The sequence below is a fragment of the Labeo rohita genome, chromosome 18 (assembly GCF_022985175.1).
Source record: "Labeo rohita strain BAU-BD-2019 chromosome 18, IGBB_LRoh.1.0, whole genome shotgun sequence".
NCBI classification, from domain to species: domain Eukaryota; kingdom Metazoa; phylum Chordata; class Actinopteri; order Cypriniformes; family Cyprinidae; genus Labeo; species Labeo rohita.
This window is the reverse complement of record NC_066886.1, coordinates 17,184,539-17,328,717: the sequence shown is the minus strand read 5'-3', so window position 1 is coordinate 17,328,717 and position 144,179 is coordinate 17,184,539. Positions and strand designations below refer to the sequence as shown.

Below are 144,179 nucleotides of genomic sequence, written 5' to 3'. Positions count from 1 at the left end.
GGTCCCTATTGACATTTCGCCATTGTTGTCCATTGGTGCAAAAATGATAAGAAAATGCCACGATACCCACAGGTGCCATTGTTCATAACAGAGCCAAAAATATGAAGAATGTTGTCCCATGCAATAATGAGAAACTGAATTTTGAGCTCTGCAAAGAAGACCTTAGTCTTAAAGAAAGCTAAGATCCAACATGTGGTTAAGAATGATGTTTTAGCTCATTTTATTATATAGCAAAAACACCCCTTTTTTAAACTTCATTAATGTTTCGCTCGTCTCCTTATTCTTTTGTTCCATATCTTTCTTCTGTTTCCCCTCATGTCTCAGACTGAAACAACAGGCTAATGGGTAATCATATTATTCTAAAGACTTTGGATTGAAAAATGTTGTTAGTGTGGGTAGTGTGTATTGTGAACTAATGATTGCAAAACTGCCAAGAGGGAGCATACAATATGCATACATTAGATAGCAAATGAGTCTGCTGTGAATAAACAGAGAGAGATGACATCTGCTTAGCATAGGGAGAAAAATGAAATCCAATTGCTTTTAGCCAATGAAAATATTTCATCACAGCAAATGGGTTTATATAAAGCTTCAAATTTGACTGGCTTGGCCCAATACCAGCTAGGTTATGAATGACAGGTTTATCTGGATTAATTTGATCATTTGCAGCTGTGTGTGAATAAGTCATTTTTTTTAAATGACAGAAAGACAATGTAAGAATAAGGATCAGATACCATATTGCATTCCATCACACAAATATCATACAGGAAATAGCATTGAATGAAAGAATAGTTAACCTCAAAATTAAAATTCTGTCATTACTTTCATCCTGTCATTTTCAAGTTGTTCCAAACCTGTATGACTTTCAATCTTCTGTGAAGCACAGAGAATATTCTGATGAAATGCTTTCTTCTATGCATTAAGAAGTGTATGGTATTGAAGCCCATTTCTGCCACTGAATAAAAATGGTAATTGCAAGTTTTTACCTCACAATTCTGACTTTTTTCTTCAGAATTGTAATACAAACTCACTATTTTGACTTTTCTTAGAATTGTGAGATACAGGGCCATATTTTAATGATCTAAGTGCATGGTGCAGGTGCAGGTCTGAATCCACTTTTGCTATTTTTAAAGGATGGGGGAAACGGTCAGCGGTCATTCTCTTAATGAGTCATGGGTGTGTTTTGGGCGTAACGTGCATTAAACCAATCAAAATCTCATCTCCCATCTCCCTTTAAAGGAACACTTTTTTTTTTTGAAAATATGCTCATTTTCCAACTTCCTCCGATTTTCTAGGCTGATATGGCTAGGAACTATACTCTCATTCCAGAGTAATAATCAAGGAACTTTGCTGCCGTACCATGGGTGCAGCACCTGAAAATAGTCTCCCTGTGCAAGCAGGTGGTCGCATTGTTTATGTTGACGGAAGTTAGCCTATTTTCAGGTGCTGCGTAATATCATTGCACCTGCTGCACCCATGCTATAGCAGCAAAGTTCCTTGATTACTACACTGGAATGAGAGTATAGTTCCTAGCCATATCAGCCTAGAAAATCACAACTTTTCATTTTCCGTCAGTCTTAGTACACGATGTAACTACAGAAGGGTCAAGTTTTAAATAGAAAAAAAATATTGAAACTCTTTGGTCATTTTTGAGCAAGATGCTAACGGTCTACTCAGATTCAATGATCTATGCTAAGCTATGCTAAAAGTGCTCCCACCAGGCTGGATGAAAACTGTTTAACTCTAAGGGAGTTGAAATGAGCCTATTTTCACTCAAGTGGAGTGTTCCTTTAAGAGCCAGTTGCACTCGTGTCATGGCAGATTCGCTATTTACATGGCGGAATTTCCTGAACACTTCTCCAGAAAACAGGGCCGGTGGCAAGGGGGGTTGGGGGACTGGGGGGTTATACATGGGCTGAGCCCCCTCAAATGAGTTACTGTGCACCCCCTTTCTATCCTCTCCCCTCCTTGCTGAACGTGATCCTTTATGAAAGGGAAAGTGAAACCAAAAAAAACAGCTTGCATAAGAAAGCGACTGACTATCCATTATGGCATGTATTCATTTTTATATTTATCTTTTATATTGTAATCCTTTAATTTTTCATGCAACAATGTGCCTGAACATACCTCGTTTTCAGACCAGCACGCCTATGGGTGCACAAATGGCAGCAAATGCCTTTTCTATTTAAACAACGTGGCGCAGGACGGAATTCTGAGATTTTCCTCACATTTGCGAGTTTATACCTCGGAATTCTGTTTTTTCCTCCCTTGCAATTGCAAGTTTATCTCACAATTCTGAGAAAAAGGTCAGAACTGCGAGTTTATATCTAGCAATTTTGACTTTTTCTTCTCAGAATGGTGAATTTACATCTCAGAGATTTTTACTCGGAATTCTGGGTTATTTCTTGTAGCAAGTGTATATCACACAATTCTGAGAAAAAAAGGTCAGAACAGCAAGATTATATCTCGCAATTCCAACTTCGTTTTTCAGAATTGCCCGTTTATATCTTGCAATTCCGACTTCATTTTTCAGAATTGCAAGTTTATATTTCTGAATTCTGAGTTTTTTTCCTCACAGTTGCCAGTTTATCTCTCAGAATTCTGAATTTTTCCTTGCAACTGCAAGTTTATTTCACACAATTCTGAGAAAAAAGGTCAGAACTGCGAGTTTATATCTCACAATTCCGACTTCATTTCTCAGAATTGCCAGTTTATATCTCAGAATTCTCACACAATTCTGAGAAAAATTACCGCAATTACCTTTTTTTTTTTTTTCAGTGCCCTAAAATGGGGAGCTTCTATAGCTTTATATATATATATATATATATATATATATAACAAAGTCATTACATTCTAAGTATCTTGCCTGGAAATTGTCCCCTTTCCATTTTCATTGTAAGCAAAAGAGCAGCTTTGGCATTCTCATTTGATTTCCCTTTTCTGTTTTATGGAATTTTGATAGACACGAGAAAGAGTAAATTAATTTTATGTGAGGTATCCAGTTTTATATGTAGATTAAATGTTATTGATCATATTTCTCTGGATCAGTGATCTTAGTCCATCATCTTTAAATAACAAGCTTAGTTATTTAATTAATAAGCATCTTAATACTCTTCTAGAGTGCACACACACACACAGACAAACCGATCAGGTAAATGCTCTCACACACTCTCCCACTCTCCTCCCCCACATGTCCATCAACAAAATGAGTTCAGACAGGCAGAGGACAGATCAGACTAAAAAAAAATAGAGGATAAAAAGGAGTAACCATTAACCAGGCAAAAGAAATTACCACTGTCAGGACTTGCAAAATGGTGGAACCCAGTGCACAGGACCGGATGTGCACAACACATTTGTCACAAGTGATAATGTGCAGGTATGCAAAAGTAATGCTAATCATGTTATCTGCTACACAGTGGAGAAATTGTGCTGTGGCTGAACGGTGATAAAGTAGCAGTACAGACTCTGCATTTACATTCAAACCACAGAGGTACAAATGTGAGGGGAAAAACTCCTGATTCGACAAATTCTTTCACCTACTTTACAGAGGAAACGTGGGCATTCATTTCAGAGTTATCAGCAGAGTCAGCTAATTTAATGCCTGACTCAAAAACTGTGGAGATACTGCAAAACCAGAGACCCCTAAGCCGGAAAGTACACCCTGATGGCCTTGACCATCACTTAAAATGGTGTACGATACACATGTGCCTTGTAAAGGGTCTCCGTACTTGTTTTAGTAATGGAAATCTCTTGGTCTTTCCTGTGCTGTTCATTCAATGAAGCACACAGGAGTGTTCTTTCCTTGCTTTGATTTCTCAGTGATGTTTTTTGGTTCTTTGGAATCAGTTCACCATTTAAAATTAAAATGAGAATGTCTTTTTAATTCTGATTCAATTTTTGAATTAACATACTGTAGTAAACAGAACTCATGTAATTCAAATTTGAACTTAAAACTAAAAACTGAATGAAAAAATTTTTGAAATGTTACTATGTACACACTGCAGCTACATTTGGATGTCAGTTCACCTTTTACTCCTTAATCGCGTTTTGTACACACATAATACACTAAAATATGGGAGTGACAACCACATTCGTTAATTACATTAACTCCCAAAAAATACAGGCAGTGACAACCGCGTTTACAGAAATTCTATGCAGTGTGTACAGAACTGAACTGAACAGCTAGTTGTTAATGACGTATTTAAAGGGGTCATCGGATGCCCATTTTCCAAAAGTTGATATGATTCTTTAGAGTCTTAATGAAAAGTCTATAATATACTTTGGTTAAAAATTCTCAATGGTTGTGTAAAACAACACCCTTTTTACCGTGTCAAAATAAGCTCTGCAAAAATCATGGAGTGACGAGCCTGTTTACTTCAGCCGCATTTAGCGCGTTTAGCCGCAAAACTTGCTAACTAGGATGTTATTAGGAAAGGTGATTGCAGAGATTCCTAAAAAAAAACCCTTAGGCCGCGATCACACCGAACACGTTTTTGCAGCGAGAGGCGCCTTTTTTTAATTGTTTTCTATAGGCAGTGAGCGTTATGCGTGCTGTTTATGCGTCACGGGCGCCTCGCGTTTTTGCCGGAACGCTCTGAGCGCCTGAAGTTGAAAAAAAAAGCAACTCTGAGCAGAAAAGCGCCCGACGTCATCGCGTTTTTTTCCATTATCCAATCGAATAAATGGAGAGGCGGGCCTTCTGTTGTGGTGACGAAAGTTTTACTGACACTTAAAAAGTCTGGAGACTGTAGTGATGAAGGAGAAACTTTTGGTGTCTATCGCGGGTTACCCGGAGCTGTATGTTTTAAGTTTTTTGCTGATATGACAGTTTACTTAACAGCTAAAAACCAAAGATTTTAGAGCGCTTGCGCTATAATCCTTTAATTAGATTGACAGGACGGCTGATTTGATGGTTGCCTAGCAACATAAAAAACCGCAACGCACTGCTCTTTTTTTAAAAGTCACCAGAAAAAGGCAGTGCGGTGCGCCTCGCGTTTTTAGAACTAAAAAACGCGTTCGGTGTGATCGGGGCCTTATACTCACTTCTGCTGTAAGTGAAGCTGGATCACGAATGATTTGCACGAACATGCTGTGGGGCTGTTTTTCAGCAGCAGGGACTAAGGAACTCGTCAGAGTAGAAGGAAAGCTTAACAAAGCAAAATATAGAGACAGCCTTAAAGAAAACCCAGTCCTGAGCTTTCAGAACCTCAGATTGGGCAGAAGGTTCAACTTCTAACAGGACAATGACCCTAAGCACACAGCAAGAGTGGCTTATAGACAACTCTGTAAATGTCCTTGAGTTGCCCAGCCACAGCCTGAGCTTGGACCCAATTAAATATATCTGGAGAAACCTGAAAATGTGTGTCTGCCCACATCCAACCTGGCAGAGCTTGAGAGGTGAGGAGAAGAATGGCAGATAACTGCCAAAATCTGATTTGCAAAGCTTCATACCCCCCCAAAAAACTTGAAGCTGTAAAGGTGCTTCAGCTAAGTACTGAGTTAGGGGTATGAATACTTATGCAATGTACTTATTTTAGTTTTTGTGATTTTAAATAAATTTACAAAGTTGTGACAATTCTGTTTCTGCCTTGTCATTATGGTGTATGGAGTGTAGACTGGTGTGGAAAAAAGTAATTAAAAGCAATTTAACATAAGGCAGCAAAAATGAAGGGGTATGAATACTTCCGCAAGGCACTGTATATTTATATAACTCTAAACGAAGATGATAATGGTAATACAGAAACATGTAGGATATGTAACATAGAACTCATGCTGTTCTAATTGACTTACTACTGATATCAAGTGTTGTTTACATTTAAACGAGCCTCAACATTCTATGTCAGTACAGCAGCTTGAGTTTACATTTAAAATCAACACTAACAACACTAAAACACAACACACAACTGTCCCTGAAGCATTGAAGCCTCATCAAACGTGCAACAAGCTCTTCATAACTCCACAATTTGGTAAGTCTCAGCAATTTGTCCAATTTGTGAAATTTGTGAAGCTATTCTTGATTCGTCAGCATGGAGCCACGTCGCCTGAGAAGGACTAGGACCCTTCCATCACACCTGAGGGGATTCTTTGTGGAGGGTGTTTCTCCCATTCAAGAACCCTGTGAGCTTTCACAGCTGGCAGCTGTCGTCCAGTTGGATCACTCCTACAGCTGCATCTCTGTGAAAGCTCGAAGACCCAAAGGTTTGGAAGAGCGATACCTGAAGAACGCTGCAGCCCTTCCTGACATCCGTCCAGCAGCTTCAGTCTCATCAGCAGCACCATCACTGTGTATGCCAGAAGAGCCCGTCTCCATCCACGGCTCCAGCGTGCAGGCCTACCAGGATGTCTACCGCTCTGTGGTGGAGCCCATGAGGAAGACACACAGTGGTTGGCAACGTCCCTACAGCCTTGAGCTGGGACTGAAGATCAAGCAGCGCCTGTGGCAGACGCTCAACTGCCCTTCACTGCTGGAGTCAGAGCAGCCTGACGGACGCGTCCTGATCTCAGAGAGCTTCTCATCAACCAGCAGAAGCTTCGCTCCTCACATATATGTGGACATCAGTGAAGAGCCCGTGCCTGACGAACCAAGAAGAAAAAAACCCAGACATTGAGTCACCACGGTGTCACATGGAGCATCGCACAACGGGACCTACGTATGTAAATACTGTATATATTGTACATAGTTATAGAGTAAGTTTACAGGTTGTAGAATAAGTTTCATTTTTTAAAGCAAGTTTTATTTTTGTGGAGTAAATTTATTGCCCAGTACTATGTGGTTGTGACTGTCTTGTGCATTGATGTTCATTTGCCAAGGTTTCTGAGCGGCTGTTGGACCTTTCTGAGTGGTCTTTTATACATTGCTTTGTGGTTGTTAGGACATTTTTAATGATTGTCAGTGCGTCAGTATGCGGTTCTGAGGTTGTTTAAAGCAGAATTTATTGCGTTGCTACATGGTTGTCAGGATGGTTTCTTGTGCGTTGATGTTTAGGTTTCTGAGCATGTTTCTGTGCAGCTGTTGGACTTTCATGCATTGTTAGGAAGTTTAGAGAGGTTGGTTGATATGCGGTTGGTTTTAAACAATTGGATGGGGTAAGGTTAGGGTCCCTCACACGGTTTGCAGCTTGACGTGCTGTGAGGGCTTGTGTGCATCAGTGATGCTGAGAGCTATGCCACTGGTAGTTCACAGCTACTGGTAGGGTCACCCATAGTGGACAGGTCTCAGCTGAGATGCCAGACAAAGACAAACCACACTATTTGCGTTTGGTAACAATATAAGCAATTAAATAGTATGAGATTTGCTATTAGTATGTAACGCTTAATGGATAAAAATGTATACAGATAAAGTCTGACATACAGGCATAGAGTGTATAATAATTGTCACTTCAAGTTAGCATTTCATTTTGCTGTAAAATTGACGGCTATAAAATTTGTAAAGTTTTTCTTTTCCAATTTATAATCAGTTAAAAGATATTAAAATATTTAATCACTTTCAAATGTATTTTTTTTTCAACATTAATCAATGGACATTTAAAGTGGTGGAATCTGACTATTTTTACTTATTTTCCCATCAAAATGCATGTAGCTCCTTTTCAAAGAAAGAAAGCTAGATATGTAGCAATGTTTTATTAACTGTGTATAAAACTAAAATAAAATAAAAAAAAATTGCATAAATGAGAAAAATAATAATAATTTTATACAAATCGTTTTTTCTGGGGTTTATTTGTAATGTTTGATAATAATTTTTAATGCATCTTTACTCATTAAGATAAAAATTAACAAAACATTATTTTGTTGTCCCTTTAAGAGACACTTCACCAAACACAAAGGAAATGTATTGTTTGCTTCTTTCCATTAAGTCAATGTAGTCTAATGTTTTTGAACCCCACTGGCTTTCATTGTGTGGAAACACAGTTGAAAAATTCTTCAAAATATCTGTGGGGATGAAGACTACAACTCCCATGATTCCCCACACGCAATCACGGCATCATCAAACCACGCTTTCGTGCTTTGTTTGTTTTGACTATGTGCCCTCTAGCGGCGAAAACTTACATATTGTGCCTTTGACAATTATTTTACTTATTATAATTATTATAATTATATAAACATTTGTTAAAACATTCTGTAGGTGTCAGTCTTTAACAGCCCGTATTGTCCGGGAAAACAAAACGCCAAAAGAAGGTTATGAAGTAATAGCCTTCAGCTTACAATAAAGAAGTAATGTTGAATTTTACAAATGACCGTGTGGTGAATTCGTCTCTCTTTAAAAAATGTTATTGGTTTTATAGTTTATAGTTTGGTCGAATAACGTAGAGCAGGTTGCTACGACATTTTCACGACGATAACACGCGTATTCTTACCAGCACATAACTGTGTTCACATGTTTATATTCTATTCATTGTCTTTGCACGTGGACGTTGCAATATTACATTTAGATTATGTTGTCGTTACCATAAATATACATTTGGAAAAGCTTTGGAAACACTATTATTCATGGTTAAAGGTGGGACAGGCAGTTTGTGCGCTGCTGGTGTCGTCTAGCGGAACTACAAAAATAAAGCATAGTTTCAAACGACACAAAAACAACTCTTACGGGTAGAAGTAAAGGCGTGTATCAACAGATGAAAGTACACTACTTTAAAAAACAAAAAAAAAAAAAGTCTTACATATTAAGCATACTTTTAACATGAAGTTTAGCTTACCTGTCAAGAAACTAGACAAGTTCATCGTAGCGATTTATTCGACCAAATCTTGTAAAAACACTAGCAGTGTTTAATCTTGTTTTACCTAGTTGTCTGTTTCTGTGTATTTTGACAAGTCTTATGAATTTTGTCTAGCACTATTGTACGAGAATATAAATTTCTTTTTCTACACCGGCTGAACACTCCTTTGCCTGGCTCAGGCACAAGATGGCGTCGGTGACCTTCGGCGACGTGAGTGTGTGCAAACTTACTTCCGGTCTTTGCGGCGCTCGCTTTTACTGTATGTGAAAACTTACTAGACGGATATAATTAATGTTCTTCAAATAAATAGCCAATAGTGGTATATCAGAGACCAGAGAAAACCTCCTTATATTATTGCGTACCTCTGTGTGGAAATTCATCAAGATACAACGCGGAGATTGCTTTATTCTTTCTTCTGTTGATTATGCGGCAGTGGTTATTAATAATCCACGGGGACACACAAACCACTCAAATGCAATACTGTATATTTACGGAAAGTTGATCGTGTTCTGACCGCTATTTATAAGATCATAAGGTTTCTGCATTATGGACTGAATGTATGTTTTGTAAATTTTATTTTGTAACATTACTTAACTATCTGTACACTACAAAATATAAGTTAATTATGGTAGGTTTGCACTTATTAAAAGATCGATTTGCACTTCCCTGTGTTTTTATTAATACTTAGTCTGTTTTGTGAAATATGTTGCATAGCGTAAATCATTATCTGTCTATAAGGAGCGCATACAGTCGGCCTATATTTTTGCGAATTTTGTCAATTTGAATATTTACAAAATTGGTAATGAAAAAAATGGCATTGTGTAGCTGTGTACACATCAACAGTTCAACTTTCATTTTGTAAACAGATTAACTGGTTAGTATATTTCATTTATTCACCGGACATAGGTACGTTTCAAATGCCACTGGCTTAATTAACATATATAGTACAGTAATAATAGCAGTGTAGATATTATTTGCATTTTAAGTGATATAAATCCTGTAAACATATAAATTATTTGGATTTCTCTGGCGTTTAGCAAAACCGGAAGCATATGAACACACTCGCTAGACTGGAAATCCAAGATGGCGGAGATATGCAAATAAAAACGGTTTGACAGGCAGGTGGGGCATTGGACTAACATGTTGTTGATGTATTATATTTAGACATTTAATTATTAATTGCTATCAGGATGTCAAGAGTGTTTCTGGAAAAAAAAAAAGCCTACCCTACCTTTAATATGATGTAGCTGCAGGATGAATTCATTTAAAACAGCTCACAGAGACTTTCAGATATAGATTTAAAAATCTAATTTAGTTTGAAAAACTAACTGATCTTGAACATTATTACTTAACTGCACAGTGAAGCATTTAACTTTGGTTTCCTGACAGCAAGAGTCTCCGCAAAGTCTTTGGTCTCCATTCAACTTGACAGCGTTCAAGTAGTGGAAGTATTTTTCCTAAATCATTTTTCCATTGGGATTTTTAAAAAGAGCTAGAAACCATGGACCTACTATCAAACAGCTATGAGGTGAATCACAACATTACACACTTTATTAAAGGCAAAAAACGTATTTGAAAATTAGATGGAAAATATACTACAATCCCATGAAGCATTGCGAATAACTACTGAGTTAAAGATGTTAACTGTGTACATACAAACAAAATATTTTGTTTATTACAAAATATGCATCTGTATACCAGTATTTAAGTACTTAGTAAAATAATGCAAATTGTTATCAACAAAAGCACCTATTATTACTTTAGTAAGTACGTGTGACGTGTAACTACGTCACATTACCACAATATAAAACTTGTCTGTTTTAATTTTAAAATTAATTTGTGTTTGTGTTTTGAAAGCTGAATTTTCAGCAGCCATTACTCCAGTTTTCAGTGTGACACGACCCTTCAGAAATCATTTTAATGTGCTGATTTGGCGTGTCACTATTCATGCCTGTTTCTTTATCACTTTAAGTCAAAAACCTGACAAACATTATAAAACCCTATTCATTTTTTACATACTTTGATATGCATGATACAGGAGCATCCTGGATAAGATAGGGTATTTTCGGGACATTAAACTGGAGAACCTGCTGGTGAAAGAGGACACCATGGAGGTCAAATTGATTGACATTGGGTGTGGCCTTCAAAGTTTACCATGGTATGTGTTATGAACTGCTTTAATTATCCACAGAAACTAATCATATATATGATTGTCAATCTGTGGTAATGTATTAAACATCAGACGATATCAGTTTCCTGCAGGAACAAAAGCATACTGTCCTCCAGAGTTCAACATTAAGGGTATGTACCACACAAAGTCGATACAGTGTGGAGACTAGGGTTCCTCTGGTATGAAATGGTGTGCGGGGAACATCTTACAGCCTATGACCAGCATATGATCAGTGTGAACCGCTGGACCAGACCTGGCCTGACACAAGGTGAGATCTTCATCAAAGAGTATAAATCATACAAATAAGACTTATGTTAATTTTTCTCATCTTTTTGCACAGAATGCTCCCAAGATGATTTGTGCATGTCAACAGTCAAAGCCACAGAAGAGGCCCATGCTGAAATACAGTGGTAATATAGAAGCAAAACATAGGGCATGCAACATAAATGCTGTTCTAATTGACTTACTACTGATATCAAGTGTTGTTTACATTTAAATGTGCATCAACATTCTATGTCAGTACAGCAGCTTGAGCTTACATTTAAAAATCAACAACTCAACTCAAAAATCAACTGTCCCTGAAGCCTTGAAGCCTCATTAAACGTGCAACAAGCTCTTCATAATTCCACAATTTGGTAAGTCTCAGCAATTTGTCTAATTTGTGAAGGTATTCTTGATTCTTTAGCATGGAGCCACGTCGTCTGAGAAGGACCAGGACCCTTCCATCACACCTGAGGGGATTCTTTGTGGAGGGTGTTTCTCCCATTCAAGACCCCTGTGAGCTTTCACAGCTGGCAGCTGTCGTCCAGTTGGATCACTCCTACAGCTGCATCTCTGTGAAAGCTCGAAGACCCAAAGGCTTGGAAGAGCGATACCTGAAGAACGCTGCAGCCCTTCCTGACATCCGTCCAGCAGCTTCAGTCTCATCAGCAGCACCATCTCTGTGTCTGCCAGAGGAGCCCGTCTCCATCCACGGCTCCAGCGTGCAGGCCTACCAGGATGTCTACCGCTCTGTGGTGGAGCCCATGAGGAAGACACACAGTGGTCGGCAACGTCCCTACAGCCTTGAGCTGGGACTGAAGATCAAGCAGCGCCTGTGGCAGACGCTCAACCGCCCTTCACTGCTGGAGACTGAGCAACCGGACGGACGCGTCCTGATCACTGAGTGCTTCTCATCAACCAGCAGAAGCGTCGCTCCTCACATATATGTGGACATCAGTGAAGAGCCCGTGCCTGAGGAACCAAGAAGAAAGAAGCCCAGACACTGAGTCACCACGGTGTCACATGGAGCATCGCACAACGGGACCTACGTATGTAAATACTGTATGTATTGTACATAGTTATAGAGTAATTTTATAGTTTGTAAGTTTTATTAAGTTTCATTTTTTTAAAGCCAGTTTTCTTTTTGTGGAGTAAAAGTATTGCCCAGTGCTATGTGGTTGTGACTGTCTTGTGCATTGATGTTCATTTGCCAAGGTTTCTGAGTGGCTGTTGGACCTTTCTGAGTGGTTGTTAGGATATTTTTGATGATTGTCAGTGCGTCGATATGCGGTTCTAAGGTTGTTTAAAGCAGATTTTATTGCGTTGCTACTTGGTTGTCAGGATGGTTTCTTGTGCGTTGACGTTTAGGTTTCTAAGTATGTTTCTGCACAGTTGTTGGACTTTCATGCATTGTGTTTTGGTTGTTAGGACGTTTAGAGAAGTTGATTGATATGCAGTTGGATTTTAACAGTTGGGTTAGGTTAGGGTCCCTCACACGGTTTGCAGCTTGACGTGCTGTGAGGGCTTGTGTGCATCAGTGATGCTGAGAGCTATGCCACTGGTAGTTCACAGCTACTGGTAGGGTCACCCATAGTGGACAGGTCTCAGCTGAGATGCCAGACAAAGACAAACCACCGTATTTGCGTTTGGTGATGATGTAAATGATTAACCAATATGAGATTTACTATTAGTATATCACTTAATGTAAGTAAATGCATGCAGAACTTCTTGTTGGAGGTTACCAGAACATTGATTTGTGATTGCATAAGTGAGAAAATACTAAAAAAAATATAGTGCCTTGCAAAAGTATTTCTTTTTTTTTCCACATTTTATGTTGCAGCTGTACGTTAAATTGCTTTAAATAACTTTTTGTTTCCACATCAATCTACACTCCATACACCATAATGAAAAAACAAAAAAACAGGTTTGTAACAACTTAGCAAATTTATTAGAAATAAAAAACTGAAATGATTCCATTGCATAAGTATTCATACTTATTACTTATTAAATATTTAACGCAGCACTTATATCCTACTAATAAAAATGATTTTCATTGTGTGTACACAAACAGTTGAAGCCTATTCCAAATGTCTTCTTTGTGTTTTGAACAATTTGAGGGTGACTATTTGTCATTTTTGACTAAACTATCCCTGAACTATTAATGTCTGTGCTTGATTTCCTGAGCGCCAATTTAAAGAGTGCTCTGCTTTTGGCTAAATGGACCTGCAACGGACCTGCAACGCATTTTTGGGATCGAAACCTACCATCTTATGAAAAGACTGTCCAATATATAAGGTGTCAAAAAGTTTAGAGGAAACTCCTTGTCCCTGTGTGTAGAAATCATCAACCTTTAAATAAAATCACTGTAACTTGCCACTGCAGGTTACTAAAGCATTGTTGTGTGATTGCAAATGTGAGAAAATAAAAAAATACAGTGCTCATTTTTTTTTTCACATTATGTTGCAGCCTTATGTTAAACTGCTTTAACTTTTTTCCACATCTACACTCCATGCACAATAATGACGAAGCAGAAAACAGGTTTGTAACAACTTTGCAAATGTATTAAAAATAGAAAAACTGATTCCTTTGCATAAGTATTCATACCCTTAATGTGGTACTTAGTTGAAGCACCTTTACAGTCTCAAGTCTTTTTGGTTGGATGCAATGATTGTTTTTTGTCAATTTTCAGTTAAGGTGGACCCCAAAGACTTTAATTGTGTGGACACAAACAGTGGAAACCTATTCATAATGTCTTTTGTGTTCCACAGAAATAATAAAGTCATACAGGTTTTTAACAATTTGAGGGATTTGTCATTTTTGACTGAAAAGTATTCATACCCCTTTAAATTTTTCCAGTTTTATGTTGCAGACTGCTTTAAAGAACTTTATTTTCGACGTCAATCTACACTCCATACACCATAATGACAAAGCAAAATATGCTTAGCAAATTAATTAGAAATAAAAAACTGAAATATTTTCATTGCATAAGTATTCATACCCTTAAAACAGTAGTTGAGACACCTTTACAGTTTAAAGTCTTTTTGGTATGATGCAAGGTTTGTTTTTGTCAATTTTAGGTCAAAGTGGACAGTGATTTTTATTGTGTAGACACAAATATTTAAAACCTATTTAAAATGACTTTTTTTTGTGTTCCATAGAAATAAAGTCGTACTGGTTTCGAACAATTTAAAGGTTGACTATTTGTCATTTTTGACTGAACTGTCCCTGAACTATTAATGTCTGTGCTTGATTTCCTGAGCACCAATTTAAAGAGTGCTCTGCTTTTTGGCTAAATGGACCTGCAACGCATTTTTGGGATCGAGACCTACCAGCTTATTAAAAGACTGTCCAATATATAGGGTGTCAAAGAGTTTAGAAGAAACTCATTGTCTCTGTGTAAAAATCACTAAGTGTTGGAGGTTACCAGAGCATTGTTGTGTGATTGCAAAAGTGAGAAAAAAAATAAAAAATACAGTGTCTTGCATTTTTTTTAACATTGTTGTGTTGCAGCCTTAAGTTAAACTGCTTTAAATAACTTTGTTTCCACATCTATCTACACTCCATGCACAATAATGACAAAGCAGAAAACAGGTTTGTATGAAACTTTGCAAATGTATTAAAAATAGAAAAACTGATTCCATTGCATAAGTATTCATACCCTTAACGTGGTACTTAGTTGAAGCACCTTTACAGTCTCTTTAAAGTCTTTTTGGTAGGATGCAATGATTGTTTTTGTCAATTTTCAGTTAAAGTTGAAACCTATTAAAAATGTCTTCTTTTGTGTTCCACAGAAATAAAGTCATACAGGTTTCAAACTATTTGAGAGCCACTATTTGTCATTTTTGACTGGACTATTAATGTCTGTGCTTGATTTCCTGAGTGCCATTTTAAAGAGTATTCTGCTTTTGACAAACTGGACCTGCAAACCATTTTCAGGATCAAGAGCTACCAACCTACACCTGAAAAGACTGTCCAATGAATAGGGTGTCAAAGAGTTTAGAAGAAGAAACGTGTCTGTGTGTGTAGAAATCATCAACCTCCCTTCAGGGGAACATCTAACCTGCTATTACTGATATCAACAGCTGCTACAGAATGACTGAAGAAACAGCCATCTACAAAGACAGAGAGCTTAGCTTATAAAGACAGCAAGCCAATTTCAATCATGTTTCACAACTATTAAAGTCTAAATGAAAAAGACAATTCTTAAATTGTGAATAATAAATTGAGAAAATAAAGAAATAAATATGAAATGTAAACTCTGTGTTTTTAAAGTGCAAATATGAGTTTGGCATTCAAGAATACCAAGATGTCATTAAAGTTCACTTACAGTCAAGGCTCAGCTTTGTGTCATTGACTAAAGCCAGGGTGCCAAAAACAGGATGTCCAGCAGGGGTGTTCCAGCAGGATGAGGAAGAGGCCCTCAGGTGGAGGTGACTTCTGTACTGTGGATGAGTAAAACCATTTCCAGGAAAGCCTCTGACTGAGGAAAAGAGCACAAGAATAGGATACAGCAGACACTTCATGAGCCAACGTCCATATTCTGCTGCTGCTGCTGAGTCAAAGCAGTTACTTTCCAGCCTCTATTCATCACACATATGGATGTTACATAACTAATAGCTGAAAATGACACCATATTAGATTAAAACATCTATGTAACATAGATGTTGCATGTAACAACCTGTGAGTATACAAATCACACTCCTTCAAAAAGCAATGCAGATTTGCAAATAGTTGAGGGGGAAAAAAAAACTAAATAATTTATTGGAGATGGAACTGAATAACTGAATTTGGGTCATGGATTTAGATCATATGCAAAAGCAAACCACCAGTTTGTATTGAGACACTGTCAGTGTAACTAACTATAGAGTCAGATTTCCTGGCAGCCGTTCTGAGGTCACTTGTCCTCCGTGACAGACAGCAAAGCGGTTTCTTCATTTCTCTCTGTGGGACCACAGAGGTTCATACGAGGCAGACGAGAAGATTTTCATCGCCGTTTCAAACCACATTCTTTTCCTGCTATTAGAACAGACCACTGGACCTCAGTGAGAATAATGACTGACCTCTTGTGGGGATCTGAGAAGATATCATTAGCTACAAATAACATTCATAATGCATTACCCTTTAATTATATATACATCAGAGGAATTAAGGATTCTGTGTATTGTCTGTAATTAATAATATATCTTTTGACAAGGAAGAATTGTGAAATGTAAAACTTCATGCTGTCCTTTTGAATATAAAATAGCACTATATGTTTCAAGTTGAATATTAACATGTACTGTGCTAACACTGCCCAAATGTTATCATTCTTTAACTGGGGGTTTCAGCAGAAAACCCGCAGTTAGATTTAGAAAATCTCATGTTAACCAATAGCGCCCTCCTCTGGTTATAACTTTAAATGCAGCTCTCAACAGCAAGAATTGAAGAATTAATTCACTTTCAGAATAAAAATTCCCTGATAATTTACCCACCCCATGTCATCCAAGATGGTGATGTCTTTAGATTTTTAGAAAATCTAAAGACATCACCATATTTGGTGATCAACAATCTTTGGTGATTCTGTTTCTGAGGAAAACATTCTATGAAAACATTCTAGAATTTTTCTCCTTAAGGTGGACTTAAATGGGACCCAAAGGGTTGAAGGTCCAAATTGCAGTTTCAAAGGGCTCTACACGATCCCAGCCAAGGAATAATGTGTTATCTAGCGAAACGAACAGTCATTTTTTAAAGAAAAAAATGTTATATACTTTTTAACCACAAATGCTGGTCTTGCACTAGCTCACTGACGCTTATTGAGTACTGACCCACATGTGACGTAGGCGGAAGTACCGACCCAGTGTTTACAACGCGAAAGTGAAAATAGTCAAACGCCCTTTACGAAAAAGTTAAAACAACGATGTCGGGCGACTTTGAAGCTGAAGGAGAAAATGAGATGGATGTTTTTAACCCTACCCTACCTTTCTGAACTGAAGTGCACAGACGAAGAACATGTGACTTTTCCAAAGTAATTATGTAATAAATGAAGGCGCACATCCGCACCGCAGACAAACATATTTGGTTAAACATATATATATATATATATAAACATATATATAAACATATATATATATATATATATATATATATATATATATATAAACATATATATATATATATATATATATACACTTATTTGTTTTTTTTTGTTTTTTTTTAGAAAATAACAGATAAGCCCAAGTAGATAAGACCCAGTAGAGCCCTTTGAAACTGCAATTTGGTTCCATTTATGTTCACTAAATGTAGAAAAATCCTGGAATGTTTTCCTCCAAAAACTAATTTATTTTCGACTGAAGAAAGAAAGACATGAACATCCTGGATGACATGGGCTGAGTAAATTATCAGGAAATTTTTATTCTGCAAGTGAACCAATCTTAGGACTTTTAATACTTTAAAAAATTAATACTGATTATTCAGCAAGGTTACATTAAATCTATTAATGGTGCATTACATTGACACCAAAAATACTAATTTAAATAAATGCTGTTCATTTGAACTTCGTATTTATCAAAGAATCCTGGAGGGGAAATAAATTAAAAGTTTTTACACAAAAAAAATGAACCTATAATGCTCAATTAGTTGTTTTACACATTGATAATAATATGAAATGTTTCTTGTGCACCAAATCAGCATATTAGAATGATTTCTGAACGATCACATGACACTAGAGCTGTTGAAAATATAGCTTTTAAATGCAGCTTCAAATGGGTCTAAACGATCCCAGCCGAGGAATAAGCGTCTTGTCTAGCGAAACGATCGGTTATTTAAATAATAATAATAATAATAATAATAATAATTTAATAATAATTTACAATTTATATACTTTTTAACCTCAAACGCTTGTCGTGTTTAGGTCTGCGTTTTTCCCCGTTCAAGACAGTTAGGTCAGGGTTGCCAACTCTCACGCATTTGGCGTGAGACACGCTTTCAGGCTCTGTCTCACGCTCTCACTCTGCCCATGTAAATCTCACGCCAAATTGGCAACCCTGCTTGCGATTTTAAACAGCTTTCAAATGTTGTAAATTGTAATACTAAATTCAAACGATAAATACCGTTTGGCGCACGTAATGTGGCGTAAATCGTAAAATGTAGCGCTTCTGTTAACGCCAGAGCCATTGAAAAACAGAGCTGCGATAATCTTTCATCTCGCCACGCGGTCACGTGATTCACGAAGCTCTCAAAACAAACCACCGTGACACTACACTTGAATGTGTTTAAGTAGGATAGCGACTACAGCTTCACTATACAGGTATTTGCAGCAATTTTTGGTAAACATTACAGCATATTATGCATTGATTTTTACATCGATGACGTTTACAGTGTAATTTTATTCTGGAGAGTGATGGAGAGGCAACCCTTACGAAAAAACAATATGGTTTTAATAAAACCAAAAAAAAAAAAAAAAAAAAAAAAAAAAAAACATGGTTATATAGTTAAACTATGGTAACCACAAATTAACCATGGTCGTGCTACACTAACCATAGTTTAAACATGGTATTTGTAGAAAAACTATGGTTATACAAATGGTAATCAATCCGCCAAAAAACATGGTTACTACACTTTTACTTTAATAAAACCATGGTTAATTTTCGTAAGGGTTAATATGGTTTTCTTGTATTTAACCCTCAGGTATTGCTTACATATAATGTGACCATACAGTGTAACTATTTTAAATAAATGTTCTATATTTTAGTTCAATAATATTCATTTAATATTTTAAGGAGATCATTTAGTACTAAATACTATTTGTCCAAAAATTATGGTCCATTAATGGCTTAATATATGTTACTTATATTAAAATTAGTGTAGTATTTAAGTTTAAATAGAGGGTTTTAAATTCCAATGCAAAGAGGCAAATTAGTCATTTTGTGGTCAGAAAAAATATTTAAAACAAAATTGTAATGCCATGGTTTACCCACTAGCTACCTGTATGGCTCTTTACTAAATAGACATGTATCTAGAATATTGCAGGTCATACCTGCTTACTATATTTTTAAATGTGAAATTTAAAAAGTTAATAACTTTTTTTAATGATACTTGTATAAGTACACACAATAAATGCAAACAAATACTGAATTTAAACCAAGTTTAAAATGGTGCTAAAAAAAGGCATTCAGCTGCATTTTTATCCCTTTATATGTACAGTATATACATATAAATAGACATGAAATGGAGATCCCCCCCATGAAAATGCTATGAAAAGGTACAAATCTTTTAATTCTTGCTGTTGAGAGCTGCATTGGAATTTCTGTACTTTTAATCAAATAAATGCAGCCTTGGTTAACATAAGAGACTCCATTCACATTAAAAATGCAGACTAAATGTACTATTTAATGAAAAACGATAAGGTCTATGAGAACGAAATTAGAGTTTAGTCTCTCATGATATTACACTGAGACCGAAATGAACTTTAAAAGATTAAAAGACACCCACTCAGTGACAAAACACAATGGAAATCACACATATTGTGTCAAAGTTTCTTTTAATCCAACTCATAACTATTGCATAGACATGTTTTGTACTACTTAAGCAGCTGGTAAAACACTACATAAACATGGCTTCCCGTTTAAACAGAAAATTAGGTATAAGAAATGTAGAAAAAAGCCCTTCATCTTCCTTTTTACCTTTTAAAATAGTTATCAAAATAATAGTCCATTTTGGGGGGAGTGGGGACGCTTTCACTATCTAAACTAGAGTTCTAAAAGACAGCTTCTTGACAAAATACACACAAAAAAAAAAAGACTAAATAAAAGTAAGAAATCTTGAAATGTGAAAAATCACTTCTAGGTCTATTACATTACAATAAAACTATCGGATTATTTTAAAGGACTGAGCTAGAAAGATTTCTTGTCAAATGGTCTTACAGACAGCGACTGGGTCATTCTTTTCTCTTATCTTCTCAGAAGAAGCTTCGAATGTTTTTTTTTCCGACACCGACACGGCCCAAAATATTCCTCAGAAATGCTTGGAACAACTGCTGATATGAACAATTTAACCATTATCGACATTGACATTGTTTACATCAGCTTCATTCGAAATGTAACACAATAGACATATATATTCAAAAGAAGAAACGCAAAGATATTAAAAAGCCTCACACAACATCACACAGACCTGTTTTGGTTCAACTAAAATGGGTTAGTAACAGGAAGACAGATGTTACATCTGTGGATTTTGCTGTGGCGCTGCTGAAGCTAGTCAGCAGGATCTATATCTAACGCCAGTTATAGACATACTTGAACAGCTGTTTTACCCACACCAGCGCAGCAGATCTGTGGGATACGTGCCCAACCTAAATCCACATACACACCCTGATCCACAGAGCGGTGTAGGCCGACTCACACGTAAACCACAAGAAACGCTGTAGTACGCAGTCCCAGCCTTTTCATTTGCCCTAGCACTCCTCAACCGCAGCCATCTTTACCCACACCGCACCTGCCTCCGCCCTGAGTGACCCAACCCTGGCTAATAACACTTCGCTTATGTATAGAAAAGCCATCGTTAAGTGCTGCGATAACTAGGATGTAGTTATTCAGTAAGACGAAACCTCATTGAAGTACGTCAATTGTATTTACATACACAATTGAATAGAAAGTACACAATTCTCATACAAATAAATGATAAAAGATTAAAAAAAGTGTTGATTTTCCCCTCGGGTTATAAAAATATTTTAAAAGCAACTAATAGCTCTTTCCCATTTCAAACTCGCTATTCACTAAAGTGCTCTCAGATTGAACTAACAATGAAAACCATTATGCAATAGTCAGCGTACGGTATGCTATACACACGTGAGAAACCAAATATAAAGCTTTAGATTTAGACCCTGCAGAGCACTAATAAGAAAATGATCACTAGTTTCTTACAAAAAAGATGCGACAGTCCACATCGGGAAGTGTGGATCCTAAACAGGGTGATGTTTTGATGTTTTAAAGGGGATAATAATGTGAAGAATGTGTGTGTGTTTATGGGTGATCGGATGTGGTCTGGTCTGCTTTGTTCCAGTTGTTGTGCTGGTGTGGAGAGGCTCTAACACTGGTGTTTTCTGTGGTCGAAGTGAGTCACTGAAGCGGGGTTTGCTCTCAGTATTTGGGTACTTTGGTGTAATCCTCCTGTTGGACACTTCTGCAGAGGCACATGGACAGGATCATCCCTAAAAGCTGAAGTAAGCAGAGACAGTGATCACAATCTGGTTTCCCAGCTCTCTCTGAAGCACACAAAACACATTTACAAGCTACCAAGCTAAATCAGGCCAGAGTCAGTATAGACTTGTACTACAAACTACAATTACTGCAAACAAAACAGTATTTTTAGCATTTAAATTAGTAAATTAAATAATAACTACACTGCTGTTCAAAAGTTTGGGATCAGTAACATTTTTCTGCTCATCAAGACTGCATTTATTTGATTCAAATACAGAAAAAACTTTAATATTGTGAAATATTATTGCAAATTTAAATAGTGGTTTTCTATTTTTAATATAGTTTAAAATAGAATTTATTCTTGTAATGCAAAGCTGAATTTTCAGCATCACTACTCCAGTCTTCAGTGTCAAATGATCCAGAAATCATTTGCTGTATGCAATATGCTGATTTATTATCAGTGTTGGAAACAGTTGTGCTGCTTATTATTTTTGTTTTGGAATCTGTGATGCTTTTTTCAGGATTTGTTGATGAATACATTAAAAAGAACAGCATTCATTTAAAACAGAAATCTTTTGTAACAATATACACTACCATTCAAAGTTTGAGGTCAGTAATTTTTTTCTTTCTTTTCTTATTTGAAAGAAATGAATACTTTTATTCAGCAAGGATGTGTTAAATTAAAAAAAAATGATAGTAAGGACTTACATTGTTAGAAAACATTTCTATTTTGAATAAACTTTTTATTCATCAAAGAATCCTAAAAAAAAAAAAGTATCACAGGCTCCAAAAAAATATTCAGTAGCAAAACTGTTTCCAACATCGATAATTTCTGAAGGATTGTGTGACACTGAAGACTTTAGTAATGGCTGATGAAAATTCAGCTTTGCATCACAGAAATAAATTATATTTGAAAGTATATTAAAATACAAAACATTATTTTAAATTGCAATAATATTTTAGAATATCACCCTTTTCCTGTATTTTTGATCAAATAAATGGAACTTTGATGAGCATAAGAGACTTCTTAAAAAAAAAAAACAACAACAAACAAACACTTCCAAACTTTTGAATGCCAGTGTATATGTAATAAAAATTAAATGACTTTTTTTTTTACTTTAATTAAAAATAAATCCAAAATATAATGCTAAAATATTTGGTTTTGATCACTAATGTAAAAGCACATACATCTAAAGTCACACATGTACAAAAGTTTGGGGTTACTTTTTTTTTTTTTCAGGAGGGACTGAATCAAGAGTGAATTAATACATTTACAATGTTACAAACTATTTTTATTTCAAATAAATGCTGCTCTTTTGAACTTAATATTCATCAAAGAATCATGAAAAAAGACATGTAAATCATGGTTTCCACAAAAATATTAATCAGCACAACTGTTTTCATTATTGATAATAAAAAAATGTTTCTTGAACATTAAATCATCATATTAGAATGATTTCTGAAGGATCACACTGTAAAAAATAAAAAACACAATTTGTTGAGTCAGCTTAAAATAATGTGTTACCCAGCTGCCTTAAAATTTTAAGTTGAATCAACTCAAATATCTAAGTTGTCACTTAGTATAATTTAACATTTTAAGCTGAATTAACTTTTTTTGAGTTCACTGAACTTAAAATTTTAAAGCAGCCAGGTTACAAATTATTTTAAGTTGACTCAACAAATTGTTTTTTACAGTGCATGTGACACTAAAGACTGCAATAATGGCTGCTGAAAATTCAGCTTAATCATCAAAGGAATAAGAAACTTGTTAAAATATATTAAAATAGAAATGGTTATTCCAAACTGTAATAATATTTCACAATAAATGCAGCCTTGGTGAGCAGATCAGACTTCTTTCCAAAACATATATCTTACCAACCCTAGTCTTTTGAATGGTAGTGTAGATTTACAATAAAAATGTGAAAAATCTATTTGTTTGATTTAAATTAGCAAATAATTAAATACAAATATTTAATAAAAATATAGTAAAATAATTAAAAAAAAAAAACTGAATATAACTATAAATACAGATTATGCAAAAAAAAAAAAAAAAAAAGTGTTTTTTTTTTTTTTCCTGATCTCATGACAAAAAATACCTGTGGGTACTTTTTTAGAAGGTGCGAAATACATACCGATAAGTAAAAGTTTCCAACAGAAATGAACACTAGAGATAGTAAAACAGCAAGCACTTGTAATCGCTTTCATACGCAGTTATGATAACAGCTCTATATGTTTCGCTTTCCAGACATAACAAGTTTGCTCGGTAGCTCAGCCAGCACAGAGTTGGACTTAGGATGCGGAATCCTTTGGGTATGAATACCGTGAAAAACATAACACACGATGAAAGATCTGAAAGATTCAAGATCGAAAAACAAGCTAAAACAGGTACGTTTGTGTCATAAGATCAGGTTGTGGTTTTTTGGTACTTTCCCTAAAATAAATAAATAATATAAAAGGCATAAAATATTTGTGGAAAGTGCCAAAATAACAGAAACGAAGGTTCATATAATCCATTCCACAAAAACACAGTTAAAAGGAAATAACCATGAATTTGGAATGCATTTTACAAGTTACGCTTTCTAGATTTACCTCAATCACTCCGATTCCAACACAGACTCCCAGAATAACTCCACAGTTACTTAGGAGCCAGTCCTCCACAGTAGATATACAACCCTGGACACACGGAATGAAGAGAAATGAAAAAAACAGAACAAATAGGGGAGGCAAAAAGTGAAAAAAAAGGTATGCAGGGTTTGGAAATGATCCTGAACAAACAGAGCTGTCCAAAGATAACATCAGAAGAGACAAACAATAACAAGCCAAACTCAAACTTGGGGAAAGAAAGTGAAAGTCTAGAACAGCAAGTGGTCTAGTTTAGAGGAAACAATCTGATTTACAGTAAATGCTTTGCTTGCTTATTCAAACAATGGGACTGGGTGTACGCTACAAATATTATTCAGTTCCCAAATGAATTAAAGTAATGGCATTACGGGAAAGAATTCAGAATTGCCGTTTTAATGCAGATGGACTGGTCTATGGTCCAGTTTATAGGCAAATATGCAAATATAAAGGTATGAAAAATGACCTAATGAGCAGAAGCACCACCTGTGCCTTACACATGAATCAATTCATTATTAATGAAAGTGCCAAATGCTTAAATGGGGACTCAGAAATATTGGCATGGAGTGAATGGTTAGCAGGCTGAGAAAAGCTGATATCCAGTTCACAAAGGAAATCCATATGCTGTACTAAAAGCAGAAGGAAGGAAGGAAGGAAGGAAGGAAAGAATGCAGCACAGATAGAGAGAGAAGTCTCATTAGCAGTATGTAACACAAATGCCAGGTTAGAAAGAGAATTAGCAATGAGAAGCACTTTAGCTTAAAGGGGTTAGTTCACCAAAACTGGATTGTCTTTCTTCTATGAAACATACAAGATATTCTGAGAAATATCTCCTTTTTTGTCCATGGAATGGAAATCAGTGGTCACCAAAATTGTTTGTATAGCAACATTCATACAGTTTCTTAATGACAGGGGGGTGAATAAATTGACATTTTCTTTTTTAGGTGAAGTCAGTGTGTCAGTGTGCGCAGTAAAGCGGTATGTGTGTACCGTAGCGAAGACAGGCCAATTGGGGGACAAAGCGTCACACAGGCCTGTTTCTTTTATATCTGTGCCACTGATGGAATCATTTCGGCAGGAACACGGATATAGAATCTGAGAATTGTTCTTTTGACTCCTTATCACCACATTCTCCGTCCAGTTAGATGGTCCAGTCCAACCACAGCACTTCATCTGTGAGAGAAAGAAAAGAAGCAGGAAAGAATTTTATATTACAGTATATAAAAATCTAGACACAGAATCGGAAAACCTACAGTTTAAAAGCCACAAGGAAAGTCATCTCTAAGATGTGCAACAGATATTACTGTAAGTTCACTGAGGGAATACTGGAAAAAGTCACTGAGGGAGGAAATGGCAGACAATGGCTGAAGGAAAAGCTCACCGTTCTCTGGAGGTAGTCCCAGGCATGCTCAGATGTGTTGTTACCGGTGTAGCTCACCATGATTTTGTTCACAATAGTGGACATCTCATGTTTCAGCTAAAAATAAGCACATGGAGTCATTTTAGGATGCATCTTGTGAACTGAATAACACACACAGTTATAATACTAACTGTCATTTTGATATTTCAACAACAATCAACATTCTTCAATGCTAGAAACAAAAGAAATATTCATACACTATAACATTAAAATATAAAACATTTATGGTATTTTTTCATAATTTATGTATAATTAATTGAAGCCAAAAATATTTTATTAGCTTTGATTGAATTTGTTTTAAATATTTCTTTTAAAGAATCAAAAAAAAAAAAAAAAAAAAAAAATGTAACAAATATTCATATTAAACATATTGGAAACACTACCATTCAAAAGACTGGGTTCGGCAAGACTTTTCCATAACAATTTACAATAAGGTTTCACTTGTTAAGTAATACAGTAAACTAATGTTAACATGAACTAGCAATGAAAAAAACTTATACAGCATTTGTTAATATTGGTTCATGTTAGTTTTTAACATTTACAAGTACATTATTAAAATCCAATAAATGTAAACTTCCAGTCAAAACAGTAAGATTTTTAATGGCTTTTTTTTTTTTTTAAGAAGACTCTTTTGCTCACCAAGCCTGCATATATTTATTCCAAAGTACAGCAAAAACAGATAAAATCTAAAATATTTTTACTCTTTGAAATAACTGTTTTCTATTCGAATATCTTATAAAATGTAATTTATTCCTGTGATTTCAAATTGGAATTTTTAGCATCATTACTCCAGTCACATGATCCTTCAGAAATCATTCTAATATTCTGATTTGCTGCTCAAAAAAAGAGATTTTTTCTATTTTTTTTTTTTTAAATAGAAATATTTTGTAACATTATCAACTTTATCATCACTTTTGATCAATTTAAAGCATCCTTGCTAAATAAAAAAAAAAATAAAAATAAAAATAAAAATAAATAAAAATACTATATAATATAATATAATGTATATGCTGATCTTTGGATCTTTCTAAGCAAAGAATCCTGGAAAAATTTACTCAACCATTTTATATATTTATATTAATAACAACAACAACAACAACAATAATAATAATAATAATAATAATAATAATAAATGTTTCTTGAACAGCAAATCAGCATATTATTAAAATTATTTCTGAAGGATCATGTGACAATGTGACATGAGTAATGATGCTGAAAATGTAGCTTTGATCACAGGAATAAATTACATGTTAAAATATATTCAAATATAAAGCAGTTCTTTTAAATTGTAAAAAATATTTCACAATATTACTGCTTTTGCTGTATTTTGGATCAAATAAATGCAGGCTTGGTGAGCAGAAGAGACTTCTTTGAAAAAACTCTTGACTGGTAATGTACATGTAAGCAATATATTGCAAAACAGTTTTGTTTTGTAATAATAAACCATGATAAAGTTTTTCAAGATGTGTTGATGAAAAGAAAGTTTAGAAGGATAGCATTTATTATAAATGTTGGGGAGTAACTAGTTACATGCGTCATTTAATTAAATTACAGTTATTTATAAAAATGTTAATGACTACAAAAGAGGTCACGAATATGAATATATTTACACAAATACACACACAAATTCAATTGATCTATCTTTCCCAAATTGCATTTACTGCTCTAAAATATGAAACACCAATGATCCAGGAGTTTAGAACACGGAACAGGACACACGCTTATTCGATAACTGTTTTATTTTTGTATCTTGGATTATGTATATGCCTTATTATTTGAGATTGACTGTTTTTTCCAAAACATTGTAAAATGCCATTGTTAAACTATATGCTATGATTTTAAATCTGTATTTAACCTCAGAACGATCTCAAAGGAGTTTCTAAAGTCTGATTTTGTAGTGGCTGTGCTTTAAAGTTACATTTTTATAATCTTAATTTGTGATGAAGGATTTTCTGACAGTAATACTGTAATGTTAACACTGCCTGCTTTAAAAGTTTATAAGTTTAAAAATGATTAACAGTTAGAAATTTAGAAAAGTAATCAAATGTAATTAGTTACATTCCTTTAATAAAGTAATTGAAATGCACTACTTATACATTTTAAATAGGGTAACTTGTATCCTGTAATCAATTACATTTTCAAAGTAACTTTCCCATCGCTGTTTATTATAAATGTTTTACTGTCACTTTTGATCATTTTAACACATTATTTTTTTATGCAAATTTTTGTATTGTCATCTGACTGATAAAGCCTGCACAAACCATTTAAAAAACACAATTCTTTATATTTAAAAAAAGTATACATGCATTTCGAAAACAGAAAATCATTGTTCAAGTGAACATTATCTTGTGAATGTCTTGTTTGAAGTTCATGCCTGTGTAAGAGGTGGGGTGGAGCGGACTGCACTGAGGGGGCTTTGGCAATGATAAACTAAAGAGCAAAACGCTGCTTATGCATAGAGGGTGTAAGAGACTGTTGTGAACCTCGCCCTGTTCTGGGAAAAGCAGCTAGCATGCCCTGTGGTGAAGCATACAGAGAAAACACAGCATGCCCATGCACAGACTCTAATTACCTGCTCTACAACAACACTAGACACGCTATACTTAAAGTATGCATTTACACATACAAACACAGAAACGGACTAAACACGGCAAGTTAAGCTGAGCATTAAGCATGTGCTTATGGCTGTGGATAGGCCTGGTGCTACTTAACCAAACCTGATTTAAGTTAGGCTGACTAAGCACAAGTTAAACTCCTGCATTATAGGATGTATACATCCTTCTTAATACTACAGAAAGCCTGCTGACATGAAATGCAGGTCCTTTTGTTTTTTTAAATCACCTTTGGTGCTGAAATGTTTGTGCTCCTAAAGGGGGCGCTGTTGTCAATGAGCTTCACTTGAGATGAGACAAGGATTGTACAATCACCCACATCAAAAGTGACACCTGTTTTCGTTACTTACGGAAACATCTTGTCATTTCGCTCATACACCATCTTTTGCCATGAGCAAGTGTTGTGCAACGGAAAGTGAATGAGGGCCACTTCCTCTATGAATTAGAGTTGAGTGTAATACAGCAGTGAGTGCTAAATCTTTCTTTAGCTACTTAATTTAAAATCACAGTCTCTACACCGTTGCTACCTGTTAATTTGCTGTGACACATTTTGTGTAACTACCTAACACAGTGGGTTTAAAGCAAAGGGTTAAGCGATTACAGAACAGTCACAACAGCTGACTAGAAAAAGTGTTGCAAGCTTCTAATGCTGTTGCACAAAACATCCTTTTTTTTTTTTTTTTTTTTAACACAGCAGTGATATGCAAACACCACTTTAGTATTATAACACATCTATTCAAACTTCTAGGTCATTTAGGAGAAATGTACTAAATATTTACATATTTAAAGTAGTTTTCAGATCAGACAATGTTGGGGAAGCTACTTTTAAATCTAAACTACAAGCTAATAAGAATTTAAAATTACAGTATGCTTCTTTTTCTTTTTTCTTTTTTTTTTTTAAAGATTTGTTACATTTGTTAGCTACCAGCTGTCAAACAATAACTAACTATACTAAACCCATTTGAGGTGATAGTTCATCCAAAAAAAATGTGTGATTTCTTCAGTTGCTCCTCTGGAAAAAATACTATTAAAATCAATGGGAACCAGAAAGTGTGTTGTTACACACATTATCCAAAATATCTTCTTTTGTGTTCAGCAATAGAAAGAAATTTATACAGGTTTGGCACAACTTCAGGGTGAGTAAATGATGAAGAAGAAAAGAAACTAAAAGGAAATGCCCCGAGACCACAAAGTTGCTGACTTTGATGTGGTCAGTAGTAACATTAAATATATAAAGGAACATGAACTATAAATAAAACAAAATAAAAATAAAATAACATCATTAAAATATATATATAAAATAGCCCAGAGATCAAAACGCGCTGGCTTTGATGTAGTCAGCAGTAATATTATGTATACAAATAAATAAATATGCAAAATAAAATAAAATAAAATAAAATGTATAATAGCCCAGAGAGAAAACTAAAACTATTTAAAAAATAAATACAATCAAATCAAATCAAATTTTATTTCGTCCCAGGGACTAAAATGACCTGGCTTTAGCAGTAATATTATATAAATAAAATACACTATTAAAAAATGAAATGAAATTTTAAATCAAATTAATACACAAAAATGTGCTGGCTTTGAGTATTCAGTAGTAATATTATATACAAATAAATGTGCACTAAAAAAAAAATAAAATAAATAAATAAATAAAATAAGTTAAAATCTTATGTAGTCAGAAATATTAAATATATAAATAAATATGGATAATGTTAATAAAATAAAATAAAATAAAAACCCATAGACAGAAATGACCTAGCTTTAGCAGTAATATTATATAAATAAAATGCAGTATTAAAACAATTACATGAAATTAAAATTAATTAAATTAAATTTAATTTAAATTTAATTAAAAAAATTTAACATTTAAATCAAATTAAAATACCGAAAAGAGCTGGCTTTTATGTATTCAGTAGTAATACTGTATATATGCACTATTACATAATAAAGAAACAAAGAAAGAAAGAAGGAGAAGTACGGTGGCCAAGAGAGCTCAACGCGCTGCAAAACAACAACAAATTAAGAAAACATTTTCATCAGTTTGACAACACAGGTGCTGCAAATCTCGCAACGCAAACACAAATACGGAAACGCGCTGCAAATTCTCACAACACAACCAAACACACAAACACGCTGCAAATAGCACGGACCAGGACCACAATGGACATGTTTCAGGGGACCTCAAAAAGTCACAAACCCAGCTGGGACCTGATTATTATTATTATTATTATTATTATTTTATTATTATTTTTATTTATTTTTTTTTTTTATTCAGTTTCAACATCAAACAAAAAAACAAGGCAACATTGCACATTTCAAATTGCAGATTCAACTGCAAAAAAATAAATAACAGCAGAAAGAGAAAACACACAAAATGAACACAAACATACCAAAAGAAAAAAAAAAAATCCAGGGCAGTTACATAAATTTGAAAAGCTTTAAAAAAAATTTTTTTTATGAGCTTCTTATTTTGAGATCTCATATTAGAGAGGGTTTCAAGGTAAACTTTAAGATCAGTGTTACAAAATGTAATATATAATGGTTTCTTCTGACTTACTTTGGACTTGTGAATATAAAACTTTGCTAAGATAATTAAGAGATTTATAATGTAAACCTGTTTATCAGAAAAAAGGCGTACAAAGTAAAATATCATGAAAATCTAAATTAAGGGGTTTGCTTAATTTCTTTATGATGAATTTCTTTATTAGACTAATCTGACGAATTACACACTTAACTGTGAAACGTTATTAACTTAATTGCAAATAAATGTATAAATATATGCAAATAAATATAACGTTCAAAGTTCACGAAAAAAAACTAAAATGCTTTATTAATGGTTAAAATCAGGTCAAAATTCAGGTCCCAGGTGGGTTCGTCACTTTTTGAGGTCCCCCTGAAACATTTCCGTTGTGGTCCGTGCTATTTGCAGCGCGTTTCCATATTTGTGATTGCGTTGCGAGGATTTGCAGCGCCCGTGTTGTCAAACTGATGAAGATGTTTTCTTAATTTGTTGTCGTTTTTTCTGTTTGCATGTGTTTTCTTAAATTGCAGCACGTTGAGCTCTCTCAGCCACCGTAGAGAAGGGAAGAGAAGAGAAGAGAAGAGCAGAGAAGAGAAGAGAAAAAAGAAGTCCAGAGACCGAAACACACTGGCTTTGATGTAGTCAGTAGTAATATTATGTATGTATGTGTAAAAAAAAAAAAATTAAAAAAATTAAATACTTCTTTTTAGATTCTTTTTTCTATTTATCAGATCTCATTTAGGGTGACAGAGTAGATAAAATATTTGTCTTCTACAGATAAATTAACACTAAACAAAATAAATATAAAAGCAATTAAAATGACAACAGCACATAAAATGATTAATTCTAATTTATAAGTGAAAATAAATGTAAAAATTCAAAATAATAAACTTTTTTGAAATATTAAGAAATACTATAGTGGTATATAAATATACGCTAAAAGAACTCTGAACCATACTGTGCACTTTCAGAGGTATGGTCACCTACCAGGTCTCGCTGGAAGTAGATGAGGACAGCGGCCGTCACCTGAGCAATGAGGATGAGGAGGAGGCAGGTGAAATACTGCAAACAAGGACAGAAAAATCAGTTCATAATTAGTGGACAATAAACCTCAAAGCCTACTATGTCATGGTTTTGTTTTAAATATTTGTTTATTTGATATCTAATAGTCATAAGAGATCAGACAAACACATTCACTTGTTTATTGGACATATTAACAAACTTACAACACTGCGTGATAAAGCACAAGAAAAGAGTGACAGCTAGTTAACTTTATTTTCTAAATGGGTCAAAGAGTTTAGCAAAGACCCTTGCTGACTGCTAAGCTTATCCAGTGATCTAGCGGGTACTAATAAGGCCCCCACTTCTTGCATGGACATCCCCTAAATCTGACTGGCTTATCCCTGTCACTCCAGCTCAGTAAATCCAGCAGCATTAACCTCAGAGAGCCATTTCTAACTAACTCTTTATCATGCTAATGGGGAAGGGTTTTATGAAGCTCCCTCAGCAGACGCTCTGGGCACGCATAATTCTGGGATTGTTGTGACTGTGACTACTACAGCGTAGCAGCACCTCTATGCCTGATGGCTTCTGTGAATGGTCTAGTGCTTAATAGTGCTTAAAGCTGTGTTAAAAATAAAAAATAAAGTGTCAAGCCTGAAAGCTATTAACACTTATTTTATAAATACTGTATAAATAGTGACAAAAATGGTCAAGTTTTGCTATGACTGAATATGGTTAAAAGCAAAATATAATTTATATTAATAGACCAGAGAACAGAATGAGCTGGCTTTTTAAGTGTAATAAATTTAAAATTAAATCAACTAAACAGATTATATAGACCATTTCGCTAGATGTAAACAATACTGGTCCAAAAGCACTTCCTGTTTTTTTTTTTTTATTTTTTTTTTTTTTATTTCACATATACAAATACATCTTAAAGGTGCTAATGTAACATTTTCATCCAGTCAAATGTTATGTTGGTTGTATTTTTTTGTGATGTTTGTGTAAAGTAAAAAAACAGAAACAGGAAATGTATCGGGACCAGTATGACGAAATGGTCTTTATGACGTAGTCAGTAGAAATACACACACACACACAAACACACACACACACACACATTCACACACACTAAATAAATAGATTTAAAGCAAATGTAGTCACTACTAATATTACGTATAGAAATAAATATGCACTACAGAAATAGAAAAAAAAAAAAAAAACCCAACAGACCAAATGTGTGTGTGTATATATATATATATATATATATGTATATGTGCTGGCTTTGATGTAGTCCATAGTAATATGCATAGAAATATCCATTAAAAGAATAAAATAAAATAAAAAAAAATAAATATTATAATAGTCCAGAGACCAAAATGTGCTGGCTTTGATGTAGTCAGTAGTAATATTACATATATAAATAAATATGCATCATAAATGAAATAAAATAAAATGAAATAAAATAGAAAAAAAATAGAGACCAAAGAGACCCAGAGACCGAAATGTACTGATTTTTATATAGTCAGAAATATTAAATATATGCAGTAGAAATATTAAATATATAAATAAATATGCATTATATAAAATAAAATAAAATAAAAAACACTTACCAGTCCAAGCAGGCAGCGGACCTCATAAATGGCACCGAAGCAGCCCAGGAAGCCCATAAGCATGGACAGAGATCCAATCCCAATCAAGATGTAGGCGCCAACTTTCAGCGATGTGGAGGACTCATCTGCATGAATGACAAAAACAGAAAACAACAGTCACACTTCCTGAAAAGGTCAACTTAACAGAAAAAAACTTCAGATGTTTAGATGCTGAAAACATTTTACGCTTACTATTTGATCCGACACCACAAACACAACAATTAAAACCTCACTAGCAAAGCCACCCTTAATTTACAGTTTAAGCAGTCATGCAGAACAAATGGGTGGTGCTACACAGAACAACAGGAGCAGATGATGAAAATGAAACTTCTTTCTCTTCTGCAGCTACACATCAGTCTTGCTTCAGGCTTTGCAGCTCAATTTCAAAAGTGTGCAGAGGAAGACATCACTTTATGGTCTATATATGGTCTTTAAAGGTGTTGGTGCAGTAAAAATAATCACCATAGCATAGCACTTCCCTTATCAATATTTTTAAATAACGTGTCCTGGAAGTATGCAAAGTAATATTCTGTCTAATAATGATATTCACAAGGCTTTCAAACTGATAAATATTCATTTCACTATGAGCAAGACTAAGTACAAGGGCGAACCAGCTTTTATCACTTCTGTCAGTATGGCTAACACCCTCAAAACACAGCAAGCCTTCTAAGCTTGTATTGTTGTGAAGTATTTAAATGTGGTTTTATGATCAGTCGTATGGAAATTTTTTTCATCATGCATTCTAAAGTCCAAGTCTCTTATTAAAGTGGTACAGAGGCTAGTGCTGAGCTTACGTGGTTAACAAGTTGTTGTTGCGATCCTCAGCTACAAATAAGTAGCATTTGAGTAATTAAAGACATGAAACTAGCAGTGAAGAGACTGAAAAGTACTATCTGCACATCACAGACAACAAGTGCATGAGTCTCTTGCATTTCACAGCAGAAATGCTTTTGTCTGCTTGTAGTTATTCTTGAAGATTCTTTAATAGATATAGAGGGCAAAGAGATGTGGCTTGTGTGAAGAACTATCAAGTCTCTGATAACCACGTGATCTTCAAACAAACCACAAAAACAATCATATCAAATGTAGGGCTGCCAGTTTAACATACTGAATACTGATTTAGTGCAATTAATTATACATTTTTTAAATATGGTGTAATATGTGTGTGTGTGTGTGTGTGTATGTGAAAACAACTGTAATTTTGTGAAATATTACAGCAATTTGTGTATTTTAATATACTTTAAAATATAATATAGTCTTATGATGCAAAGCTAAATTTAAGCATCATTACTCCAGTCTTCAGTGTCACATGATCCTTCGGAAATCATTCTAATATGCCGATTTATTTTCAGTGTTAGAAAAAATTGTGCTGCTTAATATTTTTTAGGACCTGTGATACTTTTTCAGAATTCTTTAATAAATTAAAAGTTAAAAATTTATTCAAAATAGAAATTTTATGTTACAATATATACTACTATTCAAAAGTTTGGGGTCAGCAAATTTTAAAAAAGTCTTTTTTTTTTTTTTAATAAAAAATATAAAAAGTAAATTAATACTTTATTCAGCGAGGATGTGATAAAAAGTGGTAGTAAATCCTTAAATTGTTAGAATAGATTTCTATTTTGAATAAATTATGTTCTTTTTTACTCTTTATTCATTAAAGAATCAAAGAAAAAAAAAAAAAAGTATTACAGGTTTCAAAAAATATTTGTTTTCAATATAAAATAATGGTTTCTACTTTAAAATACTTAAAATCATTTAAAGCTGAATTTTCATCAGCCATTACTCCAGTCTTCAGTGTCACATGATCCTTCAGAAATCATTTTAATATGCTGATTTATTATCAGTGTTGAAAACAGTTGTGCTGCTTAATATTTTTCTGGAACCTGTGATTCTTTTTTCAGGATTTTTTTGATTAAAAAAAAAAAAAAAAAGTTAAAAAGAACAGCATTTATTTAAAATAAAAATCTTTTCTAACAATATAAGTCTTTACTATCACTTTTTTTAATCAATTTAACATATCCTTGGTGAATAGAAGTATTAATTTCTTTAAAAAAAAAATCTTTAAATGGTAGTTTATACAGTTACGCTGTTTATTTTAAATAAATGCTGTTCTTTTTAACTTTTTATATATATAAGAATCCTTAAAGTATCACAGGTTCCAACAAAGTATTAAGCAGCACAACTGTTTTCAACACTAATAATAGATCAGCATATTAAAATGATTTCTGAAGGATCATGTGACACTGAAGACTGGAGTAATGATGCTGAAAATTCAGCTTTGCATCATAGGAATAAATTACATTTTAAAACATAAAATATAATAATATAACATATAAACACAGATGTAAATATATATATATGTATAAAGTGTATATATATATATATATATATATATATATAAATGTGTGTGTATATATATATATATATATATATATATATATATATATATATATATGTATATGTATAAAGTGTGTGTGTATATATATATATATATATATATATATATATATATATATAGTATGTATAAAGTGTGTATATATATATATATGTATAAAGTGTGTATATATATATATATGTATAAAGTGTGTATATATATATATGTGTATAAAGTGTATATATATATATATATATATATATATATATATATATATATATATATATATATATATATATATATATATATATATATATATATATATAAAAAAAGTATTAATTCCCTTAAAAAAAGAAAAATGACCCTAAACTTATTGTTACAAAAGTTTTCTATTAAGAATCCTGAAAAAAGGAATTTGTACTAATGTAATTTTTCTTTTTTAGATGAATAAACCAGCACATCATGTTTTTAATTTATTAACTGCCCTAGTGGAAAAATATTCACAGCCTTTCTTCCCTTAGTCAGTCCGTCAGTACATAAATTCATCTAAAACGAACATCAGTTCATACATTTATGAGGTTATTTTGTCCTGGATTGACCTTAAGTGCAAAACTGTGACATCACGGTCATGACAGATAACTATTTTGTTTTATAAACTGAGAATAATAAATGGTCGGTAGATTACCTCTTAACTCAAGCAAGAATTCTGTGTCACATTTCTAAACATATGCTTCCTGCCTAGAGCATAACATCTATCTTAGAGAACATTTAAAATTTCCACAACCTCACCGTGTGTTTGCTAATAGTTGCTACGATGTTCTCAAGGTGCTATTGCAAACACCCCTGTACATCCACAAAAATTCAGTCCCAAAATAATCTTGGAAGGGATAAAATTCTATACCATCAGCCAAAACCATATGCTTGCGACCATTTAGTTGCTATGAAAGGTAAATGCAACAAAGAATTTAATATTAATGACAAATAAAATATTTAAGAAGTATTTACATTACCAGTCAAAAGTTTTTGAACAGTAAGATTTTGAATGGTTTTTTTTAGAAGTATCTTCTGTTCACCAAGCCTGCATTTATTTGATCCGAAGTACAGCAAAAACAATTTAGAAATATTTTTACTATTTTTTTAAATGCAATTTATTCCTGTGATTTCAAAGCTGCATTTTCAGCATCATGACTCCAGTCACATGACCCTTCAGAAATCATTCTAATATTCTGATTTGCTGCTCAAAAAACATGTATTATTATTATTATAAAACAGCTGAGTATTAAAAAGTTTCTTTGACGAATAGAAAGTTCAGATGATGAGCATTTATCTGAAATGTAACATTAAAAATGTCTTTGTCATCACTTTTAATCACTTTAAAGCATCCTTGCTTAATAACAGTAATAATTTTTATAATTTCTTCACACCTTTTGGTATAGCGTATAATGATACAAAATGCTGATCTCTGGATCTTTCTATTCTTCTATTGAGCACCAAATCAGCAAATTAGAATGATTTTTGAAGGATCATGTGAGTCTGGAGTAATTATGCTGAAAATGTAGCTTTGATCACAGGAATAAATTACATTTTAAAATATGTTCAAATAGAAAACAGTTATTTTAAATAGTAAAAACATTTCTAAATATTACTGTTTTTGCTGTACTTTGGATCAAATAAATGCAGCCTTGGTGAGCTGAAGAGTCTTCTTTAAAAAAAAAAAAAAAAAAACACATTACTGTTCAAAAACTTTTGACTGCTGGTGCACTAAATGTATAACTTTAGGACCCTGCACATGAACATACCAGGCTCCGAGGCGCCAAACAACCAAACAATAAATCATGCTGTAACATGTTCTGGGTGTTCGGCTGTACAGCTCAATTGTACAAATGAATGTGCCATTTAATAACCTTTATGTAAAGAACAGGGAAGAGATCACAACAATCTTGATAATGAGAAAATTCTAAAGACTCCCTTTTATTGCCGTGCAGTTGTGTGGAAGTCTATAAAAAAAACAACCTGGGAGGAAGAGAAGAAAATACACCCGAGATCAGAGAACACACCTTCCCGTTTCTTTCCTGCTCAACAGGGCCCTAAACCACTGACTAACAAAGTCAACAAACAAACTCCTTGTGCAGCGCAGCATGGGAGCGACCATGACGGGACCCATAAAGTAAAACAAGGGACTACTGGACCTTGTGTTAGCAAAAAACCAAGGGCAGAGTTGAGGGGCTCCAAGTATGAGGATATCCTAAGATATTCCCTGCTATCTCCAGAGGAATAGCTGAATCTGAAAAAAACAATGTTTCTAAAATGGTAACGATAACAGAGACTCCAGCATTGCATTATCTACAGACGCTGGAATAGATAAACAGAGGACAGATGTTAAATATAAGGTGAGATGATAGAGGAAAGAATGGCGTGTGACTAGCTTGGCAAATAATTTTAGAGCTGGTCAACTTCACATAAATATTCCCCTGCGGTAATTTAACCAAGCATGTGCTATATATATACACTTCTGTAAACCTCCGTCTTGACTGAGGGAATTGGTTTGGTGGCTCGGTTTTATGAAAATATTTAAGTTTAATGTCTATTTTCAAACACTGAACTTCAATTCTGAAATGAAGTCTTCTTCAGCAATGGTGTGAAAGAAGTTCACTTCCAGAATAAAGATTTACAGATAATGTACTCACCTCCTTGTCGTCCAAAATATTCATGTCTGTCTTTTTCAGTTGTAAAGAAATTGTTTTTTGAGGAAAACATTTCAGGATTTTTCTCTATATAATGGACTGATATGGTACCCTGAGTTTGAACTTCCAAAATGCAGTTTGTATATGTAAATGTGGCTGTAAACGATCCCAGCCGAAAGAAGGGTCTTATCTAGCGAAACAGTTGGTCATTTTTATTTTCATTTCTCTTTCTCTTCTATTCTTTTGCTGTCATCTGTAGCACAACTGTATATACAATTTATATATTTTCTTAAAACTTATATTGCAATTTTTGTCTATTTATATGTACATGTGTATTTTATTTGCATCTTATTTTTATTTCTGTGTGTTGTTATTGTCTTTGTGCACTGGAAGCCTGTGACACTACAACAAATTCCTTGTATGCGCAAGCATACTTGGCAATAAAGCTGTTTCTGATTCTGATTCAAACACTCGTCTTGTCTCGATCTCCCTGAACTCTGTTTTTTTCTGGTTCATGTCAGTTAGGGTATGTCGAAAAACTCCCATCTCAGGTTCTCCCTCAGCTTCAAGATCGTCCTATATCACTGTTTTACCTTCTCTGTTAAGAGTGTTTGATCTTCTTTGTTTTTTGACATACCCTAACTGTCTTGAGCCAGAATACACAGAGTTCAAAGCGAGACAAGATGAGTGTTTCAGATTAAAAATTATTCAGTTGTATTTTTTAATGAAAATAACCGATAGTTTGGCTAGATAAGACCCTTCTTTCTCAGCTGGGATCGTTTACAACCACATTTGGGATCGTTTGAAGCTGCATTTAAACTGCATTTTGGAAGTTCAAACTCAGGGCACCATACCAGTCCATTATATGGAGAAAAACCCTGAAATTTTTTCCTCAAAAACAATTTCTTTACGACTGAAGAAAGAAAGACATAAACATCTTGGATGACAAGGGGGTGAGTACATTATCTGTAAATTTCATTCTGGAAGTGGACTTCTCTTTTAAAATAACAGCTTTCCAATTTTGCAAAAATAAATAAACAAATAATAATAAACTCGCCCTCACGTTATTCCAAATTTCAGTCTTTGACGACGCATTCTCGACAGTACTACTACGCATCTTGTGAATGCGCGACAAAGACTGAACGGAAAAGAAGAAATTGTTGCATAAAGTCATTTTATTTTGTTTTCTTTGCAAAAAAGTATTCTTGTAGCTTCACAAAATTACAGTTGAATCACTGATGTCACATGGGCTATTTTAATGATGTCCTTACTACCTTTCTGGGCCTTGAATGTGTCAGTTGCTGTCTATTCAGGGTCTGAAAGCTCTTGGATTTCATCAAAAAATATCTTAATTTTGTGAATTTTGTGTTGTGAAGATGAATGAAAACCTTACAGGTTTGGAACGACATGAGGGTGAGAAATTAATATCAGAATTTTCATTTTTGGGATAAGTTGATATGATTCTTTAGGGTCTTAATGAAAAGTCTATAATACACTTTGGTTAAAACTTCTCAATGGTAATGTAAAATAACACCCTTTTTACCTTGTCAAAATGAGCTCTGCAAAAATCAACTAATTCTGATGGATTGTTCCTTTAAATGCAAATGAGCTCTGCTCTGCCCGCCCCTTTCTTCTCTCTATGGAGTGACGAGCTGTGCTCTGAAAGATTGTTTACTTTAGCCGCATTTAGCGCGTTTAGACGTGAAACTTGCCAACTAGCATGTTATTAGGAAAGGTGATTGCAGAGATTCATAAAAAACCTTTATACTCACTTCTGCTGTAGGTGAAGCTGGATCACGACTGATTTGAACGAACATAGACGCATTTATGTAGATCGGGAGGCGCTTTCCCTTCACAAACAAACGTAATCCTGCATGTTCAGTGGCTCAGATATCGGGAGCAAATGACGACCACTATGTTCATTATTACATCCAGCAACACAACACCTCAATCACTCAATCGGAGATATTCTTGTCTAACTTAAATCCCTGCTCCGGCATCAAAACAATGGAGGTTGGACTGTTATAGCTGATTTAGGGTGGGTCTGAGGTAAGACACTCATGTCAATCAACTATCGTGGGAGCGGCCTCTGTTGGTGTGACTGAGAATGGCTTGATTTGAAAAGGGGGATATTATTTTTACAGATTAATTAAAAAACACTGCATAGATTTTTATCATTATAGGGTAGATGTGTACATACACTGCCACATTAATGTTCAAACAACATGTAAAAGTAAACTTTGCATCCAATTACCCCTTTAAGTCTTACGTAGCTGTGTAATAATCTTGAAAAGTTACACCTAACTGGTTATTATTGCAAAATAAACCTTGAGAAGGGTGATCAAGACCCCAATGTACATTATCCCAGCTCTTTGTCATAAGTAAATAATTATTCCTTAGTTCTGTTAGAAAAAAAAAGAAAAGAAAATTCACACAGGGAACAGGATGAGGGTGAGTAAATTACGAAAATTTTCATTTGTGGGTCAGTTAACCCTTTAAAATGGCATAACATTTAGTTCAGTGCCTGTGTTCAATCTGTGCTGAAACCGTTTGGAAGCATTAATAAATCAAGAGGATTTACGCTAGTTTTCCATCCTTGTTTTCCTGTTCCACTCTCTTTCAGCAGAGTCTTCGTGGCTTTGGCTGTCCAGACAGAGGCAAATCATGTACAGTTAATCTCTGTTTGGCTTTTGTATCTCAATCATTTAATATTTCCCTCTTCCCTTATTTTGCTTTCGCTCTCTGTTTAAGTCCTTTACGATGAGCGTCAGATGGTTTACTTAACATCTGCGTGAGCGCATGTGTGCATGTATAAACTTAGAGAGTGCAGCATAGGAGGGGGTTTGTGGAAAACTTGGTTAATGGCAGAGAGAATGAAAACTCCCCACACCAAGCACACGAATAGCAGCTGCTTTCACTGCATTCCCATGTATATCAAATAAACACCAGTATGAACTCAAGAGTGAAGATAGAAAATATGTAAACTGCAACATACTGACTCACTGACAATAGTTAACTGTCTGCCAGACCAGAATAATTTTGGAGTCAGCAAAATTTTTAAATGTCTTTGAAAGAAGTCTTATGCTCACCAAGGCTTTATTTATTAGATCAAGCATTCAGTAAAAACAGCAATGTTGTGAAGTATTATTACAATTTAAAATTATGGTTTTCTATTTTAATATATTATAAAATGTAATTTATTGCTGTGATGGTAAATCTGAATTTTCAGAATCATTACTCTAGTTTTCAGTGTCGCACAATCTATCAGATATCATTCTAATATGCTGATTTGCTGCTCAAGAAACATTTCTTTTTATTTCTAGAAAGTTAAAAACAACATTTATTGAAATAAAAATGTTTTGTAACATTATGTCTTTACATATAGTAAATTAATTCATTTTATATTAAAAGTCTGTATGAGTTTTAACTATTATTAAGTTTCAACTATTAACACGAAATGATTCACGAACGCGCTCTGAAGTTCTGATTGCTAAACGCGATTTGATGATTCGTAATACACATATTTCAGATCTAAATCAAATGATTCATGATAGACGAAGTTCAGATTTAATTCAAATTATGGCGATACGCGATTTGAAGTACCGATCTAAATCAAATGATTCACAAAGTTCTGATCTAAATCAAATGATTCGCAAATCCGCTCCGAAGTTTTGATGTAAATCAGATGATTCGCAATATGTGATTTAAAGTCCCGATCTGAATCAAATGATTTGCAAAGTTCCGATCTAAATCAAATGAATCGTGATATGTGATTTGAAGTTTCGATCTGAATCAAATGATTTGCGAAGTTCAGATCTAAATCTAAATCACTTGATTTGAAGTACCGATCTAAATCTAATGATTCACGATACGCAAAGTTCAGATCTAAATCAAATGATCTGAGATACACAAAGCTCAGATTTAAATCTAATTATTATTTAAGTTTTGATCTAAATCAAAAGATTGAGAAGTTCATATCTAAATCAAATGATTTGCGATACACAATTTGAAGTCCCGATCTGAATCAACAGATTTGCGAATTTCCGATCTAAATAAAAAGATTTGTGAATCCGCTCCTAAGTTTCGATCTAAATCAAATGATTCGCGATAGACGATTTGAAGTCCTGATCAGAATCAAATCATTTGAGAAGTTCAGATCTAAATCTAAATCACTTGATTTGAAGTACCGATCTAAATCTAATGATTCACGATACGCAAAGTTCAGATCTAAATCAAATGATTTGAGATACACGAAGCTCAGATTTAAATCTAATTATTTGTGATATGCGATTTGAAGTCCTGATCTGAATTAAATGGTTTGCGAAGTTCCGATCTAAATCAAATGATTTGCGATACGTGAATTGAAGTCCCGATCTGAATCAAATTATTTGTGAATTTCCAATCTAAATCAAATGATTCACAAACCCACTCCAAATTCCCGATCTAAATCAAATGATTCACATTACGCAAAGTTCCAATCAGTCAAGTGATTTGAGAACTCGCTCTGAAGTCCCGATCTGAATTAAATGATTTGCGATCCGATTGGAGCACTTCGAAGTGAATCATTCTGCGACACAGTGGTTTAACTGATTCGGAGTTTCGAAAAGCTCAGTTTCACCTATCACTATAAGCGCTTTTTAAAATCGTAACGATGTTGAAATTCGAAAATTAATGGCTCTTTTAATTTGATCTGGTTTTTGCTAGGGAATCGCTTGAAATGAATGATCAAAATCACAAATTTGAATCAATCAGAGGGGTTCTAGCGTAAATGACTTACTCAATTGAGTAAGCTCATCGGTTCCTCTTTTTACATCTTCAGCCATGTTTACGCAACATGTCAATACTACTACTGGCTTAGCTCACTAGTTTTATTGCATTAACTGAAATAAGCAAAAAAGTATGATGTTTTTTGAATTGTTGAGTTTTGTGCAAAAAGGTATGTGCTTGGTGAAAAACATTAAACACTTATTTCACAAATACCTCTTGAGGGTTTACCAGGATTTAAATTTCAAAAAGTCAAATTTAAGTACTTTCAGCACTTTAAGCACCAGTACAAACCCAGACCATTACATACATCAGAACAGGAAATTGTGTTTTTGTACTTACGTAAAACTGTGATGAAACTCTGGTTATCCAGGATGACCCATAGTCCAAAGCCCATGATTACAGCTCCAAAAATCTACAGGGCAAATAAAACAGGCATGAACAAACAAACACAAAGGACATGTTGCATGTGTGTTTGTCACCTTCTGGACCCGTTTGGTTCCTCAGAACTGATCTTAGTGTAAAGTGTGACTAGACTGTGGATGAAAGCACTGTGTTGGCAACATACTCTAGATAATTGCTAAAGAGAGACAGGAACTCTCCACTGAACTGAATTCTCATGCACTCCAGCTAAAAAGTTTAAAACTAATGGGTCCAAGGTGTCCTCTAAATGAACTGGATCTGAGAAGTTTAATTTCCTCTTGTCAGGGGGCAGTTCCCCTGTTTCAGTCTGGTGTCTGTAGCTTTTCCTTTATACCAATGTGGAGAGGGAAGTAGTAAAACACCAGGCTACTGTACAATTAAAGGGTCTTCAGAAGGAAAAATCAGACACACGCTTTTCATTAGCCTTTGACCCTTTAAATCAGAGAGACATAACAGGTCAAGCTGAAGGTTTCCAAAGAAATGCAACAGAGAGCAAGCCCGCTTCCTTAAGAAGCTTGAACAATTTCCTAACAGGGATTTCCTATACACCTACATTACATTGCTGGGTATTTTGTTTTTTGCCCAATAATAATGCAAATAATACATACACTGGCATGACAAAATAGTAGATAAAAAAAAAAGATACTATACTAAATGTTTGCAGTAATGTATTTAAATATTTTTTTTATTTATGTCCACACAGGCCATGCCCAAATAGGAAATGTGGCAAATGAGAATAAAATAATGACGGAGCCACGTGTCTAATACGCTGAACTCAAGGGCAGTGTTCCTTCTGAGACACGGAATAAAGGTGTAGGAGTGTGTAAACTTACAAAGAAGAGGAGGTTGAACAAGAACAGAAAGTACTTGGTGGCGGCAATGCATCCTTTCCCCATGACTGCTGCTCTGTAAAAGAGAAGAAATCTCATCAAAACTGTGAGACACATAAAGAAGAACGCCAATGCTGATGGAGACAACTTCTAACCGAGACTGATCAGGTCAAGTTTTAGACATGACAACAATAAAAGGTTATACAATAATTAAAAATTCTCTCTGCACATTGTTAAAAACAGTCTGCAGGTGATGATGTGTAAACTCTTTCTGAAACCAAGTGGAAAAAACCTATTGTATAAACCACAACAGTGGTTTAGTTCTTACTAGATATTCTGGCCTGGTTGATTAGTTTCAGTTCCAGTAATAAATGATATTATCAATGTACAAAGTTGCAGGGGGTTCCATTTAAGTTCCAGTGTGTTTCCAGTCCCATGACAAGAAAGATTAAAGAACAGCATTTATTTGAAACTTTTTAACAGTAGGGTATATCCTCGTCCTGAGCAATGTGCAATGTAAAAAATTCACAGTGTTTACTTGTTTATGTCAAAAGGAAGACATGTGTCAGAGAATCAAGCAATCATGTATAATTAGTATTGGTGTGCCAGCTCAAAGCAAGTATGTTCAATAGAACTCATGACTTATTTGAAAAAGTAATTAAATAGACAGTTGGGTTTCAGCCCATTAAGCATTATGTAACATGTCAACATTATCTATGTATTCTATTCACTGGGTTAATTTGTGGTTCATTACAAAGGGACATTTTAAATGAGATTTTGTGAAATACTTTATGATGTCAGAGCTTTAAGAATGTCTTTCTGGTAAGACTCCCTGAAGAAATTACTCATAAATATCTTCTCCTCTGCCGAGCATCATACAATCCCTGAGGATAATACATAATAAAGTCATCAGAAGACTTTTCAGAGAAATAGAATTCATGAGTATAACTCAGTTTATAATGTTAAAAAAAAAAGGAGGGGGGGTGTAAAAGGCTTAGTCAGAAATAGGCTTAACTTCTGAAAGCAGACAAAAATATACAATGGTATGAATGAAATGCACAAGGCATCGATGAATAGTCATCTTCTCACCACAGGCCCCGCCCACTGGTGTTCAGTCGCTTAGCGGCAGACAGGCCAAAAGTGATTGTTGCGTCGTGTCAAAAGCAAACAGAATTTACAATCACTGGCAGCTATCTTGTCTATACTAGATACAGTATACAGATGCGTGTTCGCTTTCCGACAGTCCACACACTTGAGTCTGTCGTCAATATAGGGCCCTGTGATTTCCGTGATGCAGAAAACGCGGACGGAATCACGGCATCCAGTCATAAAAATGGAATTTACTGAATAAATGTCAAGGAATTTGTCAAAGTTTTAATGATTTAATCAAAAGTAGGTCATTACACTTTATTACACATTACAAATCAAACCGCAATATGGATTACTATCTGTAAACATTATGCCGCAAAAATACCATTTCAATGTGACTCCTGCATGTTTTGCATGTCTGTTTTAATGAATGGAGCAGACAAGCAGTTTTGTTTACTACACACACTAAAGCGGCGTGTGACGCTCATGGTGATTTCAGCATTTGAGTGTTCCATTGTAGGAAAACCAGCGTCATATCATATACACACTGAAATGTAAAGATAGACAAGGCAACCTGTCAAAATAAAAGTCCGGTTTAACTTGAAGACATTGTGCCAGAAATATATTACTACGATTACTACTACTACTACTACTGAAATGAAACAAACATTATTTTTTAGGGTATAATCACACAACATTTCTTCCATGTTTTAATTTTAAGAGGTAAATTCCGCTTTGTTTGTGAGAAAAAAAAAGTTTGCTTAATTTTCAATAATTAGAAGATAAATGAATTTAATGTTTTATGCCTTTATTTGATAACCAGAACAACACAGAATTTCTGAGGGTAAAAAAAAAAAAAAAAAAAAAACTTTAATAAGGCTATTTTAAGAATACATTTGAATAAATTAAGTATGCATTCGAATAATTAGACATGCTAAAACACAGAATTTGCTAACAATAAAACATGGTGAGAAAAAATTAAATATTTCATATTTCATAAGTTTCATGATTTTAATCTTTGATTAATAAAACTTAATTTACCATTAAAAAGGAGTTGAGAAAAATTAAAACGGATTTCATATGGGGCCCTATCAACAGGAGAAATGGAGTGTTCACTTTGACGCATTTGGTTTAAACAGCTCGTTCGTATCTTTGTACAAATATTAGAAGGATCCCAGCGTAAGGAACAAGTGGATATTTTATTTGTAGCATCCCGGATCGAGTAGGGATGGAATGGTTCTCGGCAAAAAAAAACAAACCGTACCGTTCTCCACACATGGTTCGGCACACACTAGGACCGCGGTCTTAACTTAACTTAAATCTGGCAACGTATCTGTAATATGTTTTGTTATAAATAATACGGAAAACAAACAGGGTTTGGCTAATGTACATTTCTGTTGATGGATGCGCATTCTGGCTTTCCAGTACATTACAACAACAGCGATGAAAAAAAAAAAAAAAACGTGGACAAACCATTCACTCTTGTACAATGCGAATGTTGTATGCTGGAATATGAGCAGTCATTTATTCCATCATCGTACTAATAGAGTGCGTGCACAGGTGAGACCTGAACAGCATATGTTGATATCTGTGATTAATTTTCGATTGATATCTGTGATTAATTTTCAATTTCAAAAGCGAAAATTAATCTGATAAAACAATGCGCATAAGAAAGCGATTGCATGCTTCCCACCCAAACCCGTAATCAAACCGTGTTTTGTCCTTTCCCCCAAGCTAGTGCAAGATGAACATTTGTAGTTAAAAAGTATATACATTCTTATTTTTTGTAGAAAATGACGATCGTTTCCATAAACAAGACTTCTTTAGCTGGGATCGTGTAGAGCCCTTTGAAGCTGCATTGAACCTGCAATTTGGACCTTCAACCCGATGGCCACCATTGAAGTCCACTATATGGAGAAAAATCCTGGAATGTTTTCCTCAGAAACCTTAGTTTCTTTTCGACTGAAGAAAGAAAGACAAGAACATCCTAGATGACACGGGGGTAAGTAAATTATCAAGAAATTTTTATTCTGGCAGTGAACTAATCCTTTAAAAGCCTCTATGAACATTTAATGAACACACTGGAAATAAAGTGTAAGATTTCTGTGAGGGGGACTCAAAATGTAACCATGAGAGCATGACTCTTCCATTTCTCACTTAGACTGTTTCTTCTTCTCACACACACACATACACTCCAGTCTGGAGTAATAAGCAATATATCAGGATATGAAGCCAGGGAGTCACAGAGCCAAGCTTACTTGGCGTCATCTCTTCAAAGTACTCCAGGGAGCTATAAACCAGACTCTTGACTTTTCTGTGCTGAATGCAGTCTTTTTCTATATTTTATTAATTTACAAGGCTATTTCAGAGAAGTAACACCACAGCTAAAATATTTCCCCTTTTTCAGCTGATAAGCCTGTTCACGGTCATGACAAAAATAGTGTGCTACACAGGATTGGACTTTTTTCTTATTCTTTAACATTCAGCAGTTTGGCCTGAAAAAACAATCAAAGATATGGAAGGGGAAGTACACACGGCAGTGAAAGCAAGTTTAATCGGGTGTCAGAAAATGTTGGCTTTCTATTCAGCAGTTTTACGATTCACATCTACAAAACATACTGCAGCAGGCATTCAAACCCTCAGATGGAAATAGAGATGTAAAATACCATTTAAACAGCCAAAATACATGAGCAAACACACACTTCGGCTTGTGTGTGAATGTGTTAATGGTAAGGTTTGGGTTGTAGGAAGTAGCTTTGCCATGAGGAAACTGAGGTAACATCTCTGTTCTCTACTAATCTACAGTCACTGTCAGCTGCACTGTAACTCAGCTGTGCAGATGTCGCCCAGTCTCTGGTCAATCACAACATCCCCTCCATAATACAATGATGGCATGCTGCCCCATTCCATACAATAGACAAAAGCTGTCCTATCATAGGCTTTTTAGCACGACACAAAGGGGCATCTGAACACACCCAAGCAAGCTTTACACTGCTGATGTTAGATACTCACTATAGATCACATGACCAGAAATTTAATCCAGGATAATCACTATGGACAAATAACTTCCCCCAGCAAGTGTTCTTTGACTATTATTTGTTTGACAAAGGACTTGACAGTGCTTCAGCACAGGCATGCTTTTTATACACGTTTAGGGTGTTACATACACAAAAAGGAGTAAACTGTCTTACGTTATGTTGTCAATCAATGCATCAGTATAGTACTGTTGAATTTTTTGAAGAGTCAGTGCTGAAATATCTATCAAAATTTTGAACTCAATGTCTTTATATGATTTTTCTATGTACTTGTGAGGAAAAATATAAATAAATATACATGGCTTTTGCCCAACAATACTGCAAACACATACAATGGCATGGCAATAAGTAAATAAATGGATGAATAAATAAAAACAAAACATAAAACAAAAAATATATACTATACGGATTTGCCAAAATTCGCAAATATGCCAAATAAAAATATATATGTGTGCAAGTATGCCAAAAGAATACATATTCATAAATATGTATTATGTTATTATTTATACATTTAATACACACACACACACACACACTTTTGATATATACTTATAATGTATGATTTTTTTTTTTTAATTCACAAATGTGCCACATGGAAATAGAATATTTAAAATAAAAAATAAAATAAAATACAAATATATACTTTTAAATATCTTCAAAAATGTATTTTGTTAATTCACAAATTTTAAATAAAAAAGGATTTAAATAAATAATTTATTATTTATTTATTCGTATATATTTATGTAATTATTATTAATAAAAAAAATATTATGACAAAATGGAAATTAATCAAACTAAGAAATAAAACAAAAATATATTATATATACTTGTCTTTAACAATGTATGATTTTTTTTATCCACAAATGTGGCAATAAATAAATAAATATAAAATAAAATAAAATAAAATACCTATACTTTTAAATGTTTAATAATGTTTTTTTTCATTCACAAATGGAAAAAAGAATGTAAATAAATCATTTATTTATTTAAAATGCTAATCAATCAATAAATAAATTAATAAATAAAACAAAAAATATATACTTTTAAATGTCTTCAATAATGTATTATATTATTATTATTATTTATTAAACAAAGTTAACTATTTAACGAAATGGCAAAATAGAAAAAAAAATCTATCTATCTATCTCTCTCTCTCTTTCTATATATATATATATATATATATATATATATATATATATATATATATATATATATATATATATATATATATATATATATATATACACACACACACACACACACACACACACACACATATAAAAACACCTATTTATATAAAGTTTTATTATTAAACAAAGTTTTTAACTATTTAACGAAATGGCAAAATAGAAAAAAAAATCTATCTATCTATCTATCTATCTATCTATCTCTCTCTCTTTCTATATATATATATATATATAGATAGATAGATAGATAGATAGATATAAAACAAAAACGACTTTTAACTACTTATGTTTTTTTTATACAAAAGTCCATACAAAAGTTTATAAAAAAAAAATTTCCAATTGCTACATTTACATTAAAATTGTTAATTGAAAAGATTAAGTTATCATACATTATGGGGACCTAAGTGTGTCACACTCATAGTTTTTCATAATACTTCATAACATAATTCAACAAGTTAAACACTAAGGACAAAATAACTACAAAGAAGCTATGTTCATTTATTAAATTATGGAGTGAATACTATTATTGCAATCTTTTTATGTACTCACCGCAGTATACAATATCTCTCAGCATTTCTTCTTTTCATTTTTTACACATTTTTAATAGAGCCAGTATAGCAGACAGGAAATTACGGGGGGGATGGGTACACAACAAGTTTGTCTCCAGTTTGGAAGCCACTGATTTACATGTCTGGAACATGTGCTTAACAGAAAACAGATTAAAAGGAGGTGCAGCAAAATTATTAATGCCTTCTTCAGAGAAAGGAGGAGGAGACAGAAACTTTAATTAACCATCATTAACCACTAAACATTATCATACATTATTTTGGGTGAAGGCCAAGAGCACGCCTATAACTAAGAATTTTTAACTCTTATTCTCGTCATCTTTTCTACATTCTCAAGTTCAAATGTCAACCAGTTCAAACATTACTAAGTAAGGCTTCTTGAGTTTGTTAGTAATTTAGCCTGATCCAAAAGACACAAATTATGGGCCAAGAAATAATTCACCCCTTCTGGGTCACACAAGACATTATTTTTTGCATAACCCTATGATTTCCCCCCCAGCCAACATCTTTCATACTCAGGGCATTCCTATGGCAACCATAATTGAGGCAGAGTGAATGCTCCACTTAAAGGGGGAAACAGTCTCACGCCCCAGTTACCCATGAGTCTCCCCCTCTCACCCCTCCACCAAGAGGAAGGTCAAGCTATAGCTAAATGAGAGCCGGGTCTTCAACCACCACATCACAAGCATTACAATCACAGGGGGAAACAATTATCTACCGCATCATCAACTCAATTTTCTGTGCTATATTTGCTAACACATGTTTGTTAGCCTCATCATTCTCTACAATAAAAAAGCCTTTTATCAGTGAGTGTTGAAAGTTTCTGCCCTATATGGTACTTTGTATTGCTACACTTTTAATTGTACTGCTTGTTTACCAAAAAATCACTGTTTTGTAATGTAGTCTTCCCTTTTAAAAGGATAGTTCACTCAAAAAATGAAGATTCTGTCATTAATTACTCACCCTCATGTTGTTCCAAACCGCTAAGACCTTCGTTTGTCTTTGTAACACAAATTAAGATATTTTTGATGAAATCAGAGCTTTCTGACCCTCCATATACAGCAACGCAACTGACACATTCAAGGCCCAGAAAGGTAGTAAAGACATCATTAAAATAGTCCATGTGGTTTAACTTTGATAACTGACACGGACAAGAAAAAACTGTTGAATAAAGTCGCTGATTTTGCAAGACGCGAAATACATACCAACTAGGGATGGGGCGATAAATAGTTGCAACGCGAATCGAGAAATGATTCATCATCGATTCAAGATTTTCCGAACACATCGTGATTCTTTCTCAAATCGATTCTGAGCTTAGTTTTGAACAGCAGATGGCACTGCTTGTTTTAGAAGCACCCGTGCTGTGCTTGTTACCAAATCCTTACACACACTTAAACCTAAAATAATCATTTATACGATTTAAAAAGGTGGTTTCGATGGCGGCGCAGAGGTGGAGTGCAAGCGGTACTCGTGCACCCAAAAAAAGTGCCAAACAGAAAAAAATAATAATGACAATAATTAATAACAGGATGACACAAACACAAATTTCCATTTTATTTTTGAATAAATACAAACGTGACCTTGACAGTTGTAACTATGGCAACATCCACCCCGAGATTGCATTGCAAACACCACCTCAACAGCACAAAACACAACACACACAACCGCGTGGCGATTTCACCGCTCGCCGCGTCCCATGTGAAAGGGCCTTGAGACGGCAGAGAGCGCACTCTATTTATTGTCTTTATTTTACAAAAGCACATTGCTTTGTTGTTATTATAACTATAAACAAATAAAAGTAGACCCTTTGCTGTTTCAAACGATACCTTATTCTTATCTGTAAGATGAGAAATGAGGAATATTTTTAGTTCTTTTCACGGTCATCACGGAAAAAATGAGACAGCAATGGTGGGTTTAACAGTGTTGCCGCGGAATGTTCTTCATGTCCGTGGGTTGAAGCGAGCCCAATAACCTGATATTTAGCCCCCTGAAAAGTGTCTCTCACATTATCCCACAGCAACATTAAAATAATGTAGATTAGTGTACAATTTTATTATTCATTTAACATATTTAATATTGGGGGCATCCAAGTTATTTGAGACATTTGAACATTTTTTAAAAAGTAACACAATACTTTCCCTGATAATTATTTACTTTTATAATGATGCATTTCAGTTACTGTTTATGAGAAGTAACCAGTAACTATAACCAATCACACACAGCCTCTGCCTGGCATAAATCATCTCCTTGTGTGTGTGAAGGGTTCTGACATTTGATCAGACTTTCATTAGTAACTAGGTTGCAGACCACAAGAGAATACAAACATGAAAACCAATTTGTGCAGTACGGGCTTTTTTTTTATTGTAATGAAACTCAAGTTGTGATAAATCTGTTCTTGCGTATTGCAATGTACATCCGAGTGTAACAAAAACAAAGAATTTCTATAATTTATTCTCACCCCAAATTCTTTCAAAACTGAGCACTACATTCACGACAAATAGACGTTTGTGCCATTCTGTGTTTGTGAACTTTGAAAACAGTTTTCAAAATCTAAAGTACAAAAGTGAGATGAGAAAGCAGTGATATCTATTCATTTTGCTGTCTTCTACCACACAGCTGTTACCTAACAGCGGGTAAACAGCAGTCACTCTGATGACGCAAATGCGTGCTTTTCAAGATAAAGGTGCACTGGGGTAGTACCAGGGCCTGAATTTCATTTTGGAAAATGGGGGGGGAACTCCCTCTTCAGATGACTTTTATGGGGGGATTTTTTAATTTAAGGGTGGAGCTGGGTATTTTAGACAAATTTTTAAACCACAATCATCTAAATGTTTCGTCATACAATGTATTTGTGTTTTACAATTTATAATAACGTGTTGACATATTTGCCGAAATGCTGCCATCTGAACCTTGGTGCACATCAAACAAGCAGACAAATCTCAGTGTGTGTGACGGAGGAATTGCTGGTATTGTTTTTACTCCTTTACATATTTTATAAGCTCTTTATGAGTTGATACAAATGCTATATTATGTACATACATACAACAACAATTTTAGTCCGGCAAACAGGAGTTGTTTGGTAAGTTAGCATAATATACAATCAAGGGCAAGTTGCATAAATTTATCCACTATGTTAAGTCTGTGTCCTGAGAACTAGTCTGACCAGCTAGCAGTTACCCAAAGGGTAATGAGTCTTATTTGCTAGGATTCAAATTAGACCAATCTACGTTTTTATGTAACTGACTCATGAAAGTTATGACCAGTCTTAAAGACAGCGAGAAAGAGCGAAAGAGAGAGAAAAATGACTTGCTTGTAACTTGTACTTGTGTAAGCCTTTATTCAACCAGCCACAGGTTGTGACCATATGCATCCTTGTGCTCTTTCTTTTGTATTGTTAGGTTAGGTGTTATAATTGACATGAAAAATGACTCAATCTATAATTTTCTTTTTTGGTCTGGAGCAAAAGAACCGAGACCCGAATTACAAGTTTAAACACACCCAAAATGATTGAAGTCCTGCATACACTACCAGTCAAATGTTTTTGGACAGTAAGATTTTTGATGTTTTTTTAAAAAAAATCTGCTCTTCTGCTCATCAAGCCTACATTTATTTGATCCAAAGTACAGCAAAAAGTACAGTACAGTACAATTCTGAAATATTTTTACTATATTTAAAATAACTGTTTTCTATTTGAATATATTTTAAAGTGTAATTTATTCCAGTGATTTCAAAGCTGAATTTTAGCATCATTACTCCAGTCACATGATCCTTTAGAAATCATTCTAATATTATTATTTTTACTATATTGAAAAAACAGCCGAGTAGATTTTTTTCTGGTTTCTTTGATGAATAGAAAGCTCAGAAGAACAGCATTTATCTGAAACAGAAATCATCTGTAACATTATACATGTTTTTATCATCACTTTTAATCAATTTAAAGTATCCTTGCTAAATAAAAGTGTTAATTTCTATAATTTAAATTATAAAAAATATTATACTGATTTCAAGCTTTTGAACGGTATAGTGTATAATGTCACAAAAGCTTTTTATATTAGATAAATGCTGATCTTTGGATCTTTCTATTTATCAAAGAATCCTGAAAAAAAAATTAATGAAGTGTTTTAAATATTGATAATAATAATAACAATAATAAATGTTTCTTGAACAGCAAATCAGCATATTAGAATGATTTCTGAAGGATCACGTGACACTGAAGACTATAGTAATGATGCAAAAAATTTAGCTTTGATCACAGGAATAAATAAAATGTTAAAATATATTCAAATAGAAAACAGTTATTTTAAATAATAAAAATATTTCCAATTTTACTGTTTTTGCTGTACTTTAAATGCAGGCTTGGTGAGCAAAAGAAACTTTTTTCAAAAACATTAAAAATCTTACTGTTCAAAAACTTTTGACTGGTAGTGTACATCAGCAAAAAAAAAAAAAAAAAAACTAAATAACTAAAACTATAAATAAACTAACTATAACTAAAAGTTAACTATAACTAAAAACTAAAAATTTGAACAGATCAATAGGCTGAAGCATATTTACAGTGTTATGTTAGATTTTATATATTCATAACATTACATATAGACCACAAAAATATCAGAAATTATGATTGTATTTTATTTTATTTTTTGACTACTCATATTTATTTGTTGGTTATTTGTTAGTTTTGACATTGATCACTGATGTGTTCATTTTGGATACATAATGTTAAAGTGTATCCTGTCACCTATTTAGTATATATATATATATATATATATATATATATATATATATGTAATCATTTAATTATGTATGGTTTAATTTAAAAATTTTAATTTCTGGTAAAAGGGTGTAATGTGAGGGGAATTTACAGTTTTGCAGTTGTATAAAGCTTTTTGTTAATTTCTTGGAAAAGTTGATAAATAAAGTACAAAAAAAAAAAAAATTACAAATTAAACAGATGAATTGTTCACAATACAACCCATAACATGCACTTAAAATAGAACAGATTGGATGAATTGTCGATCTGAAAATGAAATTAAACTATTGAATACTACATGTTCAAATGCAGTGTGTACTAATATATGCAAGTTCCAACCGGTTTACTGATTTGCAACAAGGAATGCTGTTGCACATGAAATCTTTTTTTAGAAAGCCCCCAAAACTAAATTTCCCTTATGAAAAAGAACTGCCTATTAAGTTTCTGCTGTGGGCCTGTCTTGGCAAGGCAGCTCTTGAACACACCGTGGCATCCCATTTTTAGCTGGCTCCTAGAGCAGGAGTTTTCCAGCTAGGAAAAGTCCAAGTAAAAGAAGGGGAACATCTGTATCCTGGCCTTCTCTCTCTCTCTCTTTCTCTCTGTGGGCTCATTCCAGTCAGAGACACGTCCTGGGAGGTCTGCCAGCCCTTAACCTTTTATGGACCTGAAGACGCATTCACTGCTTAGCCCAAACTCGGTTCTGACCTATTTCCACATCTGTGCTTTCATTACAGACAGATGTCACGGTCCTGACAGCAGAGAAGTGACCCTAATATTCTGGAATGGGTTTATTAAATGCTGTTGATGTTTTTCCGTTCAGCAGAACCATGGCGGAGCAATAAATTGAAAAGAAACTTGCTGAACAGGTTTTCTAAAGTCAATATGTTTATAGCAGCTTACCTGTATAATAACACATCCTGGTTAATGGCACACACACATTTAACTCTATCATCTACTCTATTAAGTATTGGGATTTGTCACAGCTAGTTACATACTGGTACAGTCAAAATTACATCATAAGGTGCATTCAAATCACTTCAGAGCAAGATAGCGATGTACCTTTTCTACAAAAAATTACATTTATGAAAAACTACTGTTCATGTACATTCAACTTATGAATTCAATCTTTCCAACATGACTTGAATGCATATGCACATCACGTATACAGTAAGCATCAAGCGCTCGCATCTAGTACATACGTAAAGTATATTTCTGGCTTTGCATTCAAATATCTGAGCCATTAAACAAGATGTGTTATTATTAAGGCAATTTGAAATGAATATATTGACTTTAACTAACGTTCTTGGCAGTTACCCCAGAGCCCACTGAGTTTTAAAAGCCTGAGGTTGGTTTGGTGGGAGGTAATTGAGAATGAAGAGAAGGAAGAGGAGGCAATGCCTCCATCGTGATATGATTAGATGACTTATTATGTTCGGCTGTGATTGTTTTTTTTGCAATAAATTCCACTTCTTGCCTTCGTGCGTGTTCACAAATCAGTCTGAATTAACAATATAATAGCGCTAATAGGAAGACCAATTTTAAAAAGGACGTAAACAACTCACAAACTTAGATAAAACCATGTCTAAGACATAAAATGGCCTGTAAACAGTTTTAGTGAGTACTCAGCTTGGTGAAATTGAAAGTAAATCTGTCTGTGACTAATATTTACTGAGCTTTGATAACAAATGATCCCAAACAATTCAAAAATAGTTAAAAGAGTTATTATTTTGGAATAGATGTAAAATGCTTAAAAACACTAACTTGATGAGATTCATATGGCTTTAATAAATAAAATATTTATTGTATTATTAATGTAAAATATTAATATTAATAATATTTATATATATATATATATATATATATATATATATATATATATATATATATATATATATATAAATAACTGCTTTTAGTTTTTGTTCTGATAGTGTAATTAATGTTTAACCAAGAAAATGTAACTGGGACATGAATTTATATTTGATAAAAAAGAGGACTTTGCCTCCTCATTTCAGAACACCACCGCACACAACTGATAAACACACACAGAAAACAAACATTTTATGACTTTCCATAAGATTTTAACCCAATTTTAAAATTCCCTGATATTACAGGTGTTCGAGGGAACATACAAAGCTAATACAAAGAGTTGTGCTTACACTAGGCTAACTTACTAGAACGCTGCTTTTTAAAACCAGCAAGGCTCTCACTGTTTCAACGTAGACAACTTGTTGACCCTCATGTGCTTCTGAGTTTCTCAAGAATCCAAATCATCATGAAAACTAGCAAAAACCACAGCTGCAATTCATTTAAGCGCGTGTGAAAGAAGAGAATGTGCGTGTCAAGTCGCGTCAAATTCAGCTGTTTGCGATTGTTCACAGGAACGCAGTAAAAACGGTACAAGCTGCCAGTGCCACATCAGCGAGCATTTAAAGTGATACACAAAGAGCAAAAAACACACTCCCAAATAGCACAAAACTACTTTACAATGGCAGAAGCCGCGAGTAAAGTACAAAGCTCCTCAGGAGCTTATTCATTAATAAGTTTAGATTAACTTATTGGTAACGTTACTATATATACAGCTAGCAGCAAGTTAAATCACTTGTAATAATTTCTGTAACGCTACTGACGTTTTAGATAAAAGTACAAATCATTTACCTCTTTTGTGTCAAGTCGCAAAGAAGATCCGTTGAGCAGCTGTCAGCAAGTTCGTTGTCGTGCTACCAGAGACTGAACAAAAAGACTAGCAGCCTGAAAAACCCCAATTTAACGCTTTACTGCCCTGCCTGGCTCAAACAGGTTGCTATAGCGACCACAGTTTCCGCCAAAGTCAGAGCTCTGCCATAACCGCTAGTTATTGTCCCGACTATAAAGTAATAATTTGTACATTGAAAGGATATCCTTCGAATATTGTTTTCGGGATGGTTCTGTCAGTTTTATTACATGTTTTATGACATAAGTCGAAAAAAAATATTTCCTCCCTTTTTATAGTCGTAACTGGTATTTCCGAAGAAACTCATTCCACCACATCCTAAACCTTATACTGGGTTTTGTGTTTTACAGCTTTGCAGAATGGAAATATGGTAATAAAATCATCATTTTATGTAGGCTGTCACACATATGGAACAAAGAAAAACATTTAAGTTACGCAACTTGTTAGTAGAACAGCTCGTTGTTAGTGTATGGTATATCTGTCTGAGCCTGCTGTGTTTGGGTTAGGAGATGATCAAATTCAAGTCATTTTCTGTCTGTTAAGTGTAAGGTTAAAGCCTGTTTATGTATACCAAACACAGTTTCGTTACGTGTTTCCTTAAAATGTTATTTCACGTACAACATTAATGTAATTTTCTGTGATAGTTAATTCCTAAGAGCTAGAACCGCTTAAGTCTGATTCCATTACTGTTACTAATGCAAATAATCAGTAGGCTAATGGAGTCATGTTGTTTTGACAATACTGCCATCCTCTGGACAAAAGCGGAAAAAACATTTATGTTCATAATGTGTGAGGTTAAAAGAGAAGTCCACTTCCAGAACAACAACTCACAAATCATCAGTGATGGGAATAACGGCGTTATAAATAAACGGCGTTATTTTTTCAGTAACGAGTAATCAAACGAATTACTGTTTCCTACGTTACAACGCCGTTGCCATTACTGCCAATAAAATACGGCGTTACTATGATTTATTATAATATTATTATAATTTTATTTTTCAGTTCATCTAAATGGATGCGCAGCGTACCTGTATTTGACGAACTGTAAACTCTAGTGTGAAGGCACACGACTAGCCGTCACTTTGTCTCACACACCCAAAGAAAGATACAAAGCGACAGAGTCTTATACTATGCAGAATTGACGCGCTACGTGTAAACAATATTCTTTGTTGTATTTTCCTCTCAAAACAACGGGGCTCTTTTGGAATACTTCAGCTTTTAAGAACTCCTGGTTTCTCCGGTAGTAGGCGGAACTAATGTGCAAACGGCAATCTCATTGGCTGGCGCTCACCTATTATCGTCCCTGTTTTGATTACAGCAAATCAGTTCGAGCGAACACAGACAACGTGATTAATATTCATGAACCCAGCAGCTCATTAAACCTTAGTGTGTTTAATATTGTTATTAATAGTAGAATTCGTGGTAGTAACAAGACGTTCATAGAAACACTGAATTACAAACAATATCACCACCAGTCCTAAGTTCAGTCAACATGACAAACATGCATTCATACATGGTTATTCTAATTACTAAAGTTCTAATGGCTAAATTTGAATGCTAATTATAATTATAATATTATATCAGATATTAAATATTAGTCTGGTGAGTAAACTAAAAATGTAATTAATTTCATTAAAATTTCATTCATTTAACATATTTAATATTGGGGTCATCCAAGTTATTTAATATAGTCAATTTTTTTTTTTTTTTTTTTAAAGCAACACAATAGTTACTTTCCCTGGTAATTAGTTACTTTTATAATGATGTAACTCTGTTACTAACTCAGTTACTATTTGTGAGAAGTAACTAGTAACTATAACTAATTACTTTTCAAAGTAACATTCCCAACACTGCCCACAACAACATTAAAATAGTGTAGATTAGTGTACAATGTTTTATATTTATTTTATAGTTATATTAAATTAGATTTTTTTTAAAGTAACGCAATAGTTACTTTGCCTGGTAATTAGTTACTTTTATAATGATGTAACTAACTCAGTTACTATTTGTGAGAAGTATCTAGTAACTATAACTAATTACTTTTTTAAAGGTACGTGCCCAACACTGCAAATCATTTACCAACCCCCTTGTCATCCACAATGTTCATGTCTTTCTTTCTTCAGTCGTAAAGAAATTGCTTTTTAAGAAAAACATTTCTGCATTTTCCCCCATATAATGGACTGATATGGTGCCCCGATGTTGAACTTCCAAAATGCAGTTTAAATGCGGCTTCAAACGATCCCAAATGCGGTTATAAACGATCCCAGCCGAGGAAGAAGGGTCTTATCTAGTGAAACGATCGGATATTTACATCAAAATATATAATTTGAATACTTCTTATTCTCGAACGCTCCTCTTGCCTTGCAGTCCTTGAACGTGTATTCTGGCTCAAGACAGTTAGGGTATGTTGAAAAACTGACCGTATTTTCTCCCTCAACTTCAAAAATGATTTCAAAATCATCTTTGCAAAGTGAACATGCAAAAAAGATCTAACAAACTTAACAGAAAAAGTACAACAGTGATATATATCTCCTTTAACCTACTTGAGAAACTCGCTAAAGTAACCCGTTTTCTGTAAATGTGCAAGACTTCCGGTTCATTAGATGCTGTAGAGAAATAGGCAAAAGAATAACAAAGTGCAGTAAACTGTTTGCACTACCAACGACTGTGTTGACAATTAAGATAATGCATTAAAATAATATTTTAAGACACAACAGTTTGCAATATCAAGCAGCAAAACAAGTTTTGCACAGCTAAAAACAGCTGGAAGAGAATGAGACCGGAAGCCTCGCACATAAAATTTACAAATGACTGTGGATTTACAAATAAGGTGGATAAAGTATATTCTAATGCTTCTGCAGTTGCATTTTCTGAAAATTTAAAAATGGTGTTGTGCCCATTTTCGACCCTTGCCAAATTATTACCCCCTCTCGTTGAAATCGCTACCTGATTTGCCTAATCCTAACCCCACCCCTCCCCCACACCTAACCCTAAACCTACCAAAACTAGGGGGGTAGTAATCTGGCGGGGGTCAGAATTTGGCATAACAACGGCACTTAATTAATTTATGTATATTTTATGTTATGAAGAACAGTAGAGGATACTTAAATATAAGTGCTTAAGGGGGTACAATTCTAGGAAAAACTACAAAACAGTTCCTGGAATAACTTTAATGTGTTACAACGCGCCAAGGTCATTACAAACAACCATTTTAATTCAAGGACCTAATTGGGGACGTCTTTCTTTCCTTTTACATAGTTCCAGGCAAGTTCTGATTTGTGACCCAGGACCACAAAACCTTTCTTAAGTAGCACGGGTATATTTGTAATTTATTTAGAAAATTATCGATTTTTCTTTTATGCCAAAAATCATTAGGATATTAAGTATAGATCATGTTCCATTAAGGTATTTTGTAAATTTCCTACCGTAAATATATAAAAATTAAATTTTTTATTAATAATATGCATTGCTAAGAACTTCATTTGGACAACTTTGAAGGCGATTTTCTCAATATTTAGATTTTTTTGCACCTTCAGATTTTCAAATAGTTTTATCTCAAACAAATATTGTCCTATCTTAACAAACCATACATCCATGAAAGCTTATTCATTCTCAGTTCTACATATACAAACTGTTGTATGCCGACAGAAAGCTAAAGCTAGAGTGAGGTAAAAGTGGTAAAAGCTAATTTTTTTAATAATGTATCTGACCACAAAAAAAGAATTTGAATGACAGTTGCAATAAATGTACATTTTCTTTATTCCAAAAAGATATCGATGCAGGTCCATAACAATAACATCTCTCAATAAAATATTTACACACACACTTAAAAAGTACATTAACATCCCTTCAGAGGCATTATGTATACCATTGGCAGACAGCTGAAGCCACTAGATAACTGGATATTATTTCTAATTGCATGGCAACACAATTCTCATCAGGAGACGTGAATAACAAATGATTCATGTTTGGCATTTGCCATCATCATATTTAGCTGGGCGAGTGTTAAGAGGGACGAAAGCTCGCTTTTTAATAAGAGGAACAGAACATACAGTAACAGCCGTGCCTGTTCGGAATTACTAGTTAGAACTGATTTGGTTCTTTCAAAGAAAAATATCTACAGGACAGCGAGTAGAAAACGTTTGTACTCAGATATGAACTATGAACCTGTTCCCATGTAAAGACAACAAAGAAACGAAATCAAAATAGCTTGTGAAAGAAACATGAGCCTTTACAAGGCTGGTCCTTTGAACGTACTTGAGCGATGTATATTGGAGCTGGGCCGGGTTAAATGCGAAACCTAATTAAACCCTGCAAAGAGTAACTGCTACTTTTGTCCACATAACTGTACATAAACACACGTTTTTTCTACCATATATGAAAACAACCAACAGCACGGTAGCGTCATACGCAAAGTTTGACAACAGATATTTACCGTGTAGGTTCTTGCTAACAGCCAAATCAACAATTTCCCCAAAATCTAATATTCAAGTTACGCTATTAAAGCTAGTAAACGCTTCCAATTCTAATATGCTTTTAATGGGAGTTGTACAAATGGACACTTTGGAAAATAATAGCAAATACACACAAGCAAACGTGTAACTACATACTCACGGCTCGTTTTGATTTTGCAGTTTGTCTCGGCATTAGACGACTCGTTATCAAGGGCATACAAAATAATTTCTGGGCTGAACAACTCAGACAATAAACATGCAAGTTATACTTCAAACCTTTAAAAAAATCAAATTAGCTTATGGGCAGGCCAATAAATAAGCAACTGGAGAATTGCAAATCAACAAAAATATATACAGATCATTTGGAGAATACAAACACCTGGCAGTGTGCTGACATGTGGAACGCTTGTGCAGTTTTAAGGCAATTTGAGGGAAAAATGAGGGAAAATACTGCTACATTACTTGTTAAAATGAATGAAACGTCATTGTGCTACACAACCATGTGGCATTACTAAACAAAAAAGGTTTCTTGTTTATATTCGCTGACATCTTGATGAAAACAATACACATCTTGACTAAAATATCTGAAATGTGAATAATTAGTTCAAAGTTCCTGAACCAGTCCATGCGCTAACTAGCCGACTCACCAAACAAATGAACCTGTTGTGTCTGTCATCCATAAAGAATAACTTTTCATAACCATTCCCATTCGATATAGAGCAGGTTGTTCCTAGTTTAGTGATACAGCAGTGATACAAATACACCAACCAGGACCAATGCTCAAATGCCGAATGACCTGCATGTAAAAAACACACATTCTAGTGTTTACTAGCCACCCTTAAGCACGTCACATGACTAGATGACTAGGAGCTCGTTGGCATTATTACACGAAATGATTTACAGTTTTGTTGATACCATAGCTACAGACAGTTACGCCAGCGGTCCAAACTCGGCTACGGTGTCCAATACTTTACATGAAAAACGGTGAATGAGGAGGGCTACACTGTGACTGCACTATCTGGAATTCATTTGACCACATTATTAGTATTTCCCTTTAAAAAAGAAAAGAAAACAAAAAGAGATGGAGTTGCTCTGTAAAGGCAAACTCCTGTTCGTAAGCCAAAATTAAAATGTCGTCCTTGCGGTAAGGCTCAATGCCAGGTGAACAGGTTGATGTTGTTTGGTTGCGTCACTGTTCAAAGCTTCTGATGGAAACTTCAGCCCAGTGGTCGTCACTCAACTCCCGAAGCACCAGGTGTGTTGTAACGGTGCTTGCGGGGCTCTCAGATCTTCTTGGGCCGGCGTCCCAGATGGTAGTAGTAGGACAGCGTGACAGTTAGGAAGAATATGCGACTGAGGAGGAGGAGGATGGCAGCATTTGGTAGGGAGCCCAGTTCCACCAAAGTGACGGAGGTCACTGAAACAGTGAAGCAAAGATATACGTGATCCAAATATCAAGGCAGTTTTAAGGAAAATATAAATAAATATCACAATTACTAATTAGACTTATATGAAAGCCCATTTCCACCACTGAACAAAAACAAAAAGAAAGTTATATTTATAGGTTTTTTTATGCTTTTAATGAGAGAGGACAGTGGAGAGCTGACAGGAAGGCACTGGGTGGAGAGAGGGGAGCGGGATCAACAAAGGACCTCAAGATAGGAATTAAACTCGGGTTGGCATGAGCGCAGTTGTGCTGTATGTTGGTGCACTAACACGAGGCTATCAGCGCCAATGGTGACTGCAAGTTTTTCTCTCAATATACTTTTTTTTTCTTGCAATTGCAAGTTTACATCTTGCCATTCTGACATTTTTTCTTAGAATTGCATAATACAAACTCAAAATTCTAACTTTTTTTTCCCTCAGAATTGAGAGACAAATTTGTAATTCTAACGTTTTTCTTAGAACTGCATAAAACAAACCCACAATTCTAACTTTTTTTCCTCAGAATTGCATAATTTGCAATTCTAACTTTTTTTCAGAGTTGAGAGATATAAACTCACAGTTCTAACTTCTTTTGTAGAATTGTGTAATATAATCTCGCAATTCTAACTTTTTCTCACAACTGATATAAACTTGCAATTCTGACTTTTTTTCAAAGAATTGATATAAACTCACAATTCAATTTTTTTTTTTTCACAGAACTCTGAAATATAAATTTGGACTTTTTTCTCAGAACTGTGAGATATAAACTTGCAATTCTGACTTTTTTCCTCAAAATTTTGAGATATAAACTTGGAATTCAAACTTTTTTCTCAGAATTGTGAGAAATGTTAGATTTTTTTCCTCACAGTTGCGAGTTTACATCGTTTTACATCATTTTCTCAGTATTGTAGGATATAAACTCACAATTCAAACTTTTGTCACAGAATTGTGAGATATAAACTTGAAATTCTGACCTTTTTTCTCAGAATTGTGAGATCAAAACTCACAATTCAAACGTGTTTTCTCAGAACTGTAATATAAACTTGATATTCTGATTTTTTCTCAGAATTGTGAGATATAAACTCGCAATTCTGACTTTTTTCTTAAAATTGTGAAAATTGTGAAATAAACTCAAACTTGACTTTTTTCTTAAAATTGTGAAATACAAACTTGACTTTTTTTAATCAGATTTGTGAGATATAAACTCACAATTCTGACTTTTTTTTCTCAAAATTGTGAAATACAAACTTGACTTTTTTTTTTTTATCAGAATTGTGATCTAAAACCCGCAATTCAAACCTTTTTCTCAGGACTATGATATAAAAACTTGCAATTCTGACTTTTTTCTTGCAGTTCCGAGTTTATATCTCACAATTATGACTTTTCTCTGAATAATGAGACAGAATTATGACTATTTCTCAGAATTCAGTTTATATCACGAAATACTGGCTTTAAAACTCGCAACTGCAAGTTCTAAGAAAAAAGTCAGAAATGCCAATTTATATCTTGGGAATTTGAGATAAAGATAAAAATGAAAACAGGCTTTCATAACGTACACTAACTCTACACTGTTTAATAAATAAATAAATAAATCCGTTAAACCTAAAACATAACGCAAAGAAGTGCAAAATTCAAAGTACAGGTATAAGACCTGTAAAAATCAACACAGAATGTTCCTTCACATTAATACAGTACACTGTGCCCTATTTTTACAGTTCAAACTTTTACCTTGGCATACAGTTTTAATATCGCATATGCATATGAGCATAAAACCTCAGAATCACAGAAGATTTTAGTTAAAGCCATAAAATTAAAAAATTCACTTAGAACAACACTATATTTTGGGCATATGCTCTATATAAACAACATTTTGTTAACGTGACAAAATTAATAAATTAATTAGAAATTAATATTACCTCTTGAAAATGTTTCAACCAAATGCAAATGTGCAATAAACCAGTATATGTTAAAATATACATGTATGTACTTGAATGAATTCATTGAGAAAAGCCAACCACTAGAGGGCAGTGGCTTCATAATAGTACAGGGCCCATCTAGAGCTGACAAGAGACAAAATGCATTAGACTCTAGTTATTATTGATACAAACCTAAAAACTGGATGGCAAAGTAGCAGGCCTCACTAAGTAACGTCCACTGGATGATAACCTTCTCAGCAGTGTACAAGCCATTCCACATGATCAGAGACAGACCTGCCAAAAAGAAGGGAAATAAATGAGAAAGTGTTATATATACACTTTTTTAAAGTTTGGGGTCAGTAAGATCTTGTTAACTTTTATTTAAAAAGGGTTTAAATAAATACTATTTGTCTGAAATATATTCATCAAAGAATCTTGAAAAAACGCATTATGGTTTTCACATAAATATTAAGCACCATGACTGTTTTCAACATTGATAATAAGAAAAAAATTCTTAAGCAATTATCAGAATGATTTCTGAAGGTTCATGTGACACTAAAAAATTTAAGTAACAGCTACTGAATTAAAACCAATGAATAAATGTAGTGAATTTTACAAATGGCAGATGAAAAAAGAAAATGTTGAGTGAGGTGACACAAATGTTCACTGTTCCAATGAACTAAACTTAATTAAAAGTAACTTATAACTAGGGGGCTGAGACAGAAAATGTTCACCCGGAGACACCAGAGAACAGCGGCTGACACATACTGACAGACTTAACAATTACCAGGAGAATTAAATGAGTAATATTAAAAATACATCTCATCTATTTAATGTTTGAGGGCAAGATTTGAAAAGCGAGCAGGTAGAGAGAGGAATAATTGCACTACTAATTTGTGCAAATTCGTTGTCTGCAGTGGACCAGAAAGAGTCAGATTTAATGTGCAATTAAATGAATGAGCAGCGGAGAGCGTGCCGCCCCGCAGGGAATATTTCCTCCTCGCTTCTCTTCACAATCCACTGGCTGACTGGCCATTTACTCTCACAACAAACACAAAAACACACATCCTAAAAGCCCCTTGAGTAGAATGGTAAAAAAAGACACACAGAGGAGTCTTTTTATGGTCCATGAATAGATGTGCTGACCACATGACAACCTCTAATTAAGAGTGTGAGAGATCGTTAGGCTATTTCGCATTATTAAAAACACTGAATGACTTACTGAGAATGGCTCCTCCATAGAGACGTATAGAGACACTGGTGGCTGTTTGTTCTTGGTCAAATACAACTTCATACAGCTGGTTAGGGAAGGCTAGGGCCTATAAATCACACATTTGAAATAAATTATTGATGCATAGACTCATTATGATACTAAAGATAGTAAGAGAGCACTGAGTACTGAGACTTACCATCAGGGCCATGACTGTGAAAACCACGGCGGAGAAGAGGATCCACAACCTTGAGAAAGGAAAAACATCAGCGTCAGTAGAGAAGATTGCTAACTTTGATTGTGTGTTTTCTATTCTAGAATGCCATGGGCAGTTTAGCAATGATACCCAGTACAGAGGGGTTCAAAAGCCTGAGATGAAATATCTACTGTAGGATTCATCTGGATCTGGGATTGCATTTAAACCTGAAAATAAACTTTAAAAAATTATTTAATGAAAAATGAATAAGAAATATTTCAGATTCTGAACAATTTTTGATCTCTAATCAAATAAGTACATTCGTGACATTTATTTGACTCTTTTCAGATTCTTCCATTGAAGATCAAGATGTTCTTTGGATCATCTCAAATCATGCTGGAGAATATGATCATCAAGTGCTACTGTCATTACAGCAAAAGACAGACCACATACTAAAACATTTAGAAATTCATGTTCATTTTCACTCAAATTATGCTGAAAATATACATTATCGTTCAAAAGTTAGGGGTCAGTAGGATACACTTTTATTCAGCAAGGATTCTCAGAATATACAGTATACTCGCAAATGCGAGTTATAAAGTCCAATTCTGAGAGGAGAAAAAGATATTTTCTCAAAATTGCGAGTTTATATCTGACAATTCTGGCGTAATAACTCACAAACTACTCACAGACGTAAACGTACAATTACGAGGAAAAAGTCTGAATTGTGAGCTAAAAAGTATGCTTTTATTCAGCAAGGATCTATTAAATTATGGAAGCCTGTTTCTACCACTTTTAATCTCACAATTATGACTTTTTTTCCCTCACAATTTCGAGTTTACATCTTGCAATTCTGACTTTTTCCTCAGAACTGCAGGATATACACTCACAATTTTGGCTTTTTTCTAGAGGTGTAAGAATATATCAATACACGTGTGAATATTATTGCTTATATCCTGACCGCTAGATTGCAGTCTTATCTCTGAACTTAAACAGTGACAGGAAATACTAGCATAAGGGCACACCTATAATGCCCCGTTCACACTACAAGCGACACGCAGTGACAAAGCGACACGATCCCATTCAATTCAATGGAGAGCTGGCAATTTTTGTGGCGACAAGAGTGACAGCGAGCTACAGCGACTGGATGGGGCGTGTCCAGCGACGCGACAAATTTCAGAATCCCTCAACTTTATGCAAATGAAGAGTGACTTTCGGGAGCGACAGCCAACAGGAAAGAAGACGGTAGAGCTCATGTGATCTTTCTCCTCTAGATACGCAATGGAAAAATATAGGCTCTGCTTCTCATTCATTTTTGTTTGTATGTACAGATTTAATTTATATTTATATTATATTTAGTCTTTTATATATATATATATATATATATTTATTTATTTTTTTTTTTTACAATTATTTTGTTTTCTTTAGGAATCCTGTAAGCACTTAATTTTTTATTGATATTAAGAAGTTGCAATTCTTAAGTTCAGATCAAAATGAATTGTAAACTTAAATTGTAAAGCAGGGTCTAAAAATATATATGGTCTGTTTATAAAAGCTTACATTTTATACATTTAATAGCTAAAGAATCTTGCAAGCACTTTATTTCCCCCTTTACTCGTGATTCAATAACATTGAATGGTTTGCATATGGTGTGTTCTTAATTAAAGCTTTCCTAAAATTATGTCCTATTCATAAAATAAAAAATATCCCAATATATCGCCTTGTTTACAACATTGCAATGTATCGCAACATATCGTATTGCAACCCCTGGATCGGAATACGTATTGTATCACCAGATTTTTGGCAATACACAGCCCTACTTTTTTCTATCAATCACAAGATATAAACTTAAAATTCTTACTTTTTTAAGCAGAATTGCGGGATATAAACTCACAATTCAGACTTTTTTCTCACAATTGCACAATATAAACTCACAATTCAGACTTTTTTTTCTCGCAAATGTGCAATATAAACTTAATTCAGATTTTTTTCTCAGAACAGCAGGATATGAACTCACAATACTGACTTTTTCTCTCAATCGCAGGATATAAACTTACAATTCTGACTTTTTTTCATCAGAATTGCAGGATATAAACTCACAATTCAGACTTTTTTCTCGCAAATGCACAATATAAACTCACAATATAAACAATTCTGACTTTTTTCTCAGTATTGCAGGACATAAACTTACAATCCTTACATTTTTTCTCAGAACTGCAGGATATAAAGAATTTCAGAATTGCAGGATATAAACTCAGTTCAAACTTTTTTTCTCAGAATTGCAAGATATAAACGCAATTCTGATTTTTTTCTCAGAATTGCGTGATAAAAACTTGGAATTATGAGGAAAAAGGCAGTACTGTGAGATAAAAAGGTCACAATTACCTTTTATTTTTTTTATGCAGTGGCAGAAACAGGCTTCCATATTAAATTGATCAAAAGTTACAGAAATGTATAATGTTACAACAAATTCTATTTCAAATAAATTCTGTTCTTATTTACCAAAGAATTTTTTTTTTTAATTTCATCATGGTTTCCACAAAAATATTAAATATGAATCAACTGTTCCAGTAGTACTAGTAGTTTAGTTTTTAAAGCTACGTCAGCAGCTGAGGTTACTTTCATGGCAAGAACAGAGTTACAATAATACAGTAAAATAAAAACTAAACAAAAAGAAAAACACAGCAGTTAAGATTGTACAGTCAAATCAAAAATTATTTAGACACCAGATATAATTTTTGATTATTCTTGTACTAGTGGGTGCAGGACACTATAGTTCATTTATGTAAGTGAGAATAGCTAAATGAAGTAAACTGTGACATATTATACCCAAAAATTCTTCATAAAGTGGACTACCACTAAAATTTGGTACTAAAAATTATTCAGACACTTTGACTTGATTATGTTTTGCTTAAGTGTTTTTTTCTTTAATTGTTAATGTGACCTCTTCACACCATAGACTGAACAAAACTAAGCATTGCTTGGTAACTGATTGATCTAAATTGGTATTATCTAACTGTGTACTTTAATTTAACAGCTGACAGCTACTCAACCTCATTCATTTGTGAGACAGACTAACAAAAGGATGGCACTATCAAAATGAATTTGTTCTGACAGTTTAACTGTGAGTTCTTGTCATATTTTATTACCATTTTCTAAACGATAGCAAATAAACTGTGATAATGTGAGAAATGTTGAAGGTGTTGGAATAAATTTTGGTTTGACTGTATGTCTACATTTACATATGACAAAAATTCTAAAACTTTTCTGGTAAAATCTTACTAAACAACTCCTGAGGTGAGCTTATTGAATAAATATGTTGTCTACTTGTATTAAAAGCAGGATTGTCGAATAAAGTATGTTTAAAAACTGAAAGAAATGGATCATGTGACACTGAAGACTGGAATAAAGGCTGCTAAAAAATTCTAATTTGCCATCACAAACATAAATTACATTTTTAAATATATTCAAATAGAAACTAGCTTTTTTTGTTTGTTTTTTTTGCAAGAATATTACTGTTTTTACTGAATTTTTAATCAGCAGAATAGGTGGGCATAAAAGACTTCTTTCAAAAACACACACACAAAAAAATCACCTACCTTAAACTTTTAAATGGTAGTGCAATTTATAATTTAAAAATGTAGTTAATAAGAAAAAATCCTTCAGTATTGACTTTTAGACTTTTGGACCCCACAGCATATATTCTAGAAATTTGATAATGTTCTTAAATTCTTACATAAATCATTTGCTTCCAAATCATAGCGTCCAGAGACAGACAAATTTATATACGTTATTTAAAAAGTGGCTGAATTTATACATTTATCAAGCCTAGGGTTTAGCTGCTCCATCTGTGGCCTGTCAAAATAGCTGTGCTTTAATTAAAGGCCTGCTATTTTCTGTACTGGTGACCCAAGGCAGAACGTAATAAATGAGGTTTATAAGAGCAAACTCCCCTAAGCATTGTGGTGTGGAGCATTGCAGAACAGCACAGGGATGTTGTCTTACCTCAATCCCACAGGCTCTCGAACCGCAAACTTGATCTCATTCCCCAGCATCTGACTGATCTGAGAGAGAAGAGGAATAAAGAAAGATGAGAAGAGAGAGAGAGACACGAGGGAGATGAACACTACACTCAGAATAATAAAAAATGGACATATCCTGCAAGACGTGACAGAAACTTCCATTCTGAATTCACTTCGGAGGAACGAAAACAACTATATCATTCTGAAGCATGATGAATTGACAGTGCATGCTGAGTTGTCCACAGTTGTGTGGTGCGAATCATGAAGACATCTTTAATTTAGGTGAAGAAACCTCTTGTGAACATTGACGTCTGGGGGCCATCGGTGGATAGGTGGATTAATAACATTATTTTTAGCATGAAATCCAATTTGATAACAAATTAACAAATGCAGCCACCCACATTGTGTCTCTGATGATTTCCACAGATTCACACGTATTCAGTTTATGGCTGGCATTCAATACATCCACCTACTTCTACATAGCTGTTAAACAAAGATGGCAACACTACAAGGAAATCAATGTGTTGGCAGACTCAATTGTTTAATCACCTTTTTGAGAGGTGAGACCGTTTTATTATTAGCAGCATATCACGGGTTCCCATATGGCTGCTTAAAACGGTTGAAAGAGAGAAAAGAGCATTTATTGCTCCTCAAGGAGCATTTTGGTTTCTAAGGAAATCTATTACTTTAGAACTAAGAAACTAATTTATACCAGGGAGCTCAGCTTTTTAAACTATTCATTAAAAGAACAATTTCATAAAATTCATTTGTTACAGAAATCACACTAGAGCTTCATTGTAGTTCAAGTCATGAAAAAAAATTAGATGTGGATTTTTCGTAAATCGTTTTACACAGGAAATAACTCTTTTAATGAAATTTAAAAAATGGATTACTGGTTTGGATTAAGGCTGCCCTGTATAATTTACAGCATCAAAGCGATAGTTCATTTAAAAATGAAAATTCTGTCATTAATTATTCACCCTCATGTCATTCCAAACCCATAAGACCGTCATTCTTCTTCGGAACACAAATTAATATATTTTTGATGAAATCTGAGAGCTTTCTGACCCTGCATAGAAAGTAACGCAACTACAACATTTAAGGCCGAGAAAGGTAGTAAGGACATCAGTGGTTCAACCTTAATTTTATGAAGCTTTTTGTGCAAAAAGAAAACAAAAATAAAGCTGCAAGCAGCGTTGAAAGGGCCCTCACACCCAGACTCACCACCACTCAGTGGCTTTAAGAAAACAGTAAACAGTGAGCAATATGCATTAAAATTGGTAAATATAGAAGGAATATATCAAAGTCATTTATATGTGCCAAACTTCCTACTACCAGCTGGTGGCACTATACCTGGATTTTGGCTTGTAGATGTGCTCAGGCCAGCATTTTTATCAAACTTATGAAGTTTAGTGCAGATTGAACATGATATGTTTGAGTTAGCGCAAAGCATGATGTATCTTGTTGCCAACAGGTGGTGTTATGATTATAACTGAATATTGGCCTTTAGATGTCTTCAGGACAGGACTCTTACTAAACATGAAGTTTGGTGCAGACTGGACACTGCATGTTTAAGTTAGTGTAAAACAAGTCATTTCCTGTTGCCAGCAAGTGGCGCTATGATTATAACAGAATATTCGCCTTTAGATGTCTTCAGGCTTTACACTTATTGAACGTGTAAAGTTTGATGCAGATCAGACATGGTATTGCTGAGCTACAAAACCTTCTATTCCCATGGCGAAACATCGGAATTTGTCAGGCCAACACAGACACGCCGTTTAACGAGAACTCAAAATCTTTGCAATATAACATCACAAAGACCTTTGGAGTAGGCTGACCAAATATAATGTTGATGTCATTAAATCTCTATGAGGAATTCGTTAGAGTGTAAAACATGTCACTTCCTGTTGCCAGCAGGTGGCGCTATGGCTATAACTGAATATGGTCATGGGCATGTGTTCAGTCCTGCTCTTATCAAACATGTGATTTTTGGTGCAGATCAGACATTGTATGCCTGAATTATAACAACTTTCTTTTTTATTGCGAAACATCGAAGTTTGTCAGGCCGCCACAGACACGCCCTTCAACGAAAACTCTAGATCTTTGCAATTTAACATCACAAAGGACTTTAGATTAGACTGCCCAAATTTGGTGTTGATCTCTGTTTAAATCTCTAGAAGGACTTTGTTTAAATACAATGCCTGAAAATGGCAAAACCGACACAAAACTTGCAGAGAAAATTCAAAATAACAGACTTCCTGTAGGTATTGGTGTGTTACATGTGTTACATCCAAATTTCGTACAAGTATGTGAAACACAGATCGAAAGCCACTTTGTTGAAATTTTCTAGGTGGCGCTATTGAGCCATTTTGCCACACCCACTTCTGAAACCCATTTCAGATGTAAATTTTCACCACTTTTGGCATGTGTGCAAAGTTTCATTCTATTTGGAGAAGGCGAAGAAGAAGAATCTGAGCAATTCCAATAATGACTTCATTCAAAAATGTCTTCTCTTCTGGGTCAGTCAGTCCCGAGTGTTCAAGAGAGTACCAGAAATTGTTGAATAAAGTTGTTACCTTCATTATTTTTATAGCTAATATTCTTGTAGCTTCATAAAATTATGACTAAACCACTGATGTCACATAGACTATTTTAACAATGTCCTTACTACATTGCTGGGCCTTGAAAGTGTCAGTTGTGTTGCTGTCTCCTGAGGGCCAGAAAGCTCTCGGATTTCATCAAAAACATCTTAATTTGTGTTCCGAAGATGAACGAAGGTTGGAAAGTTTAAAATTCTTACTGACTCTAAACTTTTGAATAACAGTGTATGTGATCAGCAAAACAGCCTGTGTGAAAATGAACAGTTTGTGGCCTGAATGTTAAGATAGAGGTTAGTAGACCAGCATCCCAGAGTCACATGATTGATTGTTCTTCTATAAATCTGTGCAAAGAAGCAGCATTTTAATTTAAGCTACATCTCCAGGTTTGCTGATTGATGACATTATAAATGCTGTGACGGATATAAGCGGGAAATGATGTCTCATTTATTCTCAGTGGGTGCTTGGCGAATGCAGATAAAACACTACACCTCCAGAATCCCACTTACTGTGGCAGACTACAACAGCGTCAGTGCATCTGTATGGGTTTCCTTAAAAATACTGTGAAATGAGACAGAATGGGAGCGCAACAGGGAGATAAGAAAGAGAAAACCCAGTGTAAGAGACAGAACAGAGGCAAGGGAGGTGGGAAAATAAGCGTGCGGAGATAAAGAGAGAATGCACACTATGAGTGCAGGTCCCTGTAGATCCTGCCACAGTGATACAGCAGATGCTGCTGCTGGGCTGCATACTAGGATGTGCTAATGACTTGAAAATAAATTAGATTTGGTGACTGCCAGAATGCAGACGCCCAGAGCTGCCCAGACAATCACCACAACAGCACCAAAAGTAAACAGGCGACATAATAGGAATGCAACGTCCAATACAACACAGCATGTATTTCAACTCATCCTCTGCTGAGAAAACTCAAGTTAATGAAATGACAACACAATCCCACAATATCTTTCAAAGAGCAGATAGATGGACTAATTTTACGGTTGAGAGTGTGAAGAGTGCTAATAGAGAAATAAAATAAGAGTTTAAAATTTCTGAAACATTTAAAAGCCAATGAAAGTTAAATGAATTAGAAATAATTCAGACTCTGAACTGTGTTTGTGACATTGTGTCAACAAATACAGACACTGTGACATTAATCACTAGATGATTGTCACATGTTGTTCTTTCATTGAATCTCAAGATGCTCTTTCATGCATTCAAAACAAATTTGTCGCAATTCTGAGAAATTAAGAACTGCAAGATATAGACTCACAATTGTGTCTTTTTTCTCAGATTTGCGACATAAACTCACAACTGTGAGTAATAAAGTCAAAATTGCAAGACATAAAGTAACAATTTTGAGAAATGAAGTCGCAATTCTGAGAAAAAAAGTCAGAATTGCAAGATATAAACTCACATTCAGAATTGCGAGATATAAACTTACAATTCTATTATCTACTATTTTTTCTCCGAATTTTGATATAAACTCGCAATTGCAAGACATAAACTAACAATTCTGAGAAATAAAGTCAGAATTGCAAGATATAAACTCAGAATTCTGACAATTTTTTCTCCGAATTTTGATATAAACTGGCAATTGTGAGTAATAAAGTCATAATTGTGAGACACAAACTAACAATTCTTAGAAATAAAGTCAGAACTGAAAAATAAACAATCATGATCTCAAAATTCAGACTTTATTTCTCACAACTGAGTTTATATCACAATTGTGAGAAAAAAGTCAGAATATCTAGTTACCTCACTTTTGTTTTTTAATCGCAAGTGTAAGTTTATATCACGTAACTGTAAAAAAAAAGTCAGAATTATGAGTTTTTATCTTGCTATATGAACTTTATTGTTCACAACTGTGAGTCTATATCATGCAAATTCTGGGGAAAAAAGTCAAAATTGTTTGATAAAATGTTGCAATAGCCATTTTATATTCAGTGGTGGAAACACACTTCCATAAATGTTATTTATTTGTATTTTGCAGTTAATTTGTTTAACCACTGCAGTGATGAAGTACATTAGTACACATTAGCCTTTCAGCATAGTAAAGGAAAAAAAATAAAATAAATAAATAAATAAATAAAGTCGCTGTTAATTGAAATCCCCCAAACAGCTGTCGATGTCATACAAATGAATATATTTGAACTCTTTTTATTACAGTATATTAGTTACAAATACACAATAATCAGAGATGAATCAGTCAAATATATTTTCTAACAACTGTATCTGTTGTTGCATGTTTGTTTTTATTTAATTGTAGATCAGATGAGGGATGTGACTGTTTGTCTGTTCCTGTAGGTCTTGACATAGCTAGCAGCCATACATTGTGATATGAAATCCAATTCACTGCACCGGTAATCCGGATTTTGTAATCTGCAAAAGTGTATATGTGAATCAGGGTGATGCAATCGAATGTAGCTTCGGGGGGAAAAAAAACAGCTCAAAATCCTGGACAGCAAAACAAGGGATTTACAAATCCAGATAACTGTGATCCAGATTAAACTTTTTAAACAACTGGGCCCAAGTTTGGCACAAACTTGTGGAGTTTGTGCTACTTAAGTGCTGCTGCAAAATGGACAAAACCAGAGACACTGAAATTCTTGTTAATTCAACTTTTTACTCAAATTGTGATGCTGATAATAGAATTTATAATGAAATCTGAAAATAATGGAAGAATAATGGAAGTTATAAGGATTTTCACAAGTCGCCACAGACTTTGGACGCCACTGTACATGCCTGTTTGAGCTTGACCTCAAAATCAAGATCTATGAATAAAAACATGAGCGTTTGACATTAAAAAGTATATAAATTGTATTATTTTTATGAAAATAACCAATCGTTTCGCTAGATAAGACCCTTCTTTCTCAGCGGGGATCGTTTACAACCACATTTGGGATCATTTGAAGCCGCATTTAAACTGCATTTTGGAAGTTCAAAATCGGGGCACCATATCAGTCCATTATATGGAGAAAAATGCTGAAATGTTTGCCTCAAAAAACATAATTTCCTTACGACTGAAGAAAGAAAGACATGAACATCTTGGATGACAAGGGGGTGAGTACATTATATGTGAATCTTTGTTTTGGAAGTGGACTTCTCCTTTAACCCAATAAATAAATAAGCAGTTCACAAACGAAAGTGGTAACCGTTTTTAAAAACCCTGAGGCCAATTTAAAATTATTTGCAATTTACAAACATTACAAAGAAGTTACACAGACTTACATCACTAAGCAGAAACTTCTGCTTCCAGGTCAGAGGTGAGATCAACTGTAGTGATGACAGATTAAAATTAAATCAAATCCAATCCAGTTTTAATTTTAGCGTTGTCGTATTTCATTATGATTCACAGCAGCAAAGATTTCAGGCTCTAAAGCATACTTTACCAAGTGGCTAACTGCAAATTGCATTTTATCTGGTGGTTGGTTCTGTGACGGCCGAGACCTTTCTGAGCTCTAAAACAGCGCATTTGCTGGCTGTTTTGGCCTCTGCAAAAAAATTCTCAGCGAGTACTGACATCCTGATTAGAGGCTACTGCAGGTCAGACTCTGAATGCAGAAGATAAAAGCTAGGCATAGCAATGAGAGTGATCTCATGGGAGCTATTACCAAAGCACAGGTCGACGTGCGAGAGACATGTAAACAAAAAATTGCACTTTTGAGGATATCAAAACATTGAAAATGGACATGGAGAGATCAGAGTGGTTATTACCACATCTTTACACTGGCTCTGTATCTTTCTACTGCTGGCAAAACAACTCCTGATGCAAATGAAACCTCCATTCAGATGCTTCGCGGGTCATTTACACCAAAAGGCCATGCACAAATAAAAACAGCACTTCACTAGGTGTGATTGTGCATGTGTTCTGACATGTGCATCTGTTTGAATGTGAGTTTGGCCTCTGGCTGCTGTGCCATTACTGAATCATGCGTCTGTACAGTCATCCTAGCATGCGTGGTTTTCACAGGAACAGACCCTTCTCCAGGAAGCAGACCTGAATCATGAGCGTGAGACGCATTTAGCAAGAATAATAATGCAAAATAGTGTGACACAGGCCACTGAACAGGGCAGAGAGAAGGCAGGAAGGGGAAGAAATAAACAATGCTGTTTTGGAGGGAATAATCCGGTCTGTGTGACCGCTCGGCTCCTTCATCCTTCATCAAGCACCAGCACATGCGTGAAGGAAAACGTTCGCAATGCAAGGAAAGGAAAGCAGCAGAAATCCTACTGTAAATCTGTCATTGCAGGGATGTGACTCAGTGTTAGGTTACTCCATTTTGACTACTACTTTAATTGCTAACAAATAGCAGTGAAAATACATGTTTACAAAGGAACCAGATGCAACATAGGAACATTGGAAACACCTGCCTCTACATACTTTTCTGCAAAGCTGAAAAACATACCTGTATGTATGAATCACTGCAGTTTCCAGTTGAAATTAACACTTGCACAATTTGAAAACTGACACTTTTGAACATTGTCGTCACATGTACAGCTTCATATGCAGAGTTCTCTAATTTAGCAGGTTTGCTCGGTAGCTCACGTGATAGGCCGTTGCACTTGGGTGATGAAGAGCTCTGGTACAAACCCCATAAAACTACAGTTCGACAAAACAGCACAAATCCACATAAGAAAGCTAAAATAGCATAGCTGCATCAACATATGCGTTTTTATATCACTTTTGCATGTGTTAACACTATCAGATAGGTCTAGGGTTTGGTGTAGTGGATATTTCCAACACGATAGAGCATTAACCTTTAGCAACACGATGGATATTTGAATTATGAATAGCTGCAATATGTACCTTAAGCAGCGTAATAAAAACGCAGCAATACGTGCCTGTACCGACGTAATAAAAACGTCTCACAGTCACGTATTAAATTTGTTTTAGCGCCACTCTCTATTTTACTTTGAAACTGCCACGAAATGTGCAGTAAGTGATGTAATAACAGTGTTGCAGAAATGTATACAGAGGCACATATTTTCATAAGCCTGGGTTGACCAGATGATATTTAAAAACACTCTTTGTTAAAGAAACAGTTCACCCATAAATGAAGATTTTTACAGACATGAGTCATTAAATACTGATAGAATTTATATTTTTGGGTCATAACATGCCTTATTTGGGATCCTAAAATAATTTTGATTAGGATCATTTATTTTACAACAGTATTATACAATATCTACAGTATTATTCTTTATTATTTTGGGATATTTTATTAAAATTTATTCATTAAATTGATCAAAACTGACAGCCACAACTTCATTTATATTGCTATAAAATATAGCATTCTGTGTAGAATGCAAATGGGTCCGATACATTTTGTGGTCTGTGCCGACTTGCGCATATGATCCACTCTGTGCTACCGTGTCTCTGGACTGGAGCAAACTGCGCTGTGCAGTTTGAGTGACACAGAGTGAAACCAGACTTCTTTCACCCAAATGGAAAGCACATTTACGCTGTCTGAATCGTTCCCTATGCCCTACGTAGTGCATGTTCCATTCACCTTACTTCACATTCTTCACGTTCTGTGAACAAGTGACTGTTTTCAGTTGCATCTTCAGCGTCTATTTATAGCGTAGGGGGCAGGGTGCTTTGGATTCTAGAGAGCACTTGATTAGACAGAAAGTTTGATGAGAATCTGTCATCATGTCATCAAAATCGCTGATCCATAGCGAGAGACTAAGTTTTGAATGCTTATATCTTGTAAATGCAAATGTTTTTTTTGGCACACACTATCTTACAGATAATCTTAAGGGGAACACATTCATACTAAAAGGGACTTTAAACTCCATTATTGTTAAATTAGATAAATGAGGATTATTTTTTTAGGATTATGGCAGTTTGACAGTTTATCACAGTTTTTCCCTGACTGTGCCATAATATTAATCAGAAAGCATGAAACAGGTGCAGAACCACTGCATTTTAATCACGATCCAAACAAACATGCCACATGTATAATTTCAGAATTTGAGGCGAAAACAGAATGGTCTGACCTTTGAGCTTTGTGAAATTATTCTACATAAAACATCTACAAAAACTGCAGACGGGCCGAATAAAAATACAAATTCACTCTTTGACAGCAGGTGGCGCTTATGGAACAGCAGCGATAAAGCATTTTCTTGGTTACCATTGTAAACAAAGCAGCGCTGCACTTCTAAATACTACTTAAATATGAATTATATGGAGGTAAGATGAAAAGAAAATACCATCTAAACTTTTCTGAAGAGATACATTTATATAAACCCCCATCCCAATTCAGTATTTTCTTCCAATATTTTGCGCATGCTGAGTTTGCTCCGCCTGCTACAATAATTTCTTCTCTTTGGTGTCGTGTCTGGTTTCCATTAACAGTTGTTTATGTGCCCACTTAAAGAATTAGTTGTGTGTTATTAATAGTTCTAAAAGTTCTCCAAGAGTTAGTCAGAAGTGTACACATTTAACAGGGATCTCCTGTGCTTACATACGTTGCTTAGCCATTCGCTCTTGTATGCCTGTTTTTTTTTTTTTTATTTATACCGTGTACATAATTCAAACCGGTTTATTGTTTAAACCGGTATAAGAGAAATACTGCGTACATTATACTGCTATACCAGCTTCAAGGTAGTTATAACTATTTTTTCATAAGGTTAGCTTGACTGGATTTTATTTTAAATCATAAAAAGTTTGTTTTACCTGATCTCATGATGAAAAAACATACCCGTGGGAACCTTTTTGCAAGATGTGAAATACATACCAACATAGCAATGCAGTTTCCAACAGAAATGAACACTAGAGGTGGCAAAACAGCAAGCACTTGTAATAATTTTCGTACACAGTTATGATTACAGCTCCATATGTTGGACGTAACAAGCTTGCTTGGTAACTCAGCCGCAACAGAACTGGACAGGATGCGGGATCCTTGTGTACGAATCCTGTGAAAAACATGACTCATGATGAAAGAGCTGAAAGATGAGAGATCAAAAAACAAGCTAAAACGACAAGCTTGCGCTTGTGTTTTTACATCACATTCGCTTTTGTTCATACTATCAGGTAGGTTTAGGTGTAGTGCAGATGGTACGTTATTTTAAAACGCCATGGAGCAATAGAGTAATAGTGACACTCAACGGACATTTCAAGTCAGAACTGTGATGACACGGACAAAACCAACATCACATAAATTGTACCATATGTACGTTCATCTGTTCCTGGGAAAAAAAACAAACATTCTTTTAGCGCCACATCGAATGTGTCACAAACGTACATATTTCACGTCTTTCAGAAGAGTTCCCATGGGTACGTTTTCGTCATGAGATCAGGTTGAGTTTGTAGCTTAGCAAGCAAAAAAAGTCCCGTCCTCAACACTGGACAGATTTACAGCTGTGCAAAGAAGATTTTTCACTGCAATCTCTGCAAATGGGAGCTTATTAGATGCCTAAATCATAAATCAATTCCTTTTCAAATTATACTGAATAGCCGGTGTTTACCAGCAATACTTCTAAATGGCCTTGTTACATCCTACAAAAGCCCCTATATCAGTGAAATAACCACAGATCTGAATCAGACATGCTAAAAGGGGAAGTGCAGGACGGGGCCCTTGCCACAGCTCTGAATAACCCTATAACGTCTCCACACAAACTAAGACCCTTCACTCTATGTACAGGAAACTCAGCCCTCCTGCTCATGGAGAAAACAACGGCCGTTTCACCGCGTCACACTCGCTTTCCTGTGGGTGTACAGCTTCAGGACAACTGAGAAGTAAAACGAGTGCTTCCTTTATTTATTTTTAGTAGTGAATGGGTCCATCATTCTCTCTCGCAAAACAGCCAAACAATTTTCTAGCTCGCTAGTGAGGACAAACAGCCTCAGATACGGGTATACAGCCATAGAGCGCATTTCTGAACATTGACATTTTTCATATCCTCTAGAGATGCTGAAGTATTTTGTGCAGATTTAATTTCTGGATAAAGCTTTTCATGTACAAGTAAGCAAAACAACAACAAATGAAATGAGAACACAAGTTTTACTTGGTTTATAGTAATAGATAATCATATATTCGAAGACTTAGAATGTTTGTAGTATTTATACTTCAAAAAATTTGTATTTTGAAAATTTTGAAATAAAAATGACATTTTATACCCTGATTTTAGTCTTCTAATTTGAATACGCTGTTCAAATTAGTGGGTATTTTTAAGACTTCAATGTATATGCTCACTGCGGTGACTGAGTAACATCTTCGTATATGAAATAAGTATTGGAGCCATTACAGCTGCCAAGATTAACTAATTGTGAAATTTTAGATCTACTGTCATTGCGTAAAATTTTGAAGCTCTGAGTATCATTTGTGTTGCAATAATCACGCCATTGCACCACAAATGATTTCATCATAACTAACACAGTGCAGATACAATGTATCTCATTGTGCAGTGTAGACAGTGTCACAGAATGCAATGTGCCCAATTTGTGATGAATAAATCAAAAGCAGTCAGTCAACACTAACATCAAAAAGCAATACGGACTAGTGACTGTAAATATTAAGCCACAAAAAGACTATTTAAATATGAATCCTGCATGTTCTGGTTATCTCAGTGTGAATGAATAGCGCAAACACATGGTTTTGTTTACTACACGCATACTGAAGTGTGTGTATTAAGTCTCTGCCGCTTTAATATACAAGTAGACAAACACATAAACATTAACTCTAGAACTGCTCTTAAAGTCATGAGCATTTTACCATTTTCTTTTTATATCATCATATACAAACAGAATCGTACAGGTCTTCACAGCAACTCATCAAAATAAAAGTTTAGTTTAACTTGAAGAAATTGTGACAGAAATATATTACTTAATGTAATGACAGTACGACTACTACTAATAAAATTCTTATTAAAACATTTGCTTTTGCAACGTAGCTATCCCTAAATGTAAACAGTCTGCAAAGTTGTTAATCAAAAAAAGTGCATGATGAGGATATTGTCTCTCAAAAGTCTGTTTAATTCTGAATCACCTTAATGAGTCATCATGTTTTCTGTCGTTCTTCAGACATTACAGTAGACATATTTTGGTTTACAAACTGTATTGTTTCATCAGTTAGTCATGTTAGCACTCGGCTAACGTATCCACCGTTTTGTGATTTACGCTAAGTGTTTACAGTTCAACAGCTAATGTTTAGCTGTGGGCACGATTTGCTTGCATAAGTGTTAAACAAAATGTTATTATGTGATTATTTTAAGATCGGATTGGAGCACTATATTGTTTTATGTAAAGGTATAGCTTGCTAAGGCTGGGCAAAAAAAAAAAGATTATTCGAATAATTGTTTATTATTCAGATGCTTCGAACAAACGGTTTCAAAATGATTGAGAAATGACTCTAAATATGTATATTCTAATAATGTATATTCTAAGAAAATTACATATTACTTATAATTAATGATTTCTGACCTTAGATGCATTTAAACCTGTTGTACGAGACTCCAACACAATATTAGAACAATTTAACATATGATCTGCTCTTTAACAGAAAACTTATTTACTACAATTTATTTACTAGAAAAATGTAAATGCACGAGAGTATTTCTGAATAAATAAATAAAAAATAAAAATGTATTTTTCATAAAACCAATTAATTAGAGATGCTTGTAATTGTTCAAATTTAATGAAACCATTAAAATGGAATAAATGGAAAACAGAATTTGGTTAAATAAAATAAAAATTAATAAAACTAAAATTGAGAAAAAAATGGAAACGTATTTCATAGGGCCTTACAAATATAACAAATATAGTATTTGTTAAACTTTTAATAAATTGCTGTTAAATTGTGTAAGTTTCATGATTTCAAATAACAAATAAGATAACAAATAAGACTTTTTTTTTTTTTTTTTAATTTAACCATAAAGGTGAGACACTGCAGGTAAATAGGGTAAAAAAAAAATTAACTAACGGTTATCACCTTACTTACCCAGTTGATTGATTACATTAATAATTGCAAAAAAAAATTATATATTACAAGTTTTCTAAAATGTTACATTTAAATATGCTAATGAGGCATTATTTAATTAAATTAAATATTTGCATATATTTCTAGCACAAAAATCTAAACACTGGATGAAATCAGTTTCAAAATTCTTGTTTAATTTTTTTTTTTTGACATATTAGCGTCAAATGTTTTTACAGAGGAAATTTTGGGTATCTCATTTTGTCACTCCATAATTCAAAAATATAAATAAATAAAAATAAACAGAACAGAACAGACAGAAAACAATATATATAACTGTATCATTAAAAACTGTTGGGGGGAATAAAATGTATAAAATCAAGAAAATTATATATGAACAAATCCCTCTGTAAAAACCTTCAAGATATAGACAGGAATAAAAATGTAAAGTTTGGTGTGTGTAAGTGCTACTGAAGTGAAGATTTATGGCTCTGTTTAGGAGAAAAAAAAACTTATTTTGGAAAAAGGGCCTTTAAAAATATGTATTGTAATTGAAATCTATTGACACAAATAGATAAAGTGCTATAAAAAAAAACACTTAACAGTGTCTTTTGGATGCTTTCTTTCCACTAGTCTAAAAAACGCCATGAAAAACCAAAAAGACCAAAATCTCAAACTTGACAGGTGCATGAAAAAAAAACGGCATTTTTGCCTTTCCAAAATGGAAAAAAATGAATTTGGAATAAAATAAAACAAGCCCTGAAATGAATTATTCAAGCTGATGTGATATGCGTTTCAAACATTGCAGGTCACAAAATCTTAATCCTGTTCCTCATGATTGTGTTGTTGCTATAATTTAAAGTATATTCCATGTGTCATGAGGAAAAAAATTGCACTCTAAAACTTCAGACAGCAAATTTTCCACTGAGAAGACAGACAAGTCATGACACGTTTTCTTTAGAAGACAGATCTGCTGTAAATGTTGCATGTCACTTACATCAGCAACAGTCAGGTTGTTCTTACAGGTTGTTCTGTATTATAATCTATTAGTCAGTAACATTTTATTTATTCAACAAGGCCAGTTTTTACTCACATTTGTTTCATTTTGGACTTGTGGACAGGAATTTTGTAAAACCCAACTAATGGCAACATACTACTCAAAAAGTAACAGGTAAAATAAACCCAAAATGAAATCAGGCCACATAAAAAAGAATACAAAACCGAGGAAGCGCATCATATGAGTCAAAGATTGCATTGTGTGTTTTTGTACAGCTCATATCACAAACTGACAATAAGAATATCCGTTTCACTACAAGAACTGAATGCAAAACATTATCATGCGTGTCAGCGTGTATAAGTTGGTATGCAAGTCACGTGCAGCTTGGGAGAGGAAATTAATAAGGACACAATGACACAACATACAAAGACTGACCTTTGACCTATGCACTTCTCCATCATCATCCTCTCCACCGACACCCAGGATCTTGCGCGTCTTGAGTCGGCTCACCAGATCGGTCTGACTGTGTTTCTTCATCAGAGGTGGATGAGGTTTAGCAGCCATTCCAACAGTCTACAGAGGAGTAGACGAGTGTGAGATTAAGATCAGATCTGATTTGTCACTACATGTTCACACATGTACTGTTTGTGTGGTCACACACCCCTGTGCACTGGGAATGGAGTTCTCATTCTACTTCTTATTCTAATGAGACAAGATCTTTACTATACACAATCCTCAAGAGCACCAGGCTGTCCTGACATACCAGTGAACCCCCAATGAGGAAGCACTCAAGGGAACCAATTATATTTTGTTCTCAAAAAGACATCACGAGAGACAAAATCAGTCTTGACAAGCTCCTAAGTTGCACGTTTCCAGTCAAATTGGGACAAGCTTCTATAAGAGGCCTTGACTTGTGGACACAAGCCACTGCAACTTTATGTCTAGCAACTGTGCTCTTATTTCTCATGTAATTTCCTGTTATTTAGACATTACTTCTTAGAATTGTGACATGTGGGCCTTCAAATAGGCTGGTTGCTTGGACACAAGTGTAGTCTTACTGAAAAAAAGGACATTTGAATGTCAGAAGTAGAGAGGGCTATAGTGTATACTGCTTGGACTGCAGGAATATGATATCTCAGGTGAATCAAAAAAAGGCTCAGGGTACCTGTGAGTGTAAAAGGACTGTCTTTCAGTCTGTGTGCTGAAGTCACCTGCTTTGGTGTACTGGACAGCAGAAGTACAGACGGCAGGTGCTCCCTCAGCAGAGGGAGAGAGGAGTTCGAAGTCGCAATCGATGAGGAAGAGGATGAAATACGTTTGAGGCTCCAGCACTACTGAGCCTGGAGAAGTTCAGGAAGCTGCAAGAACAAAAAGAAGGGAAGACTTTAAAAGGACAGCATCATTAATGAGCTCTTCAAACGGCAAGATTCAGTAGTCTACACAAAAGGGATGTAGAATTAATTTAAGTATTAATAAAGATGTAACTAGACCAGCAAATTTAAAAAAAATGATGAAATTTGAATAATATAATGAAATTATACATGATGCATAAATTAATGAATGAATTAAGCACTGCAATACACTGCAATCGTTTCTGGCCACTCTGTCTAAGACTGACAAAGCGAACATACCAAAAATCAACAGATGATGGATAAACAGGCTACAAGAACTGCACAATTCCAGATAAATTGAGAATCACGATTTTTTTTTTGTTTCAAATAGAGATCACGATTCTTAAATATTCGGAACTAAGCAAAATAACATGTAATTTACCAGAGGCTGTGACAAAATATTAATCGCTGCAGTCCATTCAAAAATGTTGAATTAATTTGAATTCATAATTTAAGAAAAATAATTGTTTGAAATAATAATTCAGTGACTCAGAAATACTTCACTTGTTTTAATACTAAATGACAAATTCAATGACAAATACATTTTTAACAGCCATTTGTCGCCACAATTACACTGTAATTAACGAACTACATTCGAAGAGCCAATTTGAAGTGAAAACTACTTTCAGGAGATGGTGTCTATATCCAAACTATAAATGGTCAAAAAGACTGTGAAGCCGTTTCGAACCTAAACCTGATAACTACTCTCTTTGAGCAAACACAGATTTGAATGTTCTGGTATGACTTTATCAAATGTTTAAATTTGAAATGAGATTGCGATCTTTTAACGAACAATCGTGCAGCTCTACAGGCTACTCATTTAAAAGTTTAAAATGTTGTTTAAATGCTGTGTATAATAAATTGATATCAACGAATCAGAAATAATCGTAAGCGGTTTGCATAAGACTGTCTGTTTAAAACTTTATACACACAGTACACAGTAAATAAGTATATATAAATAATTAATATATACACTGCTGTTTAAAAGTTTGAATTTTTTCTTTTTTTTTTTTAAGAAATTATTGTTTTTGATGCAATTATGCATTAATTTGATCAAAAGTGACATTTCTTACAAAATTTGATGGATCAAAATTCCAGGGAAAAAAGGGTTCGACAAAAATATTAATAAGTTGCACAACTGTTTTCATCATTGGCAAATAATAAGAAATGTTTTTGGGCACCAAATCACAACATTCTAATGATTTCTGAAGGATCATGTGACACTGAAGACTGCAGTAATTTGCCATGATTATTCTTAGAATGGGCACATTTTTAAATTCTAAGAATATTTCACAATATTCACAATATTACTATTACGATATAGGTCTTAAGTGAAAGCAAACAGCTTATATATAGTTCCTGAGAAAAAAGTCTTAATTGTGAGTTTATATCTCACAATTCTGACTTTATAACTCACAACTGCAAGTTCATATCTCTCGCAATTCTGATTATTTCTTGCAATTGTGACTACATTATGCAGTTCTGAGGAAAAAGTCAGAATTGTGAGTTTCTATCTTGCAATTCTGAGTTTATATCTTGCAATTCCAAGTTTATATCTCACAATTTAGAAAAAAAAAATAAAAATAATCTGAATTTTGAGAAAAAAGTCAGAACTGCAAGAAAAAAAGTCAGAATTGTGAGTTTCTATCTCGCAATTGTGATTATTTCTTGCAATTGTGAGGTTATATCATGCAGTTCTGAGAAAAATAGTAAATTGTGAGTTTATATCTTGCAATTCTGACTTTCTAACTCACAATTGTGAGTTTATATCTCACAATTAAAAAAAAAAAAAAAAAAAAAAAAACCTGACTTTTGAGAAAAAAGTCAGAACTGCGAAAAAAGTCAGAATTGCGAGCTTGCGATTCTGACTTTATATCTTGCAAAAGTTTATATATCACAATTTGGAAGAATTTTTTTTTTTTATTCAGTGGCAGAAACGGGGTTCCATACCATCAGCTGACCATAACGCAAGAAAATCACAACATTATAATGATTTCTGAAGGATCATGTGACACTGAAGACTGCAGTAATTTGCCATGACAGGAATAATATTTTTTTTATTTTTTAATTCTAAGAATATTTCATAATATATTCTTAACACAAGAAAAGTGGACAGAAAAAAAAAATGTGGGAAAATGAAAAGTTTGGTGCTAAAACCTGTTAGGAATAGTGGTAGCTCTGCATTGCCATATTTATAAGTATATAAATGTATAATCTGCTAGGGCTGTAAACCTAAATTAAAGAGCAAAGATTCTCTTTTATAAGTGAGCTCTGCTGCCGTCAGCAGCGGCTCTAGTGAGCAGTTCACAGTTTGATCGTGTCCTACTGATTACTAACCAATGATCACACAGCAAGACCTTCTAAACGCAGGGCTGCTCATAACTGACAGTGTTACATACTACAGACGAAAGGCAACGGAATCGTGAAACAAGCTCATCTGTCAACTTGTGGTGATACATTGTGACTAAAGACGCCACAACAATAGTCACACGAATGCTGCCAAATGTGCTGAACTGGTGATGCCTGTGAATCATGACTTCCTTTACCGAGCGATTCACCCCGTGTGTGACTTTGCCATCGCCGATAAGAGGCAGGCAATGGGGCGTGCTTCAATCAATGTGCTGCAAATCACATACACGAGCCAGGCGATGCCATTCAAAAGCGTGGTTCCAATGCGTTTCTTGACACAAGGCTGCTGGAGTGATGCTGATGCAGTTGCCTAGCAACCCCACAGATTGCGCATTTGGCACCCTCCCTCATTATTGAAAGTATATATTCTGTGATAAGGCTCTGTTCATCTTGACGCCTCACCCCATTGTTACCCTTCTGGCGGTCAAATCACACCTTTGACGCAGTTTAAAGATCTCGCGGCCATGTGTGAGACTTATCGCCTGGTTTTGTCGGGTTCAGGCTCCATGTGATTAAATTTTAAAATGCGGCTACTGTGTATGGAATTCGAAAGCTAATGACATATAGAAGAAAGAAGCAAAAGCTTCATTGTTCATTATGAAAATCCCAAACCTATGTTCCCACAAAGGCATCCAAACACTTCGAGAAGACTTCAGCCCTAGGTTGGGAGTTTATAAGGTGGAATAAAATATTAATAGACTTTTTTTTAAACAGCAACACATTGCGGCAGTGGGGAAAAAAAGACAAGCGTGAGCTTGTGTGAGGAACTGAAAGAAATTCAGCTGCAGGACAAAAACATTTCTCCTTAGCATCTGTGTGTTGGGGATATTAAACATGTATACAACCCTTAGTATAAATATGTCAATTTTATAACACTACTCATAGACTTGAAGAATTCTTGTTATAAATAAATCACAAACAATACTGGAACTGCCAGTAAAGCCAAATGAATGAAAGTAGTATGCAGTTATCATTAGCATTAATTAGCCCTCTTATGTTTCATATAATTGCTTGTGCAAGTCTGAGTCTAATAATCTTTCACAGCTTTTGCAACTTATAAATATACATAATACAATTAAACAAGTGTCATTTCCTGTACAGTCATACAATTCAAACGTGTCATGTCATGTTACTAATTCACACACACCTTAAAGTTAAACCTTTAAAGAATTGCAAACAAACATTACACATGACAAAAACAGATATTCTTTTATGAGTGTGCCTCTAAGACTAACATGCAAGAGAAGAAATTGTTCAGTAAACTTGTTATTTTTGTTTTCTTTGTGCACAAAAAGAGTTCTCGTAGCTTCATGATATTATGGTTGAACCACTGATGTCACATGGACTACAGTTGAGGACAAAAGTTTACACACACCTTGCAGAATCTGCAAAGTGTTAATTATTTTACCAAAATAAGAGGGATCATACAAAACGCATGTTATTTTTATGTAGTACTGACCTGAATTAGACATTTCAAATACAATTATGTTAACATGTAGTTCATAAAAGAAAATAATAGTTTAATTTATAAAAATGAAAGTGTTCAAAAATTCACATACACTTGATTCTTCATACTGTGTTGTTACCTGAATGATCCACAGCTGTATTATTTTGTTTAGTGATAGTTATTCATGAGTCTCTTGTTTGTCCTGAACAGTTAAACTGCCTGCTGTTCTTCAGAAAAATCCTTTTGGTCCCACAAACTCTTTGTATTTGAACCCTTTCCAACAAAGACTGTATGGTTTTGAGATCCATATTTTCACACTGAGGACAACTGAGGGACTCATATGCAACTATTACAGACAGTTCAAACACTCACTGATGCTCCAGAAGGAAACACAATGCATAAAGACCCAGGGGCTGAAAACTTTTGAATTTGAAGATCAAGGTAAATTTAAATCATTCTTTTTTCTGTGAAACATGTAAGTATCTTCTGTAGCTTCTGCAGGGCAATACTAAATGAAAAAAATATGATATTTAGGCAAAATAAGAAAAATCTACACATCTTCATTCTGTTCAAAAGTTTTCACCCCCAGCTCTTAATGCATGTTTTTTTCATTGTGGAGCATCAGTGAGCTTTGAAACTTCTGTAATAGTTGCATGAGAGTCCTTCAGTTGTACTCAGTGTGAAAAGATGGATCTCAAAATCACACAGTCACTGTTGGAAAGGGTTCAAATACACTAATGCTGCAACAACACCAAAGAATTTGTGGGACCTGAAGGATTTCTCTGAAGAACAGCAGGCAGTTTAACTGTTCAGGACAAACAAGGGACTCATGAAACAAAATCACTAAACAAAAAAACACAGCTGTGGATCATTCAGGTAACAACACAATATTAAGAATCAAGCGTATGTAAACTTTTGAACGGGGTTATTTTTATAAATGTAACTATTATTTTTTCAGGACTATATGCAAACATCTTTTATGCGAAACATCTTACTCAGGTCAGTAATAAATAAAAAATAACATGCATTTTGTATGATCCCTCTTATTTTGGTAAAATAATTAGCCTACCAATTAGCAGATTATGCAGGGTGTATGTAAACTTTTGACCTCAACTGTATTTTAATGATGTCTTTACTACCTTTCAGGGCCTTGAAAGTGTCAGTTGCATTGGGTCAGAAAGCTCTCGGATTTCAACAAAAATATCTTAATTTGTGTTCTGAAGATGAACGAAGGTCTTACAGGTTTGGAACAACATGAGGGTGAGTAACTAATGACAGATTTTCCTTTTTAGGTGAACTATCCCTTTAAATGATATCTAAGAGCGGCAAGGCAACCTTTGTGAGAAAAAAACATTTATCATTCAACTGACTACAATCTCAAAGCGTGCCGTTGCGTTGTATCTGTGGCTTATCGGCTTTGCATTCAACTATAATCCATCTTCAGAAAAATCATTAGATGATCAGCACTTCCCTGACTTATAAGTACACACATCACATAAAGACTGTGCAGAGGCTGAATGGTGTATGTCACTCACAACATCATCTTAATTAAAAAGTCCTTTATCAAAGCGCAGCCTAAATGCATTTCATAAACAATATAATTGAAATCCACACGTTTTAACAAACTGCTACAACCTGATGTACTGTTGCTGGTCCATTAGTCCTAAACACTGGCACAAAGCATGATGCTTTTATTTCCTGAAAGCATCTGTCATAGTCGTGATGCTGATGTGGGTGTTTAGTCTTGCAAATGCAATGCATCTTTCTCATTGCTCAGTGAGCTTGTGCTCTCATTAACATTACAGCTGAAATGATTTCTAGTTAAGATTACAAGCCCACAGTGGAGGTCTAGACATTTCCAACCACTAGCAGTCAGGACAGCAGAGTTGACAAGGTTACAAAAAGTATTTTTGTAGCTTCGTAAAATTAATGTTGAGCCACTGATGTCACATGGACTGTTTTTACAATGTCCTTATTACTTTTCAGGAACTTGAACGTAGCGTTGTTACGATACCAAAATTTTACGATACCTGACTAAAATATCATGATACTACTACTGAACCGATACTACGAAAAAACAGAACAACGGGAAAAGTAATTGAATAATTGCTGATCCAAATGGAGATCATAGTTATTTTCTCTATTAAAACAAAGCATTTCATGCCCCCTTTAAAAAAATAAAATAAAATAACAATAATCACATGCAAGTGCCACTACACAGGATTATGGTGAACAACCACCGAGTTTACAGGTATGTAGAGATCTTTGCTATATTGGTAAGTTAGCTTAAAGGATAAAGCCAAATCTGATTTCATAATATAGCAATTTTATTTCACAACAACAATTTATATCATGATATAGTCATTTTTTGTTATTTTATCTTTGTTATTAATAATAAGAACCTAAATGCAAGTAACAAACTAAGGGACAGCTACAATAAAACAAAGACACAAATTAAATAATGAATTCTATGGAAATCAGTTTTCCTAAATTCCATTTTATTTTTTTTTAATTCCTATTTTAATGGTCACATTAAAAAACATTTATCAAAAAGCAAGTCTAATTAATTGAAATCATAAAACTTCATATTTAACAGCAATTTATTCAAAGTTTAACAAAAATCACATGTTTTTAAGGCCCTATGAAATTCTCATATTCAGTTTTGTTTGTGGATCTCTGTTTTCCATTAATTTTCTGGATTCTATTTTAATTATTTCATTACATTTTAATAATCAAAAGCATGCCTAATGAACTTAAAAAGGATAATTAGATTTGATAAAGAATTAATTTATTATAGGCTATTTCTTTCCCTTTTTTTCAGAAATACTGTGTTGTGTTTTTTACAATTTTCTGGTAAATATTCCTTAAACATTGTTTTAACCATTTTTTTATTAGTAGTAGTACTACTATCTTTACATTAAGTAATATATTAATACATTTCTGACTGTCAGTTTAAACCAAACGTTTATTTTGATGGGTTTCTGTGAAGACCTTTAGAGTCTTCATTATATGACGATAGTTTTTCGCAAAAGAAACAATAAAATGCTCATGAAGTGACTCTCAGAGCAGTTCTAGAGATTATGTTCATGTGTTCATGTACTCATATATTGAGGCGGCAGAGGCTGAAAACACTGCGAGCAAAACTGCGCTTATTAAAATACATTCTTAAAGTACCAGTACGAGTAAAATGTGGAATCGTACTGTTTTTAAAAGCACGGTATTGTGATATTTTTTAAGTACCGGTATATCGTGCAACACTACTTAAACGTGTCAGTTCTCTTGCTGTCTATGCAGGGTCAGAAAGCTCTCGGATTTCATCCAACAAATCTTAATTTGTGTTCTGAAGATAAACGAAGGTCTTGATGTTTTGGAATGACATGAGGGTGAGTAATTAATGACAGAATTGTCATTTTTGGGTGAACTATCCCTTTAAGATGAACCAACATGTTACACTAGATAAACTCATCAAAAAGCAAAACCATGCTGAAAACCATAGATCACCATCAGATTGCACCATATTTGTGTCAGAGTCTATCAGGTTGCTCCTACAATTATTGCTGCCATCATTTCATCCTCTTCACTAAGGCAGGGAATGCTGAGAGAAAAGGGCAAATAAGCTGCAGGCTAAAGTGAACAGGCCTCTAATTGACAGCCTGTGACAAGAGGACAAAAACAGAGCAAGGAATCTCCTCTTGATGCTAACCAGCTGCTGGACAAACACAAGCTGGGACAGGAGTTGCCACACAAAACTCAAGCAGCTTTTCAGTACAAGAGGAGAAAGTCCTCACTGAACCTCATTAAAATTACACTAAAGGAATGTCAAATGTCATGAAACTGGTGCTTTAGATCATCATGTCTCTTAGTGTCAACACTGAAGAGCTCCTTGTATGGTTACAGCGACATGGCATGAATTTCATTGCCTGACTTCTGTCTGTTGGATGAAATGTAAATAAATGTTTTGGTTAAAAATATACCAGTGGATTAATATAAATAACGAGGTGCTCTGTTTACAGTTCTGTGCAAAAGTTACAGTCGTGGACATTTATCAACTAATGGTATGCAATGTACATTTGATTTTACTCTGTATTTACACTGCAAATGTTTTGTGGAGTCTATGCTTGCCATGCCACTCGCTTGGATTGAATAAACTTGCACAGCTAGTGCAGCTGCTGAAGAGACCTACTTAAAACAAACTCTACACCTGTTCAATCTCTCTCTAGACAACCATCCATTGTACGTACAAGTGCAGTAGTCACTTATGGTTAGCTTGACTAAATATTTATATTCATACTTTGTGTATTAGGATTATGCCAGTAACTGATTTAGAAAAGATGTCTACTATCTCAGTATTATATCAGCCTCCATTTTCAATGTATTATAAGAAATTTAAACAAGCTACTTTCAATCTGACTACAGAGACCAGTAGAATCAAATATCTTTGCACTCATTTTTAAAGGTCAGTTGTGGAGCCAAAACAACAAAATCTTAAATGTTAACAGTGAAAGGATGAGGGGAAGGACCACTTGTGGAAAAACTAATTGGAGACCCTTAACAATTTTTCTGTTTGTTTGTTTTGAAATGAAGCAGCTATGGAAGTTCAGTTTCCACCACTGAATAAAAAAAGATAACTGCGACTTTTCTCTCACAATTCTGACTTTTTTCTCAGAATTGCATGACATAAACTTGACATCGTGAGAGAAAAAAACCTTCAAAATTGCATGATTTAAACTTGCAAGCTACAAGCCCGCAATTGTGAAAAATAAAGTCAGAATTTTGATATAGAATCTAGCAAATCTGACGTTTATAACACAAAATTGCAAGTTATTAAGTGACAATATTAATAATATCATTTTTTTTTCTCCCCTCGGAATTGAATTTTATAACTCACAATTGTTTATATCAAATTATGAAAAAAAAAAATCAGACCTGCAAGATATAAACTCGCAATTGTGAGAAAAGTCAGAATTGCAAGTTAATATATAGCAATTCTGACTTTATAACTCACAATTTTAAGTTAATGTCATGCAACTCTGAGCAAAAAGGTCAGAAATGCGAGAACTCGCAACTGAGAAAAAATTGGAACTGTGAATAAAAAAAAAGGTTATTGCAACTTTTTATCTCACAATTCTGACTTTTTTTCTCAGAATTGCATGACATAAACTTGAAATCCAGAGAGAAAAAAACCCTCAAAATTGCAAGATTTAAACTTGCAAGCTACAAGCCCATAATTGTGAAAAATAAAGTCAGAATTGTGATATAGAATCTCACAAATCTGACTTTTATAAGACAAAACCGCAAGTTATTAAGTGAGAATATTAATAATATCAGTTTTGTTTGTCCCCTTGGAATTGAATTTTATAACTCACAATTGCTTATATCTCACAATTATGAAAAAAAAAAAAAAAAAAAAAAAAAAATCAGAACTGCAAGATATAAACTCACAATTGCGAGAAAAGTTTGAATTGCGAGTTAATATATAGCAATTCTGACTTTATAACTCGCAATTTTGAGTTTATGTTATGCAATTCTGAGAAAAAAGGTCAGAAATGCGAGATGTAAAGTTGCAATTGTGAGAAAAAAAATTGGAATTCTGAGAAAAACATTGGAATTCTGAAATAAGAAGTCGCGATTACCTTTTTTTATTTTTTATTCAGTGCCAGAAAGGGGCTTCCATAGCTTGTTGGGCCTTTATTTAAATAAATAAATAAATAAATAAATAAAGCATGTGCGTTTTGTAAAATATCAAATTTGATACATCAGGCTTTTATGGCACATATAGCATGATATAGCAGAATATGGAGTTTATCCATGAGGAAGGAGGATAAAAACACCTTGTTTTTATTCAAAATGGACCAAAATGAGCAAAAATGTGAAATTTAGTTCAGTTTCTGATATTTCTATAAAATTCTGATATATGTAACGTATATGAGTTTAGCTTGGAAATCAACATTAATGTTTAAATCAGTGTTATCTTTATAATAGTAGAAGCAGACTCTTTACATAAAATGCACAGAAATATCAACTCCATATCTCCCAATAACGTCCCAGCAGAAGATGATATTTAAATGCTTAGTTTTATGATCAAAGCACTGTAGTTTTTATTGTTGTGGGCCAAAACATACAATGCAACACAATACAATAAAGTCTGAAAGATGTGCATCATATTTACATCTTTACAAAGACGTATATCATAGTTGATATTCACATTTCAATATGATTTTTCTAAAAAATAATGTACTCGAGGACCCAAGTTCCTTCAGCCTAGTTAGTGTTCACCTTGAACCATTATTAACATTGTAAAATGAATTCTTATGTTTAGTTTATAAAAACCATTATAGATTTTACATGTTATGTTATAGTACCTCAAAGGTTAATACTTTAATACTTTAAAAGTAAATATATTAATACATAAAGTGTGACAGTTCTGTATGAATTTCAAGCTCTGCTACAGCAGAGCAGCTAATAACAAGACATTATTAGGGTGGTGGAACAGATTTGCACAAGGTTACCTCATATAAAGCTACAGTCTCTTGATTACTATGAACTTTCAGTTTTAGCAATCAGAGCTTTGCTAATGACGGAAGCATTAATTTTATAAATCACATAATCATCACTCGCACTGATTTTACAATCATATAGTACATCGGGCATGAAAATGACAACAGGGTTGATGAAATGAAGGGCGTTTCCTTCTACCTGCATCTCTCACAGTTGCTGTGTCAGGACAGTTGTGATGGGTTTTGAAGCTTTGTGCTTGAGGAGTTGTCCTGCACTTGTCTATTTACACCATTTCATGGTCTGTCACAAGAGCTTACTGTGAGTGACAGGCTTAAAATATGGAACGTTCTTGTTGATGCACCCAGCTGAGACATTGGCTCCCTCAGCAGCAAACACAACCTATATTTACACAGAAACACAACTGAGCGACATAAGTGGCACTGCGTTGTGTTGGTTACACCTGCACAACAAAACATTTTACAGCCAGGAAGTAAACAACACATGAATAATTAAAATTAAAATGACATTTCAAACTCAGCTGAGTATCGCAAATGTTTCAGTTCCTACGTATTTTTAGATAAAAGTTAGGTTTTCGGCTTCTGGCTGTCCTTTACATTGAAACATGCTGTTTTCTGAGACACTGGAAGGTTTTCATTCTTGTGGGCCTTGTTTACATTCACTTTGGGTAATCAGATCACAAGTGGTCATTCGGGAATAACTGACATTTACAGTGGATACTGGCGTGCATCTCAAATACGTCTCCGGTGCCCATCTGTGATTGGATTTCACCGAGGGGAAGATGTCTGATTGCGATTACATCACTTTATATATCAGCAGATAAATAACACAAGAAAACTTTTAAATAAATAAAAAAAGCAAACAAACAAAACTAGTTGGTTCCGTGTAGTTTGAATGATAAATTAAATTAAATATGAATATTAAAATTACATTTTGTCTCTTGAAGGAAATATCAAACACTAATACAATTTTAAAAATCTGTCATTTTAAAATATTAAATGTACAGCAAATTATTGTTTTTCAAATCACTTTAAGGCGTTTTAACACTGAACCATGGAAGCGCGTTTCTGCCAATGAATAAAAATCTTTTATTCTAAAAATCTTTTATCACTTTAAGTGAAAATTGTGAGATATAAACGCGCAAGTCTGAGTAAATATTCTCAGATATTATAAATATTATAAAAAGTCTTTTTTTCCCCTCAGAATGGGACTTTATAACTTGCAATTGCTAGTTTGTATCTCACAATTCTGACAAAAAAAGTCAGAACTGCAAGTCTGTCACACAATTCTAAAAAAAAAACTGAATTGTGAGTTTGTATCACAACATTCTAAAAAAAAAGGCAAGAATTGCAAGTCTGTGTGACGCAATTCTAAAAAAAAAAAAAAATTGCATGATTGTAATCACACAATTATAAGAAAAAAAGTCAGAATTGCAAGTTTGTATCATGCAATAAAAAAAATCAGAATTATGAGTTTGTATCAAGCAATTCTAAAAAATGTAGAATTGCAAGTCTGTATCTCACAATTCTAAGAAAAAAGTCAGAATTGTGAGTTTGTATCACGAAAAAAAAATCTGAATTTGTTTCATGCAATTTTGACAAAATGGAACTGTGAGTTTGTATCACAATTTCTACAAAATAATGTAAGAATTGAAAGTCTGGGTCACGAAAAAGTCAATTCTTCTAAAAAAGAAGAACTGCACGTTTGTATCATGCAATTCTAAGAAAAAAAAAATCAAAATTGCGAGTTTTTTTCACGCAATTCTAAAAAAAGGCAAGAACTGCACATTTGTATCATGCAATTCTGAGAAAAAAAAATCAAAATTGCGAGTTTGTTTCACGCAATTTTAAAAAAGTCAGAACTGTACGTTTGTATTATGCAATTCTAAAAAAAAAAATCTGAATTATGAATTTGTTTCACGCAATTTTAACAAAATAGTCAAAACTGTGAGTTTGTATCATGCAATTCTAAAAAAGTAAGAAATGCATGTCTGTCTCGCAATTCTAAGAAAAAAAAAATCAGAATTGCTATATATACTTTATATCAATAGTTTGTTTCACGCAATTTAAAAAAATTCAGAATTGTAAGTGTGTATCACACAATTCCAAAAAAGTCAGAATTGCAAGTTTGTCATGCAATTCTGAGAAAAAAAGTCAGAATTGCGAGTTTGTATCACGCAATTCTAAGAAAAAAAGTCAGAATTGTGAGTTTGTATCACACAATTATGAGAAAAAAGTCAGAATTGCATGTTTGTATCACACAATTCTGAGAAAAAAGTCAGAATTGCACATTTGTGTTACGCTGTTTTAAAAAAAAAAGTCAGAATTACACGTTTGTATCATGTAATTCTTAGAAAAAAGACAGTATTACAAGTTTGTATCGCACAGTTGTAAGAAATAAAGTGAGAATTGCAGGTTTGTACCTAGTAATTCTGAGAAAAAAGAAGTGTAAGTTTTTAAATCACACAATTCTGAGAAAAAAAGAAAGGCGAGATGTAAACTTGAAATAGCGAACAAAAAAAAGTCAGAACTGTAAGATAGAGAAATCAGAATTGTGAGATAAAAAGTCAGAATTGTGAGATAATCGTGAGTAACTTTAGTGATGAATTTTTAAACAAATTCAATAGAAGAGTGACTCAAAAAGAGTCATTCTTTCATTAACTGGAGTATTTTAGTGTTCCATTCACCTGATTCACCTGCCATGAACCGCTAACAGAACTGAACGTCATAAAAATCATTCATTTTCTGTTGTTGTTGTTTTTCAGCATTAATCATATAACAGTGAGGTTACCGGAGCATGCATCTACTTCAAGAAACGTAGTAGAAAGTAGGAAATTGTAACATATTTTGAATTATTTGTAATTATGTAAATGCAGAAGCTGATTAGAATCTCAGCACCATCTGTGTTAGATTTAGCGCATGCCCTCAGCTATCAGTTGTGCACTGATTCATTTCTCACTCCCAGAGGAACTCATTGTACCTCAGCTGCCTGCATGAAGCTATCTTTGTACAATGACAAAAACAAAATCAATGCAGATCTTATGCAAAGTTGAGCCGCATCACACTGAGCCAAACGCACAGGAGGTGGACGTGCTAACAAATCCAGCAGAGTCTCTGGCAGTCAGTCAACAGGTCTTGTATAAGATCATCCATTGACATTAGATGTCTCCCCTTCGGCTGATAAATAATACAGAAGCTTCAGTTTGGTTTAATCAACAGACCAGCGGTACGTCCCTAGAGACATGATGACATTAGACCTCATGTTACTACATCCATCCACAATTTTCACTGAGGTGCCAGAAAACGACAACCTGTCAGTGCTGTTTAAAAAAAAAAAAAAAAAAAAAAAAAAAAAAGTCTTTCCCAATCTCTGTCAACAGTAGTGACATCAGACAGGACACTGCCATGATACCTCTGCGACATTTGAAATATTATCTGATAACTGATGGACCTCAGTCTGACCAAACAATACATGCAAATTCCAGACATGAAAAAGCGCATACACCACAGACAATTCTCAAAAGAAAGCACACATACACACAAGCTATATTTAACACTGAAATAAGTATACAAATAAACACGACGCCCTCTTAATTGGACTTTTGCATAAGAAACATAGACACCACTGTGATTCACCACTACAGGAAACAACCCTCCAGCATTACTCAAGAGAGTCATCAATATGTCTTTCTTACTTTGACCAACAGACTGTATGTGATGGGTCACAGTTTGACGTCAATTTGTAGACTAACCCAGAGGCCAATTCACTATGGGCTCCCTTGGGAATTTCTTGCAGGTTTTCGAATGGCGTTTTTTGGTTTGAGTAAAATAAGGTCTGTGGTTTACTAGAGTCAGTTATGTACAGTTGATTTTGAAACCGTTGAATGCCTTTACTTAAAGGATTAGTTCACTTGCAGAATAAAAATTTCCTGATAATTTACTAACCCCCATGTCATCCAATATGTTATGGTCTTTTTATCTTTAGTTGAAAAGAAATTAAGGTTTTTGAGGAAACATTCCAGGATTTTTTTCCATATAGTGGACTTCAGTGGGAGCCAATGGGTTGAAGGTCCAAATTGCAGTTTTAGTGCAAGGTCACACATGGTTAGTTCTTCGTCCGTGTACGCCGGTTCAAAAAGGTAGGGTAGGGCAAAAAAACTCCATCTTATTTTCTCTTCCAACTTCAAAATCATCCAACATCATTGTTTTACCTTTTTTGTAACAGGTGTTTGACTTTCTTTGCACGTTTGCTTTTTAAGCACTGGGTCAGTACTTCCACCTACGTCACGCATGACCTTTCCAATGTGCCTGCGTAATGTCGGGCTAGTGCAAGACAAGCATTTGTGGTGTTTTTTTAGAAAATGACTGAGCGAATGTGCAAAGAAAGTCAAACATCCACAGGGCTCAAAGCTAAGGCCGGTCAGGACAGTGGTTCAAATTTTTACTTGCACAGTTTAAATTTTTACTGGCCCTGCCACAAAAAATTTAATAGCTGCTGTTGTCATTGTTTTTGACTCATGTTATCTTTTATTTTAATAAATAAGCTTATGAGACACCAAAACTAACTTTTATTGTACAATTCTCAAATCCAATTTCGATACCACAGCAAAACCTACTAGCCTAACAAGTATACAGTTCAAACATTATTCGTCTGTTCAAAAATTCTAATATTATCATTATTATTTCAGTGAAAAGAAAACAGCACAGAGTGAAAGAACGCAAACTCAGTCCCTGCCAGCAGGCTGTGCTTATGGAATAACAGTAATATTACGTTTCTTTGGTTACCGCTGTAAACAAAGCAGCGCGGTGATTATGAATGGTGGTTTAAAATGTATTATACAGAGGCAAATGAAAAGAAAACGCCATGTAAACTTTTCTTAATACAGTCAGTTCCCCTCAGACACCCGTTTCAATATTTCACGCATTGTGAACTGTCATCTTGCTCTGCCTGCTACAGTATTTTTTTCCTATTTGCGTTCGTCTTCAGCGTCTCTGCCCTCTGTTAACGAATGTTTAAAGAGTTCATAATATTTCCACACACAACATTTTGAAAAATGATTGTATGCAGTTCGTGTGCAAGCCCGGAACAGAGATCGGTTGAAATATGTCTGGTCGATTGGTGCATCCGTAATGTTACTCCACTGTATAAATTAAATATAGATTAATCATTGTTAAAGCTACAAAGTTAATCGTCAAGACGAGTATTTTGACATCCTTTTGTAGGCTATTTGTTGTCCGTCAGAGACACATCTTACGGTGATCGCATGGAATTTTAATGTAACAAGGCTTAGAAACACGTGAAAATGATAAACTTTAGTGACGACTTGGCAGTGGCCCGATCGGGCTAGTGACAAATTCGTTAACTGTCCCGAGCGTCTATCACACTAGCCCTGGGCCATCGGGCACTCCTTATTGTCGAGCCTTGGCCCGTTACAAAAAAAGTAAAACAACATTCATTTTTGTGGGAAGTTAATTTAAGGTCCTGAGCCATTACATAAGCAAGTAACCTGACATCTTTGCTTTAGTGTAGTTGTGGTTGTAGAATCAATTTATTTTGTAGAACAACCTGTGAAGTTTCCTTGAAGTAATGTCAACCACAGAACTTCTCTCATAAATCAAAAACCACTATTCTCAAAACTCCTAAGGGAATCCAAGGGTCGAAAATACTCTTTAGGGTATTAGCACTACAAATGAACAGCTATATAGGCATTGAGAGATTAAAGGATCATGATTATTGACGTTATATATATCAGACTAGTCTGCTCAATCTAAGTGGGCGTGTGAAGAGCCGCCAGCAGAGCCCATGTCAATTGCGCTCCAAGCATGCAGAGACAGATGGCCTTAAAATCAAAACATTTGCAGAGGAGATGATTCAGTTTAGTTTGGAATGGTTAGAGTGCCATAATAATAATACTCTTGTCTTAAGCCATTTCACCCTTCGCCAAGCGGGGGATGGCAGGACGAGCACACACACCCGAGACGTTCAGAAGAGGTTGGCCCCCGGAGTGACAGCAGCTTGCTGACAGCTCATTAAGCCTCTGTTCGTGCTAATGTGATGAACGTGTGAAGGAAAAGCCAGTCAAACATCTTGTCCATCCTAGCATGCAGCTGATCTTTCGACCAACGTAATTCAGCTGCTCAAGTAAACAGCAACTGACACCGGATCTCCTCAAAACACAGAAACAAACGTTGAAGACGATTAGCTGCGCTTCCTGACACCGGCAACACCGCCCTTAAGCCATAAAAGCACCTCAGAGAACTCTACTCACTCGTTACTTGACATCGAGCAAATCACACATTCATCTAAAGTGACTCTCAGAACACCAAACACAGGAGCAATTGTGGGTCAAGTGAATTGCTCAAGGGCACAACAGTGATGGAGCAGGAACTCTCCAGGTTCTTACCAACTCTTTGTTTGCATGTCTATTGGCACAACTCACTGTGACTGTGTTTGAGCTATTTTGATTTTTTTTTTTTAGAAAATGGCTAATCGTTTTGCCACAACCCTTATTTCTTGGCTCGGATCGTGTAGAGCTGTTTGAAGCTGCATTGAAAGTGCAGTTTGGACCTTAAACCCGCTGATCCCCATTAAAGTCCACTATATGGAGAAAAATCTTGGAATGTTTTCCTCAAAAACCTTCATTTCTTTTGGACTGAAGAAAGAAGATCTGAAAATGTTTAACAAGCCTTAAAATGTAGACCAAATTGAAGACATCAGCAATGTTTTGGCAAATATATAGGCTGTTCTTCATTTTCTTTTGCCCTTATTATAAGGCAAAGTCTTATTATACACTAAAATTAGCATTCATGTATATTTAATTATATACTTTTTATGTCAGGCTTCTCTTGAATTACTAAATATCATGCAAACTATAACAGCTGCCAATTCAGGGCCATTTCTGAACGACACACTAAAGTGAACAAGGGCTTTCACAACTTCCCAGCAGGAAAGAGGAAAGCACATGCACACCTCATGTGTCACGGCCTAATGTCTTTCACAGCTTGAGAAATTAAAGCAAGATGGCCTAAAATAGCTCTAGACTAAGAAAGTACAGCTGTTAAGTGTCTGAAACCTTTGATTCATCTATTGAGTCAATCATTTAGGGTACTTCAACCTAGCAAAATTAATAATACGGTGTGCAAATGTTGCAAGGAAAAGCATGAAAAACTAAACATTCCTCTTGAGTGGGCAGGTTTTCATGGTTCTCACCTCAACCATCAATAAATGTGTTATTTCCGTCGGCAGGAGGCTTCACCAGTGACATTTGGTCTCCTGCAGCAGCTGTGAACAGTTTCAGGCTACTTGGACTGAGCTTCAAAGCATGGCAAATTGACAGGGTCACACATACACTATTATATCTATTTATCCCCCACAGAGTGGCACATACATACATTCACAATGTTTATTTGTAAATATTTCATTGCCTGTTCCATAAACATTTCCATTAAGGGTTTTCACAGTGATGCCATGTGAACCTCTTGGGAACAGTTCTACAAAGATCCATTGTTTTTTCATATTGTGAAGAACATTTTAATAATCTACTATAAAGTTCGTACAGATACTGTAAAATAAAATTCCAGGACTTTCAAGGACTTTTCAAGCACTATTTTTTTTTTTATTTCTTCAATCAGATATCTCACTTATAGTTTGATGTTTTCTACTGCTTAAGAAAAAAAAAAAACAGAAAAAAAAAGATGCACTAAACCACTCCGAAGTCCCGATCTGAATCAAATGATTTGCGATCTGTGCTCCTAGGTTCTGATCTAAAGCAAAAGATTTGAGCGCCCGCTCTGAAGTTCCAATCTAAATCAAATAATTCAAGATCCATGCTCTGAAGGCCATCATTTCAGATCAGAACTTGGAGCGCAGATCGCGAATCGTTCAATTCGCAGAATTAATCAAGAACCCGTTCCAAAGTCCTGATCTAAAACAAATAATCAAATGATTCACTATACACGACTTGAGGTTCCAGTCTAAATCAATTCCTTTTTGATACGCAAAGTTCTGATCTAAATCAAATTATTTCTGAACCCGCTCTGAAGTCCTGATCCAAATCAAATGATTTGTGATCCATGCTCCAAAGTTCCATTCTGAATAATGAATGGCGAACCATCATTTTAGATCAGGATTCGGAGTGCGGATCACGAATCATTTAATTCGCAGAATGATTCAAGAACCCGCTTCGAAGTCCTGATCTGAATCAAATGATTTGCGATGCACAAAGTTCTGATCTAAATCAAATGATTGGCAATACGCGACTTGAGGTTTCGATCTAAATCAATTAATTTGTGATACGCAAAGTTCCGATCTAAATCACATGATTTCCGAACCTGCTCCGAAGTTCTGATCTAAATGAAACTGATTCGAGATCCATGCTCCGTAGTCCCGATCTGAATAATGAATCGAGAACCATTATTTCAGATCAGGATGGTAAAGTGTGGATCACAAATAAATTCGCGGAATGATTCACGAACCCGCTCCGAAGTCCCGATCTGAAACAAATAATTTGTGATCCGCAAAGTTCTGATTGAAATCAAATGATTTGCAATACGCAAAGTCCTGATCTAAATCAAATTATTTGTGATCCATGCTCTGAAGTCCCAATCTGAATAATGAACTGCAAATCATCATTTTAGATTAGAACTCAGAGAGCGGATTGTGAATCATTTAATTCGCAGAATGATTCAAGATCCCGTTCCGAAGTCCAAATCTGAATCAAATGATTCGCGATATATGTTAAATGGTTTTCTAATCTAAATCAATTGATTCGCGATATCCACAGTTTCGATCGAAATAATATGATTCACAAACTCGCTCTGAAGTCCTGATCTAAATCACATGATACACGATTTGAAGGCCCGATCTGAATCAAATGATTTGCGATACGCGGTGGGAGTGCTTCGAAACAGCGAATCATGTTGTGACGCAATGAAAATGAATGACTCGTTTTATTTGATCTGGTTTTTGCTAGTGAATCGCTTGAAATGAAAAGTAGTCACGAGTGAATCGGAGCGTTTTAAACCCTGTATAAATAACCCATTGTGCAATGAGAAGAAATTGTTTAATCAAGTCATTGTTTTATCTTTGTGCACAAAATGTATTGCCATAGATTCATAAAATTTAGGTTGAACCACTGATGTCACATGGACTATTTTAACAATGTCCTTGCTACCTTTCTGGGCCTTAAATGTGTCAGTTGTGTTGCTGTCTATAAAGTGTCAAAAAGCTCTTGGATTTCATAAAAAATATCTTAATTTGTGTTTCGAAGATGAACGAAGGCTGAATAATTAATCACAGAATTTCCATTTTTGGGCAAACGATCCCTTTATACAAGGATTAAACCCTTATCGTTCCTGTCAAACTCAATGCAAAACGTCCCGCGGGTGGAACATTGGAACACTAAGCGGTTAAACAAAGTTTAGCTCTTTTCATTTCACATAACACTTTATTGTATTCACAACGAAAAAGCCTGACTTTCCAGTTTCCCGTGTAGCGGGGCCTTAACTGTTGCAATCAAACTGCCACACTGGGAAACATTCTTGACATCTGACATTGCATTATATCCACGCACAGAAAACTGCTGACTGCAGGCATATCATCAACAGACATCTTTATATATTTTGACCTGTCCTCACTGTAAATCCTGCTGTTTTTTTTTTTTTTTTTTTTTTTTTTTTTTTAGATGTGAAGCAAATTTTTTTGCAGTGATATCACGCTCCTACAGCTTTATGACTCATGCTCTTGAATTGGTGCTGTGGGTGGAGCTGGACAGAGAAGTTCAGAGATGCTTGAAGACAAGCAAGTGATCAAAAACCCCTCACCATTCTGCCAGCACCGTCTGCTGTCACCAATAGTTTGCAGAGCCAGTTTAGAAAGATTCATTACTGAGGTATTGAGTAAATGTATAAACAAGTGTGTATACCTTCAAACAAATCTGTACAGCTAACTAGAAACCAAAACAAACACTATTTACATTCTTAAAAGGCTAGCCTACTCAAATATGTCTTCATTTTCTCACTTTCTAGTCTTTCCAAACCTGAATAGATATTTTTCTTCTGCAGAACACAAAAGAAGATAAACAATTTCAGTTCCTATTGACTTCCATTGTATTTTCTGTCCATACACTGGAATTAAATGGGATCCAAAACTGTTTAGTTACCAACATTCTTCAAAATATCTCATTTCCACAGAAGAATAACAGTTTGAAACAACATGTGGGTAAGCAAATAACAGAATTTTAATTTTTGGGTGAACTATCCCTTTAATGTAAATTTAATGCAAAATCTTCCGGTTCCTGATCTGTAAATGGATAATGGATGTTGTTAACCAATAGCCAAAAAAGCTATTAAAGGCAGGGTTTTAGCAAACCGCCGTTCAGTCTGTTTCACAATTCTGCTTCACAATTCAGACAATTCCCCACACTTTCCTCTTCTTTATCTATCCTGTTTCACTCATAAATGTCACATTACAAAAGTAAAATGGGTTGCAAAAAGCAATTCATATTGAGTTTATGGCTTTATGACATTTCGGCCAAGCAAAGCTGAATGTTCTCTGTATTTTGACATTTTATAGGCACACTTGTACTGTACATCATGCTCTCTACTAAAAATGTACATAATGCACACTCCTTTACTAACAGCATACAGTACAAGACCACAACAGATTTCACCGATTCAAAGAGCAATATGTATTACTGTCATCTCAATGAAATGAGGTCAGAATTCCATGATATAAACTCAATAAACAATTCTGAGACATAAACTCACAATTAAATTTTTTTCTCAGAACTGCAAGTTTATAGCATGCAATGCTGACTTTATAACACGCAATTACGAGTTAAGTCAGAATTGAGAGAGATAAACTCACAATTTTCAGAAAATATCATTTTTTTTCTCTCAAAATTGGACTTCATAACTCACAACAGCTTATATCTCACCATTTTGAGAAAAAAATTGCAGAATTCTTTTTTTTTTCTAAACCACAATTGTGAGTTTACATTTCGCAATTTAGCCTTTATAGCTCTCAATTACGAGTCTAAATTTCTCAACTATGAGAAAAAAACTCAGAATTGGAGTTTATATCTTGCGATTGTGACTTTATAACTCTCAATTGCGAGTCTACATTTCAGAATTATGAGAAAAAAAGTCAGAATTTTGAGTTTACCTCTCACATCTTGACTTACTTTCTCAGAATTGGAGTTTATAGCTCACAATTCTGAGAAAAAAGTCTGAATTGCATGAAAAAAGGCAGGATTGCGAGATAAACTTGCAATTGCAAGAAAAGTCTGAATTACAAGACACAAATTCACATTTACAAAAAAAAAATCAGAATTGCAGAATTCTGACTTTTTTCTTGTAAATGTGAGTTTATATTACTCAATTCTTAGGGAAAAAAAGTCAGAATTGTGAGTTCATATCTTGCAGTTCTGAATTTATAGCTTGTAATTGCAAGTTTATATCTCGCAATTATGACCTTCTCAGAATTCGAGTTGTTATCTTGCAATACTGACTTAAGAAGTCTCAATTGCGAGTTTATGTCTCACATTTATGAGGAAAAAAATCTGAATTGTGAGTTAATATCTTGAAATTCTGACCTTATAATTGTCAATTGCAAATTTATATCACAATTATGAGAAAAAAAGTCTGAATTTTGAGTTTACATCTCGTAATTCTGACTTTGTAACTTGCAATTGTTAGTTTATATCTCATAACTCAGAGAAAGAGTCAGAATTGTGAGTTTGTATCATTTTGAGATAAAGAGTCAAAGTAACCTCTTATTTATTCAGTGGCAGAAACCACCATGTGCAGGCAGAAAAAAAAAAGGTGCATGGACGCACTTTGCAATTTAGTATACCATCTAGCTACCTCCAGAATACTAATCTCAATGATACTTGAGTTCATAAATTTAATAATTTAATTTAATTTTAATACATACACAGTATGTGAATTGGTACACAGTGCCTTTGACTCAAGTACACTAAACCTATCTGAAAGCTTGAAAACAATATTTCCCTTGACAATGCTATCATTTCAGCCTTGTCCTAAGCACTACACCTATTGTTCTTTTGTTGTCCAATATAAACAACCAAGGAATAACATTTCAGTCTCTCTGATTCCCTTTCTTCCTCTCTCACACTTTATCTCTCTCACACACACACACACACACACACACACGTCACTTGGCAAGAAGGTGAAAACAAGCGTTTTCACAGTTGTCTGAAGAATCACCACCAAGGATTTGTCTAGTATACAAACACACACAAAAAAAATAAAATATGGAAAAGGGAAAATGTGTTGAAAATCCATTAAAAATGACTATTAGTCAAGGGGTTCACGCATATTTGGTAATGTATATCCTCTTTAAAATACAGCAGCTGTGTCTCAGTGTCAGTTTCTTCAACAAAAAAAGTCAATTTTCCTCATAATGTTGTTATTTCCATTATCCTGAACTCAGTTAAGACACTGTGTGAGAGTATGTGCGTTTGTGTGCGTATAAATGTGCCTACGCAAGTTCATTTCAATGTAGGTAAACCTAAAGGCTTACAACTTAATTTCCGTTGTTTTATAATGCTTAACATTTTCTAAATGGCATTGTTTTCAGGGCAAGATATGAACAAACACAACCTAAATGTCTTCAGTACATTTCTTGATAATCTAATTTGGGAGCTTTTCCAATTGCCGATTATGTTAATCAGTCAGTGAGCGTTCTTCCTCTCATGCTGTTCTGACTAAGGAGTTTCTGCACTTTCTGTATTTTTAGAAAAAACAATAAACAGCACATTCAGAAGAATGGCTTCAATTGAATCTGGATTCATGAATGAGAATTTCTACCGGGACAGATTAAATCACTACCTCCCGACACAAATATGTTTTTTTTCGTTTTGAATTATATTGACGGAAGTGAACTTTGCTGAAGGCTATTACAGTGCTCCAATTTGTTTAATAGTAAAATTATAAGAAGCGGTTTTCTTGCGAGGACGCTGAGCGTCAGCAGCACACAATCCAGTGCCTTTCCAATGCACATTCTTTCTCAACAACATCAGCTTTTAACAGCAGCAGAAGATATACTGTAAAGGGTTAAGCAGGAAAGCATTATATGTAACACTTGGCTGTCTTCTGAAACAGCTTTATAATAAGTTAGAAATGGGATTTTCAATGACAGCTCCCATCACCGTTGTCTCCAATGTCCCTTCTCATTCGACTTCCTCGCTCTCCTCGCCTGTCAGTCTTGCTTCATCTCATGACAGAGTACATCTTCACCATAATAAAGGTCTGGTTTGAAGGGTTATTCAGCAGGATTTAAACCTGCATTATGTAACCGGATCATGGATTTCAATCATTCAGTCAGCAGGTGGCCAGGTTGTTGGCATACATTTGCATTCATTTACATATATTTGGCTTCATTTCTCTCAAAATTATTTGGATATGTTTCACTGATGGGAACAAGGTACTAAATAGGAAAAGAAATAAAAATGGCCTAAAAGGTCAACTGAGCAGATCACATTTGATCACATGAAAATAATTCTCTACTTGAGCAAGATTCTGCATTATGATTGGTCAGACTGCCTGTCAATCAAATTCCCAGTAAAGTGTCAGTTTTTCTTTTGTGTTCCACACAAACATCAGCATATGTGACCTTGGACCACAATAACAGTCATAAGGGTCAAATTTCATCTGAAAGCTAAATAAAACGCTTTCCATTGATGTACAGTTTGTTAAGATAGGACAATATTTGGCCGAGATGCAACTATTCTTTTTTTTTTTTCTTAATCTGAGGGTGCAAGAAAATTAAAATATTGAGAAATCTGCTTTTAAGTTGTACAAATGAAGTTCTTAGAAATCCATATCATTAATCAAAAAGTAAGTTTTGATATAAATATGGTAGGACATTTGCAAAATATCTTCATGAAACAACTTTACTTAACATCCTAATGATTTTTGGCGATAATTTTGACCCATGCAATGTATTTATGGCTATTGCTACAATTGTACCCGTGCTACTTATGACTGGTTTTGTGGTCCAGGGTTGCATATGGTTTTAGAATGACATGAGGGTGTGTAAATTTAATCTTTGGTGAACTATTTCTATACACTTGCACTGCACATACAGGCATATCAGCAACTGCAGGAGATGTCAGCCTGCTTTGTGACTGCATTTTTGTTCAATTTTGTTATGTTCAACCAACTGAGATAACCAGATTAGGCTGAGTAAGCACAACATGTTTGGCCTTGAATGAAAATAAATACATTTAAGTAAATTAAAAAAAGAAAACAAAAGGACAGGAAACTCCCCCACCCATTGCAGGCCTCTCTGCAAGCAGACTCAAAATAACAGACTGTAAACAGAGTGAATTAAGGCCACTGTATTGCGTCATGCAGAGCACAAACAGGCAGTATGTCTAATGTGTGCAGGAGCAGAAAGCTGCATAGCCTACATTCCTCTCTGCATATGAGGGATGAAACAGGAAACTGTGACACACTGAACATCCCCTCTGATAACGGCCTGCAGGTACACTATAAACAGATCAAAAATTTGGGGTCGGCAAGTACAGTAAAAAAGTAATATAGTGTTACAATTTAAAATATTCAAATATCATTAAAAAAAAAAAAACTCAAAACATTAATTCTGCATTTGCAAATGCAGGTTAAATGCATTCATGTCCTGCATTAAAAAGTCTGTGCAAATGCATCTAAATGCCACTTCAGATGCAGATTCTGTGCCACCTCTGCACTGCAAACACAATTTTTTTAAATACCAATTTCATTTGATTGGTAACAACCCTATAGTGTCTTACTATTTGAATTCATTGATTAAATTTAAGAATTTGACACAAAAAATTAAGCATACGCTACCAGTCAAAAGTTTTCGAACAGTAAGATTTTTAATGTTTTTTAAATAAGTCTCTTCTGCTCACCAAGCAAAAACAGTAAAAAAAAAAATAAATAAAAAAAATGTACAAAAAAATATTTTTATCATTTAAAATATCTCTTTTCTATTTTAATATATTTTAAAATGTTAATTATTCTTGTGATCAAAGCTAAATTTTCAGCGTCATTACTCCAGTCTTCAGTGTCACAATATCCCTCAGAAATCATTCTAATATGCAGATTTGCTGTTCAAGAAACATTTATTATTATTATTATTATTATTATCATCATCATCATCAATATTTACAACATGATTAATAGAAGGATTCAAAGATCATCATTTATCTGAAATAAAAAATCTTTGTACCATTATATACTACATCATTCAAAGCCTGGAGTCAGGATAATTTTTTTTTTTTTTTGCTTTTATTTAGCAAGGATGCTTTAAATTGATCAAAAGTAATTTTACAAAAGATTTCTATTTCAGATAAAAGCATCAAAGCATCAAAGCAACCTGAAAAATATCTACTCAGCTGTTTTCAACATAATAAAAAACGCTTTTTGAGTAGCAAATCAGAATATTAGAATGATTTCTGAAGTACCATGTCACTGGAGTAATGATGCTAAAGATTCAACTTTGAAATCACAGAAATAAATTACATTTTAAAATATATTCAAATAGAAATCAGTTATTTTAAATAGTACAAATATTTAAACATTTTACTGTTTTTGCTGTACTTTATAAATGCAGGCTAGGTAGGCCAAAGAAAAATCTTACTGTTAAAAAACGTTTGACTGGCAGCATAACAATTGGCCTTTTGAGGTAAAAATACCCATAAAAGGTAAAAACTTACTGGAAAAGTTCATTTCTGTTACTGTTCCCGGAAACTAACCACCTCAACCATTATCGCGCACCCCTAATACTCAGCAATCTTTCGCTGGCTCTTCTTGAAAACATTTTCTTTATCTCATGCATGCATAATTCCCAAAAAAGTATTGTTCATTTCTGTCAAAAACGAAAATGGAAAATCATTGTGAGATGTCTGTGTGGTAAGCTACACTGCACATCAACAGGTGTGCTGAAATCCCATTTGCTATATCTATCTTCAAGCCCAATTATCCAGAAGCTCATAAATAGAGGGGATGAATAGAGCGAGAGCACTGGAGTGAACAGATGCGAAAGATAAAACATAGACTAGCAGACCGGCTAATTTTGGAGATTTACTGTACGTATCTCTGTCTTCCATCACCGCACCCTCAAACACTGCCATGAAAGTTCAGTGATGAATTAAACCATAGACCACCACTGAAACAAATGTGAAAGAGATTTGTGTTCACACTGCCAATGAAACATGACACTGGCACACATACAACACAATGTTCTACTATGAACGTACATTCATTGCTGCTACAAAGCCTTGGTTGCGTCAAGACAGTGCTTCTCTTTAAAACACTGTCAGTTTCGCCTAAGGGCTGAAAGCCACCATTAATGCTTCTTTTATAAGGGTCTGACTGTAAACGCCTCCATTCATAAGCAGGGCATATACCGAAACCTTATATTACTGAGTTATGATGAATTTAGCAGAATATTCTGCAGTCATGCTTAAAAGACCAGATAAGCTTCCAAACTTAGACTGCTCACCTCAGAATTGATGACTGATTAGTTTCCTGCATGGAATCTGTGCTCAGAAACATTTGAAGATTTCCTCAAAAATTTACGATATTCTACACATCCCCCAACCATATTGTAACTGCATTTTGCAGAAACTTTCTTTAACATATTTTCACAAAATTTTAAATATATTCCACTGAATCTGGAAGGAATTTTCCCTCATTATCAGCACAGATTCTGTGTGGGCTGCCGACTCGCACTCCTCAAAGTCAATCCAATCCAGTATCAATTGGGATTTGTCTGGATTGTGAAAACTTGCCAGTACATACTATAATTGTGCCAGAACAATTGCAAGTTTTCTAAAACAACTATTGGTTAACATTATACAATAGTCTGTGTAAGTAAAGCTGTAAGGAAAGTCATTTCAGAAGAAGAGTTACAATTTTTTTCCCAATTCGATTAACATTCACCAATGGATTACTATGACCAGAATATCACAATATGACCAGAAACGAACTTTGAGAAAGTGCACTATTGTTGAAAAGTTTGGGTTCAGAGTTTAAAAGAAATCCCTTATTTGATTAAAAATACATTTAGATTTTAAATAACTGTTCTACTTGAATACATTTTAAAATGAAAATGAATTTATTTACCATCACAGGATGGCAAAATTAATTTTCATTATTACTTCAGTCTTTAGTGTCACATGATCTGTCAGAAATCTTTCTAATATACTGTTTTGGTGCTGTAGAAACATTATTATCATGATCAGAGTTGAAAACAGTTGTAAGAATACAGAAAGTTCAAAAGAGCAGCATTCATTTTTAATAGAAATATGTTATATTATTATAAAACGTCACTTACTGTCACTTGATCAACTTAATGAACCCTTGATGAATGAAATACCTGAAATACCTGAATACCTGAAATACCTGAAATCTAGGCCAACATAGGGTCAATACAGGGTTAATATCAGACAGTTTTGCTTTTGCATTTAAGCATTTTTTTAAAAAAAGCATTTTTGACAAATCCAGGTAATTTACCATAGAAATATGATGATTTTTAACCTTTATGACTGTTATAGCGTGACCTACACTCCGATCTCCATAAAACTAAGCATGTTTTTTTTTAATCATCTGTCGCATATGCTCACCACGTTTTGTGAATTATTGAGTTGTTGTTTAGGATGTTATAGCTACGCAATGAGCAAAGTTCAATATATGATGATTATTGCTCTAGACAGACCAGAGAATAACCACTGCTTATATTGAGGTTGCGCGAAAAACCTAGGACTATAGGCCCATGAGTCTAACATGCCCACTCAGTTTCGTTCCAGTCGGCCTCCGTTAACCTTGCTTATTAGGTGCTCAAAATTAATTGGCCGATGGCGGCCATGTCTTTTCAGATACGTGAATGTCCTCATGGACACTTGTGGCACTTTGGATAGGGCTGCACGATTATGACAAAAATCATAATTGTCAATTATTCCCTTGATAATGCAATTGTGATTACTAATTAAGATTAACACAATTAACACTGAATGATGTTTTGAAAAGCTCTGAAGCAAAGCTATATTTTTATTTATTATTTATTTTTTTGTAATTGCGCCTTTGATCGACTACATAATTATGGCATCTGTAATTGTAATCATGATTAGAAATTCGATTAATTGTGCAGCCCTAAAGGTCATTTGCACACTGAGTCTGAAATTTTCGTATGCGTTTTTCCGTATTTGTACGGATGCGAAAACGCAGAAAATCAAACCTGATCCAAACTTTTTTATGACGGACAAAAATTTCAGAGGCAGTGTGTAAATGTGATTGACACAACGTAAGGTTGTAACGTGCGAAAATTTCGGACTCAGTGTGCAATGACCTTGACTTTGGACAAAGACACGGCATACCAATTTTTAAGTCAATCGGACTAACGAGTGCATATAGCCATTTTAATGTTTTTTTCCCTGTTATAGCTCCACCAAGTGGACAAACTTCACAGGGTTTTTTTTACTGTGACTTCAAAATTGAGCACATAAGAGTTCCGAGTTTGGTGAAAATATCTCTTTCCATTCAAGAGTTAAAGGAGTTTTAGTAAAAGCGGCTACGTTCCTTATACGTTTTGGTGTCCCGTTGCAACGGCTATTTTTGACAATTATTGACATTCCCTCTCTAGACAATTTTTTTGCACTTGTTTGGTTCCAATCAAGTGAAAAACCCAGAACTAGTTAGCAAAAGTGGTTTTTCAAAAAAAAATCCAACATATTTCACCTACGACTAAAAGCATAGGAGTTATGAGCGATTTCATACTTTTGATCACTGTAGTGCCACCTTCAGGCCAACTGGGGCAAGTCTTGGTGACAATGTAGACAGTGTGAGTACTACCATCCCTCCAAGTTTCAAGTCTCTACGACTTACAATTTGGTCTGCCCGTTCACTTTGAGATGGAGAATGCTGATTCCTGGCCATTTTAACAATAACAATAGCGTTTCAGCACTAAGCGCTTGAACCCCTAATAAAAGAGCCAAGGCACTGTGAAGTCTGAAACCCAGTACAGCTTAAAGAAACACTCTACTTTTTCTCTACAATGATATTACACAGCCGTCAACTCTGCCGGCTGCAACTCTGCATCTACACAAACTTAGTGCCAGTCACTTTCAGGCACTGCGTAATATTATTGCGCCTGCTGCTGGAATGAGAATATAGCTCCTAGCCGTATCAGCCTAGAAAATCACAACTTTTCATTTTATGTCAATCTTAGTACACAATGTAACTACAGAAGAGTCAAGTTTTAAATAGGAAAAATATCCTCATTATATATGGTAATTTTTGAGCGAGATGCTATCGGTCTAATCAGATTCAATGATCTATGGTAAGCTACACTAAAAGTGTTACCGCCAGACCCGGAGATCGGCTGAATGGATTTGAAAACGGTAAAACTCAACTGTTTAACTCTAGGGGAGTTAGACAATGAGCCTATTTTCAAAAAAAGTGTGGAGTGTTCCTTTAAGAACACACAACTGCAAAAGAGAACTAGGCTCAGTCCATAAAAACAGAGGTAAATATACATTTATCAAGAAGTGCAATGTTATTGTTTGACTGCTGCTCTGTCTACTAATCTTGAAGAGTTAAATAACAATGTTTCCACTCCAGTCATGAATTAAATAACTTCTGAAGCCATTTCAATTGAAGTGTACTTACTACAAGTACATTCCACTGAGAAAAGAACAGAATATACATAGAAAGTGCCTCAGCAAAAACATACAAGCACAATGTACTTTCAAACCTCAAGAGACAAAAAAAAGGCTTAATCAATCTACCTAATCTACATCACCATTAAATAAAACTTTCCAAACTGACTCCTTGAAAAGCTCCAGCATTACAGTATTTTCAATGCATAACCCAGGAGCATTTCACATGAAAAATCGCTCATAGAAATTATATCAGTATGTCACCAAGCCCCGTAGTGTTTTGCTTAGTGGTCGCCATTTGCCTCACAACAGTGAGATAGGTCTACTGGGTGGTTTTAGAAGACAGCACAATCATTCTCACCAGTAATGACAACAAGCCACAGCTGAGTCAGACCTAGCCTAATGAGAACAACATCAGTTAAGACAGCATGACTAGCTCTAACAGTGTGGAAGAGCAACTTTGCGCTTAACCTTTCTAATTTAAGACAGTCATGTGCTGCAATGTGTTGCATAAACACATTCAGTAACCTTACCTGCTTCCATTTTGTATAGTCTGCACAATAGAATAATAGAGCCAGTCAAAGGGCATTGAAAGTGCACATAGCTTAACTTATCAAACTTTGAATAATTAATTACAGTTTATGATGATAAATCAAATGAATAAATGATCAAAATCAATATTTCCTTTAAGATAAGACTGTACAGACATGTAAATCATTGAATGCACATTACAAAATAATAAAAATTCAATAGATCTAATATAATTAACTGAAAGACTTTCATTCTATGTATTTTCAGAGTCGAAATCATTTTCAGTAGCAGTTGACAGCACAGATGCTGCTGACAGAGCTTAAGTAGTTTTGAACTCTAATATTCCTCTACACAGATGTCAGTTTGTCTGCGTCAAGCCAACCAAAAGCAGGTTATGTAGACAGCGTACAAGTCAAAACAACTCAAATCGAACTACGCAATAAATTTAATCCCATACGGCACCCTCTGTAACCTGATAAGGCCAAGCATTAGCTTCAGGGTCTTAGATGCTTTCGGCAGAAACTTATTCACCTGCTTAAAATTATTTAGCCCCAAAATGTATAACCCATTGCTTCCTTTTTGTTTGGACCCTTGGCTAAAATCAAAAGGACTGTTTTCAGTCTTGCAACAATGCAGTGTCTAAAGAGCCTGAGCTGCCTAGGCGTAGTAATCCAATCTGTGAGAAATCCAGGGGAGGACATCTGTTCATTTTGTGGCACAGCGGTGCCCTGCTGACATAACAGTGTTCGAGGAAATTAAACTAGAAGCTAAACTAGACCCACACTCTGAGAGTCCAATCAGTAAAAACACAGTATCCTTCTCTCAGAACAATCCTATGACAGATACTTGACATAAAAATAAACACCTATATATATATACTATAAATGGCCACCACTTTTAGTGCTGTGTATGTCAGCATTCTTTTCTGAAAGTGGTTTCAGAAAAACAACAGTTTGAACAAGTCACAAGCTTTCAAAATAAATGATCATATTTACAGCTTTCATGTTCATGGCCACCAAGGTTGGCAAGTAATCAAAATAAAAATAATACACACCAAAAAATAATTCATGATTTAATCACCACCACAACATTAATGTGCATATATTAATTCTGAGACCAGCTAAAATTTATATTACTTACATTTTGGGGCACATACAAAATAAAAGTTTGAGTTTGCCTAATATATGTGTGTGTACTGTGGGTAATTATTATGTAAATAAATACAAACACATTCATGTATATAATCAAAAATATTTATAAGTATATGTATTTATTATCATTTTTACATAATTTACATTATATATAAACAAAGATATTTTGTAAATAACATTTCTCTTAAATATATACATTAATTTGTGTGTATTTATATATACATAATTACACCCAGTACACACACATATATTACACAAACTTACATTTTTATTTAGTATGCAATTAATCACGATTAATCATTTGACAGTCCTATTTTATTCATATTAAAGATAACTTTAGGTGAGTGCTAAATGATAAAAAAAAAAAAGGTAGTCTAAAAGTAAAATATGGAAAACAATCAAATATTCAATATCTAATAGATAGAACATGGGACAATACAGAAAATTTAAACTAACCAGTAATTTTGGCCAATAACTGCTGGCACCATTTCATCAACATGGCTCAATTAAATCATTAAGAGTGACAATATTTATAATAATGGTGGGGGGAAAAAGGCTTATAGGAAATATGTGACTCGGAGTACATTTTGTTAGCCGTGGTCAAGTTAAACCAAACTTTTATTCTGACAGGTTGCTGTGAAGACCTTTAGGGTCTTCATTATATGACGACAGTTTTCCACAAGAGAAACAGTGACTCTCAGAGCAGTTCTATAGATTATGTTCATGTGTTCATATGTGCCTGAGGTTACATTTTGCTAAATTATTTTGCGCTGCTTGTAACGTGATTTGCGCAATTTTAAAAGTCAAATGTTCAGTGAGTTTTGGCAGGCAGTTTGGAATTGGAAAAAAGTATGCAAACAGCATGAGCAAAAGTAAATGTGAAATAAATAAAAATGCATTTGCTGAAGAAGGCATGGGCAATTTTGCTTCCTTCTACAGGTAGGTTATGGAGTTAGACATGGCATCTTTTAGCTACGAGTGAATTGCGAGGCGGTGATCAGAGGTTTTGCAGTTCCCCCGCTGAACAGCAGCCCATCACTGGTTCAAGTTTCGGCAACACACTGGCACAAGAATCAGTACTAATTTGGTGAAAAGGGATGACAGATTGAATTGAGAACGGTTGAATACACTTGAATTAAAATGTTACATTTTTAATTTTTAAAATGCTTGTTAAATGATTTTGTCAATGGGTGTTCTTGCTTATTAATATATGTTAATATATGTACATTTTGATTATTGCTCTTGCCTCTAGTATTCTGTGTGTGTTTTCTAATTTCCAGACCATTTTAAGACAGCAATACATTCATTTTTAAACGGTAGTTGAGTTATTGTTTTGAGTTAAAACAATCCAGCATGTTGGGTCAAAAAAAAACGGCGTGCGCTGGGCTGAAAAATAAACCAGAAACTGTTGTTTTTAACCCAGAGTGCTGTGGGGAATGTCTTGACTTGTGTTTCCCGAATGCTCTGCATCACAAGTGCAACACTGCAGTACTGGATGAGCTATTGAACAGGTTGCTGCAATTCTGCAGAAATTTATTTATTTATTTATTATTTATTATTAAGTCACGTATTTCCAGCGAGAGTGGGTTGACATTATCCACACAAAAAAAAAAAAAAACACAAACACATGAAAAATGTAAAGGCAAAGTTATCAATGACAGAAATTGTGAACAGATTCCTGGAGGCGAGGAGGATAAATATTGTGTTTACCACAATGGATCACACCAAGATATAATATATGCCAATATCTATGACTGAAGGCAACAAACATTATTTGAGAATAAACAACTTAAGTGTCCATCCAAATCAGACATTTACCTCAAGTATTTGTTCTCTTAAAGGGATAGTTGACCCAAAAATGAAAATTCTGCCATTAATTACTCACCCTCATGTCGTTCCAAACCTGTAAGACCTTCGTTCAACTTTGGAACACAAATTAAGATATTTTTGATGAAATCCAAGAGCGTTCTGACCCTGCATAAACAGCAATGCAGCTACCACATTCAATGCCCAGAAAGTAGGGCCCTACAATTCCCGCAAGGTGGAGAAAACAGACAGAATCGCGGAATCCAGTCATAAAAACGGGAAATTATCAAAGTTTGGATTAATTAATCAAAAGTAGATCATTACACTTAAATCACGATATGGACTAGTCTCTGTAAATATTAAGCCGCAAAAAGACTAATTAAATATAAACCCTACACGTTCTGCGTGTCTCCCGGTCTGAATGAATGAATGGCACAGAGGCTCAGTTTTGTTTACTACTTGTACTGAAGAGTGCTTGACGCTCGCAGTGATTTCAGCACCCGCCGTCTCATTAAATGAAGACATAAATACATAAACAACATCTCCAGAACTGCTCTGAGAGTTACTACATGAACATTTTGCCGCTATATTTGAGTAAAACTAACGCCATATCATATACACACAGAAATCGAAAGGAATTTACGACAACTCATCAAAATAAAAGTTCGGTTTAACTTGAAGAAACTGTGCCAGAAAAAAACCTATTTTACTATTATTTAGTAGAATGTAAATTATACTACTACTACTACTGTTGAAAGAAGTAATAAAACTTTATTTTTTAAGAAATAATGACAATATTTCTACCATGTTTAAATTTTAATAGTAAATCCCATTTATTTGCCAAAAAATAAAATGTTTAATTTTCATTAATTGAAAGATCAATAAATCAATGTTTTATGCCTTCATCTGATAACCAGAAAAACTGAAATACACAACAGAGAATTTCTGAGGGGGGGAGAAAAAACATTTCAAGTCTATTGTAAGAGTAAATAAAAGTTGTTTTTATGCATTAAAATAATTAGACATGCTAAAACAATAACAATAAAACATAAGGTGAGAAAAAATACAATTTCATTGAGCTCTAAACATGTAATTTTTGTTAAACTTTTAATTAATTGATGTTAAATTGCATGTTTCATGATTTAAATCAATTAGACATGCTTTTTGATTAATCAATTTTAATTTTAACATTAAAAAAAAGTCTGGAAAAATTTAAATGGTATCCAGAAAATTAAACAGAAAAAATGGAATTTGGAAAAAAAAATAAAACAGGTTTCATAGAGCCCTAAGAAAGGCAGTAAGTTAAAACACTGTTAATTTCAACCTTAATTTTATGAAGCTACAAAAATATTTTTTTGTACACAAAGAAAACAAAAATAATGACTTCATTCAACAATTCTATTCTCGTAGCTTCATACAATTAAAGTTGAACCACTGATGTCACATGGACATTTTCAACAATGTCCTTATACCTTTCTGGGCCTTGAACGTGTCAGTTGCGTTGCGAAGGTCTTACAGGTTTGAAACGACATGGGGGTGAGTAATTAATGACAGAATTTTCATTTTTAGAAGAACTATCCCTTTAAAACTCTACAGCCCTGAGATGATACATAAATATGAAATAGAGAAACAAACACACAACACAAACTCTATTAACATTACTAATAATAAATCATCTTTTTCACTACAGCATCTTCTACCAAACTCTCCATCATCACTGAATCACAGCAATTGAAGATTCATCAGTCCGAGTATCTGAAAATATGGTGCCGTCACAGTTTTACACAACAGTGCTTGATAAATCAACCCAGTGATAGAATAAGACAGGACAGAAAGCAGGTCACCATCTGCTTGTCTTACCCAGAGTGCTGCGCTCTCGTGAAACTAGCATCAGAGCGGTTTGCCTCTTTGCAGTGACATTAAATCGTCATCATCACCACTATCGATATGACAGAAAAACAAAATGATCATAAGGAGAACTTCCCAGCCTCAACGAATGAAAGCAGATAAAAGCTGCAAGTAGCCTAATAGATAATGACACTCTTTTTACAGTTCACTTCACAGCACTGCCACCCAGAAATGTCACCTATTACAAAGATATTTCATGCAAATCACTGTAATCATTCGTAGACTAAGCTACGAATGTTTTCTTTCATATTTGTTTCATGAGACATCTGAAAAGGCAATTCCAGTCCTGTGTACATGTGATCTGAGTTTAGATTTACATTACCATGCTCTTTCGAGCCCCCTATTTCAAAGCAAGCAAGTGGTCAGTATCTGCACTTCATATAAAATGCATAGCCCCTGCTTCCTTATGTTACCATGGTAACAGAATCGGGAAGAACGGGACACAGTTTCCTCCTCCTTTGAGTAATAAATTCCCACACATTCACCGCCCACACCTGTCTCCAGAACGAAGATCAGGAAAACACATGCGCCGCTCTATGCTTTGATTATCAAAAATGGCACAAGCTCAAAAAGTGCTTTGGACTTTGGATCACTGCAGTGTGGTTCTTCTCGTAAAACTCGTGAGGCAGGCCTCACCATTCGCACCAGCTGCTCAAGGAATCACCTCAGGCTGGGAGACCACGGTGATTATTTGAGTTGAGCTGTTACGTGACAAACCACACAAAAACAAATGGTAAAAAAAAAAACAGTGGACACTATTACAAAAGTGTGAACATGAAATGAGGATATAAAACAGCCAGATCATTACCAAAATATTTCCCTGCACCTGTCTTTGTTTCATTAAGACTGTGAGAAACAATTCTCTGACCTTAAACAGCGCAAGTAACACATCAGACAGGGAGCGGAGCTTTCCAAGAATTCCTTTACAATGCCAAGAATATGAGTACAGCAAGACTACTGATAGTAAATTGCTTGAAACCACAACAAAGCTCAAATGCTGGTAGTTTGAGAGGAGGAAAACATTCATTGGTTTCGTTGTCACATATACTGTACGTGGATATTTTCCAAAAAGTTCTTCCGTTGAAATAAGTATGCATAGGCTTTTTAATATTATTATAATTTAGAATTCAGCTCATGCTTCGCTTGAAATGTGTTTGTGCAAAGACTGTGGTTTAAAAACATTTCAGAGAGCAAACATTGCAGTGCTACAGACTTCCAAATGCCAAACTGATTTAAAAACATGTCTAGACTATTCACGTACTGTTGCCCAGTAATCATAGATATTAAAATCCAAGCATTAGAGTATGCACATGCGGTTAAAGAGGGGAAAAAAGAAGAAAAGAAAAGAAAAGAAAAGAAAAGAAAAGAAAAGAAAAGAAAAGAAAAGAAAAGAAAAGAACATTTTCTGGAAGGGCAGAACTCAAAATTAAACACTTCAATATACATGTAAATCCACAAAATGGAGCCACTTTTTGACGATCATATTTGTGTGTTCTTATAGACATTTTTCATCACATATCAACAGCAAATGAGTAACTTTTGCCTTTTTTCTACTGCCGTTTTCAACTTCTCCTTGCTTTATTAGAAAGGCTGGTAATACACAAACACAAAAACACAAACTGTTAAATTCTGAGATATTTTTATTATTTAAAATAACCGTTTTCTATTTGAATATACTTTAAAATGTAATTTATTCCTGCGATTTCAAAGCTGAATTTTTAGCATCATTACTCCAATCACATGATCCTTCAGGAATCATTCTGATATTCTAATTTGCTGCTCAAAAAACATTTATTATTATTATTATTATTATTATTATTATTATTATGTTAAAAACAGCTGAGTAGATTTTTTTCAGGTTTCTTTGATGAACAGAAAGTTCAGAAGAACAGTATTTATCTGCAATTGAAATTTTTGTAACATTACAAATGCCTTTATCATCACTTTCAATTTAAAGCATCCTTGCCAAATAAAAGTATTAAGTACTAGTTTCTATTAATCAATCCTGAAAAAAATGTACTCGGCTGTTTTAAACATTAATAATAACAATTAAAAATGTTTCTTGAAAAGAAAATTATTTAGAATGCTTTCTAAAGAATCATGTAACACTGTCTGGAGTAATGACGCTGAAAATGTAGCTTTGATCACAGGAATAAATTACATTTTAAAATAGAAAGCAGTTATTTTAAATGGTAAAAAATAATTCACAATGTTTCTGCTTTTGCTGTATTTTGGATCAAATAAATGCACGCTTGGTGAGTAGAAAAGAAATTTATATTAAAAAAAACATTAAAAATCTTACTGTTCAAAAACTTTTGACTGGCAGTGTATATGTAATGTTTTATTTAAAAACACTTATAAAACGGTGTCTTATTAAACTTTATACATAGCAAATACATCATATGCAAGGATTTTAATTGTCAACCCTGTCATCACGACTATTACTAAAAACTGATTATTTGTAGAAAGGCTTGGCTTACATTATCGCCTATCCCAACAGTTTTTCCCCATTTAGTTTGAGATAGCAGCTATTTCCTAAAATCTTTCAAATCTTTAACATTTACTTTCAAAATCACCTTTTTAGAGTGAAAAAGACATATTTCGCAGACTAAAGACAAACGACAGATAGACAAAACCGTGCGGACTTACAAACTGTAATGTGAGGGAATCTTTCTCACCGACCGCAAGAGCGGCGCGAAACTCACCGGTTGTTTCACAATGACAATTATTAACGTTACAAATGTGATTCAAGCCACTCAATGAGTGGGATATTGCATAACACAAGTCTTACCAATCCAATCTTACGTTTCAAAAAAGGTTCTTCCTAAACAAACGTGCATAACTGTCAAACCAGTGTCCGTTGTGTAGAACAGTAACGTTAAGTTGCCTCTAAGCTGCTGTTTGTGTGCCCCATACAGTTTATAAAACACATGTTGAGCAGTATCAAGCGTGGTCTGTTAAAAGAGTGAATTAAAATGAACTTCCCAAAGCAGAAAAGCGGTCTCTTTACCATTCCGTTACTACATTTGCTCTGTTTTAAGTCAAATGAGAGTATCAAGCACTTCTGTGTATAACTATGTGAGATGGATAGGTGTAGCGACCGCACAAAGATATATAATCTCTAATAAGAATCCCAAAATTAATATATTTCTTACCTGTGTAGTTGAAAGAAGCTTCTGAGGCTTTCAGCGTCTCTGCTGCGCTATTTTCGGTATCCTGTCCGATTATTCTCTTGATAAATTTACATTGCAGTGCTCTTTGGGTTTGCAAACAACCAAGACTCCGACGGATCTATAAACTTACCGTAATGTCACACATACACAATATGAGCGCAGTTTTGTCTACCGTAATACACAGAGCGCCCGTGTACACGTGACAGGCAGATTGCTCACAGAAATACGAATGAATGAAGAGTCTAATGCTGAAAGAGAGTGGCTAAACACAATACTAGCATGTTTCTGAAATATCTCTATATGTCTTTAAGGTTTGAGAAAGGTTTTGTAAAGATTATCAGAGCTGAAAGAAGATTGTAAAATAGTGTTGACTTTCAAACAAGGATGACTGAAGGGAAACAAATAGCCTGTTTAAGGAGTCATTTAAAACACACTCGTCAACCAGCTATCACAATATTTAGGAAGGAATGTGTCCATTTCAGTGTCAGTAGTGGTTGCAGCACTGCTTACCTTTGTAAATGGTGTAGATATTATACCTATAGAGTGTTTTGACTACACCTCATCATTTGGCCATATTGGCGCCAATGAATGTAAACAATGCCACTGAACCAAATGAAACTCACATATTTTGATGATTATTGCTGCTGAAAATGGTCAATTGTTGTCATGTTTTGGGCTGTACTAATCGGTCGGACCGGGAAAACATTTGGAGTACTATAGACTGCCAAAAGTTAGGGTGGCTTCAGGTTGATTGGGACATTGAAATGACTTGGAAAAAAGTGTCCCAATCAACCTGAAGTCACCCTATAACAAATCAAGGAGAAGAGTGCAAAAAAAAAAACTGTCTGAGGAACAAAAGGCATTTGTGCTTGGCCAAACTGAACCAGGATTTCCAGGACAAGAATCTTGACAACATTCGTGTTTGATCTTATCATTTCCAGTCAGGTAGGTGAAATATTAGGCTAATATCTTAACTGATACTGCTAGTACATATCTTTACTACCTGTAGAGGGTTTACACTTATGTCACGATTTGGTCATTTACTACGATACTCGGATGTAAACAACAGCAGGGATTGCAGGGTTAATGCACTACTGAATACGTCGTTCTGCTGATTTATGTTGTCTAAACCACCGAAAAAGTGTTTGGAAGCTGCTAAATCATATAGAGAAGAACTTAGTAAGCAGGAAAGGGTGCAATATTTTGACAAACCAAAGTTAATAGGTGGTAAAGATATGTACGAGCACTATTAATTAAGATTTTAGTCTAATCCCTGATCCGTACATCATGGAGACGTCTATTTGACGTCTGCATTTACATCTGAAAGACGTAGTTTTTAGAGTGTTTGCTTATCTGAAATACGTCTATAGGATGTAACCTACTGTATTAGATGTCAAACAGACGTCTATTATATGTCTTTAAGATGTTTATGATGTAGAATATATGTAAAACTGACATCTTACAGACGTTTATCAGATGTTTGTACACAGCAGATGCTTTCCAAATCAAGTGATCTTTTTACGTCTTGCAGACGTACGTGTGCTATCTGGGATATTTCACCTACCTGACTGGAAATTATAAGAATAAACACAAATGTTGTCAAGATTCTTGTCCTGGAAATCCTGGTTCAGTTTGGCCAACCACAAATGCATTTTGTTCCTCAGACAGTTTTTTGCACTCTTCTCCTTGATTTGTTATAATTTTTGGCAGTCTATAATATTCCAAATGTTTTTCCCAGTCCGATCAGTTAGTACAGCCCAAAACATGACAATAATTGACTATTTTCAGCAGAAATAATCAGCAAAATATGCAAGTTTCGTACGGTTTAGTGGCATTGTTTACGTTCTGTGCCACCAATATGGCCGATTTATGACGCGTCGTGAAAACACTGTATTAACTTTAGTTTGTCAAAATATTGCGCACTTTCCTGCTTACTAAGTCCTTCTCTATATGATTTAGCAACTTCCACACATTTTTTCTGTAATTTAGACAGCATAAATTACCCAAAAAACATATTCAGTAGTGCATTAACCGTGCAATCAGTGCTGCTGTTCAAATCCAAGTATCGCCAATGTGGCCACGCATCCGGGTAAGTGATCACATTTTCACATAAGTGCAAACTCTTTATTATGGTGCGGAAGTATCATATAGGCAACATATTGTTTCTACAGCTACACTGTAAAAAATAAAAAACACAATTTGTTGAGTCAGCTTAAAATAATTTGTTACCCTGCTGCCTTAAAATTTTAAGTTCAGTCAACTAAAATAAGTTTATTCAACTTGAAATGTTAAGTTGTACTAAGTAACAACTTAGATATTTGTGTTTGCTAAACTTAACAGATGGGTAAGGTAACCCAGCTGCCTTAAAATTTTAAGTTGATTCAGCTCAAATATCTAAGTTGTCACTCAGTATAATTTAACATTTCAAGTTGAATAAACTTTTTTTGAGTTGACTGAACTTAAAATTTTAAGGCAGCCAGGTTACAAATTATTTTAAGTTGACTCAACAAATTGTTTTTTTTACAGTGTACTGCTATTTGAGAGGCAATCATGCAATCATATATTTTCTTCAAAGATGGCAAAGAGGTGAATGTGGTTAATCTGTACCTACTGATCTGAAGGGAACTGATGGTTTCAAGTGGTGAGGAGTAGGTGTCCATCTAAATAACCTTGTGTCTAAAATACCTCAGTCTGATAGCTTACGTGCTATTTGCGATTAAACAAATATACACGTGAGAATTGCTTCAGCTGTTGTCTCTGTAGTAAGAAAACCTTCCACAGGAGAGTAAAAGCTTGCATTGGCTGTATAGTTTGGACATGAAGGCAGCCCACATAGAATTCTAAAGTAATCTCAGGAGAAACCAACCCACACACTTTTTTCTACTCTTTAAACAGAAACGTCTTGCCAAACATAATGTTTAATATTTAAACGTCAGTATACGGTAGCAAAAGGGGAAAACACTCACCTTTCAATGTCCTTGTTTTCCCAGTGAGGCATGAACTTGAATAATATTATATAAGCATGCCTCCATCATTGTGAGAGAATCTTGTCTTGTAAAAATCTTGTAAAAATGTACTGTTTGCAAGCTAGAGCATGTTGGAAAAAGATTATGATATGAAAACAGATATAGTTTACTTAATGGTAAAACAACTGACAGTCCTAAAAACATTTTGATCCTAGTATTTAACTTTGGGAATCTATTTAAGGGAAGAAACGAAGTGTCCCGCAGCTCAGTATTGAAAAAATGTGATCAAAATGCCAAAATCTGTGTCTGCCCTGTTAAAAACAAGTTTGTTATAAGTAATCGGCTACGTAAATGTTATGGTTCTGATTTCTGTCATAGGGTTTCCAGTCTGTGTTGACTCATTACTCAGGGCAATTAAAATGATTATAAGGATCCTAAGACTTTAATAAGAACAGTAATTTGCACATTGTGTTCAGTGCTTCTTCCCACAAGAGCTGGATTACTGAATGTAGTGCAATGTTGAGGGCCATTATGTTTAAATGCCTATTGTTTTGCACTGTGAAAAAATTATGTAGTAATTTATTAGACACCTACAGTATTTGAACAATCTGAATTGCGCATTTCATCTCTGGATGCGTTTTTGCTGCATCCAGATTAATCAAGGTATTCAGTTTTCAGCCTGCTATTCGAAACAATATCTTATTTTTGCAAAGTACAGTTTAATTCATCTTGGATTTTGATTGACACATTGGATTTTGCATCAAGATTAATAAAAATAAAGTTTCTAGTCTGCTATCGGAAAGCATAGCTTATTTTCATGTCATACAGTTCAGTGTTCTTGACTGTCCTTAAAATAGGCCTATAAAAGCTATTCATACACTAATTAAATATGATTCATCAGAGTTCTAATAGCAATTTCAAGGCTTTTTATCTTCATCTAATTCAACTTTGGGTATACAGTAGTTAATCAGATTGTCAAAATGTCTGTCAGCTGAAAAAGAATCAGACATTTTACAGACAGCATATAATTCCAAATTATATCAATAGTTTGCTTTGATGAAAACTGCTCTGAAAAAGGACAAGTGTTAAATGTGTTGATACTGTGGTTGGTAAAAAGCACATTACAAATACTGAATGAAAATAAACAATATTCATTACTCATCCAACATCTTTACATCTCTCAAAGGATAGAGGCATTTATAAATGTCAGTTGCAGGCTTTTGAGAATAAGAGGATATGAATATAAATGTATTCTCACATCCCTTTATCACATTTTTGCTGTGCTGCTCCAATGTTGTTTTTCCAAGAACACTGCATTGCACCGATGAAATCTGGCACTGTCACTGCAATGTTCATTCACAATGTTATATCAAACATAGTTATAGTTAAATACATTCGGTGAGCAGACAGTTGAGTCATTTTACTGCCCACCGAAAAGCAGATGAATTTTAGCTCGAAGGAGAAACAAGAGCTTGTGCTTGTGAAAAACATAATGATTCAAAAGCACTAACAAGGCTGCAGGAAAGCAAGCGCTCAAGTCTTTCTTCACCGTGTCTTTTAATTCTACCACCTACACACATCCGTATGGATTACCCATAGATCTGAGCTCGGAGATGCCAGTTAGATCTATCAGAACATGTTGAGACGGTGCTTTGTTCATTTTGGTGCTCTGTTGTTAAGGACAGCATTGATTTGAGAGCAGTCATTAGTGGGGAGGGTGTTCCTTTACATTGACTAAATCTAAAAAGGGGCAGTGAGTTCCCTATAAAGCCTCATGGCTTACAAACTTAGTCAACCCAGTCTAAAACTGACCCTTTGTACTGCTGCTGAGCCATTATCATGATCAAATCAATGACAGTGGCTGTTATTGTGCACTACGTTGCCTTTCAGTTTTCCACTCATCTGGAACTGACTGACTTGATTCAATATTAAACTGGCCTGAGATGAGCTAATGTTAGTGTTGAGTTAATAACATTACTAAAATTATAAACATTATGAGAGAACGCTTGAAAAAAACGATGTAGAATTTAACAATGTTCACTCAGGAATTACTAGTCAATGTCACAAATAATTACAACTGAAATTGTATTTTCTTCTAACTTCAAAAACATTTTGTCTTCATTTGTCATTTGTCTTTAAAATGCAACTGATACTGATTTTTAAGGGGTAGGTCACCCAAAAATGAACATTTTGTCATCATTTCATCATCATGATATCATTGGACCCCATTGACTTTCATTGTATGGAATGAAAAAACAAAACAGTCTTTGATTAATGTGACAAATACAATTTCCTGTTTCATGTTTTGCCATATACAAAAGTGCTGGGTTAAATATGGGCAAACCCAGCGACTGGATTGTTTTGACTCAACGGTTGGGTTAAATGTTTAACTCAACCATCTGGGTATTTTTTAACTCAACTATTGTTTAAAAATTACTATATGGCTGGCTGAAAATGAACCTAAAATGGTTGTAAATTTAAAAAAACAGACACATAATTACTAGAGGCATCCGCAATAATCAAAAGATGAATATTTATTAATAAGTCATTTAAAAATGTATATTATTTAATTATTATTTATTCAACTTATTAATAAATGTTAATTTATTTAACATATTAATAAATGCTAATTTACAACCTTTTTTGGGGCTTTTTTGGAAATATAGTAATTCTTAAGCAATAGTGGAGTTAAAACTACCCAGAAGGTTGAGTTAAACACTAAACCTAGCTGCTGGGTCAAAACATCCAAATCGCTGTCTATGTTCATATTTTACCCAGCGCTTGGTTGTATTTTTAGAGTGTAGTTTCATTTTAATTAGTGTATTGAAAATGTAGACAGACACTTTTAAGTTGTGCACAAAATTGCTGAGTGAAGCCACTAATGAATTCTTTCTCTCTCCCAGTCAAAAGAAAAAATACCCAGTTTGTTATTATAAATTATGACAGTATGGCAGCACCAGGGCTTTGAAGAAGATTGGTACAGCCTTCATTGTGACAGAAATCATGTTTAAATGTTGAAAGAACTTCAAAAAGACTTTGAATAGCATTAGTAGCTTTTTAGGTTCAAAACTGAAAATGAAAAGCTCTGAAGCTTAATTGACTACATAACTCAAGATCAAATGGTACAATAAAAAGTACTGAAAAAGCAAAGTGCGGCAATAAATCAAGTTTCTGATAAGTCGTGAGAGTGCAGCTACTCTTGGCTCCTTGAAGATAGGATGTTTAAACTTTTGGATTATAACTCCATTGACTCTTCCTTAAGGACATTTAGATATCAAAACACCATGGTATTTGTACATAACCTTATCTACACTATAAGGAAAAAAAAGGGCAATAAAAAATTATTTTTTAACTCTAAGGTACAAATATGCACCATTCAGGGGTAGATAAGGTACAAAGTTGTTATTTAAGGGTTCTGCCCCAGTGACAAATTGTTGTACCCCTAAAGGCACAATTTTTGAACATTTTATTTCCTACATACAAATACCTCAAGGGTTGTATGTTTCCATTTTATTCTGCAGGTCAAGCTTGCAGAAAAATAGTTTTTACAGTTTGCAAATGAACTGAAGGTCAAAGATAAAGATAAAACTCATTAGATACAATGAGGTTTTAAAAATTAATCTATTTGAACTGCAGCTACCACAGAAAAGGCTGTATGTTTGCATATGTGGTCTCTTTTCTTCACTAAACATACACACAATTGACGTTATAATATTGTATTTTTGGCACAAAAATCTGCATTCGCTATATTTGAATGCAGCACTGGCAGTAACTGCACTGAAATTATGCTGAACTGTATTTAAATTAAGTCACTGTCATCTTTTTCAGCACAAACATGGCTAATTATGTAAATTAATTGAGATTGTACCTTCGTCACTAAAATCAGCACTCAGCAGGTTTTGTGAAGTTTTGAGTTTTCATTTACGCTTCATAGGCTTTTGGGTATATTTGGACAGGCCCTTTTTTTCTAAACAACCCTGTTATAGCTTCCCAAAGGGTAAATTTTAACATTTCAAAAACTAGGACTAGTTCGCAAAAGTAGATTTTTTTACATTTTCTCAATCATTCAACAAATGATTTGATTGACAGCAATAGTGGCAAAGGCCCTGTTTACACTTTGTATTAAAGGAGAAGTCCACTTCCAGAACAACAATTTACAAATAATTTACTGTCATCCAAGATGTTCATGTCTTTCTGTCTTCAGTCATAAAGAAATTATGGTTTCTGAGGAAAGCATTTCAGAATTTTTCTGCATATAATGGACTTCACTGGTGTCCCGAATTTGAACTTCCAAAATGTAGTTTAAATGCAGATTCAAAGGGCTCTAAACGATCCCAGCCGAGGAAGAAGGGTCTTATCTAGCGAAACGATTGGTCATTGTTTTCGAAAAATAAAAATGTTATACTTTTTAAGCACAAAAGCTCATGTTGCACAGGCTCTGGGATGCGCGTCCATGGGTCGTTCTTAAACAATTCGTTCATTTTGAACTAATCTTTAATGTGACTCGGGAAGAGCGAGTCGTGTCGGGGAGCGATTCATTCAGTCGCGCATGTGCAACATCCTATTAGGATCTGTACTGGAATTAGTTCACCTGTTTCGAGTCTTTGGGTTTTTCCAGTTCATCTTATGGGGCTGTCACGTGATGCTGATTTTGCTAAAATGACTCGAAAAAAGAATTGTTCATTTTGCTGAACGGTCGGTAAAATGATCCAAACTACGAATCACGTCTTCGAATCACCACAAGTTCATCGTCTGTGTACTCTGGCTCAAAAAGGTAGAGTATGTCGAAGAACTCCATGTTATTTTCTCCTACAACTTCAGAATCGTCCAACATCATTGTACCTTTTTGTTTGTAAACAGCGTTTGACTTACTTGCGCTTTCTTAGTCTTTGCGCGTTTGCTTTGTAAACACTGGGTCTGTGGTTCCGCCTACATTCCGCATGACCATGGAACTTCAATAGTATGTGAATCCACATCAATCCCAGAGCCTGTGCTACAAGCTTTTGTGCTTAAAAAGTATACAAAAAAGTACAAAAAAAATGACAGATTGTTTCGCTAGATAAGACCCTTTTTCCTTGGCTGGGAGCGTTTAGAGCCCTTTGAAGCTGCATTTAAACTACGTTTTGGAAGTTCAAAATCAGGGCACCAGTGAAGTCCATTATATGGAGAAAAATCCTGAAATATTTTCCTCAAAAAACATAATTTGTCACGACTGAAGACAGAAAGACATGAACATCTTGGATGACAAGGGGGTGAGTAAATTATTTGTGAATTGTTGTTCTGGAAGTGGACTTCTCCTTTAAGATTCGTTTTAGTCAATTGGATCACAAGTGGACAATGGAGACACAAACCTGTTTACAACTGCTATTTTAATCCGTCTCTTTTGTCCACTTTTGACCACTTCGGACCAGATTACCCCCACGGTGCTGATTACATCAAGAGGAGAGTGAATAGGTGGATCCCTATGTCGGCTTCAAAACACGTGCGGGAGGGCTACAGTTATCGCGTGTGATTTAGCAATGGTTCTAATAATGATAGTAAATAAAAGAGGTTTAAAGGCAAGTAACCCCCTCTCCATGCTGTCACTCTTGGGTGCAGATATGAACTCTCACATCAGCCTGAGCGTTAAAATGCCCTGGTGCTTTCGCTCTGTCGAGACCGTCCGTACATCTTAATACCCAGGTCACGAATCCATTCATTCCAAGAAATGTCAGGTTTTTACTGGAAGCCTTTAACACCTGACATTTTTATTGCAGGTAAAAAAAGATTCCTTTTAGGCCAGCGTTGAAAAAAATCACTGAAAGGAAACTCAAAAAGGTTGAGAGTGTCAGCGCACAGTGGGGGGACACTGAATCTCATTGTCTGCCAGAATCAGCTTGTCCATCAAGTTTTCACACACCCGATGGAACTCAAGGATCATATATTCATTGCTGCAGGAATCACTGTCACTTATTTCATAGTCGCAATGGGGTTTGACTTTTACAAATTACTTTTGCTCAAAGATCAATTTATCCGTGGTTATGCATTTAGATTGGCGCCTGTTAGTGTGTGTACATGTTTATGCTTGCAAATACTTCTGAACGTTTGCCTTGATGTACTGTAGGATGAAACCAATGAAATTTTAAAAGATTTTTACACTGAGATTAAAGGGTTGGTTCTCCCAAAAATGAAAATTCTGTCATTAACTCAACCTCATGTCGTTCCAAAGCCATAAGACCTTCGTTCATCTTTGAAACACAAATTAAGATATTTTTGATTAAAGGGTTTATCGGATGCAAAGTTCACTTTTACATGTTGTTTGAACATTAATGTGTGTTGACAGTGTATGTACAAATCTACCCTATAATGATAAAAATTCATGCAGTGGTTTTTAATTAATCTGTAAAAAATAATATCCCCTTTTTCAAATCAAGCCATTCTCAGATCGCTCCCACGATAGTCGATTGACATGAGCGTCTTACCTCAGACTTGCCTTACATCAGCTGTAACAGTCCCACCTCCACTGTTCTGATGGCAGGGCAGGGATGTAAATTCCCTGCAATATCTCAGTTTGAGCAACTGAGGTGTTGTGTTGCTAGATGTAATAATGAACATAGTGGTCGTCATTTACTCCCGACATCTGAGCCGCTGAAGATGCAGTGGATTATGTTTGTATGTGAAGGGAATGCACCTCCCGATCTACATAAATGCGTCTATGTTCGTGCAAATCATTCATGATCCAGCTTCACCTACAGCAAAAGTGAGTATAAGGGTGTTTTTTATGAATCTCTGCAATCACCTTTCCTAATAACATGCTAGTTAGCAAGTTTAGCAGCTAAACGCGGCTAAAGTAAACAGGCTCGTCACTCCACAGAGAGTAGAGAGGGGCGGGGCGAGCAGAGCTCATTAACATTTAAATCTACCTTGACCAGAACAGGATGATTTTTGCAGAGCTCATTTTGACAAGGTAAAAAGGGTGTTGTTTTACACAACCATTGAGAATTTTTAACCAAAGTATATTATGGACTTTCCATTAAGACTCTAAAGAATCATATCAACTTATGGAAAATGGGCATCCGATGACCCCTTTAAATCCGAGAGCTTTCTGACCCTGTATAGACAGCACTTGAACTACTACGTTCAAGGCCCAGAAAGGTAGTAAGGAAATTTTTAAAATAGTCCATGTGACATCAGCGGTTCATCGGATTTCATCAAAAATATCTTAAATTGTGTTTGGTTGTGTTTGTTTGGTTCTGATCGGGCAAACAACCTAGGACTAGTTTGCAAAAGTAAGTTTTTCAAAAAATTCAGAATACCCAAAAATTTCACCAGGGTGATGGAAAAATATAATGTTCCAAAGATAAATGATATCTTACGTGTTTAGAATGACATGAGGTTGAGGAATAAATGACAGAATGTTCATTTTTGGGTCAACTATCCCTTTAATATTCTTAGAAAATAAGTCAGACATGCAAGATATAAAGTCAGAAATTCATGATTAAGATCCTTTTGCCCGGGGTTTAGACTGACTCAGGGTGTGTGAAAGCACTAAAATAAAAAATGAAGATTCAACCCCCAAAAAAGGGGTCTTCACAACTGAACCCTCCACTGGTTTAATTGTTCTCACTTGGATAAAAGCCCCAATTAGAGGGCGATTAAATCAGTAGGTAGTGAGATCTGTGGTGACAAATTGCATTTAGCCCTTGTGCTTCGGTCTAGCAGGTGGTTTCACGGAGCAGAGTTGTCAGCTCTAATGAGAAACGCTGGATAGATTGGAGGTTTTAGAAATCATCGACCGTGGCGATGCTGCACACAACAGCAGGGGCGCGGGGCTTGCTAGCCGAAGCCCCAGGCTCTCTTTCAATGGATAAAGCACTGAGACGTGTGGGAGGAAGAAGGAACAAGAGTGGGAGTATTAACTTCAGACAACAGGGAAAATGAGGACAGCGAAGAGAAGAGAAGAAGGACAGGAGGAGGGAAAGAGCGAGAGCGAAATTGTAGCTTTCAGGCTGAACCGTAGAGTTAATGTTTTGTTCTGCGAAATGAGGCTGAAATTAAAGCAGTCTCTGATGCCAGCTAGAGTGAATGAAAGTATGAATGAGAGAGATATGTGAAGAGAAAAACAGTCTGGGATGCAACACAACAGCTTTAGACGTACAAATAGAGAGGTTGTGGCCAACATGTAATAGATGGAGAGGTAAACACAGCTGACAGGTTTATGTTTTTAGACACAGAACAGCTTTTAACTCCTGAAAAACAGAAATATAATTCCCCATGTGTCCACAACTGAAATAATATCTTCATTTTGTATGCCTCAATTCAATGACAAAACAAACAAATGAAAAATTTGTCATCATTTACTCACACCATGTCATCCATAACAAACTTATTATGAAAAATGTCTCCACTTATACAGTATCACATAATGCTGACTGACATCTGATACGTATTCAAGTTAAAAATCTGTTAAGTTAACAGAGAAATATATTTCCAATAACTTCAGAAAAATGACTCAAGCAGGAAATCAGCTAATAAGCCAGCTGAATTAAAATGTGTCGCACAATTAAACGTTAAATATGTTTTCCTGCATTTGTTTTGTTTATCGTACGAGGAAAGAACCGTTTACATTACTCTTGTAAAAGCACAGCTGTGACAGACCGATGGAAAATCAGATCCATGACTAGAATAAATCAGGGGCAAAGACAGGTAAAGCGAAACGATGCTGCATGACACAGGCAGTCAGAGCTGCATTTGTGTGGGCATTTGTGTCAGTCTGTTCTATATGAGACAGGCGAGCTGTAGGCGAGATATATATATGTATATAAATATATGTAGGGAGGTTCAAAGAATTTTGTGACATCAATTACAAGATGTTTCATTTCATGGAATGGATTGACATATAAAGGAAGGTGGCAACAGTTACTGTTATGAAATCCCTTTGAACAGCAGCGTAAGCCATAGGAAAATAAATGTGCTGTTGTTGATGTTGATTCTCAAGTGAAAGACCTCATGGAATGTCTTGACAAGTGCTTTCCTGCAATGTATTTGTTATTCAGTCATCATTTTTCTTCTATCCACCTTTTCCTGAACGCAAGTCTCAAGTCTCACCTGACTGGAACAATGCTTTACATTTATGGCCTCTGGTGTTTCTAGTCAAATTAACATTTTCTGAGCCGTTAATATAATGTTAAACCTATGAAAACGGTTTTAAAAAGCACATGGTGCCATAGTTTTGTCACTTTACAGCGCCGCAATGACCGTTGTAACTCACCTGTCATAGTTTAATGAGTGTGAAGATGGCATAAAGTGATACGAGGTTAGCTGCATTGAAAACAGATGAGCGCACATATCCTATAGTGCCTTGTAAGTATTTATACCGCTTCACATTTTGTTATGTTAAACTGCTTTAAATTACCTTGTTTCCACATCAGTCTACACTCCATACACCATAATGACAAAGCACAAAACAAGTTTGTAACAACTTTGCAGATTTATTAGAAATAAATAACTGAAATGATTTCATTGCATAAGTATTCATACCCTTTTCTGGGACACTTGAAATTTACTTCAAGAGCATTCATATTGCTTGTATATGTTACTACGCTTTGAGTGGAGTTTAATTGTGGCAAATTCATTTGAATGAGTGTGATTTGGAAAGGCACACACCTCTCAGAAAAGGTCTAACAGCTGAAAATGAATATTAGAGCAAAAACCAAGCCCTGAAGTCAAAATAACTGCCTGTAGAGCTCAGAAACAGGCTTGTGTCAAGGCACAGATCTGGGGAAGAGTTCAGAAAAAAATCTGCTGCATTGAAGGTTCACAGAAGCATGTAGTCTCCATTTTCCATGATGGAAGATGCTTGGAACAACTAGGACTCTTCCTAGACCTGGCCTTCTGGCCAAACTGAGCAACTGATAGAGAAGGGCCTGGGTGACCAAGAAACTGATGGTCACTCTAGTTGAGCTCCATGATCATATATGCAGATGGGAGAATCTTACAGAAGGACAAACATCAATGCAACACTCCACCATTCTGGTCTTTATGGTGGTGTGGCCAAACTCAGTCCTCTCCTCAGTGAAGACCTGAAAACCCACTTGAAATTAAAAAAAAAAAAAAAAGCACCTAAAGAAATCTTCAAGAAACAAGATTCTCTGGTCTGATGAACCTCAATTCCAAGCATCATGTTTGAATGAAACCAAGCACTGCTCATCACCTACCCAGAGTACCATCCCAAAATTAAAGTGTGCTGGTAGCAGCCTCATGCTGTGGGGCTGTTTTTTTTAGTGGCAGGGACTGAGGGACTCGTCAGAGTAGAAGGAAAGCTCAACACAGCCTTAAAGAAAACTCAGTGCAGAGCATTCAGAACCTCAGACTGAGCAGAAGGTTCACCTTCCAACACGACAATGACCCTAAACACACAGCAAGATTGCTTATTGCAAAAATGTCAATTTGGTGTAAAGCTGCTTTGCGACGATATGTATCGTGAAAAGCGCTATACAAATACATTTGAATTGAATTGAAAAAATTGAATTGAAAAAGAGTGGCTTATAGACAACTCTGTGAATTTCCTTGAGTGGCCCAGCCACAGCCTGGTCTTGAACGCAATCAAATATTTCTGGAGAAACCTGAAAATGTCTGCTAGCCCTGATCCATGCTGACAGAGCTTGGGAGGTGAAGAGGTGAGGCAAAGAATTGCAGATAATTGCCAAATGCAGATGTGCAAAGGCTAAAAAGACGTGAGGCTGTAAAGATGCCTTAACTAAGTACTAAGTTTAGGGTATGAATACTTATGCAATGTTCTTATTTCAGTGTTTTATTTTTAATATAATTTCAAAGTTGTCACAAATCTGTTTTTTGCTTTGTCATTATGGTGTATGGAGTGTAAATTGATGTGGGAAAAAGTAATTTAAAGCAGTTTAACATAAGGCTGCTGCATAACAAAACATGAAAAAAATAAGGGATGAATACTTTTGCTGCTCCACAAAATTCTGTCCACAAAAAGATAAGAGCGCACACATTTTTTAACACATTATTTTCTTATTTTACACACAGTATTTTAACTTGAGTGGTGCAAGCCATGCTTATTTTATTTTGTCATGGCAGCCAACAACAGCACAGCTTAGCCCTGTGAACCTTTTTATAATTAGTTATATGAAAAAGTTTCATTTTAATTAATTCAGTTGATCTTTTTACTTCATTTTAACACAGATAGACCAGAAAAAGCACCCAAACGGACAGGGCTCCTCATGAGGAAAAAGGTGGAAGGAATCACGTTTTTATCCAATCCAATAATCTTTTTACATTACAGTATAGCAAAACTATGAAGGAAAGGAAACTCATGTTCAAGAAAGGATTTGTAAGTACCTCAGAAAAAAGAATTATCATCAATATTCTTAATTTGTTTTATCATCTTTTATGAATACACTATGATACGTTGACAGCTAACTACTAAAAGACATGGATTAAAAGCCACAAGTGTCAAATTTCATGAGGCCTGTAGAAAAAAAAACACATTGAGACAGAAGACTGTTCAAAAACTAAAAATATTCATCTGCTGTCGAATGGATAGTTCAGCTAAAAATAAATGTTCTCTCGTTATATACTCACCTCATGTCATTTTAAACCTGTATAATTTTCATTCTTCTGAGAAATGCAAAAGAAAATTAAAGATACCTTTAATTAGGTCTTCACTTCTATATCTTTTGTGTATATTGTTTGCAATGCAGTTGGAAAATATCCGCCCACATATCATTATAGTGAGCTATGTTTAATCATGAGGTGTTTAAAAAATTACACACTCCAAGAAAAATCTCTAGAGCGTGCTTAAGATGTTATGAAGTCATAACCCAGACTCTCAACAAAAATTGCTTTGAGACTCCAGATGTAAAGCCTCCTCTAATGTGACAGCAACTATGTGATGACGTCATCCAGAGCAAGATTAATGAAAGCGGCCAGAGAAAGCTGTAGCCAGCAGCAGGGAAAATGCACACTGCTACAGGAAGGCCACTATCTAAGTCTTTGAAACAGAGTCATATTCCCTTATTGAGAGTTAAATATCACTGATGAGCGACACGTTCCCTCGTTGGTCTCTTGTCTCTGGGGTAGACGATGACCACGTGATCTTGCACTGTTGAGCATTTCCCACTGACTACCCAACAGCCAAGTCTCTAAAGAAATGACACAAATGAGATCAAACCGGATTCTCATGGTAAGTGACTTTTTGGGAGTCACAGAGGATTTATGGGATGAATGCACAGATAAAGCTTAGGCACCTAATAATGACTATATATGCGACATGAAATTTAATCTGACTTGAAATTATTAAAGGAGAGCTCCACTTCCAGAACAACAATTCACAAATAAATTACTCACCCCCTTGTCATTCAAGATGTTCATGTCTTTCTGTCTTCAGTCGTGAAGAAATTATGATTTTTTAAGGACATTTCAGGATTTTTCTCCATATAATGGACTTCACTGATGCCCCGATTTTGAACTTCCAAAATGTAGTTTAAATGCAGATTCAAAGGGCTCTAAACGATCCCAGCCAAGGAAGAAGGGTCTTATCTAGCGAAACGATCAACCTTTTTTTTTTTAACAAAAAAAAAAGTATTTTTTTTTAAAAATAACATTTTTTATACTTTTTAAGCACAAAGCTCGTGCAGCACAGGCTCTGGGATGCGCGTTCATGACACCACGAATCACGTTGAAAGGTCAAGCGGAACTACAGACACAGTGTTTACAAAGCAAATGTGCAAAGACTAAGAAAGTGCAAGTAAGTTTTACAAACAAAAAGGTACAACAATGTCCTCCTCTCAAGCTGTAGGAGAAAATAAGATGGAGTTTTTCGCCACACTCAGTACACAGACGATGAACTCACACATGATTCATAGTAGTGATGGGAAGTTCGGATCATTTTACCGACTCGGACCTTTGAGTCTCATTCAGAAAAATGAACAAATCTTGTTCCGAGTCATTTCGTTCATTTTAGCAAAATATAATTAAAATGTTACGTATTACTTCCCTAACACATCTACTGCTTACACAAACGTTCATCACGCTACAAACAAGACAAAACTATAATGCTTGAGTTGTTCGTTCATCACGTGACAGCCCCATAAGATGAGCGAACGACTCGAAAAACCCAAAGACTCGAAACAGGTGAACTAATTCCAGTACAGAACCTAATAGGATGTTGCGCATGTGCGACTGAATCACTCCCTGAGACGACTCGTTCTTCTTGAGTCACATTGAAGATTCTTTCACAATGAAAGAATCGTTCAAGAACGACCCATTACTAATTTGTAGCATTGTGGACGTGCATCCCAGAGCCTGTGCTACACGAGCTTTTGTGCTTAAAAAGTATACAAATTTTTATTTTTCGAAAAAAATGACAGATCGTTTAGATAAGACCCTTCTTCCTCGGCTGGGATCGTTTGGAGCCCTTTGAAGATGCATTTAAACTACATTTTGGAAGTTCAAAATCGGGGCACCAATGAAGTCCATTATATGGAGAAAAATCCTGAAATGCTTTCCTCAAAAACCATAATTTCTTTACAACTGAGGACAGAAAGACATGAACATCTTGGATGGCAAGGGGGTGAGTAAATTATTTGTAAATTGTTGTTCTGAAAGTGGACTTCTCCTTTAATTATATATCTTAACGCCCTGGTATTTCCAATGGCGGTTCCAATTTTTGACCACAAACAGTACAAATCTCATAATGCCGGTTTCAGTTACCCGGATGAGTGGTCCGATACTGTAAAGTGAATATTAATTGTAAGTGAGCATCACTATGAACACAAATGAACTTGTGTTTGAATAGACTGTCAATGTCAGCTTACAAAGCTGTGAAAAAAGCAGTCAGAGTCAGAAAACATTTCCATCTTACTGCCATCGCAGTAAAAGTCCTGCAAGGATCAAACATGCTTAGGAGGTTGTGCTGTATGTAAATTTGTTTTGAGTAGCTGGATATGTCTGTTTCGATTACAATACCCAGAATGTCAGTGTTAACTGAGAGATCTGTTATATCCATCCTAATTGTGGTCTCACTGAGTCACAGCTTAATTAATGGACTGACATACTCCGTCAAACCCGTTTAATAAAAATTATGAGGATGAGAGAGGAAAAAACGTTGTTTATATGCTTTATATGACGACTGTGAGTGAATTCCCTCAAGTGAATTCCCTCAAGTTCATTTCCGCTTAAATGAATTCGCTGCCAAAGGGAGCTGGTTATGTCACTTTTCATTTTGAGATGGAATTCTTTGACTGCATTTTCACAAATCTCAAGCTGATGGAATAGCTTGCATTCTATGTAGATGTTTTAACCCTAGAAGTTAATCAGGTAACACTGACCCAACTGGGTGTGATTTTTAATCTCATATTTTGTGTTAAAAAATATTATAAATGGGCCAATATATTTACTTCAGTGTTGCCAAGTCTGCAGTTTTCCCGTGGAATTGGGCTACTTTAACAGAAAGACTGTGGGTTGAAGCGACCTCAATAATGTCATATTTAGCCTCTGAAAGACGAATTTAGCAGGGGAACCCCGACAAAAAATGTGTATTTTATCCCCCCGGAATGCGATTTTTAACAGGGATTTTTAACGCGATTGGGCTAGTTTTGAGTAGCAACTGGGTGGGTTTTGTTGTGAAAACCTGGCAACCCTGATTTTCTTTAGCATTTTGTCCTAAATCAGAGGTTCAAACATTTTGCTGGCCCTGTCTGCAAGCGTTACTGCTAAATAATCTGCAAAAATTCGGCAGAAAAAAATCTGTACTTGCAGAGATCTCCAAATGAAAATTTGTCACATAAACAATTAAATTCTTAAATAACTTCATTACACAAAAAGTAAAGCTAAAAACAAGATGCCTTTTCTTTGAAAACAACAAAAACAACAACCTTAAATTCAATACAGGTCATTTTGAAACCTCAAATCAAACTGGCATAAAATGTAAATTCACGAAGTAAAAATTCACTCTTTCTTTTTTTTTCTAAATGCATGTTATTGATGTTATTGTTAATGATTTATCCATGCATGTTTTATTAAAATGACATTTTTAATTAAATTTGAATCTTCCAGTGAAAACAAGACTTCTCCAGTCATTTAGTTTATTTACTCCAGCTCTTTCCTTGCATTCAGATTTTTTCTTTCAGTAATCAGCTTCATTCAGATCACAGTATCCACTTTTTTTTCCTGAGTAACCAATTAGCAATGCCATAATGGATTCTAACTTCTGTTTGTTAAAATGGGATAAAAAGATTTACTTAATTAATTAAACCAAAACTTTTTCATTATAACTAAATATAAAAATCTGCATGGGGTTAAGCTTTGCTGTTGTTGGCTGACACAGTATAACAGCAATAAGCTTCAGGAATTCCTGTAAAGCATTTGTTTTTTCATACCAGCAAATCTGTCCATGTCTGGCACTGTATGCCTTGCATAAATGATAACAAAGAAAACGAGCATGGCTTGCACCACTTAAGGTAAAATACTCTGTGTGAAATAATAAAAAAATGTGTTAAAATTATGTGTGCTCTTATCAATTTGTGGACAAAACCTCCCAACTTTGCCGGAATTGGGAGCTGAAGGATTTGTGCGCTCATTTGTTTTGCAGCAGGGTTACTGGGTTTTACAAAAAAACCTGCCCAATTGCCACTCAAAACTAGCCCAGTTGCATTAAAATACATGTTTTTTTGGCTGGGTTCCCCTGGTAAAATTTGCATTCCAGGGGCTAAATATCATGTTATTAGGGTCGTTTCAACCCACAGACATGAAAAACAACCCGTTGCAGCCTATGGTTAAGGCCCGTTCACACCAAGAACCATAATGGTAACTATAAAGATAATGTTCTAAAAATTGTTTCAAATTTAAGAGAATAGCAGAGTTCATACCACAACTATAACAATACAGGGCAACAATACTATTGTGATCACTTTCAGAATGATTTTTTTACAGCTGATGTACGTTAGAACACTGACAGCAAATCAGACTTCATTGAAAGTTAAAGGGCTTGTGCATTTAAAATAGCAGGCGACATTGTAGAGAACCAAACAGAGTAACATAAAATTACCTCACGAATTTAGCGCTAGTTTAAACACATTGTCTTGCCTCCTTTGAAGGTGCAGTAGAAAAGAGTCAGTATTGTTTTTATTCCACTACACTGACTACATTAGAGATCAGATAGTTTACGTTAGATTCACTGTTTAGATGCGCTGGAAACATGCTGAGGGCTGAGCGTGCTGAGGACATCTACTGGTTGTCGTGTAAATGCAACAAAAACAAAATATAGTTATCGTTGTATTTACAGTTATCGTTATCGCTCTTGGTGTGAACAGGCCTTTAAAGTAGCTCAATTCAGTGGGAAAATCATGAACTTGGCAACACTGTTTTCCAGCTAACTGAGAGTCGCTTCATGTCATCTTCCTCAGTGTTGCCAAGTCTGCTGTTTTCCTGCGAAATTCGGCCAGCTATACACTGTCGCCCTGGGTTGTTTTTCATGTCCATGGGTTAAAGCGACCCAAAAAATATGATATTACCAGGGGAACCCTGCCAAAAAAAAAAAAATGTCACAGGGTTAAGTGTGATTGGGCTAGTTTTGAGTAGCAACTGGGCGGGTTTTGTTATAAAAATCCTGGCAACCCTGATCTTCCCACTCATTACAGGTGAGTTACTGTAAAAAGTCATTGCGATGCTGTAAAGTGATGAAACTATGCCGCCATGTGCATTTTAAAACTATTTTCGTAGGTTTAAAGAAGTAGTTCACTTCCAGAACAAAAAAATTTACAGATAATGTACTTGTCATTCAAGATGTCCATGCCTTTTGTTTCTTCAGTCATTAAGAAATTTTGTTTTTTGAGAAAACCATTTCAGGAATTATCTCCATATAGAGGACTTCTATGGTGCCTGCGAGTTTGAACATCCAAAATGCAGTTTAAA

At 34.8% G+C, this 144,179-nt stretch overlaps 2 protein-coding genes across 4 annotated transcripts; both read right to left on the bottom strand.

The window, feature by feature from the left end:
* Window positions 1-19,647: 19,647 nt before the first annotated feature.
* On the bottom strand, window positions 19,648-57,578 carry cd82b (CD82 molecule b). Of its 2 annotated transcripts, none has more exons than XM_051135054.1 (9): window positions 57,513-57,578; window positions 44,234-44,301; window positions 43,320-43,392; window positions 33,114-33,238; window positions 31,489-31,563; window positions 25,324-25,419; window positions 24,933-25,115; window positions 23,913-23,996; window positions 19,648-21,341 (listed from the first exon to the last, which is right to left on the bottom strand). In XM_051135054.1, exons 2-9 carry the CDS (start codon window positions 44,294-44,296, stop codon window positions 21,264-21,266), a joined length of 777 nt encoding a protein of 258 aa, XP_050991011.1. In that variant the 5' UTR covers window positions 44,297-44,301; window positions 57,513-57,578; the 3' UTR covers window positions 19,648-21,263. The 2 variants fall into 2 exon arrangements, with proteins under 2 accessions (XP_050991011.1, XP_050991010.1); XM_051135053.1 differs by having other exon boundaries at window positions 44,234-44,306; window positions 57,513-57,572.
* A 3,718-nt stretch (window positions 57,579-61,296) lies between these two features.
* On the bottom strand, window positions 61,297-124,441 carry tp53i11b (tumor protein p53 inducible protein 11b). Of its 2 annotated transcripts, none has more exons than XM_051135062.1 (8): window positions 124,279-124,441; window positions 85,467-85,659; window positions 84,737-84,874; window positions 70,774-70,832; window positions 66,772-66,820; window positions 66,585-66,681; window positions 65,555-65,656; window positions 61,297-63,438 (listed from the first exon to the last, which is right to left on the bottom strand). In XM_051135062.1, the coding sequence occupies exons 3-8, from the start codon at window positions 84,863-84,865 to the stop codon at window positions 63,305-63,307; spliced, it is 570 nt and encodes a 189-aa protein (XP_050991019.1). In that variant the 5' UTR covers window positions 84,866-84,874; window positions 85,467-85,659; window positions 124,279-124,441; the 3' UTR covers window positions 61,297-63,304. The 2 variants fall into 2 exon arrangements, with proteins under 2 accessions (XP_050991019.1, XP_050991018.1); XM_051135061.1 differs by having other exon boundaries at window positions 85,513-85,659; window positions 124,279-124,440.
* Between the last annotated feature and the right edge of the window lie 19,738 nt (window positions 124,442-144,179).

Coding starts and splice junctions, on each gene's coding strand:
- cd82b (XM_051135054.1), bottom strand. CDS start 44,296: ATGGGGAAAGGATGCATTGCCGCCACCAAGTACTTTCTGTTCTTGTTC. Junction 33,239..43,319: donor GAGTTTCATCACAGTTTTAC/GTAAGTACAAAA, acceptor TCATTCATGCAG/ATGAGTCCTCCACATCGCTG. Junction 21,342..23,912: donor TTGGAATCGGAGTGATTGAG/GTAAATCTAGAA, acceptor TGCTTACTTCAG/CTTTTAGGGATGATCCTGTC.
- tp53i11b (XM_051135062.1), bottom strand. CDS start 84,865: ATGGCTGCTAAACCTCATCCACCTCTGATGAAGAAACACAGTCAGACC. Junction 66,821..70,773: donor CGAGAGCCTGTGGGATTGAG/GTAAGACAACAT, acceptor TCCTTTCTCAAG/GTTGTGGATCCTCTTCTCCG. Junction 63,439..65,554: donor CTTTGCCATCCAGTTTTTAG/GTTTGTATCAAT, acceptor TCACTGTTTCAG/TGACCTCCGTCACTTTGGTG.